Source organism: Ranitomeya variabilis, chromosome 1, assembly GCF_051348905.1.
Source record: "Ranitomeya variabilis isolate aRanVar5 chromosome 1, aRanVar5.hap1, whole genome shotgun sequence".
NCBI lineage: Eukaryota > Metazoa > Chordata > Amphibia > Anura > Dendrobatidae > Ranitomeya > Ranitomeya variabilis.
In genome coordinates, this window is record NC_135232.1 from 293,327,248 (window position 1) to 293,432,116 (window position 104,869).

General features: G+C 43.7%; 1 protein-coding gene across 2 annotated transcripts; it reads left to right on the plus strand.

Moving 5' to 3' along the window:
- The first annotated feature begins 4,270 nt into the window (after window positions 1-4,270).
- TPST2 (tyrosylprotein sulfotransferase 2) lies at window positions 4,271-92,214 on the plus strand. Of its 2 annotated transcripts, XM_077295324.1 has the most exons (7): window positions 4,271-4,446; window positions 74,068-74,165; window positions 83,849-84,767; window positions 86,762-86,960; window positions 87,805-87,855; window positions 88,900-88,946; window positions 91,578-92,214. In XM_077295324.1, exons 3-6 carry the CDS (start codon window positions 83,920-83,922, stop codon window positions 88,927-88,929), a joined length of 1,128 nt encoding a protein of 375 aa, XP_077151439.1. In that variant the 5' UTR covers window positions 4,271-4,446; window positions 74,068-74,165; window positions 83,849-83,919; the 3' UTR covers window positions 88,930-88,946; window positions 91,578-92,214. The 2 variants fall into 2 exon arrangements, with proteins under 2 accessions (XP_077151439.1, XP_077151448.1); XM_077295333.1 differs by lacking the exon at window positions 87,805-87,855 and having other exon boundaries at window positions 4,314-4,446.
- Window positions 92,215-104,869: the final 12,655 nt, after the last annotated feature.

The following is a 104,869-nucleotide window of genomic DNA, read 5'->3' on the forward strand; positions in this document are numbered from 1 at the left end:
GAGCAGCTAAGGGGAGCACAGCTCCTCAGATAAGAACAGAGTGCATCGCCAGGCCATGGGAGCCGCCCTAATAGAAATATAAAGAATGCTGCATACGGAGCCATCTACTAAATATGTGGCAAAATGTCCCTGCAGCCCCTAGAGGCATATATAGACTTTGCAGCCTAGTAGAAGCAGGTCTAGACCAAAATATACGCTGCAGAAATGACGTCACCTGCAGCCCAACCAATATGGAAAGCCATATAGTGGAAGCCAAAATTAGGGTCGACATATATAAAGGGTCCCAAATGGGAACCTATAAAACAAACCCTATGCTCCTATATAAGCATACATACGAAGTGCTGGCACCTCAATAGCCACACAACCCCCGGGGGCACACCACCACACATATCATACAGAATCAAAGCAACCTAAAAGGGAAAAGGTATTAGTATAAAAAATAATAATATGACACTATAAATAGTTTTTATTAAATATTGCATAAAACATAACTTATGCATATTCCCCAAATAGCAGCGAACCCCCAAATGCGGCGTCCTAGACAGGCGGAAGTCAGATCGTCCCATCCCCTAAGATCAAAACATGACATGTGCAAACTCCCCAAATAGCGGCTAACCCCCAGATACAGCGTCTTGGATAGGCAGAAGTCGAATCGCCCCATCCCCTAAAACTGAAGTTCCTGTAGAACATGAGCCAGATGGCCATTGAATAGACAACCCTAAGTGGAATTCTGTAAAGCAAATCATGAAAACATACATAAAACAGCAAAGACCTGAATCCCTATAACGCCCCATGAGCCATTGAGGGGTAACAGGATGAACTTGATGAACAGAACCCCTGCATCATGGGGGACGCACCACCAATACGCAGGTGGTTGGGTTGGAAAGAATTCATCGGACAAATAGGGGCGGCCCTATTGTACCTCAGCTCCTCAGGGCTGAGGCTCGGTGGATTTTTCATTTGGGATCAGTGACTCCGGGGGGGCTTAATGAGGAGTTATTGTTTACCGTTTTTTTGGGGTAATTAATCTTCTTTGCCCTCCCCCTCCCAGCCCCCCCTCCATCTCCTATTTGTATCCTTTTTGGTTATGCTTTTCTTTATTTTTTATTTTAGATTTTTGGATGCATTCTAGACTATGGCCTCGAATTTCTTCTGGCTTGTAGCTCATACTTCTATGGGAGAGATGCTCTGAATCCGGGATGGAGTAATTTTCAAGTTCGTACATCATCGTGAAGGACTTTATCTTCTATTTGTAAATCCTGGGCTCATGTTATGAAGAATGAGTGGCCATGTTGAGAACTTCCATAGGGTCAAATACATTTATTTCTGTTGTCACTGTTGATTTGAAATTCTATGGATTTGCTGGTTCTTTCCATGTTTGACATCTGGCGTTATTCTTTTGTTTATAGTTTGGTTGTTTTTTTGCAGGGGTTCTGTTCATCAAGTTCATCCTGTTACCCCTCAATGGCTCATGGGGCGTTATAGGGATTCAGGTCTTTGCTGTTTTATGTATGTTTTCATGATTTGCTTTACAGAATTCCACTTAGGGTTGTCTATTCAATGGCCATCTGGCTCATGTTCTACAGGAACTTCAGTTTTAGGGGATGGGGCGATTCGACTTCTGCCTATCCAAGACGCCGTATCTGGGGGTTAGCCGCTATTTGGGGAGTTTGCACATGTCATGTTTTGATCTTAGGGGATGGGACGATCTGACTTCCGCCTGTCTAGGACGCCGCATTTGGGGGTTCGCTGCTATTTGGGGAATATGCATAAGTTATGTTTTATGCAATATTTAATAAAAACTATTTATAGTGTCATATTATTATTTTTTATACTAATACCTTTTCCCTTTTAGGTTGCTTTGATTCTGTATGATATGTGTGGTGGTGTGCCCCCGGGGGTTGTGTGGCTATTGAGGTGCCAGCACTTCGTATGTATGCTTATATAGGAGCATAGGGTTTGTTTTATAGGTTCCCATTTGGGACCCTTTATATATGTCGACCCTAATTTTGGCTTCCACTATATGGCTTTCCATATTGGTTGGGCTGCAGGTGACGTCATTTCTGCAGCGTATATTTTGGTCTAGACCTGCTTCTACTAGGCTGCAAAGTCTATATATGCCTCTAGGGGCTGCAGGGACATTTTGCCACATATTTAGTAGATGGCTCCGTATGCAGCATTCTTTATATTTCTATTAGGGCGGCTCCCATGGCCTGGCGATGCACTCTGTTCTTATCTGAGGAGCTGTGCTCCCCTTAGCTGCTCATTTGCGCTTGCGCACATCTCGCACACAGACCGGCCACGTCTCCGGCGTCTGGAGAAGCTTTGGTCTTGCTGGTGCGACTGCGCACGCGCACCCTCTGCCTAGTGCGGGGGGAGGGGGTGTGTCCATTCCTCCTTGCTGAGCGACGTATCCTCCCCTCCGAAACATTACACTTCCGGTAGCGCCGGCGTCCCCCTCCACCTGCGTTTCATTAGGTGAGCCTTATACTTACTATTTATAGAGGGGGCTCTTTGACATACAGCATCTTCCCCTGACGAAGCCCTCTCGAGAAGGGCGATACGCGTTGGGCGTTTTTTCTTTTGGCACACACTTTGTCTGCGCCTGGAGCCGGCGTGCCTGCCCTTTCCACCTTGGGTATGTTCAGCCTATTTGTCTTATTAGAGGCATGGGATTCGTTGGGATTCTATAAGTTACCATATGTGCCACTGAATTTGGGTGGCCCTGCCCTGTAGGTGGACTTCCACATTTTAGTGGGTTTCCCAGTTTGGTGGATAGTTTTGGGCTCTTATAAAGGTTGTGCACTTGTCCGGTCGTTTGCTATCAGTTCCATGAGCCAGAGGGTTTCTTCTGCTGTGTTTATATACCGGTTTTTTGCAGACTTGTACTTTGTATTGTTTGAATACGTTATTCATCTATGTGCCAATCGTACTTTGTATTGTTTTTAAATATGTTTTATGTGTTTTGAAGTTGTTGTGTGTCAGTAAAAATCCTTTGATATTTATATATATTCTTGTGGTGTGCATCCATTGGAGCAGCTTCTTTTCTTTGCTGTATACCACACACAGACGTATCCAGGACATGGGCTACAAGTGTCACATTCCTTGTGTCAAGCCACTCATGACCAATAGACAACACCAGAATCGTCTTACCTGGGCCAAGAAAAAAAGAACTGGACTGTTGCTCAGTGGTCCAAGGTGCTGTTTACAAATGAAAGTAAATTTTGCACTTAATTTGGAAATCAAGGTCCCAGAGTCTGGAGAAAGAGTGGAGAGGCCACAATCCAAGCTGCTTGAGGTCTAGTGAGAAGTTTCCACAATCATTGATGGCTTGGGGAGCCATGTCATCTGCTGGTGTAGGTCCACTGTTTTATCAAGACCAAAGTCAGCGCAGGCGTCTATCAGGAAATTTTAGAGTCCTTCATGCTTCCCTCTGCCAACAAGCTTTTTGGAGATGGAAATGTCATTCTCCAGCAGTTCTTGGCACCTGTCCACACTGCCAGAAGTACCAATACCTGGTATAAAAACAACAGTATCACTGTGCTTGATTGACCAGCAAGCTCGCCTGACCTTAACCCCAGAGAATCTATGGGGTATTGTCAAGAGGAAGATGAGACACCAGACCCAACAATACAGACGAGCTGAGCGCTGCTATCAAAGAATCTAGGCTTCCATAACACCTCAGCAGTGCCACAGGCTGATCGCCTCCATGCCACGCCGCACTGATGCAGTAATTGATGCAAAAGGATTCCCGACCAAGTATTGAGTGTATTTACTGAACATACATTTCAGTAGGCCAACATTCTGGATTTTAAAATAATTTTTCAAGCTGGTGTTATAACGTTTTATAATTTTCTGTGATAATATAATAGTATATGTAGTATATTATGACATAGAATATTGTATGGTATATGTAGTATAATATTATGGTATGTGAAATATAGTATGATATAGTTTGGTATGGTACGTGTAGTATAACATTATGGTATATGTAGTATATTATGATATATATAGTTTTGTATGGTACGTGTAGTGTGCTCCTGTACATGGCTCCTGCCCCCGGCCCGGCTGTCACTACCGGCTGTCTTCCCCACAGGTCTTGCTGTCTCTGTGCACGGGGCCTCCATTGCCCATGAAGGGCTGTTGTCCCTCCGTTACCGCCTGCACAGTGTGACCATCACTCCATACGCGGACCATACACCCCACAGGCAGGACACGACCGTACAGCGGGCCACAGCCAGCACTGACTACCCCGAACCTGCGGCCGGGGACAGGCCTGTGGGCGGAGACTAGTGCGCGTCCTGGCGTGGGCGGGGCCTGTGTGAGTCTCAGTGGCGGGGGAGGGAGTCGGTGCGTGGGTGCGCGCCTCGGGTTGGTGAGGGCACTGCTGGTGCGAAGAGAGAGGTTCCCGGTTGCTGGCAGCTCCATGCGGGGGGCAGCGGAGAGGTGAGTGCGGCTGTGCCGGTGCACTGTGGTATCCTATGTGCCTCCTGCGGCTGTGCTGATAGACATGTGCCTGTGTGGTGGTCGTGTGTGGGCGCAGTGCACCCCACCATTACCGCCAGGTGTGGACTCCTGAAGCCCCAATAATCAGTGTTATGTCTGAAGGCTTCAGCCGTTTGTGAGCTGTCTGGGCGAGCTGGGTACAAGCTGCGTCTCCCCGTCACCCAGACTCCTGATTGCCAGCCTGGGACATGGCTCTGTCACTGGGCACATCAGCCGCTCAGGGTGCCAAGAAAGCTGAGTGACAACTTGTGGAGCTGTTCTTTTAAAGGGATTGTCCATTGCTTATTGGCCATGCTGCTGGCAATGTCAGAACTTCAGAGGTGATCTGTGTTGCCCAGGTGTAAACATTGCAGTGGTGGCACAACCCTTGCCAGTCGGCTGCCGGCCAGTGGCCTTCTTCACACGTTTGGTAGCCGGCATGGCGTGTGGCTGGGGTGTGCGGTATATATCGCAGCTTTTATCATCCTGATTCCGCCCATTATTTTCACAGATTACTTGCTGAAAGCTGAGGATTACTTCTATTGGATTACATTTGGGTTAATCCATGTGTGATATCTGCGGATAATCCGTCACCAAAATCCACGTCTTAAGTGTGGATTATCTGAGAAACCCTCCCAGCATTGATAAATGTGCGATTGGGGTGTTCACCTAATGCCCAGGGCCTATGGGGGGATTTCTTAAATTAATTTTCTGTTCATAAAGTCACAATTTTTTTCTATCTTGCGTTTTATGTTCCATTTCTTAGAAGTGGATGCTGTTTATTGGAAAGGTCGGGTCCAACAGCAGCTCCAGAATATTTCCTAATATTTCCATAACTTATTTTTTTCCTATGGCAGCTCATGATGGGCCACAGTTATTAAGGGGCTTGCATGAGCTTTGTGCTTCTGATTAAGAGTTTGTTCATACAAGGCTGTAACTAGTCGGTGTGCTGTCCGGCAGTTGGCAACGCAGGTAGCATACTGCACACCGACAATGCAGGTCAGTGACCGTTCACATGAACCTTTTTACACCCACCGATGATCCACATGTAAGAAGCCACGACTCTGATCTGTATTCTGGGTCACACTCAGCATTCTAAGATAAACTGATCACGTGCTGGTTACCAACTGTTTGGCATCAGTTTTTACAGATCCGTTGTAATTATTTACACAGCAAACTTTATTTATTTTTTAATTAAATTGTCAATATAAAACCGAATTGCATCTAAATAGATGGACACCTGCATGAAAAATTATTTATTTTTCTGTCTGAAAAACAGTCTCCTCTGTATGTGCTGGTCTGAACTTGGCCTTAGGCTACGTTCACATTTGCGGCCAGCGCCGCAGCGTCGGGCGCCGCAGCGGCGCCGCATGCGTCATGCGCCCCTATATTTAACATGGGGGCGCATGGACATGCGGCGCACTTGCGTTTTGCGCCGCATGCGTCGCTGCGGCGCCCGCGTCGGGGCGCAGAGGACGCAGCAAGTTGCATTTTTGCTGCGTCCAAATTCAATGAAAAAAACGACGCATGCGGCGCAAAACGCAGCGTTGTGCATGCGTTTTGCTGCGTTTTTGTTTGCGTTGTGCGCTGCGGCGCCGACGCTGCGGCGCACAACGCAAATGTGAACGTAGCCTTAGACTGGTGTAAGAAAGTCCATCCTTAGTAAACTCAGCCCTATGTGTGATACAAGCCCCCGGGAATTTCTTTAGAGTATTGTAAAGGAAGTGGCCTCTTCCTTATTTCTCACTTTCTAAGTTTGTAAAAATACAAGTGAAACACATTCGCCTTCTCGTATGATAAATGGACGCAGCCAGAGTGGTCATTATTTATGGGTAGCGCCTCTGAAGACTCCCCTGGGATATGTCCTTATGAGCCGTCTTATTCCAACCAGACACCTTCTGGCCTCCTTCCTTTTTCCCTTTTTTTTTTTTCAATTTGTGCCATTTTTTACAGGCATTTTTCTAAGTTTTAAGAGGAAAAATGTCAGAAGAATACAATACCTGGAGCATGCTGTCTTTGATTTAAAGAAAAAAAAAAGGACCTGTTATCCCCAGAATCAAACATCTATGTAGACTTTCTCATGTTTCACTGCAAGTTTTGAAGGGTCTGTCCAAGAGTTTAATACGGGCACTCCCAGCGTTGGCAGGTCTCATGATGACCAATGGCAATCTTTGTATGTAGGCAGAATACCACGTTTCTGTACACGGAGTAGTGGATGTTCTTCCATGGAAGTGAATAGGAGCAGATCTTCAGTAGCCAAGAGCGGCCACTAAACAGTATACAGATCTGTGCCCTTCTGCTCTGTACTCATTACTTCTTGCCTCCATGGGGATATAAACCGCTCACTGGAGAAGTGCCCGGTGGCAGGCCACTCCTAAAAATAGGCCATAGCATTAACCCCATCACCATCTTGGAATTTTCAATTTTTGTGTTTTCGTTGTTCGCTCCCCTTCTCAGTCATAACTTTTTTTTTTTGTCAATGTAGCCGCATGAGGACTTGATTTTTGCTGTTGTACTTTTGCACGACACCATTGGTTTTACCATATAGTGTACTGGAAAATGGTAAAAAAAATTCCAAGTTCTGTGAAATTGCAAAAAAGTGATATTCCACAATTTTTTTTTTTCCTTCCTCCCAGTAAATGGATAGTCCAGGAAAAACTCTGGTGGCCTCACACGGGGCTTCCCGACGTACCGTGGTGTGTTCGCAAGCGATCTCTGTTGCCTAGCAGCGGTGGATCGCTTGCGTCCCACGGGGGCAGGAGGAAGTTCCCCTACGTGATGTGGCCGCATGCGCCGATGACGGACTTTGCGTAATTAATTAACAGCGCACCGGATTGGTCCTTCCACAGTACATATACTAGCCCCAAATGACTCAAGACCACGCCTCCTGACGAAGAGATGGCGAAACGCGCGTAGAGGAGTCAGGTCGCGTCTCCATATACTTTTTACAATATGTAGGTAATATCCCATTCTATTATATGCTTAACTCTCTGTTTGCACAGCACAGTAGGCACCTTATTCCCTAAACGCTGCATATCATTAATTATCTCCATCTCACATGAGTATGTACCTTGCTACCCTGGAGATTTGAAGCCCACATTGGATTTCCTTTATTTGTATTTGCATTGGCGTTTTGCCATTTATTTATTTATTTTTTCAGTATGGTCTTATGCACATTATGAATTGCGTTTTCATACGTTTTTTTCTATTATGCACTTGCACTTTGTTATTGTGCTGCTACTAGAGATTAAACTAGATTCTATGGCTATATTCCTATCCTATTACCCCACACATTACCCTGCTTTTGTTTTTGGTTGTGTTACTTTGTTTAATATTGTTGTTACTTTTTAATGAACTTTAATAAAAATCTTTTATGGTTGAATATACTCTTATTCCCTCATTGACTTAATATCTTTGACAGGGAATTTTTGTATACATAATGTTTTTTGAGTTATACCTTATACTCCTGTGATATCCGTTTTCTGGGAACCTTGTATTTAACTGGGAAATGTTAATGCATGACTGTGATGGATGCTATTCGGTGGCACATTTACACAGAATCCCGGCACAGTCATCTAACCCAGCCTATATGAAATGGCTGGAAAGTGAAAAACTTTGGCCTGCACCAGCACACCCTAACTCTGTGTTGGCTCATATGATCCCCTTTGAAATGAACTCCTAGGCCCAAAAAATCTCACCAGAGTCATTTGGAGGACTTTCTCTAAAATATTGAAACTGTCATTTACAAGCTCCCCCTTACATCCTTCCTATTTCACCCATTTCCCTGAAAGCTTAACTCCCTTATTTGGGCCCACACTGGTTTAATTCTGCAGATATACTGTGTTTTATAGATTATAAGACGCGCTTTTTTCCAAATTCCACCAGCTTGAAAATTTTGGAAAGTGCTGCGATTCCGGGCTTTCACAAAATGTTGGCGAGGCCCTGTACTGCAGGACACCCCCTCCTACTAGTCTGTAGCCGTTAACAAAACATTATGAGCCTTGGGCCCCGGTAGCCCAGATTGCCCTCATTATAATCCCCCATGTCCCTGAATATCTAAGAACCTTGTGTATTGGGTCATTCACTTTCCCTTCCTCTCCATTTCCCAATACCTATAGTTATCTTTTCTCCTCCTGTCTACTGTAAGTCTTCTATATCCTCCCCCTTTAAAGATTTAGCTATATAAGAAATATTATAATTTATTGCATATCTATTACGTATACAGTTTAACTTGTTTTCATTCTAATCTGTTAGTATACTGTATACGTCGTACTATTTTATTTTTCTTTCAAATCTACATTTTGTAAAACATGAAAATCTTTCAATTAAAATTACAATAAAAAACAAATGTAAATCCCAAAAGTAGGCTTATGTTCAAAGGCTGCAAAAGATGATGTTATCGGGAACATGTCATTAGATGCAGTGTGCCCCAACCATGGGCATGATTCCTAGACTGGCTGCACGACTGCAGCTATGTATGTCTTTCTCTCAAATGCCGCAGGCCTTTTTATAAAAACATTGTTTGAAGGACTATAGGGAGAGACTAGTCCCCTGGATGGCTTCTCTCCGTCCCATTCCAGGTGATTGACAGGTCTCTTAGGGGGTTTGGGGGAGCTGGCCAGGGGTGGCGACTATGCCAGACTACTCTCTTCTAAGGCAATGGTCCCCAACCAGCTCTTAAAGCTATGTTTTCTCTGGAACACGTCGGCGTTTGAGAGACACATGCCTGGCTACAGTCAAGCAGCCAGGCTTCCGATCATACTGCTCGTGAGTCGCACAGCATTAATAACAGGTTCCCTTTATAATTTGTTAGCGGTAAGTCAGGAGATCCACATGCAGATTAGATAAGTTGATTGTATCACGAAATAGCCATCTTTACGCAATATTCTCGTATGGTGAATATTACGTGTGGAATCTGAAATAGCAATTTGCAAAAGTACAAAACGAAGCAATCATGAAATCTCCATAGACTCGCGTGCAATAATATAGGTAGTGCTAGAGGTATCAGTGACTTCCAGCATATGTTTTACGATCCTTTTACCCTTCGCCAAGACAGCACCCCACATGAGAGAGAGGGATCCGCCCATAGGAACAGGAAACCTACAGAATAAAAGGAGGCGGTCCCCTCTCCTCCTCAGTTTAGGTTTCCTGTTTCTATGGGAACCCGAAGTACCTGCAGTTCAAGAGGATTCCTGGGCCATGCACCCGCCTGCGTCGGTCTCTGTGGGAACGGCAGGGGCTGCGGTACCAGAGGCAGCGGCGGGGGAGCCACTGTTTGCAGCCTCCCCCCTCGTCTGATCATCGCCATGGTCCGGGTTCGGTGCCGCTGGTCCGCCCGGCTCCATGAGGACGCGCGCGCTCAGCGGCCGGCTTCTTATCCAGCAGCCGCCGCATGGTAAGGAGGAGCGGCGCGTCTAACCCGGAAGTCGCTGGAGCACTTCCGGGTTGGGTCCGGGGAGGCAGGAGATTCGGCGCCAGATTTAAAAGTGCAGCACTAGCGTCGGCCGGTGTGTGTAAGTATGGCTTCACCGGCCGATGTAGCGCACTTGTCTGCAACAGAGCAGTCTCCCAGTAAGGAGACAAGCGTTAGGAGCAGCACCAAAAGTGGAGATCGATCCCAGGAAAAGCGATCTGCCACCAAACAGAAAGGTCTTTCAGCTAAGAATCCGCCTCCAGAACCGGTACCTGTCAGCTTCACTGGGTGAGTTTTAAAAGAGTCTCTTCCCATATGCTGATATATGTTCCTCCTATATCCCCTTCCTCTAGACTAAGAAAAGGACACATAAAACCAAACACAGAGAATGTGCCTTATGTTTGCAACCCCTCCCGGACTCATATACTAAGAGATTGTGTGCAGACTGCATCAAATTGACCTTACGACAAGAAAACGTAATGACTCCATCTGACGTTAGAGCCATAATTCGCGAAGAGATGCAGGGTCTGGCGCATACAAGTAGCACCAGTACCCGTCAGCCTAGCAGGTCCCGATCTCCAGTAAGCTCGGAGTCAGAGGTAGTACAAAAATCCTCTGATGAAGAGGAGTCCCAGCCAAGTTCATCGGAATATGAAGGAGGGCTTTGTCTACCAAATAGTAGTGTAGACAGTTTAATTAAAGCCGTCAGGAGCACGATGGGGTGCCCAGATGAGAAGGGAAAGAAGTCAGCGCAGGACATCATGTTTGCGGGGTTAGGACAAAGAAAACGAAGGTCCTTCCCCGCCATACCCACAATTAAAGAGCTGGTTAAAAAAGAGTGGGAGAAACAACATACAAGAGGATTCTTACCATCCTCTGCTAAAAGACGCTACCCCTTCAGTGATGAAGAACTTAATTCCTGGCAAAAGATACCAAAAGTTGATGCTGCAGTGGCTTCAACTTCTAAACAGTCGGTCTTGCCTGTGGAGGACTCAGGGCAACTCCACCACAGTGGCCTATGTAAACCGTCAGGGCGGTACACGGTCAGGAAGTCTGATGACCATCGCAGGGGAGATCTTCCAGTTCGCAGAGACTCATCTTGCTTCCCTAACAGCCCTACACATCAGAGGAATAGAGAATACCAAAGCGGACTACCTCAGTCGAAACAGGCTGCGCCAGGGAGAATGGTCCTTAAACAGAACCGTGTTCAGACTAATAACAAGAGCATGGGGAGTGCCTCAGATAGATCTATTTGCCACAAGAGGCAACAGACAGGTAGAAAGATTCGCTTCCCTGAACTCCATGGATCATCCAGACATGCTGGACTCCCTATATCATCCTTGGAACTTCAAACTGGCTTACGCCTTTCCTCCAATGTCTCTAATTCCGCTAGTGATCAGGAAGATCAGGAGGGAGCGTGCAAGGGTGATCCTCATTGCACCCTTCTGGCCAAAGAGGCCGTGGTTCTCCTGCCTCCAAAGCATGTGTCTATGCGATCCATGGATTCTTCCATTGGACAGGGAACTACTGTTCCAGGGGCCGTTTTTCCACCCGCAAGTGAAAGGGCTTCACTTGACGGCATGGAACTTGAGCGGCAGTTACTAAGCTCAAGGGATTTTTCAGAACAGCTAGTAAAAACCCTGCTACTAAGTAGGAAAAGATCTACCACCCTGATATATAACAACCGCCACAGTCAAGACATGGAATGCCAGAAAGAGTTGACCCACACAGGAGATAGATATAAAATAGCCTTTATTACAGTGAGTGGCAAAACAAAAAAGGTTATATATACATAAAATTTGCAATAAAATATACAATAAAAACAAGTACGCGATTTAATTTCAGGACAATCGAAAAAAATATATATTTTAACAAAAAATATAATATATGGTGACCTCCAATCTTGGTTGGTACAGATAGAAACCTACTTAAAAAGTAAGTAAAAAAAATATATAAACGGTGACCACCTAAGATTTCAACTCAATAAAAACGCATTAAAGTGCATAAGTGCAAAAATTATGAATGCTATATGGTGGTAGTGTGTGAGACTACAAATTATAAAAGCACACCATTCAATGCGTGCAGAGCCACTCATGAAAGCAGCATGTAGCTGCAAAGTGAACACACCAAAAAAAGTGCTGAGTGCAAAGGAAATATTGAGGTATTCTATCTGTAAATTACCTGTGAGGAGGGACACCAGGTCCTGACACCGCGCACCCCTGGCAGTAGCTGCAACTTGTACGGCTAGATCCTTAATGGTCTGGCTAGATCCTTAATGGTCTGGCTAGATCAGTTGGAGTATCAGCTTAAGGGTCCCTTTCCACTTGCGAGGAAAACGGACGAGTGCGATAAAAAATCGGATTGCACTCGGACCAATGTTATTTAATAGGTGTCTTTTCATTTGCGATTTTTTTTTCTAAGCCGAAATCGGACTGAGAAAAATCTGGATCAGCTGAGAAAAAAATCGCAGCATGCTGCGTATTGCTGCGATTCTCAGACGAGACTCGCCAATGCAAGTCAATGGGTGCGAGAAAAAAATCGCACAGCACTCGCACCATGCGAGTTCTGTCCGATTTTTACGCACCAGTGTCCTTTGAAAAGCCGGTAATTCAGCGTGGTGTACAGTAAAATCACACTGACAGGTTAGAATAGAGTAGATATATACACATAGAATGTGTATATATATATACATATATATATGTCAGTGAGACACCTATATATGTATATTTATATTTAATGCAGCGCTAGATAGCATAAAAGCCAGTAATTCAATTGCCGGCTTTTGCTCTCTCCTTCACAAACCCGACAGGATATGAGACATGGTTTACATACAGTAAACCATCTCATATCCCCTTTTTTTTGCATATTCCACACTACTAATGTTAGTAGTGTGTATGTGCAAAATTTGGCCGCTGTAGCTGCTAAAATAAAGGGTTAAATGGCGGAAACAATAGGCGTGGGCTCCCGCGCAATTTTCTCCGCCAGAGTGGTAAAGCCAGTGACTGAGGGCAGATATTAATAGCCTAGAGAGGGTCCATGGTTATTGGCCCCCCTGGCTACAAACATCTGCCCCCAGCCACCCCAGAAAAGGCACATCTGGAAGATGCGCCTATTCTGGCACTTGGCCACTCTCTTCCCACTCCCGTGTAGCAGTGGGATATGGGGTAATGAAGGGTTAATGTCACTTGCTACTGTAAGGTGACATTAAGCCAGATTAATAATGGAGAGGCGTCAATTATGACACCTATCCATTATTAATCCAATAGTACGAAATGGTTAAGAAAACACACACATTATTACAAAGTATTTTAATGAAATAAAGACACAGGTTGTTGTAATATTTTATTATTCTCTTAATCCAGCTGATGACCCTCGTTCTATAACAAAGTAAAAATAAAAAATAAACAATATCCCATATCTTCCGTCGTTCCGTCAGTCCCACGAAGTAAATCCATCTGAAGGGGTTAAATCATTTTACACCCAGGAGCTGTGCTAATGCAATTGTGCTCCTGTGTGTAAAAACCCCGGCGAATGAATGAAATGCAGGGTGACCTGTAGTTACCTTGAGTTGCGGTGAGGCGCCCTCTGCTGGATGTCCTCATGAACTGCAGCCTGGGAACTTTTTCCCACGCTCGACGTCATATGAGGACGTCATATGAGGACATCCAGCAGAGGGCGCATCACCGCGAATGAAGGTAACTACAGGTCATTGACCTACATTACCTTCATTCCCCGGGGTTTACAGGCAGGAGCACAGCTGCATTATAGCAGAGCTCCTGCCTGTAAAATATTTTAACCCCTTCAGATGGATTTACATCGTGGGACGTTACAGATCTACGGAAGGTATGTATATTGTTGGTTTATTATTTTTAAGTTGTTACAGAACGATGGTCTTCAGGTGGATTGAGAGAGCAATAAAATATTACAACAACCTGTGTGTTTATTTCATTAAAATACTTTGCAATATTATGTGTGTGTGTGTTTTTTTTTAACCATTTCATACAACTGGATTAATAATGGATAGGTGTCATAATTGACGCCTCTCCATTATTAATCTGGCTTAATGTCACCTTACAATAGCAAGGCGACATTAACCCTTCATTACCCCATATCCCACCGCTACACGGGAGTGGGAAGAGAGTGGCAAAGTGCCAGAATAGGCGCATCTTCCAGATGTGCCTTTTCTGGGGTGCTGGGGGCAGATGTTTGTAGCCGGGGGGGGGGGGGGGGGCAATAACCATGGACCCTCTCCTGGCTATTAATATCTGCCCTCAGTCACTGGCTTTACCACTCTGGCGGAGAAAGTTGCGCGGGAGCCCACGCCAATTTTTTCCGCCATTTAACCCTTTATTTTAGCAGCTACAGCGCCCAAATTTTGCACATACACACTACTAACATTAGTAGTGTGGAATATGCAAAAAAATAAGGGATATGAGATGGTTTACTGTATGTAAACCATGTCTCATATCCTGTCGGGTTTGGGAAGGAGAGAGCAAAAGCCGGCAATTGAATTAGCGGCTTTTATGCTATCTAGCGCTGCATTAAATATAAATATGCATATATAGGTGTCTCACTGACATATATATATGTATATATACCTATTCTATGTGTATATATATCTACTCTTTTCTAACCTGTCAGTGTGATTTTACTGTACACAGCACTGATTTGCCGGCTTTTCAAAGGAACAGTGCGTACAAATCGGACAGTAATAAGGATGTCATACGGATGATGCGATTACAAAGAACGGATGATGTGATTAAAAATCGCATTGCACTCGCATGACACTCGCATAACAATCGCATACGTTACATCTGTATTTTCAGTCCAGATTACGGACCGTTTTTTCTCTCGCAAGTGGAAAGGGACCCTAAAGAAGGCGCTTCCAGAGATATAATTCTGAATGCTCTACCAGTAATTCAAGCGGCCGCTGCCTTCCTGTCGGACGCTTCAGTAGATTCAGTTAAAATGGTAGCCAGAGCAGCGGGACTCTCCAACGCGGCTCGTAGAGCCTTATGGTTGAAGTGCTGGTCAGGAGACATTCAATCAAGATCGAAACTCTGCGCTATCCCATGCAAAGGGGAATATCTCTTCGGCCCAACTTTGGATGAGTTGCTGGAAAAAAGCAGGGGATGACAAGAAAAAATTCCCAAATTTATCATCCGCATCCTACCGTTGTCCTTTTAACAGAAGGAGATTTGGTCGGAGAAGGAAGCGCGTATCCTCACCCTCTAGAGACAATTCTAGATGGGAGGATAGACGCAGAAGAGGGACGGGCTATATGTTCCGCCGTTCCTCAAAAGAACTTAAGAAACCGGACCAATGACTAGCAATCCCTGTGGGAGGGAGATTGTCAGCTTTCTCTTCAGCATGGTCAGAAATCACGAATAGTCATTGGGTACGAGGCATAGTATCGGACGGACTGAGACTTGAGTTTAGTCACCTGCCTCGGCATAAGTTTAAATTAACTCCCTTGCGTTCTTCCCCCCCCCCCCCCCCCCTTGAACAGACAGCTTTGGAAGCGGAGGTCATAAGCTTATGCCTTTAAAAAGTTCTGATTGAAGTTCCAGAATCAGAGAGAGGAAGAGGGTTCTACTCTCCTATTTCTGATTCAAAAACCAGACAAATCGTTTAGAACTATTATAAACCTTAAGTCCCTTTAATGAGTTTCTGGTTAGTAAAACATTTAAAATGGAATCGATCAGTTCAACAATAAAGATGCTGTTCAAACACTGTTTCATGGTAGTTGTAGATTTAAAAGATGCATACTATCATGTACCTATCCATGAAGACTTCCAAAGATTCCTAAGGGTAGCGGTTCTTATGGGAGGAATAGTTCGCCATTTTAAGTTCAGAGCTCTTCCCTTCGGTCTATCAGCAGCGCCTAGGGTATTTACAAAAATAGTTGGAGGTCATGGCGCACTTACGAGAATCTAATATTCTCGTTATTCCTTATCTAGATGATTTCCTTATAGTGGGGAATTCAGCAGACAATTGCCTTTCACAAGTAAAAACAGCCACGTCCAGACTAGAACACGTAGGCTGGATTATAAATTATGAGAAATCCCGATTACAGCCCCTAAAAATTCAGAGATTCCTAGGGCTACTATTAGATTCGGAGGCCCAACAATGTCGTCTTCCACCGGATAAGTTATTGTATGTTCAACAACAGGCGTCAAAGGCGATTGATAAACCCTCCATGACCCTTAGACAAGCTATGTCTCTGTTAGGGTCTCTGACTTCGTGTATTCCTGCTGTCCGTTGGGCTCAATTTCACACCAAACCTTTACTATCTGAGGTAATGGTTAATGATAGGGCCCTACAAGGGTCCTTGCAGGGTCAGGTGATATTAAGTCCAGTAACCCTTACATCTCTTAGATGGTGGCTAAATGAGGACAATTTATCTGCAGGAGTTCCCTGGGTGACACATGTGACTTGTGTAATAACCACAGACGCTAGCCCCGCGGGGTGGGGGGCACACATGGGTGACATTGTAGTTCAGGGTCTATGGGACTCCCAGACACCAGTTTCTTCCAATCAGAGAGAGTTAATGGCAATCGAACTTTCAGTTAAGAAGCTCCTCGTATATCTACAGGGTCACCATGTCAAGATCCTCTCGGACAACCAGGTGGCGGTGGCCTATGTAAATCACCAAGGTGGAACACATTCCGAATCTCTGATGAAAGTGGCGGATCGCCTACTCCAGACAGCAGAAAGGCATTTTCTATCTTTAACTGCGCTGCAAATCAGAGGGAAGGAAAATGTAAAGGCAGACTTTCTAAGTGTAAATACCTTAAGACAAGAGACATTTTCAATCACATTGTCCGCAAGTGGGGTCATCCAGAGGTGGACCTCTTTGCCACCAAGGACAACAGAAAAACAAGAAAATTCTGTTCCCTAAATCCCAGGGAGAATCCTCTGGCAGTGGACGCCTTCCTGATAAGATGGGATTTTCGATTAGCTTATGCATTCCCCCCATTGGGCCTGTTGCCCCTAGTGGTCAGAAAGATCAGGGAGGATCAGGCAAGAGTAATACTGATTGCCCCATTCTGGCCCAGAAGGGCCTGGTTCGCTTGGCTCAGGACCATGTTGGTAGACGACCCCTGGGCGCTTCCAGACATTCCAGACTTACTCTACCAGGGTCCGATCAGCCATCCACAAGTAAAGGGGCTCCATTTAACGGCATGGAGTTTGAGAGGTCATTGCTAAGAGATAGAGGTTTCTCCCCAAATTTAATAGATACCCTTCTGAAGAGTAGAAAACAAATAACAAAGATCTACTCTAGAACCTGGAAAAAGTTCCTGGTACGGAACTTCAGTCGGTCAGTGCGGGAAGCAGACGGCTAGGGACCTGACGGACACCGGAATGTGAGTATGTACGTTTTTTTTTTACATTTACGATGGTAACCAGGGTAAACATTGGGTTACTAAGCGCGGCCCTGCGCTTAGTAACCCGATGTTTACCCTGGTTACAAGCGAACGCATCGCTGTATCGGTGTCACACACACCGATCCAGCAATGACAGAGGGAGATCCAGCGACGAAATAAAGTTCCAAACGATCTGCTACGACGTACGATTCTCAGCGGGGTCCCTGATCGCTGCTGCGTGTCAGACACAGCGATATCGTATGGATATCGCTGGAACGTCACGGATCGTACCGTCGTAGCGACAAAAGTGCCACTGTGAGACGGTACCCTTAGAGTATCAAGATACACACTAGCAAAGTGGATTAGGGAGGCTATCTCTCTGGCTTATACTGCAGGTGGGGGTCCAGCTCCGCAGAATCTGAGGGCGCATTCCACCCGGGCCATGGCATCATCCTGGGCGGAAAAATCTGGAGTGTCAATCGACCAGATATGTAAGGCAGCCACGTGGTCGTCCCCTTCCACCTTTTTTGAGGACTTTGGGTTCTCTTCTGATCTCACCTTCGGGTTAAGGGTGCTACAAGCTATAGTGCCCTCCCTAAGGTAGCTTACATCTCTGTAAATCTCTCGTAGTGCTGTCATGGGACATATATATACACTGTGTGTGTGTGAGTGTGTGTGTATATATATATATATATATATATATATATATATATATATATATATATATATATATATATATATATATATATATATATATATATATATATATATATATATATATATATATATATATATATATATATATATACACATATATACACACACACACACACACATATATATATATATATATATATATATATATATATATATATACACACACACACACACACACACACACACACACACACACACACACACACACACACACATATATATATACACACACACACACACACACACACACACACACACACACACACACACACACACACACATATATATATATATATATATATATATATATATATATATATATATATATACACACACACACACACACACACACACACACACACACACACACACACACACACACACACACACACACACACACACATATACACACACATATACACACACACACACACACACATATATACACACACACAGTGTGTGTGTGTGTGTGTATATATATATATATATATATATATATATTAATATATTAATACACACATACATTTTAGGAAGTGCAACCCCCACGTGAATAGGGAGGGAACTAAGGGTGCTGTCATGGGCCTCCGAAAAATGCCGCTACCGGTAAGTAGCTTAATGCTTTATTCAGACTCCCATGACAGCACTACGAGAGAGAGAGGGGATCCGCCCTTCAGGAACAGGAAACCTACAGATACAAAAAGGGCGGCACCTCTCCCATGGATCAGTTGTATTTCAGAGCCTGAGAGAACTACCGTGGTTAGTGGCACACAAATATACATTATATACAGTTTATATACAAAAATATCCTATTGCATTGAAACTAGATACCACACGTGAGATCTATATATCTCAATATACATTATATATATATATATATATATATATATATATATATATATATGTGTATATTGAGATATATAGATCTCACGTGTGGTATCTAGTTTCAATGCAATAGGATATTTTTGTATATAAACTGTATATAATGTATATTTGTGTGCCACTAACCGCGGTAGTCCTCTCAGGCTCTGAAATACAACTGATCCATGGGAGAGGTGCCACCCTTTTTGTATCTGTAGGTTTCCTGTTCCTGAAGGGCGGATCCCCTCTCTCTCGTAGTGCTGTCATGGGCCTCCGAAAAAATGCCGCTACCGGTAAGTAGCTTAATGCTTTCCAAGTCGCAGCATATCATATTGTATTGTGGAAATGCTGAGTCTTTTATGTGGGATTTCCCCATAGACTTGCATTACATGCGGTAAATCCACAGGCAAAAAAAAAAAAGCGTATGCATCATAAGTGCGTTTATGCAGGTGTTTTTAGCCTTATTTAACCTAATAAATCATTTAAAAAAACAATGTGCCCCTTCCACCCCTATTTTTGATAATCAACCAAGGTAAAGCAGACAGCTGTGGGCTTATAATATCAGGCTGGGAAGGTCGTTGGTTATTGTGCCCTTCCCAGCCTAAAAATACAAGCCTGCAGCCACCACAGAATCGGCGTGACACATTAGATGCTCCAATTCTGGCTCTTTGCCTGCCTCTTCCTGATTGCCCTGGAGTGGTGGCAATGCAATGGTAATGCAGTTTGGGTTGATGATTTTGTCCAAAATCACATCTGCCATCAAGCCCTGGGCTCAGTAATGGAGAGGTGTCTGTTAGACATCCCCATTACTAACCCGGTAATCAAAAATAAAAACACACAGAAAAAAAACCACTTAATTTTAATAATGACTCCCCCACACTAGCCCTCGTTCACCAATTTATTGAAGAAAAATCCCATGCCACCGAAGCCAAAATAGTCCAGAAAAGGATACTTGAAAGACATAAAAACATATAAATAAAAACAATAGACAGTCATTCGTTCACCAATTTATTACCCAAAATGTTGCCACGCAGGTCCGATGTAGTACACGTTCCTCAAATCTGCCTCTGGCTTCTGGGCATAGCTGTAAAATAACTGCTATTTGCAGGCGCCGGGTAGTGACTGCAACGCTTATCAGAGTCACTGACCTGCGTGGCAACATTTTGGATAATAAATTGGTGAACGCGTCACTCTCTCTTGTTTTTATTTTTGTCTCTTTATGTTTTCCAGGTATCCTTTTCTGGACTATTTTAGATTCGGTGGATTACGGCAGTGTGGTATAGAATTTTATTTATTTATTTTTTTTTTTTTTCAATAAATTGGTGAATGAGGGATAGTGTCGGGAGTCTTTATTTAACCGAAGTGATTTTTTTTTGTGTCTTTATTTTTTATTACCAGATTAGTAATGGGGGTGTCTGATAGTCACCTCTCCGTTACTGATCCCAGAGCTTGATGCCGGCTGTCTTTTTTTTTTTTTTTTTTTTTGACAAATTACCCGTCATCAAACCCAACTACCATTACTCAGATTGCCACCGCACCAAGGGCAATCAGGAAAAGCCAACACAAAATGCCATATTTGAAGTGTCTTATCTGATGCAACATCATACAGGGAGCAGGGAAAAGGAATTAGTGGTGCCTCACCGGGATCCGGATGAACACAAGTGCCAGGAACAAGTGGCTGAATACCACTCATTAACAATAGCAAAGGAAGGAAAAAAAGATCCAGCACCAGGCGTCTCTTCATTAAAATGTTCAATATTTTATTTCCATGTCAAGAATAAAACATCATGTGGGGACGCAGGGCCTAATCGCCTAGGTGCCTGGTGCTGGAACTTTTTTCCCTCCTTATGTGATGCACCAATTCTGGGGTGGCTACGGTCTGGTATTTTTAGGCTGGGAAAGGTCCAATAACCAGGTACTTATCCGGTCTGATAATACAAGTTACCAGCTGTCTGCTTTACAACTGCTGGTTATCAAAAATAGTGGGCACCCCACTTGGGTTTTTTTTTTTTTTTTTTAAGGTTGCGTCTTCTAATTCGAGCGTACCTTACTGGGGGAGTGGTGGGGCCTGCACAAAGTGAGGTTTCGGCACCGAGATCTCAATCTGCACATTCGCCTCCTACGGCGGCCACTTTCCCGAAGTCCACGACATTGAAAACCATGGAAAGTGAGGCTCTGCATACGTTTTTTTGAAAGTCCAGAGCCCGCTGCAGCCTCGCACCACCGGACACTCCTCCTCACAGCCATGGACCCTCAGCATGGCCCCCCACTCCTGCTGCCGTCGCCACCAGCTTCCTGCAGCAGTGACTCTGCTCCACCCAAGACACCACCCCTGGTAAGCTATTGTAAAAGTGGATTATAAGACGTACCACCATTTTATTAAAAAATGTTTTCCTATTTTCCTCCGCCAAAATTTGGGGTACGTCTTAAGATCCCCAAAACACACTCATGCCTAAGAAGACGGACACTTTCAGAGTAAAGCACAGAGTCATGGCAGTCTATGGTTTTGTTGGCGTATCTTCTGAATCCTGTTTTTATGCTTGATTCAAATGAGTATGTTTTGTTAGATTGCTGATCGAGTTTTAGTCAATGTCCAAGTGCGTTGAGTATTTTTTTTTTCAGAAGGAAAAAAAATCACTGCGTGCTCTATTCTCATCTGTTTTAATGACTGGAAGAGTGCACGTGATGGCAGTCAGCTTTTCTACTGTTCCGCAATGCAGACGGGCCCACGATCATTTTAACATTTGTCTGAACTCGACCTTAGGCGGCGTTCACACTACAGCTTTAACCTGAAGTGGAAACCACAACACCCTGATGAATCCTTTGATCGAGAAAACACTGGTGCTCAACAGACTCCATTGACTTAAAAGGTCTGTTATCTTTTGTGGAGACATGGTGGGGGTTGGGGGGTCAGCGGGCGTCCCGGTCCGCTAACTGAAACCGCAAAATTCCCCAAGATGGTGCACATTACAAAGTCTCACCCTTCCATTGACTTGCCGGGATAAGAGCAGCTGTTACTTCAGGTCTTAGAGATTCGCTACATCACCTGTGGCACGCAGACAGTGAGGAGGTAATGACAAGCGTAGAAAGATCTATACATGGCCAGTTGATCCGAGGATCACAACTTGGCTTCATCTTCCAGGGTCGGGTTTTCCACCAGTGGCACGCACACAGAGAGGAGGTAACGACAAGCATAGGAAGAAGACAGTCCGTTGAGGTACAAGGCCAGTTAACTCGAGAGTCACAACATGGCTTCTCCAAACGTATCCATGGTTCAGCGTTGGTCAATGGAGCAGATCTGTATTCTTCCAAACGGGGCCGAAAACCCCTAGGTAGTTTCCTGTAGAATGATAGATCCGTGTCCCTCGTGGTGGAGCCATAATGTAAAATGGCTGCTGTCCTGTCTCTGGTCCTTTTGGATGTATGGATGTCTTGGCAGAATCTCTGGCTGTCTCTGTCTCTGAGTCTATACAGAGGCATGTAACCTATTTTTAGATTTAACAGGTGTCCTTCAGTCCAGCATCACAGATAAAGGGATGAATGGTGATGAGATCCAGTAGCATTGCTTGATTATTTAAACTATTTGCATAGATTTTGCTCCTCTGTTTAGAATGCAAACAAATTGACAGGCAAGGACAATGCATCTATTTAACATATCAGCAAACATCATTGTTCAGTGGCCATACATTACTGTTTTGCAAAGATAATAACCTGTAGGAGATAATATTAGAGGCACCGTAAATATTCGTCTTACAAGAAGAGTCAATAGTTCAGACAACAGTTTATAATTCTGGGCCTACACAATTTGTCTGGCTAATTAAGATACAGTGCTGTACATCTTTTTTCATGGGTCCTGTTGTTTTAGCCTTGAGCAATAGCATTATGTGTGGGCCAGATCTTGTGAGACTGCTGATGGAGCTCTGACAGCTGTGTCTAAGGTCATGTTCACATATCTAGTTGCTATTTTCATTTTGGGAAGACAAAAAACACAATATACTGTGTTTTTCGGACTATAAGACACACCCCAAATTTTCAGAAGGAAAATAGGGGGAAAAAGTGTCAAATGGGGGTCCGTCTTGCAGTCTGAATACAGATTACCAGGGAAGCGATCGGCTCAGGTGGAGTGGTCACAGAGGTTGTTCGGTGGTCCAGGCTGGTGTGGTGGCCTCCGGGAAATCCCATCCAGGGCAGGGCGGCTGTGCTCCGGTGCAGTGCCAGCGGCTCTCTGTGCTCCGTGGTGGGCCCCGCCGGCATTTCGTCAGAGCCCGGAGGCCCCCGCACCTCCGTTGCTGCCATGTTGAGGTGGCCTCCAGGAACATGGCCCTGGCCTCCGGGAATATGACTGTCGGGCCGGGGGCACCGCATGCTCAGATTCAAATCTCGGGCTCATCTGTTATGTCATCTATTAACAAATTAGTTTTTTCTCTTCGCCACGACAGCACCCACTTGAGAGAGGGGATCCGCCCCTAGGAAAAGGAAACCCTATGGAGAGATAAAAGGGGCGGTCCCCCTCGCTCCCTCAGTTGGTTTCCTGTTCCTAAGGGAACTCGTGGAGAAGAGGATACCTGGCCTGGACGCCGCTTGCGCGGTTTACCTTAGAGGACGACAGGGGCTCTAGTGCTGGAAGCAGCATCGGGGGTCCTGGTTCAGCTCCCCCCTCTGCTGGCAGGCACCGTGAGGCCAGGATCGGGGAGTCGCCTGGCTCACAGAGGAGGACACTTCAGCTGGCCTGCGGAGGGCTAAATGCACTCAGGTAAGCGCGACGCCGCTCTCGGCGGGCGTACGTGCGAGTGTGGGGCCCGGTGTGTGTTCCCCCGGAAGTGAAACAAAAGCTTCCGTGGTGAGTGTAGAGATGGCGGCGGCAAGCAGGCAGTGCGCAGGTGCACGTAAGATGGCCGCGACCCGGAAGTGACGAAGACTTCTGGGTACAACAGGAAGAAGATGGCGGCCTCCAGTGTAAAAGGACGCCGGCGCTGATACCCCAGCGTCCAAACATGGCATCACCTCAGGACTCAGCGGTGCCTTCGTTAGAAGACACAGCCAATGCACCTCGCAGCCGTACAAGCAGCGGATGATCCAAACAGAGCAGATCCTCCACAAGAAGCACTAAGGAGAAAATATCTGACCGATCCACCTCTCAGCCTGTGCCTCCATCTCCTCCTGTCCAGACGGTACCTTGACCGATAGCTTCACTGGGGTGAGTGTGTATCCCACCCTATTAAGCTGATTGTTGCTCCCTCTTTTTTTTTTTTCTATGCACCCTAGGCAAAAAGAACCGAAAAATCAAAACACAAACAATGTGCTTTATGTACCCAGCCCCTCCCGGATAGTCATACAAAGAGAATGTGTTACACTTGTATTGAAACCACCTTACGTGAAGAATCCTCAGTATAATCCTCAGGCAAAGCTGAAAAGCATTACTACACCCGCACACTATGTCCCAGAAGTATCATAGTAACATAGTTAGTAAGGCCGAAAAAAGACATTTGTCCATCCAGTTCAGCCTATATTCCTATATTCCATCATAATAAATCCCCAGATCTACATCCTTCTACAGAACCTAATAATTGTATGATACAATATTGTTCTGCTCCAGGAAGACATCCAGGCCTCTCTTGAACCCCTCGACTGAGTTCGCCATCACCACCTCCTCAGGCAAGCAATTCCAGATTCTCACTGCCCTAACAGTAAAGAATCCTCTTCTATGTTGGTGGAAAAACCTTCTCTCCTCCAGACGCAAAGAATGCCCCCTTGTGCCCGTCACCTTCCTTGGTATAAACAGATCCTCAGCGAGATATTTGTATTGTCCCCTTATATACTTATACATGGTTATTAGATCGCCCCTCAGTCGTCTTTTTTCTAGACTAAATAATCCTAATTTCGCTAATCTATCTGGGTATTGTAGTTCTCCCATCCCCTTTATTAACTTTGTTGCCCTCCTTTGTACTCTCTCTAGTTCCATTATATCCTTCCTGAGCACCGGTGCCCAAAACTGGACACAGTACTCCATGTGCGGTCTAACTAGGGATTTGTACAGAGGCAGTATAATGCTCTCATCATGTGTATCCAGACCTCTTTTAATGCACCCCATGATCCTGTTTGCCTTGGCAGCTGCTGCGTGGCACTGGCTGCTCCAGGTAAGTTTATCATTAACTAGGATCCCCAAGTCCTTCTCCCTGTCAGATTTACCCAGTGGTTTCCCGTTCAGTGTGTAATGGTGATATTGATTCCTTCTTCCCATGTGTATAACCTTACATTTATCATTGTTAAACCTCATCTGCCACCTTTCAGCCCAAGTTTCCAACTTATCCAGATCCATCTGTAGCAGAATACTATCTTCTCTTGTATTAACTGCTTTACATAGTTTTGTATCATCTGCAAATATCAATATTTTACTGTGTAAACCTTCTACCAGATCATTAATGAATATGTTGAAGAGAACAGGTCCCAATACCGACCCCTGCGGTACCCCACTGGTCACAGTGACCCAGTTAGAGACTATACCATTTATAACCACCCTCTGCTTTCTATCACTAAGCCAGTTACTAACCCATTTACACACATTTTCCCCCAGACCAAGCATTCTCATTTTGTGTACCAACCTCTTGTGCGGCACGGTATCAAACGCTTTGGAAAAATCGAGATATACCACGTCCAATGACTCACCGTGGTCTAGCCTATAGCTTACCTCTTCATAAAAACTGATTAGATTGGTTTGACATGAGCGATTTCTCATAAACCCATGCTGATATGGAGTTAAACAGTTATTCTCATTGAGATAATCCAGAATAACATCCTTCAGAAACCCTTCAAATATTTTACCAACAGTAGAGGTTAGACTTACTGGCCTATAATTTCCAGGTTCACTTTTAGAGCCCTTTTTGAATATTGGCACCACATTTGCTATGCGCCAGTCCTGCGGAACAGACCCCGTCGCTATAGAGTCCCTAAAAATAAGAAATAATGGTTTATCTATTACATTACTTAGTTCTCTTAGTACTCGTGGGTGTATGCCATCCGGACCCGGAGATTTATCTATTTTAATCTTATTTAGCCGGTTTCGCACCTCTTCTTGGGTTAGATTGGTGACCCTTAATATAGGGTTTTCATTGTTTCTTGGGATTTCACCTAGCATTTCATTTTCCACCGTGAATACCGTGGAGAAGAAGGTGTTTAATATGTTAGCCTTTTCCTCGTCATCTACAACCATTCTTTCCTCACTATTTTTTAAGGGGCCTACATTTTCAGTTTTTATTCTTTTACTATTGATATAGTTGAAGAACAGTTTGGGATTAGTTTTACTCTCCTTAGCAATGTGCTTCTCTGTTTGCTTTTTGGCAGCTTTAATTAGTTTTTTAGATAAAGTATTTTTCTCCCTATAGTTTTTTAGAGCTTCAATGGTGCCATCCTGCTTTAGTAGTGCAAATGCTTTCTTTTTACTGTTAATTGCCTGTCTTACTTCTTTGTTTAGCCACATTGGGTTTTTCCTATTTCTAGTCCTTTTATTCCCACAAGGTATAAACCGCTTACAGTGCCTATTTAGGATGTTCTTAAACATTTTCCATTTATTATCTGTATTCTTATTTCTGAGGATATTGTCCCAGTCTACCAGATTAAGGGCATCTCTAAGCTGGTCAAACTTTGCCTTCCTAAAGTTCAGTGTTTTTGTGACTCCCTGACAAGTCCCCCTAGTGAAAGACAGGTGAAACTGTACAATATTGTGGTCGCTATTCCCTAGATGCCCGACCACCTGCAGATTTGTTATTCTGTCAGGTCTATTAGATAGTATTAGGTCTAAAAGTGCTGCTCCTCTGGTTGGATTCTGCACCAATTGTGAAAGATAATTTTTCTTGGTTATTAGCAGAAACCTGTTGCCTTTATGGGTTTCACAGGTTTCTGTTTCCCAGTTAATATCCGGGTAGTTAAAGTCCCCCATAACCAGGACCTCATTATGGGTTGCAGCTTCATCTATCTGCTTTAGAAGTAGACTTTCCATGATTTCTGTTATATTTGGGGGTTTGTAACAGACCCCAATGAGAATTTTGTTACCATTTTTCCCTCCATGAATTTCGACCCATATGGACTCGACATCCTCATTCCCTTCGCTAATATCCTCCCTTAAAGTGGACTTTAGACAAGACTTTACATAGAGACAAACCCCTCCTCCTCTCCGATTTTTACGATCCTTTCTAAACAGACTGTAACCCTGTAAGTTAACTGCCCAGTCATAGCTTTCATCTAACCATGTCTCGGTTATTCCCACTATGTCAAAGTTACCTGTAGATATTTCTGCTTCTAGTTCTTCCATCTTGTTTGTCAGGCTTCTGGCATTTGCAAGCATGCAGTTTAGAGGATTTTGTTTTGTTCCAATCTCCTCGCTGTGGATTGTTTTAGAAATGTTCTTACCTCCCTTCTGAGTATGTTTTCCTGGGTCTTCTTTGTTCGAGTCTAATGCTTTTCTTCCCGTCCCCTCTTCTTCTAGTTTAACGCCCTCCTGATGAGTGTAGCGAGTCTTCTGGCGAATGTGTGTTTCCCAGGTTTGTTGAGGTGAAGTCCGTCTCTGGCGAGGAGTCCATCGTACAAGTAATTCACACCGTGGTCCAGGAATCCGAATCCTTGTTGTCTGCACCATCGTCTTAGCCAGTTGTTCGCATCAAGGATCCTGTTCCATCTCCTGGTGCCATGCCCATCTACTGAAGGATAGAAGAAAAAACTACCTGTGCATCCAGTTCCTTTACTTTCTTCCCCAACTCTTCAAAGTCCTTGCAGATTGTCGGTAGGTCCTTCCTTGCGGTGTCATTGGTGCCAACATGTATCAGAAGAAATGGGTGGACGTCCTTGGAGCTGAAGAGCTTTGGTATCCTATCAGTCACATCCTTGATCATCGCACCTGGAAGGCAGCATACTTCTCTTGCGGTTATGTCCGGTCTGCAGATGGCTGCTTCTGTGCCTCTCAGTAGTGAGTCTCCCACCACCACCACTCTTCGTTGCTTCTTGGCTGTACTTTTTGCTGTCACTTGTTGCTGCGTACCCTTTTCTTTTTTGCTTGCTGGTAGTGCTTCATCCTTAGGTGTGCCATCTTCAACCTCTAAAAAGATTTGATATCGGTTCTTCAGTTGTGTGGTTGGTGATTTCTCCATGGTCTTCTTGCTTCTTTTGGTCACATGCTTCCACTCATCTGCTTTTGGAGGTTCTTTGACACTTTTTTCACCTTCTGTGACCAGTAGAGATGCTTCTGTTCTGTCTAGGAAGTCTTCATTCTCTTTGAGTTTCAAAGTTGCTATTCTTTCTTCCAGACCCCGCACCTTTTCTTCTAAAAGGGCCACTAGTCTACACTTCTGACAGGTGAAATTGGATTCTTCTTCTGGTCGATCTGCGAACATGTAGCACATGCTGCAGCTCACCATGTAGGTTGTCACATCTGCCATGTTGCTTCCAGATCCTGCTGACTTGCTGTGTGCTTTCCTTCTTGTGTAATCTACTCAGCCAAGCTTTCTTGCAATAATGTCCTACAGGCAAAAATTGGTGATGCTTTCCAAGCAGCTGGTCCCGGCTGTACCCAACGATCTTCTTGCTGAGGGAGACTCTTCGCTTTTCCCAGAAGGCACCTGGAATATGCAAATTATCCTCCTCAAGCCTCAAGTATTTAGCTGTGTTCTGGGACATAGTGCGCCGGCGCATGAGCAGTAATACTTTCTGGCTTTGCCCGCAGTTGGGCAAAGCACACTGCACGACGTGCACGAGCGAAGATTGCATTGCGCACGCACAAACTATGGAGGACAAGTACTCTAATTCTCAAACATATTGCGGACAACAGGGACGGATGGGGTGGAGAAATGAAGACGAAACGCTGCCCATCGGACCGGAAAAAAGTCATTTAATAACAAACTCCCGCCTCCAGTCGGCCGTTTCCACCATGTGGTCAGATGTCCAGGATCTCCTAAAGATTGGGTCAATAGTAGTGTTGAGCGATACCTTCCGATACTCAAAGGTATCGGTATCGGATGGTATCGGCCGATATCCAAAAAATATCAGATATCGCCGATACCGATACCCGATACCAATGCAAGTCAATGGGACACAAGTATCGGAAGGTATTCTGGATGGTTCCCAGGGTCTGAAGGAGAGGGAACATGGAGCCCAGAAATCGGACCAGGTCCTCAAACTTCAGAGAACTTGTGTGCAGTATGGAAAGTACTACTCCAGGTCTAGTCTGTAGTCAGTGGCAGGCATGTAAAAATCCTGTTGGACAACAGGTGCGTTTCATATGCCATCAAGGGGGTCCAAGACCTTCTGCCCTACAACATGTGGCAGGGAAGATCTTCCGATGGGTAGAAAGGATGATGCTATCCATCTCAGCAGTTCACATAGAAGGATCCAGGAACTAAGTGGCAGACTTCTTGAGCAGGCAGAAGTTATCTACTACAGAGTGGGAGCTGAACAAAGAAGTGTTCAGCATGATGTGTCAACGCTAGGGCACTGATCTATTCGCATCCAGAGAAAACGCAAAGGTCAGGGAATTTTTTTCTCTAACCCCCAAGACAATCTGGCAGGCATCGACGTACTATCCCAATTCTGGGGAGGGAAACTGTCCTATTCATTTCCCCCTCTTCTTCTGATTCCTAGAGTACTGAGGAAAGTACAGGAAGAGAGGGCAAAGATCATCTTGGTGCTACCCTTCTGGCCGAGAAGGAGTTGGTTCTCTCTGCTGAGGAAGATGTCAGTTGACAATCCCATCCTGCTTCCAAGGAGAAAAGTCCTCTACCAGGGCCCAGTGTTCCATCACAATCCAAACAGTCTACAGCTTTCGGCAAGGGTCCTGAACTTAAGGGGGTTGTCTTACCAAAGTGATCTTTACCCTTCAAGCAAGCAGGAAACCCGTAACCTCTGCTATATATAACAAGATCTGGAAGAGTTTCTGCATGGACTGCGGGGAGTCGTCGGATACAACTCTCCCAGACATTCCCAGGATCCTTGATTTCTTGCAGACAGGCTTTAACAAAGGCCTTAGAGCAAGTGCCCTAAGAGTACAAATTTCAGCCCTATCAACCCACTTCTGGATAGCTAGGTTCTCCAGAGCAGTACAAAGTCTGGGACCTTTGGTGAAGAAATCTGTCCCACTTTGGGATCTACACTGTGTGCAGAATTATTAGGCAAGTTGTATTTGAGGATTATTTTCATTATTGATCAACAACTATGTTCTCAATCAATCCAAAAGACTCATAAATATCAAAGCTTAATATTTTTGGAAGTTGGAGTGGGTTTTTTTTTTGATTTGGCTATCTTGGAAGGATATCTGTTTGTGCATGTAACTATTACTGTGCAGAATTTAGGCAACTTAATAAAAACCAAATATATTCCCATCTCACTTGTTTATTTTCACCAGGTAAACCAATATGACTGCACAAAATTTAGAAATAAACATTTCTGACATGCAAAAATAAAACCCCCAAAAATTAGTGACCAATATAGCCACCTTTCTTTATAATGACACTCAACAGCCTTCCATCCATAGATTCTGTCAGTTGCTTGATCTGTTTACGAACAACTTTGCGTGCAGCAGCCACCACAGCCTCCCAGACACTGTTCCGAGAGGTGTACTGTTTTCCCTCCCTGTAGATCTCACATTTTGTGAGGGAACACAGGTTCTCTATGGGGTTCAGATCAGGAGAACAAGGGGGCCATGTCATTATTTTTTCTTCTTTGAGACCTTTACTGGTCAGCCACGCTGTGAAGTAGTTGGAGGCACGTGATGGAGCATTGTCCTGCATGAAAATCATGTTTTTTTAGAACGATACCAACTTCTTCCTGTACCACTGCTTGAAGAAGTTGTCTTCCGGAAACTGCAGTAGGTCTGGGAGTTAGGCTTCACTCCATCCTCAACGCGAAAAGGTCCCACAAGTTCATCTTTGATGATACCAGCCCATTCCAGTACCCCACCTCCAACCTTGCTGGCATCTGAGTCTGAGTGGAGCTCTCTGCCCTTTACTAATCCAGCCTCTGGCCCATCTATCTGGCCCATCAAGAGTCACTCTCATTTCATCAGTCCATAAAACCTTTGAAAAGTCAGTCTTAAGATATTTCTTGGCCCAGTCTTGATATTTTATCTTATGTTTCTTGTTCAAAGGTGGTCATTTTTCAGCCTTCCTTACCTTGGCCATGTCCCTGAGTATCGCACACCTTTTGCTTTTTGTTACTCCAGTAACATTGCAGCTCTGAAATATGGCAAAACTGGTGGCAAATGGCATTTTAGCAGCTTCACGCTTGATTCTCCTCAATTATTGGGCAGTTATTTTGCTCATTTGTTGCCCAACACGCTTCTTGCGAGGATGTTAGCTATTTGCCATGAAACACTTGATTTGTTCGGTGATTACGCTTCAAAAGTTTGGCAATTTCAAGACTGCTGCATCCCTCTGCAAGACATCTCACAATTTTGGACTTTTCAGAGCCCGTCAAATCTCCTGACCCATTTTGCCAAAGGAAAGGAAGTTGCCTAATAATTAAGCACACATTATATAGGGTTTTGATGTCATTAGACAACACCTCTCCTCATTACAGAGATGTACATCACCTGATTTCTTTAATTGGTAGTTGTCTCTCAAGCCTGAATAGCTTGGAGTAGGACAACATGTATAAAAAGTATCATGTGATCAAAATACAACTTGCCTAATAATTCTGCACACAGTGTAAAGCTGGTGCTCAATGCACTTTGTGAGCATCCATGCGAACCAGTTAGCAGTATGGACATTAGCAGACTTTTTTGTGTAAAACAGCTTTCCTAGTAGCGACTATAATCAGCCAAGAGGGAAGGAGAATTACAAGCCCTGTCTATCAAGGACCCTTATCTACGGATATTTGTGGTCTGATTCCTCTTGAGACTCTACCCAGCTTTTCTTCCTAAAGTGGTGTCTACCCCGAATATGAACCAGGATGTCGTACTATCCTCCTTCTGCCAGAAGCCTCAAGGAACAGTCCTTTCACTCTCTAGATGTTAGGCAGATGGTTCTCCACTACCTGGAAACACCCAGGGACTGGAGACAGGACACAAACTTATTTATGCAATATAGGGGATGAAATAGGGGTAAAGAGGCGACAAAATCCACAATAGTAGGTGGATCAGATCCATGATTGGTCTGGCTTACGAGGCTGAGGAAAAACCTCCTCCTGAGACTCTTAAGAGCCCATTCAACAAGAGCCTTAGCCACCTCATGGGCAGAAAGGCGGGGGCATCAGTGGATCAGATCTGTAGGGCCGCAGCATGGTCCAGTCTACTCAGACACTACAAGCTAGACGTAGTCTCAGGGCAAGTGGCCTTCGGTAGTAAAGTTCTTCGCAGTGGTCCCACCCTAGATCACCATACTTTTGGTATTCTCCATAGGTGCTGTCAGGATTGGTGATCTGGAAAATGGTAATTAGACCTAGCGGTAATTGTGTTTCCAGGAATCCATCCTGACAGCATGGCTAATTCCCTCCCTTCTGAGAAATTCTATACTTGTGGCGTAACGTTGTATAAAGAATAATTAATAAATTCTGTTGCATCCATCCTGGTGTGGTACTTGGAAAAGACACTGAGGGGTGGAAATGGGAGGGTCCTTTTAACCTCTCGTTTCCTGTCCTAGTAAGGTTAAGAAGGATGTCCTCCCTAGGTGCTGTCAGGATGGATTCCTGGAAACACAATTAGCGGTAGGTCTGATTACCGGAAAAACGGAAGCTAAAGAGTGCATCCATGTTTGCTCCATTTTTTTTTTTTTTCTTTAAATTTTAAAATACTGGAATCGTTAAAAGACGATGTCTGCACATGGGAACAGGGCATAACCTTTTTTTTTTTGTACCTCTTTTTTTTCGTTAATTATTTCCTACAGTCTGAAACCATTACTCAGCCGCCTGAAGGGGTTTTGTCTCTTAATATCAACCTATTCTTACCTGGTTCTTAGGGGCCTTGCCCCCCCCGCTGATGCCACCTTTATGATGTGTGATTGACAAGTTTCCAGTTCTTTCCCACCCGTGAAAATGAATAGCCTTTTAATTTCAATCAATATTTTCTTTGTTCTCTCTGACCTTAAAATGAAAGGCTTTGCAAATTGAATGGAGATGGCTGATTGATAACCTCTGTCTTCACAGGATTAATATAACATCTGCTCTTTTGACATGTGCATGTTCTTCAAACGCACCATTGATGTCTAAAATCAGGTTTTAATTTAGACTTTTGCAGCGTTTCTTCTGATGTGCAGTTATATTATATCTTCTTGGTTTTTTATTCTCTCTGAGAGGAAGCAGTAGTTGGTGTTTTACTAGAGATTTTATTTAAAGCAGCATTTCATGAAAATGTATTGTTTATCGGAAACCTGTCAGGTCCCCCCCTGTGTCCTCCAACCCAGCAGCATTCGCCTATGTATGAGCAAATTCCCTGCCTAACTAGCCCTGTATAACGTTATGAAGTGAAACTAAGGTATATAAAAAAAATACCTTTATAATGTCCCCATTTCCTATGCAAATGAGGGTTTTGACTAGTCGATGGGGTATTAGTTTCCCCAGACTAGTCATCCCTCTTGCTATGTTATCACGCCCACGGAAGTTTTGAAGATGGCTTCTGGTCATGCGCAGTGCTCACCTCTGAACCCGGGAAGCATACACCTGGTTTCAGAGATGCAGTGACCCTGCCAAAATGATCGGCACACATGAGTTAGATTTGCATGAGTGGCGATGACGCAGCTCGTGTAAATTATGTAATCATGCCCACAAGGGCATGATAACACGGAAAGAGAGCTGTCTAGTCTGGGTAAGCTAACTCCCCATTAACTAGTTAAAACCCTCATTAGCGTACCAGACTGGGACAATATGAATGCTTTTTTATACGTTATACAGGGCTGGTTAGGCAATGAATTTGCTCATACACAGATTAATGCTGCTGGGTTGGAGTGCATGGAGGACCTGACAGGTTCCGTTTAAGTCCACTTTTAGGTATTCTACATCCAATAGTTGGCACTAAAGCTTATGTCTTCTTACTTTCTGAAGAGGCTATTTGTATATTTAAATTCCCAAAGGAGCCATGCATGGCTTATAATCATAGAATGTTAGAGTAGGAAGGGACCGCCTGGGTCATTTTGTCCACCTCCCTGCTCAATGCAGGATTCATTGAACCATCTCGGACAGATGTCTGTCCAGCCTCTATTTGAAGATTTCCATTGAAGGAGAACTCGCCACCTCTTGTGGCAGCCTGTTCCACTCATTTATCACACTCACTATCAATTTTTTTTTCCTAATATCTAATCTGTATCTTCTCCCTTTCAGTTTCATTCTATTGCTTCTCGTATTTCGATGTGCAAATGAGAATAATGATCCGTCTACACTGTGACATCCCTTCAGATATTTGTAGACCGCTATTAAGTATCGTCTTCGCATTCTTTTTTGCAAGTTAAACATTCTCACAACCTTTAGGCTGTGTGCACATGTTCAGGATAAAAACGCGATAAAACCGCGAAAAAAGCATTTTATTAATAGAGTGCAATCCGCAATTTTTGTGCACATGTTGCGTTTTTTTCTCGCCAAAAAAAATGCATTGCGGTAAAAATGCAGCATGTTCATTAATTTTGCAGATTTTTTGCGGTTTTCCTGCTATTTAATGCATTGGGAAGCTCCCGAAAAATCTGCACAAAAACCGCAAAAAAAATCCATCGGATTTCCTGCTGAAAAAGTCCGGTTTTGTTCGGAAATTTATGCAAAGAATCCTGACGTATGCACATATAGCCGTTCCTCTTAGGACATACTTTGCAGTCAGCTCACATCGTGGTAGCTCTTCTCTGAACTTGCTCCGGGTTTTCAATGTCTCTGTTTAAAATGTGGTGCCCAGAACCGGACACCGTGTTCCAGATGAGGCCTGACCAAGGAGGAGTAAAGGTGGATAATTACTTCACATGATCTACACTCTATGCTTCTCTTAATACATCCTAGAACTGTTTGTCATTTTTTTCTGATGCATCACATTGTTGACTTGTGCAGCCTGTGATCTATTAGTATACCCAAGTCTTTTTCACACATGCTGTTGCTAGGTTCTATTCCTCCCATTCTGTAGATGTAATTTTTGTCTTTCTTGCCCAGATGTAGAATCTGGGCAATAAGTCATCTTTTGCTGACTTGGCACTGTCCACAAAGAGAACCTTTACCCCTTAGAACCATTTCAGAGGCCTCTCACCCAGCCAAACCAGATCTCCTGTTTTGCACTGATGAGCAAGCACGCCAAAACATGTGTCTGCAAATGGAGTTTCTGGCTTGGCTTCTAATACCAAGTCTTGTGGCAGTAGTGTTTAAAGGGTCAACCTTAACTTTAAGATTGCTCCAACCCGTAGGTGGCACTAGAGTTCCTTGCTTGCTTGTTAAAGATCATTTTGTATCGAAAAATGGCAACAGAAGGCATAATAAACGTGATGCAAACCTGTGAGATGCTGTCCTTATTCTTTATGTTGTGTTTGGATGTTTGCCATGAAGGACTCCTTAGACATGACCTGCGCCTCCATTGTGGGTTAAGTTAACTGTGTTTCCATGAGGTGCTGTGAACTTCCATTCATTTGATTAAGCGTTAGAGTGCCTGTCCACAGACAAGATAATCAATGTGATATTGAATTTGCTTACTGGGTACTTAAAGGGGAGTTTCTATCTCCAAGATCCTCTCCCAATATATAGTAGGTGTAGTAGTAATAATAATATTAGAAAATACTTCCAATTAGAAATGTAGTATAGTTTTTCTGATTCACTATGTTTCTTCATGTGCAGGACATTGCGGGACCTTAGGTATCCATGGTTACTACAACTTGCATCAAGCTGTCACTTCATCAGTGGGCATAACCATGGATACCTAAGGTCCTGCAATTTCTGCACGTGAGGTAAGAGCCTGAACAAATTAAAAACTTTTCTACATTTCGAAAAATAAAGAGAGTTGAGACCAGAGAAAAGGGGTACGTCAATTTGTGTGATAACCTTATAGTTTTGTAAATATTGGTAATATATTATCCCCACATCCAAATTACCAGACCATATAAGGCTGAACAGGATAGGCGGCGAAAACCAAGGGGGAAAAGCAAAGAGCAAATACGACCAATAAATTCCCAGTGTGAGAAATGGTGAAACAAAAATAAGGTTTATTAATCTTTATATAAATCAGGTGATAATCAAGGATCTCAAAACAAGATGGATATTTAAAATCAAGGGACGCACCCAGAATGTATGGACAAGTATCTGAAGGAGAGGTTGGGAATCCTAATAAATTATGCATGTGATATTATAATGTTAGGTAATATATAGCACATGCATCACTACCTGTAGAATTAGTATCAATTATTGACCAGTATAATAGAGCGCAAAAAGGAAAGTGCAAATGCATGAAAAAGCGATTGATTGTAACAAATATCATACCATTAGCAGTAATGCATGGTAGTGAATAAGGGATCCATGCTGTTATAAAGTGCCAGTGCAGTAAGAAAGGGTGATGGACCCTGAGCTGAGGTGTATATACACGGGTTTCAGTGTAAGTATCTGAAATAGGTGATTCATACGGAACCTCTGGTGGATGATTCCCTATAATGAGGCAGATGGAGGCACTGTGGGATCCATAGGACCTGTGATTCTGCGGTCTCCATCTTTTTAGGATTGCATAAAAGTGCCGTTGGCCACAGTTTTGTGAACTTCTGAAAAGGACACTGCTGAACAGAGGCCAGACGGAGTCCAGGGTAACTCTGCTGCCTCATTATAGTGAATGGATCTATTGGGGGTTTCATCTGTCACATCACTAAGAGACTTAGAAACCCCAATGTAAGTGCTCAGCATAGAGCGTCGGATAAATTTTATCATAAATGTTATGTAAAATGTTCTCAATTAAAGCTTCAACTCAGTCCACAAAAAAACAAGCCCTCACTCAGGTCCGTCATCTGTTAATGGAGATATAGACGCTTCCACGTTACTGGTAGCACAAAGGCTCTGGAAAAACAAAATGGCTCCTTGCCCCACAAAAGAAGTTCAGCAAATTCTCCACTCCCAAATCAAAATGCCCCCCTCCTTTCTGAGCCCCAGTGTGCCTAAACCACATTTAGCGCTCACGTTTGGCATTTCTGTAGTGATGAGTACCTGCCTAATCTACAGGTGCGTGTCTCCAGAAGCATGAGCTGGGCATAAAGTACTGGTCACTACAACAGTAGTTTGCAATTTTCACTCAGCAACATCCAGTGCTGTTTGTTTCTGAAAAACGCCCATGGAGTCAAAATCGTCACTACATCTGTAGGTAAATTCCCAAAAGGTTATAACTTCCATAATGGGGTCACTTGAGGGGGGATTCTGCTTTTCTAGCACTTAGGGGCTCTTTATATGGAATCCGCAAACTATTCTAGGAAAATCTGCATTCCAAGAGGATAATAGCGTTCCGTCCCGCCCGGGTCTCACCATATGGCTAAGGCTGGTTTCACACTTGCGTTTTTATCTGCATGCGTTTTTTAAAAAAAACGTATGTGTGAAAAAACGCATGTAAACGCGGTAAAACGCATGCGTTTTTTAGACGCATGCGTTTTTATAGAAAAACACAAGAAAACACAAGAAAAAACAAGAAAACCCTACCCCTAACCCTAAACGTGACTGAAATACGTGACACTGAAATACGTGACACTGAAATACGTGGCACTTAAATACGTGGCACTGAACTACGTGATACGTGGCACTTAAATACGTGGCACTGAAATACATGAAACGTGGCACTTAAATACGTGGCACTTAAATACGTGGCACTTAAATACGTGATACGTGGCACTTAAATACGTGCAACTGAAATACATGGCACTTAAATACGTGGCACTATGACTGTCAGAAAATGTTCATTAAACGGTTAGGGGTGAGGTTAGGGGTAGAGTTAGGGTTAGGGTTTGGATCCCTTTATCGCCTTGATGGTGGTGGGTGGCTTTTCAGTGTGTTTTCTGTTTTTTTTCTATAAAAACGCATGCGTTTTTAACGCAAACAAACGCATGTGCTTAAAAACGCATGTGTTTACATAGACAGCAATGCATTTTTTTTCAGCGAAAAAACGCATGCGTTTTTTCGCGGCAAAAAAAACGCCGCAAGAAAATACTGCAGGTTGCATTTCTGAAAATGAATGCATGCAGAAAAAAAACGCATGCGTTTGAAAACGCGACCAAACGCGTACAAAAAAATGTTAAGTATAGGGAAAAAAAACGCATGCGTTTTTTTGTGCAGAAAACGCTGCAGGCAAAAACGCAAGTTTGAAACCACCCTAAGCAGTACTGCACAGCCACATATGGAGTATTGCCTCGTTTAGTAGAAATTGTGGGACAAATTTTAATGCCATTTTTACTCATTTCCCGATGTGAAAATGTAAAACTTGGGGCTAACACACAATCTTGGTGATAAAAATGTAAATTATTTTATCTTCACTGCTCAATGGTTTAAAAGTCTGTGACACACCTGTGGTGTCAATATAATCACTGCACCCCTAGATGAATTCATTGAGAGGTTTAGTTTGTAAAATGTTGTCACTTATGGGGGGGGGTTCTGCTGTGTTGGCTCTGCCAATGTAACATGGCACCCTCAAACAAGTGCAGCAAAATCTGCATTGTAAGATTACGCTACTTCCCTTCTGAGCTTTGCACTGTGTCTCAAAAGTAGTTTTTGATGATATATGGCCTATCGGTGAACTCAGGAGAAATTACGCAACAAATTTGGGGGTCTATTTTCTCCTGTTAACCTTGTGAAAATACAAACTTTGGAGCTAAAAAAGATTTTTACTGGAAAAATGTGATTATTAATTTCTTTTTTTCACTGCTTAATTATAACAGCCAGGACTTGCTATGTCTAGTTTTCTTGGCCGTTCATGCCTCCTGGCCATTGGGAGTCAGCTGCCATCTATCAGTGGTCAGTCCTGGTGTACCACTTGCTTCCATCTCTCTCATCCCTCATCAGATTGCGATATCACCAGCCACTGTGCATCTGAGGTCGGACTTGGTGAGTCACCTAGTCATGCCAATCCAGCCTCTCTTTGGATCTCGGCACAGTGGTTCCACCACCCAGTCCATTACACATATCTTGAAAGACACTGTGAAGAATGGCACCAGAGAGATCACACAGAATCGCGCCTCTCCAACCTGCCTGATGTCGCTATTAGATCAGAGAGATCACGCAGTACAGTCTTTGCACTTGCATCAATGTGATGTTCCGCACCCAGGTCAGCTTGGCACAGATTTACACAGACATCCCCATCCGGGCCCAAGGAGGCATGGGGACTGAGAGGATGTTGCCCACACAGTCGCTGACGTGGCACCACACTCTCTCACAAACAGATATGGACTGATGCTAAAATTGAGCCCTGGCGTTTGAAATCACACAGGCCCATTTTGTCCCTGTCCCCATGAGCCAGATGGGATATATTACTAATATTACCCTGGATGGAGGAAAGGAGGATTTTCTACAAGACTAAAATTTCTAATGATACCGGTGGCCTGCTGGGGTAAGTGACAGCAGCTTTTTTCTCCTTCACAACTGTTAACAGTATGGGTGTCTTGAGATCACAGATTCTGCTAACAATGTAGCAGACGAAGCAGCCCATGACCAGACAGGTCCTTCTGGCATTTGCCTGAATTGCCAGATGGCCAGTCCGGCCCTGCTCACAAACCTGACAGTCTGAGTGGCCCCTTTCACTAATACACTGAAACAGCGCCAGGACAGCCCCGTAGGACTGCCACCAGTTCCTCGTTGGATATAAGCCTGGTCTGTTAACGGGGTTATGTTGTCCAGAAACAAGCCCCAATAGCTTGGAAAGTTAAGCAGAGAACACGGACATGTGGGTTGCGGTAAGAGCAGCCGAAGGTTAAATTATATATTTAATCGCCTTAAGGGCACACTAGAAAAAACACTATATGTACAATGGTTATACATATATACAATGGTCAGATATGTAAATACAAATAGTGGTAGTACAAAGTATGCAGAAGATATGAGTCAGTTACCAGTTTAATGAAAGTACTGTCTTGTGGGAGGCTGGGGGTCAATACCCTTTTGCCCCATCAGCTGGACCTAAATCCCCTGTCCTTGCATCTAGCAGCTAAAAACTCCAAAACCTAAGATTGGTTATAACTCCTTAATTGGACAATCCTAGGGAGGCGGTGTTGGTGCCATGCTTTGAGACCAAACACTGCTTTGCTACCTGGCTTCTACTATCTATTCTACGTACCTTCCCACCCTGCAGTGTTAGAAAGGATTGAGACCCTGGAAGGCGTTTGGCCCATTCAAGAGATCTCAAAAATGTAACTGGTGTGTGGTTAGGACATACAATGTCTTTATTCTCCTTATGAAATCCTAGCTGTCTGAACAAAGCAGTTACACAGCATTGGCTCCACAGAAGGTCTTTCTGTAGAAGCTTGGATTCTAGCTAGTGTGGCTGGACCACATACTAAGCCAAGTGTTCTGTTACAGCTACACATGCTTTCAGGAGGATTGTAAGCTGTCAATAAATCCCTCCCCATCCTTAACACACTATCATTGCTGAGCATTATATAGAGGTTTTAGAACATCATATTTCCGCAAGACAATTGCAAACCACACACTGCATCCACAATACAAGAAGAAGAGTTTGGGTGGGAACTGGCCCCCTACAGTTCTGACCTTTCAGCAATAGAAAATATTTGACATATTATGAAACGAAAAGTTTGGAAAGGAAGACATCAGGACTGATGAGCAGGTGGAATCCTACCTCAGACAAAATCGGACCTTATTCCTCTCACAAAACTCCAGCAACTGATCTCACTTCCCAGACATTTATAGACTGTTTTAAAAAGAGGGGGGAGGGGATGCTACACAATGGCAGACATGGCTCTGTCCTGACTTTTGTAAAATGTGTTGCTGCTATCAATTTCTAAATGAATATTTCTAATGAAATGGAAAAATGTCTAACCTTCCCCTTTTGATCTTTTTTCTGTTGGGAATAAAATGCGCTGTAAGAGCTTTCCAAATCATTGCATTCTTGTTTTCTTTACATTTTACACAGTGTCCCACTTTTTTACCCTTAGTTAAATACATTGATCAATCTCTGCTTATGGGCTTTGTTTAGCTGGCCCTTTGATCATAATTCTGAAAAGCACTTGTCTTGAACAGTATACAAACTTTTCAGCTAAGTTCTGATTGGTTGCTAATAGCTACCAGACTTTTCTAAACTTGGGTGAGTGATGCTCTCAAGATTAGAAACACTTGAGTGTCTCCAGTTAGGTGGAGACACAAAGGCAGGCTTTAAAAGGTTCGCATTTGTTGAAAGCAATGGGTTTAAAACTCTCCCAGTTCATTGCAGAATGATCAGACACAATTGAGAACGGAGTCTGGTATTTCTTGTTCCAGATGTTCCCAGCTTCTGAAAACCTCTGTTTCCAATACCCATGCCCTATCCATGTAGATATTAATCAGTACAACCAATGTACATATATTACATATATGGTTGGACAACATGAAGGTGTATTCACAGTGCATTTGTGGTGTGGTTAAAGCTCCACCCTAAACTGCTTGCATTTACAGATGGAATACATAAAATACATGTTTCATCTGTAAACAGGTGCTTGACCAAGTATAGCATTGTTCAGGCACAGCAGTACAGAACCGTCTGTCTCGGTCAGTGCCAGGGCATTGTTACTGCTGCCATTTACTATGTACCCATCAGTAACTGACGAGTTGGTATCTTACTCCTTCCTGTGACACTTTAAATGCCAGCAAATTTTCATGGGTAGGATGGCTAAGATACACCAGATGTGTGGTGGATTAACAAAACCTCCATACGTATAGCACGAAAAGTGTTCCCTGATTTTCTCGAACAGGCATCTTCTGGTTTTACCGATGTAAAAAAAAAAAAAAATTTCTAAAATTCTGAAAAAGCAACATTAACGCAGTATGGCCATCGCCTACACAACCATTGGATGTTTCGCAACATGAGAAGGACTCCTTTGTATGATACCGGTGAACGCCACACTCATTCTGTGGTTTCAATAGTCATAGAATCGTTTGGGAAGTGACAAGCACCACCGGATTATGTTGGAATTACTCCGTCACTTTCATCTGTTACTGCCATACTTTGTTCTACTTCGTGTTTTGATGTTGGTAGTAAAACCATCGTGGTTTTGGCTCAACTTTCAGCACAGTGGCTGATATTAGAAAATTTGTCGATAGCACAGTATTGTATTGGCTAGGATTTAAACCACTATTAGCCCTCAAGATGCAATATCAAGATAGTGATGAATGTGATGTTTACTTATTGGTTTAGGTGACCACTATTGTCTGTTGCGTGATAACCCTCTTCTTACAGTTCCCAAATTAATTCCAGCTGAAAACCACATTTACCACTAGATGATTCAGATATCAGCCACTGTTTTGTAGATCAGATCATGTGAAACTATGCCTTTCCGTTCTAATACTGGTACAACTTGGCTAGCCTGCAGATCTGTATACATTTACAGTGTACTGATTGTGTGAGGTATATAATATTGCATTATACCTACTGCTGGCCTGAACGTCACCTCTTGTCTGCTGCTGGGGGGAACCTATCACATTGATTATAATTTGGGGTCTAGTTGGACCCAATGTAACCTTTTTTCTGCCTTTTAGATTGTAAAGTGCTTTTTTGATGCTGAATTCAGTGTTAAGCATTGTGTCAATACAATGTGTTTTCTTGAGTTCAAAAATTCTAGAACATGTTACTTTCAGGGCTGTGGAGTCGGTAAGCCAAACCTCCAACTCCACCAAAATGGGCTCCGACTCCACAACCCTGGTTACTTTCTACCTTTAAAAAGGTTTTCCAGGTAAGAAGAGTAAAAAAAATCTTACTTTCCCTATAATATTTAGTCATTTATTTATTTTACTCCTTTGTATAGCGCCATCATGTTCCACAGCGCTTTCCAGACATCAGCATCGCTGTCATCGGGCCTCAAAATCCTATTTCCCTATCAATATATCTTTGGAGTGTGGGAGGAAACCAGAGAACCTGAAGTAAACCCACTCGAATACGGGGGACATAAAACTCCTTGCAAATGTTGTCCTTGGTAGGATTTGAACCCAGGACCCCAGCGCTTCAAGGCTGCATTACTAATCATTGAGCCACCGTGCTGGTCATACTATGTCTCCAAACCCCTCTGTTAGCTTTTTTTTGTCTTGGCTCCCTTTCAACCTATGCAGCCATCGTTACGATTATTTTTTTTGTTTTAATTCTGAGCTCTCCCTCTGTGCCTTTAGATTACATTTCCCAAGAATCAGAGTTGGATCTCTTTCACCCTCTATCTTTCACTCCCACCTTCAGTGCACGTCAACCCCACCTGTCTACACACAGTTTCTTCCTTTTAACACTCCTAGTATATGCTATTCCAAGACTCTCTTGACTCTAACACAGCTCAGTGTATAGTAAGGAATCACTGAGTTATAGCTTCCATGCAATGTAATCTTAGGCTATGTGCACACGTTGCGGATTTGGCTGTGGATCCGCAGCAGATTGGCCGCTGCAGATTCGCAGCAGTTTTCCATGCAGTGTACAGTACCATATAAACCTATGGAAAACCAAATCCGCAGTGCACATGGTGCGGAAAATTCTGCGCAGAAACGCAGCAGTTTATTTTCCACAGCATGTCAATTCTTTGATTTGGATTCCGCAGCGTTTTACACCTGCTCCTCAAAAGGAATCCGCAGGTGTAAAACCGCAGGCGAAATCTGCACAAAAAATGCTGAAAATCCGCACACGAATCCGCAACGTGGGTACATAGCCTACTTTGAAATTCCCACCACCTCTTTCCAAAATCACTAGGTGACATTACTAATGATCTCTTTGGGCCCTTCAATACTTCTCTGGCTTTTGCTCTCCTTCCTTGTACTTATCCTTAGTCATTCAAGGATTACAGGCCATGACACCATGACATTCATGTTCAGGGCACTCTGCTTTGAGAACTGCTTTCCTGAGTCCTTCCTCCTGCACGCAGGGTATTGCTTGATTGACCAGCCATGTTCTACTCAAGCACAGAGAGGAAATCTCTGTCCTCCCTGCTTGAATATTTTGAATGAACGGTTATAGAAAGTAGGAGCTTGGGGTTGCATTACACATGTGCAAGATCTTGCAGAGATTAGAATTTTAAGAGCAAATAAATTAATGCTTACGTTTTTTGGTCTGTAGCATTTTTTGGAATGTTTTTTTCAGTGCAGTGGCTTTTTTTTAACCCATTAAAGGGAATCTGTCACCATGTTTATGCTACTCAACTGAGAGAAGAATGATGACCCTGATTCCTGGGATACTACTTGCTGCAGTGTTGATAAAATCAGTTTTCTCTGTGCAGATCTAGCAGTTCTGTGAATGCTGAGCTCTGTATAACCCTGCTCCCAGCACTGATTTGCCGTGTGCTATGTACACTGTGCATGAGCAGAAAGCTGCCAATCCGTGGTGGGATGGGGTTACTCAAAGCGTATGAATATGGGGACCTACAGTGCCTTGCGAAAGTATTCGGCTCCCTGGAACTTTTCAACCTTTTCTCACGTATCATGCTTCAAACATAAAGATACCAAATGTAAATTTTTGGTGAAGAATCAACAACAAGTGGAACACAATCGTGCTCTCTGTGCTTCAAACAGAACCCCGAGACTACCACAGAGCAGGTGGATTTATATAGAGACTTGATTACACACACAGGTGGATTATATTTATCATCATTAGGCATTTAGGACAACATTGGATCATTCAGAGATCCACAATGTACTGGAGTGAGTTTGCTGCACTGAAAGTAAAGGGGCCGAACAATATTGCATGCCCCACTTTTCAGTTTCTGAATTTCCAAATTTTTTTTAAAAATAACCAATACATTTCGTTCAACTTCACAATTGTGTTCCACTTGTTGTTGTTTCTTCACCAAAAATTTACATTTGGTATCTTTATGTTTGAAGCATGATATGTGGGAAAAGGTTGAAAAGTTCCAGGGGGCCGAATACTTTCGCAAGGCACTGTACCTGGCAGGAGGTTCACTAGTCTTCTAGTGATCTGCTGATAAATCAGTTTAATTTTTCAAAACTGCAACAAGCTTCCCAGTAATTCACATATCGCTGGAATCGGAGTCTGTCTTTACATTATGTTGCTCTCAGATTAGATGGCAATAACCCGGGGTGGCATTTTTCTTCATAGAAAAATTATATTATTCAGTCGCCATGACAGCACTAAACGAGAGAGGGGATCCGCCCTTCAGGGACGGGAAACCTAAAGAGATAAAAGGGCGGCACCTCTCTCCCGCATCAGTTGGTTTCCTGTCCCTGACCCTTCAGACATACCTTTTGAAGAGGTGAAGACAGAAGATTTGGACCCAGATCCGACACACCGATACAGGAGGCGGGAGCTCCCCTTCCTCGGTGCTGATCGAGGTTCTGGAGGTGCCACACAACAGAGGGCTGGGGGGGTAGGCAGCAGCAGAGCAGAAGCAGCCTTCAGGGGAGTGCTGTCTTTCGGTGTCCCATCGTCGCAGGTACGGTGAGTATGGTATGGGAGGCCTTATCTTCTGGGACTGTGCGCACCAGCGTTCCCTTCTGACCAGTAGCTGTGTAGCTGTGACAGGCGGTGGGATCGGCAGTTTGGGAGCAGGGGGCGGAAGTGGTGCGCGTAAAGGTATATGTGCAGGGAAGTCACGCAGGTAAATGTGGCGGTGCCCTGTGGAATGCCGGCGGAGTCTGGGAGTGGCGTGGTCGGCGTGCTGGAAGCAGCAGGGCGCATCGGAGGTGACGCGCGAGAAGGGGTGGAGCCTGGCACATCAGTGGCGACGTCGGATGACGCGCAGCAGAGTCGTACCGGTAAAGATGGCGGCGCCCTGGACGCTAAGCGGCTTTTTTCTTTTCTATCGCAGGGGGGCCGGATAGTTGAAATAAGGGAGCGGCGGTTTGGCTCGGGGGGGCAAAGTAGGTGTCGGCGGTGGTATGGTCTCGTGGGGGAGGGGCCTCCCATATACCGAGTACCTGGCAGTTCACAAGGATTGGCCTGCTGACCCCATCCGGGGGAGGTACCTAAAAGGGGCCGGCTACTTAAACATTCAGTTTGGGCTACCACATGCTTCGTATCCATTTTACAATGGAGCCTCAGGAGCAGGAACCGTTGCAGTCTGAGCAACAGTGTCAAACCCTCGAGAAGCCCCAAGCAGCAAGCACCCAGCGACATTCTAGTGACAGTGGTCGTCCTGGAGGTGATAGAGCTGAACAAACTTCTAAAGCCCGGAAAATCCTCAAGCCGTAAAGATGTTACAACGGTTGAGAGGGTCCCCCTGCAATCTACGGTACCACTCAGTCATTATAGGGGTAAGTGATCGACGAGAAAGTTCACTTAGTGATGTGTGTCTCCCCTTATTTTCCCTCTCTCCATATCTATCAGGGAAAAAAAGCGGTCCTCTAAATCTAGACACAAGGAATGTGCGGATCGTGGTATTCCTCTCCCGGATGATTACCGTATTTTTCCGACCATAAGACGCACTTTTTTTCCTCCAAATTTGGGAGGAAAGTGTGGGTGCGTCTTATGGTACAGATGTAGCATGTGGGGAGGGGGACAGCAGTGAGTGGGATCGCACTGTTATCCCACTTCAGGATGTCCCCGCTGCCCGGAATCAGCGCTGGGAAAACCATGTGGTCCCGATGATTAAGTGCAGTGAATATTCATTAGCGGCTCCCCGCCCACCGATCAGCTGAGCGGTGAGCCGGGAGCAGCAAATGAATACTGCACTTAAGCAGGGACACACATGGCTTCCTCAGCGCTGATTGCTGCAGCAGCAGCTAGGGAGATTTGTGTGTCCTGGGGAGGAGGCAGCAGCAGGGGCCAGAGCAGAGAGGAGATTGCTGCATACCTGCCTGCCATGCCTGGATGCTGAGTGCTGTGCACAAACAGGACCTGTGTGATGTCAGGAGTGGGCGGGCTGGAGCATCACATGGCAGCTCAGAGCCCTCCCTCTTCTTGACATCATCACAGGTCCTTCAGGCTCTCCACTAGAATCTGCAGGCTTCCTCAAAACCTGTGCTGTGGAGAGGCAACAAGAGGGAGGGCTCTGTGTGCAGTCATGGGATGCTTTTACCTCACCACAGGCTGGTAGGCTGCCACAATTAAGAGGTTAGTCTTTGCAAAACACAATAAAGCACTCTGCCACTCCTGTGGTGAGCTATAACTCCCAGCATGTCATAGGATCTGCAGGACATGCTGGGAGTTATAGTTCTCCCATGGGATTTTAAAGCAGCACTCCAGTGCTATTTTGCAGTGCTGGAGTGGTGCTTTCAATATCAGCCCTGTGCCCCCATTCTTATACTCACCCTCCGGCATCTTCATATAGTACTGTACAGACACCACACTGGTCCCGCAGCTTCCAACATAATAACATACTATTATATGTGTTGTGAACTCCGTTTTCAGGCTCCCTCTTGTGGTCACAGATGGTATTGTGTGACTGGTTTTATGGCTCCCCCTGGTGGTTTGGTTTATTATTCTGCGGGTCTGGCTGGATCAGCTGCCTCGTTATTCTCCAGGGAGGCTCCTATTTAGCTCTGCTTCACTTCCACTTGTTGCCGGCCGTCAATGTATTCAGTGCTATTCTGATTACTCCTGATTATCTCGTTTTCTGCCTCTTCAGGATAAGCTAAGTTCTGTTTGAATATTTTTTGCTCATCTGCCTGCAATATGATTTCTGTGTATGATGAGTCTAGTCCAGCTTGCTAATATGTGATTTCGTTTTGCTGGTAAGCTCTGGGGTACGGAGTTGCTTCCCCCGCACCGTTAGTTGGTGCGGGGCCTCGAGCAATCTCTGCGTGGATATTTTGAATAGGGTTTTTTATTGACCGCACAGTTCCCTTCCTATTTTCTGCTATCTAGTATTAGCGGGCCTCATTTGCTAAATCTGATTTCATCTCTGCGTTTGTGCTTTCCCCTTAACTCACCGTTAATATTTGTGGGGGGCTATTCTATATCTTTGGGGTCATTCCACTGAGGCAAGAGAGGACTTTCTTTCCCTCCAGGAATAGTCAGTTTCTCAGGCCGTGAACAGACGTCTAGGATTTTTAGGTAACGTTCCACGGCTGCCTATAGTTGTGTGCGGATAGGATCAGGTTGCAGTCAATCTAGTTACCACTTCCCCAGAGCTAGTAGTCTGTTCAGTTACTTAGCTAGTCCGACCTGCGATCCTTGCCACTAGGATCATAACATATATGTAATAACACCACATATAATAGTATGTTATTTATGTTATTAAATATTTTACCACATTTTTTTGCCTCAAATATTTTTTTTCCCTATTTTCCACCTCTAAAACCTGGGTGCGCCTTATAGTCCGGTGCGTCTTATAGTCCGAAAAATACGGTACATAAAGAAATTATGTGGACCATGTATTCAACGGTTAATAGCAGAGGAGACGCCAGACTTCGCTACCAGCCTAAGGCAGATGGTCAGGCAAGAGATCAGGGGTTCAACAAGATCCCTATCTCATAATAGAGGATCTAGAGAAATAGATCCTAGATCCCCAAGTTCATTTGAGGACAGTGACTCGGGAGCCGATGTCAGAGGCTTCTCACACATCATCATCTTCCTCAGAGACTGAGTACGGTTACTCATGTTTTTCCTTTGACCGGATAGACGGCCTCGTCAAGGCTGTAAACAACACGATAGGAATTGAACAGACTCCGTCAGAAAAATCTATGCAGGATGTGATGTTCAAAGGATTAGACCGTAAATCCCGCAGATGTTTTCCGGTAGTAGAATAAAGTAAGCTCACTCATTACTAGAGAATGGAAAAAAACGGAAAGGAAAGGTTCTCTTCCTCCATCATTTAAGAGAAAGTATCTGTTCAAGGAGACATGGGATAAGGCCCCAAAACTTGATGCAGCCGTGGCTAAGGCTTCCAAGAAATCCTCACTGCCGTTTGAGGATCTGGGAACGTTAAAGGACCCACTAGACAGGAGAGCGGATGTGTTTCTTAAGGGAGCTTGGGAAACTTCAGCAGGGGCTCTCAGACCGTCAATCGCAGCCACCTGTACAGCACGCTCAATGATGGTGTGGCTAGACAGACTGGAGGATCAGCTTTAAAATAAGACCCCGAGAAATGAAATCTTATCCTCCCTCCCTATGATTCAGGGGGCTGCTGCTTATCTGGCTGATGCATCAGCAGATTCGGTTAAATTGGCAGCCAGGTCGGCGGCACGTTCTAATTCGGCCCGTAGAGCCATCTGGCTGAAATGTTGGCAGGGGGACATGCAAGCCAGATCAAAGTTATGCAACATTCCGTGTGAAGGGGTGCACTTATTCGGTCCAGTTCTGGATGAGTTATTAGAAAAAGCGGGAGATATTAAAAAAAAAAACGATTCCCCTACCTGGGTAGACCCACTTATAGATGCGGCACTAACAGAAGATGGTTTGACCGAACAAGGTTGAATAAAGAAAAACCCAGATATGACACCAATAGGAAGAAAGGTAGAGGCTACATGTTCAACTCCTTTCGGGACAACAGAAAGCCACAATGACTGGCAGACCGGGTAGGGGGCAGGCTTTTAGCCTTCTATCCGGCTTGGCGTAATATTTCCAATAGCCCATGGGTCCTGAACATTATTAAAGCTGGACTAAAGTTTGATTTTCAAAACACTCCTAATGACAAATTTCTAGTAACACCTGTGCGTTCTTCTCCTGCAGAACAACTGGCATTAGAGTCTGAGGTCCAGGAACTCCAACAAAAGGGCTTATTGGTGGAGGTTCCTGAAGCGCAAAGGGGTAAAGGATTCTATTCTCCCCTCTTTTTGATTAAAAAGCCAGATAATTTTTCACACCATTATCAACCTTAAGGGCCTGAATACATTTTTTTGGATCCAATCTTTTAAAATGGAGTCGGTCAAGACAGCAATAAAGCGTTTCATGGTCGTCTTAATCTTAAAGACGCCTGTTATCATGTCCCTATACACGCAGACCACCAGTGTTATTTAAGGGTAGCAGTCTTACTAGGCGGGATGGTTAAACACTTCCAATACAGGGCACTCCCCTTTGGTGTTGCAGCTGCTCCTCGTGTGTTCACAAAGATAATGGTGGAGGTCATGGCACATCTTCATGAACAGGATATTCTGGTAGTTCCATATCTGGATGACCTATTAATAAGAGGAAACTCAAAATCACACTGCTCGGCCCAACTAGACAGAGTAATTGCAGCCTTACAGAGGTTGGGTTGGATAATTAATTTTAAAAAATCACGGTTACAGCCTCTAGAGGTTCAAGAATTCCTGGGTCTCATATTGGACTCGAGGTTGCAGGAATGCCATCTACCAGATGCAAAGGTAGAAAAAATTCAACTACAAATACTCAACGTTGTTGGTAATCCATTGGTAACATTAAGAGGGGCGATGTCACTGCTAGGCTCACTCACGTCGTGTATCCCGGTGGTACTTTGGGCCCAGTACCACACCAGAGTCCTACAGTGGGATGTATTGTACAATAATCATCTGTTAGAGGGCCACCTGGATAGTACCTTTTCCTTGTCTGTTGCCTCTATTCAGTCCTTACGTTGCTGGTTACACACTCCAAACCTGCGTGCGGGTGTTCCCTGGATAAACCATATATCTCGTGTGGTGACTACAGATGCTAGCCCCAGGGGATGGGGAGCACATATGGGTGATATGTGGGTCCAGGGGGTTTGGTCATCTTCCGAACAAAGTTTGTCCTCTAACCTTAAAGAGATATTGGCAGTAGAATGAGCTCTGAGCCATTTCCTTATGTCCTTACAGGGCCATCACGTCAGGCTATTCTCAGACAATCAGGTAACTGTAGCTTACATTAACCATCAGGGGGAACCCGATCCAGTTCTTTAATGGAAGTGGCGGGTCGTATCTTACAGATAGCCGAAAATCATCTACTGTCACTCACGTCTCTTCATATAAAAGGAAAGCACAACATCATGGCCGATTGCCTAAGTCGCAGGAAACTTGGCCAAGGAGATTGGGTTCTCAATCAGACCGTGTTCAACCAGATCACACTTCTCTGGGGGAGCCCAGATATAGACCTCTTCGCCAGCAAAGAGAACAAAAAGTGTCACCGGTTTTGCTCCCTAAACCCCAGAGACAATCCGTATGCGTTAGATGCCCTCCTAATTCCATGGCATTTCAATATGGCCTATGCCTTTCCCCCATTGAACTTAATCCCGATTGTTCTGAGGAAGATTTGGGAGGACAGAGCTCGAGTAATCCTGATAGCGCCGTTCTGGCCCAGGAGGCCGTGGTTTCCTTGGCTGAGGAAAATGTCCATTTCTGAGCCGTGGATTCTCCCAGAACTCCCAGACCTCCTCTCACAGTGTCCAATTCTCCATCCCCGAGTGTCCAATTTACATCTGACGGCGTGGGATTTGAAGGGTCATTACTAAGAAAAAGAGGTTTTTCACAAGGCCTTATTAATACTCTAATAAAAAGCAGGAAGGTTTCCACGACAAATATTTGTTAGAATCTGGAAAAAATTCATGACTGTTTCAGGATCAGATATGGGTCAAAAAGTCAATATTACTAAGATTCTGGAGTTCCTGCAGAGGGGTCTAGAGATGGGTCTAGCTACAAGCACCCTTAGAGTCCATGTATCGGCTTTAGGAGCATTGTATAATTGTAATTTAGCTAACAATTATTGGATTGCTAGATTTATCAAAGCGGCGGCTAGATCAAGACCAATTATTAAGAAAATACTGGCCCCATGGGACTTAAACTCGGTACTTACAGCTTTGACTGAAGCCCCCTTTGAGCCTATAGCATCTGCTCCTATAAAAGTCCTGTCCTTAAAAACAGCTCTTTTGGTCGCTCACATCTGCGAGGAGAGTTAGTGACTTACAGGCTCCCTCCAGACAACCTCCATATATTCAGTTTAAAGAAGATAGGTTAGTATTAAGAACTGACCCCTTCTATCTTCCGAAGGTAGCGTCAAAGTTCCACAGACTTCAGGAAATAAATCTCCCCACTTTTTGTCCTAATCCTAAAAATCAAAAAGAACTCAAACTTCATTCGTTAGACGTCAAAAGATGTCTACTGACGTATATATCTTTAACGGACCCCTGGAAGAAAGATAGGATATGAATAAAGAACTTTCAGGGAGTTAGGAAAGGGTTTAGGGTGTCCAAGAACACTTTAGGTAGATGGATTAGGGCTTCTTTGTCTTATTCAGCAGGTGGCCTAGAAGTCCCGGAAGGCATAAGAGCTCATTCCACTCGGGCTATGTCGACTTCCTGGGCAGAGAAGTCGGAGGTGTCCATTGACGATATATGTAAGGCGGCCACATGGTCATCTCCATCAACTTTCTTTAAGCATTATAGATTAGATCTGGGTGGCTCCTCCGATCTCACGTTTGGTAGAAGGGTGCTGGAAGCAGTAATCCCTCCCTAAGACTCTTTTCTCTGTAATTCTCTCGTTTAGTGCTGTCATGGCGACTGAATAAATACTCAAGCTACTTACCAGGTAGCTGTGTTTTTCAGGAGTCCATGACAGCACTCCTATATTCCCTCCCTTTATGCTGACATGGCTTATCACCACTTATTTATATAAATTCTATAAGTTTAGTCACAGGGTGAATTGTGTAAATTATTTATGTGCTACTAACCAAGGAGGTCCTCTCATGCTCTGTAATCCAACTGATGCGGGAGAGAGGTGCCGCCCTTTTATCTCTGTAGGTTTCCTGTCCCTGAAGGGCGGACCCCCTCTCTCGTTTAGTGCTGTCATGGACTCCTGAAAAACACCGCTACCTGGTAAGTAGCTTGAGTATTTTTTCTCTTTGCGCTTTCATTTTCTTCCTGATGGCTGTGGACTTGGTAAGGCTGACTCCTGACTCCTCAATTTCTTTGACTCTGACTCTGAGACTCGGACTCCACAGCACTGGGCACTAGTGAGCATGTACATAAAGTGCAGCACAGATTCATCTCCACAGCACTGGTCACTACTGAGCATGTACATAAAGTGCAGCACAGATTTATCTCAGCTAAAAGCGGAGATCCTTAGATCAGGAACAGAACAGACATTTATGGGACTTTTCATAACTTTTCCAAATTATTCTGCAAATTGTCTCTTCAGAGAGGAAGAGGACTAGAACTCTAGTGCCACCTATTGGAAGTAGCAATCCTAACAGTCAATGTCGAACCTTTATTGAGCCTTTCACATGACTTAGGATAAAAGCCAAATCAGAATCTCAATTTGCAGACACTGTGTTTCGGGATACTGCCCCCTCGTCAGTGCAAAGTGGAGATCTGGTTTGACTGAGAGGCATCTGCCGGGATCCTAGAAGTGTCGTTTCTCCTTCTGGAGAGTGACATGTTAAGCATGTCGAGGTGAGGCGACGTAAAGCCGCAATGCTCCTCTAGGAAATATGCAAATTGTCTCTTCAGACATGCAGGGATTGCTTGTTTCTTAGGCAATCCCTGCATGAGTTGCATATTTTTCAAGCATGCCGAAGACACTGGGTTAGCATCCGAATATGCTCAGATAACACCTTATCAAAACACGTTTGCTAATCACTAATAGTAACCCATAAAATAACCGAGCCTGATCTCTGCTCTTAATGCTGTTGGTGATTAAGAAAAAAAAAAGTTAACCCAGACCATGATGTGTTTGAGATAAAACTTCCCTGACTACAAATACAGCAGAAGCCAAAACACTGTACTGCATAGATGCGCCATTGTTGGTGGACTTAGTTTTCATTCTTTCTTCTTTGATCTTTCTTGTGGGGTTTTACGCCAGATAAAATCTATTTCTAAGCAGCGGGGCCATGTCTTGTGCAGCTGTGCAGGGACAGATGAATGTGCAGGAAGTTGTGGGTTAGAAGTCTCATCAACTAATCTTCACAAGTAACACTGAATAGACTTTTTTAATTATCTACTTAGGATTCACTCATTAAAAATACCATGTAAGCAAATAAGATGCACATAGTACATAGTCCACACGTTTAATTCACGGATCCATGCTGTACTGGAAGCCTTTTTGAGTGTGCTTCCAAATATGCAAAGATCACCTTTCTGGATATATTGTATTTTTCGGACTATAGGACGCACCGGACTATAAGGCGCACCCAGGTTTTAGAGGTGGAAAATAGGGGAAAAAAAATATTTGAAGCAAAAAAATGTGGTAATATATTTAATAACATAAATAACATACTATTATATGTGGTGTTATTATATATAATAGTATGTTATTATGTTGGAAGCTGCGGGACCAGTGTGGTGTCTGTGAAGTACTATATGAAGATGCTGGAGGGTGAGTATAAGAATGGGGGCACAGGGCTTATATTGAAAGCACCACTCCAGCACTGCAAAATAACACTGGAGTGCTGCTTTAAAATCCCATGGGAGAACTATAACTCCCAGCATGTCCTGCAGATCCTATGACATGCTGGGAGTTATAGTTCACCAAAGGAGTGGCAGAGTGCTTTATTGTGTTTTGGAAAGACTAACCTCTTAGTTGTGGCAGCCAGCTGTGGTGAGGTGAAAAGCATCCCATGACTGCGCACACAGAGCCCTCTCTCTTGTTGCCTTTCCACAGCACAGGTAATGGAAGCCAGCAGATTCTAGTGGAGAGCCTGAAGGACCTGTGATGATGTCAAGAAGAGGGAGGGCTCTGAGCTGCCATGTGATGCTCCAGCCCGCCCACTCCTGACATCACACAGGTCCTCCTGCACAGCACTCGTCCAGCCCAGGCAGGTATGCAGCGATCTCCTGGCCCCTGCTGCTGCTGCCTCCTCCTCCCCCAGACACACAAATCTCCCCAGCAGTTGCAGGGATCAGCTGGGGAAGCCATGTGTGTCCCTGCTTAAGTGCAGTATTCATTTGCTGCTCCGGCTCACCGCTCAGCTGATCAGTGGGCGGGGAGCCGCTAATGAATATTCACTGCACATCATCGGGACCACATGGCTTCCCCAGCTCTGATTCCAGGCAGCGGGGACATCCTGAAGTGGGATAACAGTGCGATCCCACTCACTGCTGCCCCCTCCCCACATGCTACATCCGTACTATAAGACGCACCCACACTTTCCTCCCAAATTTGGAGGAAAAAAAGTGCGTCTTATGGTCGGAAAAATACGGTAATAGTTTTTACAGACTACATGTGTCTTGTCCACAAGCTAAAAACCGCAATCCTAAAAATGTATATTTTTCTCCAATAATTCATGAACATGATCACACTAGTTCTGAAGGACTCGACCCCTTCACTACCTGACGATTTTGTTTTTCAGCTTTCGTTTTTTCCTCCTCCTTCTTGCAAGAGCCATGACTTTTTTAATTTTTCTGGCCAAATAGCCATATGAGAACTTGTTTTTTGCGTGATGAGTTGTACTTTTGAACAATGCTATCCATTTTACCATATAGTGTACTGGAAAAGGGGGAACAAAATTTCACCCGGGGTGAAATTGCAAAAAAAATGCAATTCCACAATTGTTTTTTTACTTAGCATGTTCACTATACAGTAAAACTGACCTGACAATATGATTCTCAAGGTCAGTAGTAAAAGTACACAGATACCAAACATGTCTAATTTGTTTTGTTTTTATGTAGCTGATAAAAATTTGTCAAAAAAACAAAATCCTGTCACCATTTTTCGGGACTCGTAACATTTTCATTTTTCTTGATATGTTGCTGGGTGAGGGCTTATCTTTTGCGGCTTCAGCTGACTTTTTTCATTGATACCATTTAGGGGTGGATGCGATGTTTTAATCGCCTCTAGTTGCATTTTATTACAATGTTGCTGTGCCCCCCCAAGAACAATTCTGGCATTCTGATTTTTTTTTTTTTGCTACGCTACTTTGTGTTCAGATTAATTTATATTTCGATAGATCTGACATTTCTGAATTCAGCGATATCAAATGTGTTTTATTAAAAAATTTTTATGCTGTCTTTAATCAGCACGTCTATGTTTAGCAGAAATCACAACACCCTATGAATGCTGGCCACGAGCCAGGGTCCACAGGAGTATCGTAATGACAGGCACAGGGGTCTTCTGCAGAGCCCCAGCTGTCATGATAGCCCATCGGGTTGGGCAGGATTTGTGACGCGCTTCCAGTCGGCGCAAGTTAAATCACTGACAGTGGGATTTAACTGGTTAACAGCCTCAGACAATAGGAAATTAACTTTTTTCCTGCTGGCAGGTTTGGGCTTTCAGTCAGAGGTGCAGCCAGCGCAGCTTCTGTCATCGCTCAGTCCATATTGAGCAGCAGCTCTAACCATGTCCCGACCCTGACTGAAGCCTTTTCTGTACTTATGCATTGCAGGGCCGGCTTTCAGTCAGTGCCAGTAGTGTGGTTACAACCACCACTTGCTGTGTACTGAGAGGTGACTGAAGCTGCCTGACTGAAAGTTCAAGCCTGCCAAGAGGAATAAAGTTTCTCCTCCCAGCAGCAGGGCTTTCAGTGCGGCGGCCACACGGTGTAAGAACGCTATTAACCTGCAAATTATCCCATATCTGCATGTTAATAGTGTTTTTTTTCTTACAATATTCTTTAACGTCAGAACATGCTTTTATGCAGACTTTCAATGGGTTTTCCCCCTATGCAATGCATAGTAAATGGAGTGTGTTGAAATTCACAGCTGAACCTGTAATGAAATCTGCAACTAACATATGTACACTGCTCAAAAAAATAAAGGGAACAGTTAAACAACACTTTTTGACAACAGTTAAGCAACACTGTTTGACAATCAATTTCACATGCTGTTGTGCAAATGGAATAGACAACAGATGGAAATTATTGGCAATTATCAAGACACACTCAATAAAGGAGTGATTCTGCAGATGGGGACCACAGACCACATCTCAGTACCAATGCTTTCTGGCTGATGTTTTGGTCACTTTTGAATGTTGGTTGTGCTTTCACACTTGTGGTAGCATGAGACTGACTCTACAACCCTCACAAGTGGCTCAGGTAGTGCAGCTCATCCAGGATGGCACATCAATGTGAGCTGTGGCAAGAAGGTTTGCTGTGTATGTCAGCGTAGTGTCCAGAGGCTGGAGGCGCTACCAGGAGACAGGCCAGTACACCAGGAGACGTGGAGGGGGCCGTAGGAGGGCAACAACCCAGAAGCAGGACCGCTATCTCAGCCTTTGTGCAAGGAGGAACAGGAGGAGCACTGCCAGAGCCCTGCAAAATGACCTCCAGCAGGCCACAAATGTGCCTGCACAAATGGTTAGAAACCGACTCCATGAGGATGTCTGAGTGCCCGACATCCACAGATGGGGGTTGTGCTCACAGCCCAACACCGTGCAAGACGATTGGCATTTGCCACAGAACACCAGGATTGGCAAATTCGCCAGTGGCACCCTGTGCTCTTCACAGATGAAAGCAAATTCACACTGAGCTCATGTGACAGATATGACAGAGTCTGGAGACTCCGTGGAGAGCGATCTGCCGTCTGCAACATCCTTCAGCATGACCGGTTTGGCAATGGGTCAGTAATGGTGTGGGGTGGCATTTCTTTGGAGAGCTACACAGCCCTCCATGTGCTCGCCAGAGATAGCCTGACTGCCATTAGTTACCGAAATGAGATCCTCAGACCCCTTGTGAGACCATATGCTGGTGCGGTTGGCCCTGGGTTCCTTCTAATGCAGGACAATTCCAGACCTCATGTGGCTGGAGTGTGTCAGCAGTTCCTGCAAGATGAAGGCATTAAAGCTATGGACTGGCCCTCCCGTTCCCCAGACCTGAATCCGATTGAACACATCTGGGACATCATGTCTCACACCATCCACCAACGTCGCGTTGCACCACAGACTGTGCAGGAGTTGGCGGATGCTTTAGTCCAGGTCTGGGAGGATATCCCTCAGGAGACCATCCGCCGCCTCACCAGGAGCCTGCCCAGGAGTTGTAGGGAGGACATGGAGGCACATGGAGGCAACGCACACAACTGAACATCATTTCCTTGTCTTGAGGCATTTCCACAGAAGTTGGATGAGCCTGTAATTTGATTTTCCACTTTGATTTTGAGTATCATTCCAAATCTAGACCTCCGTGGGATATTAATTTTTATTTACATTGATCATTTTTATGTTTTATTGTTCTCAACACATTCCACTATGTAATGAATAAAGATTTGCAACTGAAATATTTAATTCAGTGATATCTACGATGTGAGATTTTAGTGTTTCCTTTATTTTTTTGAGCAGTGTATATTCATTGATGATTTGTAACCAAATCCAAAGAAAGTTTCCACAACATGCGAACATAGCGAAATAGTGAGGTGTGCAGGTACAGATAAGTGAAAGAAAAAACCCATGTACTAATCATGTGGGCCCCAATAATTGTAATTTTCTTTCAGGTGGATTTGGGGAAATAAACATTTTTGCATTTAACTTTACGCATTGTTGTAAAGTTAAGCAAAAAAAGTTAAAACTTTTTTTTGTTTGTTTGTTTTTGTAATAACCCAGTTCATACAATAAAAGGCATCAATGCGTTTTGGATGTCGAGGCACGCTTAGTCATGAGGTGCCTGGACCCCCGAAACGCGTTGATGCCAATGATATCATGAAAGTCTTGTTTTTATCCTCTAGTGCATTCATGTGGATAATGACGCGTTAAAGGGAACCTGTCACAAATCCCCCCCCCCCCCCCCCCTCAGGCGTTTGTAACTAAAAGAGCCACCCTGTGCAGCACTAATGCTGCATTCTGACAAGGTGGCTCTTTTAGTTTTCTAGTTCAGGTCACTGGCACTGCTGAAAGAATCCCTTTTGAAATTTGTCCCTCATACTGTGAAATCCCCAGGGGGGCAGGTCTTACCCCCCAAATCCAGACGCCTCACAGTCATCAATCATGGCCTCTGTGCACTGAGCGCCGCCTCCTCTTCCTTCATTAGCGTCCCCGGTGCCTGCGCTGTAAGTTCGAAGGGCAGTGCAACTGTGCATGCCCGAAGAAAAAAAAAAAAATAACTGCGCAGGCGCCGGGGATGCTACTGAAGGAAGAGGAGGCAGTGCGCAGAGGCCATGATTGACGGCTGTGAGGCGTCTGGATTAGGGGGAAAAGACCTGCCCCCTGGCGATTTCACGGTATGAGGGACAAATTTCAAAAGCGATTCTTTCAGCAGTGCCAAGGACCCGAACTAAAAGAGCCACCTTGTCAGAGTGCAGCATTACTGCTGCACAAGGTGGCTCTTTTAGTTACAAACGCCTGTGGGGGGGGGGGTGACAGGTTCCCTTTAAGAGCCCATGAGCTGAATTTTCTTCTATTGACCTTATCTCTGCACAACAAATGACTATCCTAGTAACTGATAGCGAGCATGTGGGTGTTGCGGTTTAGAATTGTCAAATTGTTGCTACCTTTCTGAAAATTATACATACAGTTTCTACATAAACAAAAAACCTATATAAATAAATGTGCAAGGCTCAACACAAAAGTAAAAATATTTATTTTATTACACAATAATAAAAAGCATTAAGGTAGACCTAAAAAGTTAGACATTTAAAATACTGTGGATAGGGAACAATGACACCACACTCCCAGAAGAGGTGAAAAATCAGTAAATACCGTAAGTATATTGTGTATAATGTGAGCTCTGATGACTGATACTGTAGTAAGAATATAAGCCCAAAGTAGTCAATACGGCCTAGGCGTAAAGGGGTGATGTCACAGTTATGATGATGCACAATGGCATCACGCAAACGTAACCTTTCAGGAAAATGTGCCCGACGCGCATTTCAAGCTTCATCAGGACAGGACCAACTGTCTTTGTATGTCTACTTATTGTTTTTAATTATTGTGTAATAAAATAAATATATTTTCCAGGACGTCCCTCCTGACAGCACCCTGGAGGACGTCCTCCTCCCCTTGCTGGGACAGGAAACACGAGAGTTCAAAAGGTCCTGTGCCACCCCCAATCCTCAGTGTTTTTCCTGTCCCTGCAAGAGACGCACGAGAGAAGCTGCGCAGCTTACAGGAGCTCAGGGGGATCGTGCCGCTTGCCAATACCCTTCCCCCTGTCAAGAGGCTCAGAACAGAAACCCTCCAGAGGGGGGTCCCTCTGCTCCAAAGACCAGGAGTGGCGAAGCTCCTGGTGGGAGGCTCTCGGCTGCGGATGCGGTTCCATGGGTTCGTGGCATCCAGAGCGGTGTGGCGCCCGGCACGGTGTCTTCAGGCAGAAGTTCCCAGGGACCGCGTCACTTCCGGTTTTGCGACATCAGTTACCGTCACTTCCGGTAACGCTGTATGTGTGGGGGAAGTGTGTGCGCTCCAGCGTGGATCACATAGCGGCTGAGGCGCTTCTGTCCGGCGCTGTGAGCTGCGGGGACCTGCTACCTTGGGAATCATGGAAGGAAGTATGCCAGCCGAGGAGGGGGTAAGTGCGCATAGCGGAGACTTCCCTATCTGCACGCACGAGCAGGTTTACCCCATTACTTCTCCCTATCTTATGTCATTTAAGGATAAGGGAACCCCCGCTGCCCCCCCTGGTCCAGCTAAGAAATCTGGCAAGGCTTCTGGAAAATCCAGTAGATGCCGTATATGCAGCGTGAAGCTTCCGGACACTCATGGAAAAACCTTGTGTGCAGATTGCACATCTAAGGTTATGAGAGATGAACAGCCCGCACTGTTGTCTGAAATGAGGTCCCTAATAAGAGAAGAAGTTCAGGCTTCTCTGTCTAGCATGGTGGAAAAGTCCAGCCCCATTCCCAGCCGCAAAAGAGCCAGACAGGAGCGAGACTTAAAAGAGCTGGAGTTTACCTCTGAGGACAAGTCTGACTCTGAAGACTTCGTCTCAGAAGAAGAGGGAGAGCTTCCTTCAGGGAGCCAGGACCACCAAAGGAAATACCTCTTCCAGGCGGAGGAGACGAATGATCTCTAAGCCACAATCCAGGCAGGACCTGATGTTTGGGGGACTCATGTCACGTCGGCAGACAGTCTTCCCAGTTAGTGAGCATATTAAAGCCATGGTACTCGAGGAGTGGAAGGATGCAGAACGTCGGCTGGTATTTTCTAAAGACTTCAAGGCTCGTCTACCGTTTGAGCCGGAAGATGTAAAACTATGGGAAGAGATACCCAAAGTATGTTCCGGTGGCAAAGGTTGCCAAAAAGACAGCTATACCATTTGAGGACTCATCAAACTTGCGCGATCCCATGGATCGGAAAGCCGACATACAGCTAAAGAGGGCCTGGGAATCGTCCGCGGCTCTAATTAAGACCAACATTGCAGCTACCTCGGTAGCCCGGTCTATGTACCTATGGATGGGTCAATTGGAAGAGCATCTGTCTAATAAGACCCCGAGATCCGAAATTCTAAATTCTCTCCCTATAATGAGATCTGCCACGGCCTTTCTGTCCGATATGACGGCTGAATCAGTCAGATTTTCGGCTAGAAATGGTTCATTATCCAATGTGGCTAGAAGGGCGGTCTGGCTAAGATCCTGGTCAGGGGATAATGCTTCTAAGACCAAATTATGTTCAATTCCCTTTTCAGGAGCAAGGGTATTCGGTCCTTCCCTAGATACTATCCTATAGTCGGCCTCTGACAAGAAGGGGTTTTCGGAGGACAAGCCTAAGAGGTCTCAGTTCTTTTGGAGAGGTTTTCCCTTCAGGAAACAGTCCGATTTCAGAGGGGGTAGATCCAATAGAGGATTTAATAGGGGTTCCCGTAGCCAGGGTAATAAGAACAGAAGTTTCTTCTTCAGCCCCTCCTCTAAATCTAAGACACAATGATGCCACCCTTATAGGGGGAAGGCTTCGCCATTTTGCGGACAATTGGGCCCGAATCACTCAAAATCAGTGGGTCCTTCTGACTGTGTCAGAAGGCTACAGTATCGAGCTTTACTCCCCTCCACCAGACAGATACATCGTACCTACGGTGGTTACGCGAGATTCTCCCATGATGATAGACTTAATGGATATGCTTTCCTCAGAAGTCATAGTTCCAGTACCACCACTAGAAGTAGGCCAGGGACACTACTCTTCCCTATTTTCCATAACGAAACCATCCGGCGACTCTCGCACAATAATAAATCTGAAGCCTCTGAATGCCTGGGTCAGGTACAAGAGGTTCCGTATGGAGTCCATACGTTCAGCAATCCTCCTCATAGATCAGGATGCTCTGATGTGCACTCTCGACCTGAAGAGTGCCTATTATCAGGTCCCTGTCCACCCCCTATCTCAGAGGCTTCTGAGGTTTGCGGTAGTTCTGCCGTCCGGGACCTGTCACTACCAGTTCCACTGCCTTCTGTTCGGACTTGCCTCAGCACCTCGTCTATTTACAAAGCTGGTGTCAGAGATTGTTGCTTTCCTAAGAAACCAGGGGATCATAATAGTCCCATATCTCGACGACTTTCTCCTGGTAGCAAGAACGCCAGAGATTCTGTCAGACCACAGGAACCGAACTACATCTGTGATGGAACAGTTAGGATGGGTCATAAACTGGCAGAAATCCGACCTAACTCCGGAACACAGGAAGATCTTCCTGGGAGTGTGTCTGGACTCAACAAACAGGATATCTCTACTACCCGAGTCCAAGCTGGAGGCAATACAAATTCAAATCAGGCTCCTATTAGAACGCAGAGCATCAATAAGTATGGCCATGAGTGCTAGGCCTAATGACAGCTTGCATACCGTGTGTAAGATGGGCACAGTTCCATTCAAGACCACTACAAAGATTAATCCTTTCCAAGTGGGACCATCGTCTGTCTTCTCTGGACAGTATTTTAAGACTATCGTATCCAGTACGAAGGTCTCCTCTGGTGGACAGAGCCAGAGAAGCTAAGAAGCGGAGTGCTATGGTCTACCGATCCCTACATAGTAGTTACTACAGACGCCAGTACCTGGGGCTGGGGAGCTCATTTAAAAGGCAGGATCCTACAAGGAAGATGGCCAGCAGATGTCATTCACAGCTCATCCAACTTCAAAGAGCTGTATGCTGTTTGGGAAGCTTTGAGAGGGAACCGACACACTCTGGAGAATTGCCATGTCAGGATACTGTCCGACAATGTGACAACGGTTTCTTTTCTGAAACATCAGGGAGGCTCAAGACACCATCCGCTGCAGGAGCTGGCGGGGGGAATTTTTCGCTGGGCAGAAAGATCGGTCCTATCCATCTCGGCAATTCACCTAGAGGGCTCCCAGAACGTCATAGCAGACTACTTGAGCAGGAGAAAGGTGTTTGCAACAGAGTGGGAACTCAACCAGGATATCTTCCGGGATTAATGTCTTCGCTGGGGAACTCCCAGTATAGACCTATTTGCAAACAGGAGAAATTCGAAGGTCTCAAGATTCTTCTCGCTGAACCCTCGGGATCTTCCGGAAGGGATAGATGGTCTGAGCCAGGAATGGACGGAACCTCTCTCATATGCATTCCCTCCTCTGGCCCTAATTCCGGCTGTTCTCAGGAAGATCAAGGAGGATCGAGCTCGAGTTATACTGGTTGTTCCATACTGGCCAAGAAGGAGTTGGTTCTCTCTTCTAGTAGACCTGGCAATCGAGAGCCCAGTAGAGCTTCCTCTCAGGGCAGATGTAATCCACCAGGGTCCTGTGTATCACACGAACCCAGAGAAGCTCCATCTCTCAGCATGGATCCTGAAGGGAACATCCTGAAGGCAAGAGGTCTGTTGAACCAAGTGATAGCCACTATCAAGTCCAGTAGGAAGCCAGTCACATCGGCAATTTATCTGAAGATCTGGAGGCGTTTCTGTCTGGAGGGTGGCAGGTCTGAGGTTGCGACAGGCACTCCCGACTTACCCAGAATTCTAGATTTCTTGCAGGCCGGGTTTGACAAAGGTCTTAAACCAAGCACCTTGAAAGTGCAGATCTCGGCACTTAGCTCCTTTTTTGACTATCCCCTAGCAGCTCACCCGTGGATAGTTAGACTTATCAGAGCCACCCAGAGGTTGCGCCCCACCATTAGACAATTATCGCCTTCTTGGGACCTTAATTTGGTCCTCAGATTCCTCTGTAAAGATAATTACGCCTCGGCTGATAACATGCCCATTTCAGTTCTCACACGTAAAACAGCATTCTTAGTAGCAATTACCACGGCTAAGAGGGTGGGGAAAATTCAGGCCCTGTGCACGAGGGACCCGTACCTCCAGATTAGAGATGATCGTTTAATCCTTAAACTGGATCCCTCATTTATTCCAAAAGTGGGAACGCTTAAAAATAGAAATCGGGAAACCGTGTTACCATCCTTTTGCAGTAACCCTACTAATACTAAAGAAAAAGCTCTGCATTCTCTTGATGTCAGACAGGCGGTCTTAGACTACCTGTCAGCCACCAACTCGTGGCGCATTGACCCAAATTTGTTCATTTTGTTTGGTGGAAAGAATAAAGGTAAGAAGGCCTCTAAGGCCTCTATCGCTCGCTGGATCACTTCTGTGATCTCTGAGGCTTACCAGTCAGAGGGGATCCCACCTCCAAAGGGTCTCCATGCACATTCTACTCGAGGGATAGCTACTTCTTGGGCCAAGAGGGCATGCGCCTCTCTAGAGCAGATTTGTAAGGCCGCAACATGGGCTAGTGCAAATACCTTTTGTAAACATTATAAACTTGATGTTTTGTCTGGTCAACATACTGCATTTGGGAGAAAGGTTCTCCAAGCGGTAATCCCATCCCTGAGGAAGTGCTTTGGTACTCTCCAGGGTGCTGTCAGGAGGGACGTCCTGGAAAATAGGTATTAAGCTTACCGTTAATGATGTTTCCAGGAGTCCATCCTGACAGCACTGGTAGTTCCCTCTCTGGTAATATTTATATGCATGATGTAATATAACCCTGGCATATATGTAAGGCTACGTTCACATTTGCGTTGTGCGCCGCAGCGTCGGCGACACAACGCAAACAAAAACGCAACAAAACGCACGCTAAAACGCTGCGTTTTGCGACGCATGCGTCCTTTTTTGCCGAAAGTTGGACGCAAAAAAAATGCAACTTGCTGCGTTCTCTGCGCCCAACGCTTGCGGCCATGCGTCGCAAAACGCAGCACAACGCATGTCCATGCGCCCCCATGTTAAATATAGGGGCGCATGACGCATGCGGCGATGCTGCGGCGCCCGACGCTAATGTGAACGTAGACTTATACGTTCCTAGCATATGATGTAATATGTTCCTGGTATACGATGTAATATGTTCTATTTACCATTAAAGAATCTTTTTCTGCATTTCCTTGAGGCGGTTCTTGTTACAACACTAAGGATTGGGGGTGGGACAGGACCTTTTGAACTCTCGTGTGTTTCCTGTCCCAGCAAGGGGAGGAGGACGTCCTCCAGGGTGCTGTCAGGATGGACTCCTGGAAACATCATTAACGGTAAGCTTAATACCTATTTTTGTGTTGAGCCTCACACATTTCTTTTATATAGCTTTTCTTGAATTTATTGTGCTTATTGGCCCTTTACTTACATATAGCTAATAATACTAACATAGGTGTTTCATATCTACATAAACGGTGGCAATAAAAATTATTCACATCCACATTTCATATTGTTTATTAGCAAAATTGTCAAACTTTCTGCTGTTCGCAACAAACCAATCAGAAGAGAACAAAGTACCGTAATTAGTTCAACATAACCAATGTAAAAAGAATTTTCTCCAAATGATTCAAAAATGACTCCTGCAGTCTCAGAATTATTTAACTCGGTCCATATGTGTAGGCATATGTGTGTGTGTGTGTGTGTGTGTGTATATATATATATATATATATATATATATATATATATATATATAATGTACAGTATGTGTATACATGGATGGGCTACAAGACAATAGACAATCATCTGGTGACAAAAGCAACAACTGTTGGCGAAATTATTAGAAAATGGAGGAAATGCAAGATGACTGTCAGTCTTCTTTGGTCTGGGGCTCCATGCAGGATCTCGCCTTGTGGGGTTAGGGTGATCCTCAGGAATCAGCCCAGAACTACACGGGAGGACCTGTTCAGTGACCTGAAGAGAGCTGGGACCACAGTCTCTAACATTACCATTGGTAGCACAATACGCCATCATATATTACAATCATGTATGGCACGTAAGGTCCCCTGCTCACACCAACACATGTCCAGGCCCGTTTGAAGTTAGCCAGTGACGATCTGGATGATCCAGAGGAGGCATGGGGAAGGTCATGTGGTCAGATGAGACCAAAATAAAACTTTGGTAACAACTCCTCTTGGCATGTTTGGAGGTAGAAGGATGAGTACAACACAAAGAATACTGTCCCAACCATGAAGCATGATGGGGAAACCTCATACTTTGGGGGTGCTTTTCTGCAAAGGGGACAGAACCACTGCACCGTATTAAAGGGAGAATGGGTGAAGTCATGTTCCGTAAGATTTTGGCCAGCAACTTCCTTCCCTCAGTAAGAGCATTGAAGATGGTCTTTGGCTGGGTATTACAGCATGGCAATGACCTGAAACACATAGCCAGGGAAATAAGAGTGGTTCTGTAAGAAGCATTTCAAGGTCCTGGAGTGGCCTAGCTAGTCTCCAGACTGGAACCCAATAGAAATTCTTTGGAGGGAGCTGAAACTCAATGTTTCTCAGTGACAGCCTTGAAACCTGGAAGATCTGGAGAACATCTGTACATCTGTATGGATAATTTTTTTTTTGTTAGGTTAAAGATTGATCTGCAATCTCTATTTTTTTACAACAAAATTTACAAAACCGTGTTTTTTAAGGACCTCATCACATTTCAAGTGATTTTGGGGGCCCTATATGACAGAAAATATCCAAAAGTGTCTATTGTCTATACAAGTCCCCTCTAAAATGTAAAGTGCTGCGGAATATGTTGGTGCTATAGCAATTAAAATTATTGTTAAAAGTGACACCATTCTAAAAACTTCAGTGCTTCACAGTAACTTAAACAATATGGATGAAAAAAAAATGAACATTTTACTTTTTTCACAAAAATGTTACTCTCGCTCCAATTTTTAATTTTCACAAGAGTAACAGGAGAAAATGGAGCCCAAAATCTAGATGTGTTGTGAGCACCTTGATCCACTAGGGTTTCACAAAAGTTTATAAAGTAGATCCATGAAAATGAAAAAAACACATTTTTACCATCAAAATGTACTTTTAGCCCTAAATGGACCCCAAAATTTGTTGGGCAATTGTACACAGATACCCCATATGTGGGCGAAAAGCTACAGTTTGGGCGCATGACAAGACTCTGAAAGGAAAGAGTGATATTTTGGAACGCAGACTTTGATGGAATGGTCTGCGGTTGTCATGTTGCGTTTGGAGAGCACCTTATGCACCTAGACAGTGGAAACCCCCCACAAGTGAACCAATTTTGGAAGTTACACCTGCATAAAATCCTTGAGGGTGTAATGTGAGCATTTTGAACTTACAGGTACTACACAGAATTTGATTAAAAAAAAAAAAAAAAAACATTTTCAATATGTCGACCTAATGTTAATGGAAATGTTGTTTTAGCCCCAAATTTGTAATTTTCACAATAGATAATAGGAGAAAACAGACCCTATAATTTGTTACACATTTTCTCCTGAATGCGATGATACCCCTTATGTGGTCAAAAACTTCTGTTTGGGCACATGGCAGGGTTAGGAATGGAAAGAGCGCTATTTGTCTGTAATAGATTGTACATGCCATGTCGCATTTGGAGAGCTCTTGATATGTGAAAACAGCAGAACCCCACCCCCTCCCCACAGGTGACACCAATTTTTGGTAACTAGACCCCTCAAGGAATTCATCTAGGAGTATTTTTTAACACTAAAACACTGTTTTTTCACCAAATTTCTAATTTAGTGCTAATAGAAGAAATTGGACCCCACAATTTGTTATGCAATTTCTCTGTATGTGGCCATACCCTATTTGTACACTACTGTCTGAGCACACGGCAGAGATCGGATGGAAACAAGAGCCACTTTAAGAACTCAGATTTCGTTTAAAGGGAATCTGTCACCCCAAAAATCGTATATGAGTTAAGGGCATCAGGGGCTTATCTACAGCATTCTGTAATGGTGTAGATAAGCCCCCGGTGTAACCTGAAAGATGAGAAAAACAAGTTATATTATACTCACCCAGGGTCCGGCGTATCCTAGCTTCATACGATGACGTCTTCTTCTTGTCTTTCTGCCGGGCCTCTCTGACCTTTCCCGATGCCTGCTCACTGTAGTACTTTGCTCTGCCCTCAACAGGGCAGATAAGGTACGCCGGAGCCGCGGCAGAAAGACAGGAAGAGGATGTCATCGTATGAAGCTAGGAGGCATCGGACCGCAGCGGGACCGCCCCTGAGTGAGCATAATATAACCTGATTTTCTTTCCTTTCAGGTTACATCAGGGGCTTATCTACAGCATTGCAGAATGCTGTAGATAAGCCCCTGATGCCGGTGGCCTTAGCTCATATATGATTTTTGGGGTGACAGATTCCCTTTAAAAAGATTGTGGGCTCCATTAGCTGAGCCTCTGTGTAATAATTATAGGGGATAACTCAGGAGACTCTTTGCGTGGAACAAGACAATTACAGGACACAGTTTTATAAGTGGTAAAGTCTATATTATCACACGGTGATTCAAACAGGTGCAGAGAGAAACTCAAGTCCACAATACTTGGTGCAAATATCAAATGCAGCTCAGCAGTCTATAGGAAACTGAGGAGAATGCAATCACGCAGAAAGTCTATGAAGCACAATTATTCTTGAGGATACTTGACACGAATAAGTCCTTGCTTAGTCCACAACACAGATATGCTTATAAGGCAGTTCAAATAATATCTTAGCTCAACCAGGGAGGTCTGGGTAATAGTCTCAGGTTCTTGCAGAGCAGAAACAGCTTACATGTCCAGCAAATGCAGATGGAAGCAAACAGGAGCAGCAGATGAAGGAGGATTACTGGAACTGGTGTATTCAGCAGGAACTCAGAGCAGAGTAGCAGGATAACCCCACAGGTTCACTGGAGCAGGTATATAGCCAGGGAGTCACCAGAGGTCAGGAGCTGGATGCAAGGCAGAATACTCTAGCACAGACTGAAGGCTGGGGTGGAGTTTTATAGCAGGAAGACACAGTGCACATGACACCAAAGACGCCATCTTGGAAAAGGGCAGTAATGCACAAAAGGTAATAAAAATATTCAGAGTCCTGACATTACTCCTTCCTTAGAAGCGGCCTCAGGATGATCCTGGACCTGGTTTCTCAGGGAATCTCTGATTAAAACGAGAAATCTTCTGTTGGGCATTGATGTTTTCCACAGGTTCCCAAGAGTCTTCCTCAGGGGAATATCCCTGCCATCTTATCAGATATTGGAGCCGATTCCTGTGAATCCTGGAATCAATAATTTCCTCCACCACAAATTGTTCTTGCCCATCAATCACCACAGGCTGTGGAGGTGGCACAACACGTCACTGGAAGGTATTAGGAGATACAGGCGTTAGTAAAGATACATGAAAAACTGGGTGTACCTTCATAGTCCTAGGCAGCTTCAGCCGGCAGGCCACAGAGCTCACAATACCGTTGATCTTGAAAGGGCCAATGAATTTCTGTCCAAGTTTTTGTGAAGGAACGTTTAACTTCAGATTCTTAGTTGCTAACCACACAGAATCTCCTACCTTGAACATGGGTGCAGGTTTACGGAATCTATCAGCCGATCTCTTATAACGTTCTTGAGCTGTGGTCAGGGATTCCTTCAGAACCTCCAGATTTTGCCTCATCGCAGTTAGCCTTTCCTCCACTGCCGGAACCGGAGAATTAATTGGAGACCTAGGTAAGATACACGGATGATAACCCAAATTGGCAAAGAAAGGTGTAAATTTAGTGGAGGCTCTGAGAATTGTTACATGAAAATTCAGCTAATGGCAGCAACTCCAACCAATCATCCTGGAGATGGCTGACATAGCATCTTAGATATTGTTCCAGCGTCTGGTTGGTACGCTCAGTCTGACCATTAGTCTTGGGATGGTAAGCGGAAGAGAGACAGACATTAATGTTGAGTGCAGAGCAAAACCCCTTCCAGAATCTTGAAGTGAACTCCACGGTCAGAGATGTTCTCATCCGGAACCCCATGCAACCGAAAGACATTCTGTATAACCAAGTTCACTGTATGTTTAGCTGAGGGGAGGCCGCTGCATGGAGCAAAATGAGCAGCTTTAGTCAGGCGATCAACTACCACCATGATTGTATTCATGCCCCCCGATGTAGGCAGCTCCAAAATAAAGTCCATTAATATAGACCCCCAAGGGTGGGACGGAACAGGTAATGGTTGTAGAAGACCCGTAGGTGCCACATGAGGAGTCTTGTAACGAGCACATACCTCGCAAGAGAGAACATAGTCCTTGGTATCCTTCAGGCAAGTTGGCCACCAGAAGAATCGGCTCAGGAACTCTTGTGTCTTCTGTACCCCCCTGTGACCAGCCAACTTGGAGTCATGTACCAACTTGAGGATCTGCAGACGGACGACCTCAGGGACGTAGATACTTCGATCTCTAAACCACATGCCACCCTTAAAGACAAGATTAATATCCACAGGTGGGTTGGCCAGAAATACATCACCGTCATAGGCCTCCCTGCACTCCTTCCACAAGTCCTGATCGTTGATAACTCCGATGAAATTGGCATCAGATAGAATGGTCTTGGACGAGGCTCCAGGTACGGAATCCGCAGCATGGATTCGGGATAAAGCATTAACCTTCCCATTACGAGAACCTGGATGGTATGAGATAACAAAGTTAAATTGATTTAAAAATAAGTTCCAACGAGCCTGACGAGGAGAGAGACATCTAGCGGATCTAAGGAACTCTAAATTGCGATGGTCAGTTAGCACTATGATCTGTTGTGCAGCTCCTTGCAGATGATGCCTCCATTCTTTGAAAGCCGCAATATTAGCCAGCAATTCCTTGTCTCCCACGTCGTAATTCTTCTCTGCTGAGGTTAGTCTACGGGAAAAGAAAGCACAAGGATGTAGCAGACCCTTCTCTCCAGTTCTTTGGGAGAGAATAGCCCCCAAAGCATTATCAGAAGCGTCCACCTCCACAATGAAAGAAAGTGTTGGATCTGGGTGTATCAACAGCGGTGCTGATGTGAAACAGATCTTAAGCCGATCAAAAGCTTCTTGAGCCTGTGATGACCACTTAAAGGGCTTTTCCTTCTTTGTCAAGGAAGTAATGGGACGGAAAATATCAGAAAAATTTCGAATGAAGCGTCTGTAGAAATTTGCAAAACCAATAAAACGTTGGACCTCCTTAACATTCTTGGGTACCGGCCAGTCAAGGATAGCCTGTATCTTACCAGATTCCATGTTCAGCCCCTGGGGAGAGATGATATAACCTAAGAACTGTATCTCAGAACGATGGAACTCGCATTTCTCCGGCTTAATATACAGATGGTTCTCTTTCAGACATCTTAAAACAGTTTTGACATGTTCTTCATGTTCCTGTAGCGAGTCAGAAAAGATTAGTATATCGTCCAAATAGATCACACACCAAGTTGCATAAAAATGTTGTGACTCCTTGCAATTTCATGCCAGTTTGAAGCAGGTTTGACAAAATAGGTAGTGCAAGAAAGGTAGTAAGGCCCGACCCCCTCCACCACAAAGTCAAACGCTGCTAATTTTCTGGTGTTTTGTACTCCACAAATGTTACTGGAGTCCCTGATGGAGCCGCATTTCTGATGAGGCGAAACATAGGCACACACTACTGTGAATTCGTTAAGTGGAGTGCACCTCAATGAATATGGCGTATGGTACTGCAGTGAAAAAGGGCCTGATTTTTCAGAATATGGTATCTTGTATGTGGAGCTTCCCACTCTTATTAAATAAGTGCAAACTGGTGAAATGTTTTCTTAAAGCCTCGTGCACAGACTGCTAGAATCTCGTAGATTTTCTGGGTTCTCAGGCTCAGATGTGTTCTTGATAGACCTTAATATAAATTGGTGGGATTGGTTGGTGTTGCTGGCGCCTCAATGCGAGTGTGAGAGCACAGTCTCAGTAAGGAATTGTGAAATATTTACCATATATATTGCGATCTGTATTAAAAAGAAGAAAAAAATCTGAAATCTTGCAATTGGGCTGACGACTAAACCTAATTTTAGTCTCATCTCTCCTGTTCTTTCTGTAAACATACAGTAGATGGACATTAATAGCAATAGACTGGCTCTGACCCGACTTATTTGTATGGACTATTCAGGACTAAAGTAATTTTGAAGTTAGAGGGAGGAGGCGAGTTGTGACATCATTGTGAATGGTGGATCCTGTGTTATCCGTTGATATAGAGTTTTTACCTTAACTGTATGTGATGACTTCTAAAAAGGTGTCTGCATGCTTCATGCTTACCAACTTACCGTACATTCCATTCCTCCTTCAGTGATAATATATGTGTACATTATATGTGTTTGTACCTTTTGTGAGCCCGAAGTATTGGTAGAATAGATCCAAGTACTGCAGTTGCTGTTCTGACTCCTGTTCGCAGCACTCTCATATCTTTAGTACATTCACTTGACAATAGTGGCCTGTTACGTGAAATAACAATCCTCTGCCATACATCGTTAGAAACATCCACGTCCTCCAGTGTAACAATGCAATGAAGAAGGAGGAACTATACATGGTGTGAGCCCTGAGCAGCTGGAAGCATTATCTGTACAGACTATTGTGCACTGCCGGCGCTGTGCCGCATTATGGCCAGCGCTCCATGTGATGTGCAGGTGGGAATTTTGGCCCAGGGGATGATTCTCGTGTTGTAACTGCAATCCACAAACTATTCAACAAAGGGCTTATATAATGCTCTTCTGTAGCTCACTGCAAACAATTGATGAAAAAAGGCAAGGAATTCTTTGTGGAGTGGAAAAATATTTTATTCCTGTAGTTTTTCTGTGTCGTTAATGAGTAAAGTTCAGATGTGAGAAGAACTTCTGTTCCTCTGCTGACATGACGTCCCTCAGGGAGTTGTGTGTGCATGGTTTTCAGGCTTGTGGAGGCCTGTCAGTTCTCCTTACAGTAGTTTGAGATCCATCGCTATCTATTAGTGATAAATCAGACAGACTCCCCTGTATAGAAGTAAGGTGCCGCTGGACGGGTGCCCATTCATTGCACGTGCTTAGGACAGACTTTTCTTTTTGCCGTAGTGTTGAACTTTCGGGAACTTGGCAGTTTGGTTACATGATACATTTTTCATCTCTGTACCTGCAGTTATTTGGGAATGACCATGACTTGTGCTGTGTACTCATTCATGGTGTTGGATAACTTGTCTAACTTGTACTTGACACCCTAGCGTGACGTTTCCACTCCTTTCCTTGTATAGTCCATGTGATATAGAGCAGTCTATTTTGGTGTCGTGAGATTATATTGGAAAGGAGTAATAAAAATTTTTGCTTTTATTGTATTGTACTAATTTGCATATTACATGTACAATCTGATAGCATTCCAATTAATAGGACGCAGCCATAGTAGGTCTCAAAATTAATTTACAGTGTGTTGTTATACAGCTCTGGCAAAAATTAAGAGACCACTGCAAAATGTTCAGTTTGTCTGATTTTTTCTCTTTATAGGTATATTTTTGAGTAAAATGTAAATTGTCCTTTTATTCTATAAACTTCTGACTTGTCTCCGAATTTCCAAGCAATACATTTTGTTTGTTTTTTCCAAAAAGGAGAAAAGGGCAAAATTAAAAAAAAAACTGCTTTCAGACCTCAAATAATGCAAAGAAAACAAGTTCATAATCATTTAGAAACAACTATACTAATGTTTTAACTCAGGAAGAGTTCAGAAATCAATATTTTGTGGAATAACCATGATTTTTAGTCACAGCTTTCATGCATCTTGGCATGCTTTCCACCAGTCTTTCAACCCGCTTCTGGCGCAAAAATATAAGCAGTTCTTCTTTGTTTGATGGCTTGTGACTATCCATCATCCTCTTGATTACATTCCAGAGGTTTTCAATGGGGTTCAGATCTGGAGATTGGGCTGCAAATGACAGGGTTTTGATGTGGTGGTCTTTTTTTGCCAGAGCTGTATATGTGTATATAGATAGACAATATATATCTATATAAATGTATATCTGTCTGTTTTAACTGTTAGTTTGTCATATGAGAAAAACAAAATGATGGAAGTTTCCCAAGCTTCTCCTACCAACCAAACGGCTTATCCAAAAGAGGATGATCCCATGAGATGATTTACCCCCAAGGTTTATCCATATACAGGGATGTGTATATGTATAATGAAGTGCGTTTGTATGTACCGGTATTTACAGTCTTCATAAATGGATTACCTTCCAATAGGATGAAGCATTTGGGGGCTCGTTATGTTTCTTTGATCTCTAATAGCATTCTAAATGGATGTTCTCTCTTTCTCTTTCAGAATGGACCATTATAAAGAGAAGAAGCTGACTTCATAGGATGATTACACCATGGATAAGGGGCGTTATCCTCTGTAATATGGTCTGATATTACAGCAGGGTTGGTATAAATATTTGATACTGTAAATGGATAATCCATTGCTGTACCATTAATAATTAACTCACGTTCAGATTTTATAAAAAGATCTTTACTGCCAACAAGTTCATTCGATGCTTGTGTTTTAGTGTTTTAGTAATAGTTGTCTTTGCATACTACTTTTCTCATACACCCTTTATACTTCTCTGGTATATGACAGGTAGATCATGACTGTATTTTGGTGGTGCCCTCTAACTATCTTACTGATAAGAACATTAATAAATTTTGACTTTCATTGCCGGTGATTTTCTGTGATCTCCAGTCTGACCCCCAGTCTAGTACATGCTCTGTTGTGCAGAGAATAGAGCAAGACCTGTAAGTTATGTGATGAGTAAATCATCAAATCCCTCCTGGCAGTGATCACACCTCTCCTCACCCAGCTCCTCTCCAATTGCCTGTATGCCTGTCACCCTCCCTTCCCCCCCCCCCCCCCCGAGTGGCTTTATATATTTGATTAGTTAGCGTTATAAAGCTCCCCTCACTTTTACTGACTGTAAAATCACCAGTGTTTCACTATTAGGTGAAGCTTCACAAGTCCTCCCCTGTCTCCCACTTGAAAGTGATAACAGGGAGAAATATTTCACAAGCAGGAGGCAGGGGAAGACAGAATGAAGGAGCCATAGGTCAATAAGGTCAATAATCCACCGAGATAGGACTCGGAGCAGAGCAAGTGCAGTATAATGAGACACTTCCCCTGTCTGAAAGGTCAGTAATCATGGAAAATGTAAGATATCCATTTTGGTGAGACAGAACAAATCATCACATTATTCTTCAGTGATAGACTATTCTGCAAAATGTAAGCAAAAATAAAGTCTTGCTGCTTTAACCGTTTGCTGACAGAACACACCTAGTACGGCGTGTGTTGAATCTGAGCCCGCACCATAGTTGGCAGATGCCAACTGTTGTATTTAAGTGGCGTAATTTCTCTGTGCTGATGTTTCTCCTTCACATTGTCATGGCAGCTATTGGCCTGCTGAAGGCCACCATGGCTGCTGTCCTAGTCCTCCTGTGTAGTTTTCAAAAAATACAACAACAAAAAATCTATAAAAATTTGAATCGCGTCTCCCTTCCCAGTTTAAATAAATATATAAAAATTATTTGGCATTTCGACATTTGTAAAAGTTTGCTCTATGAAGATATAAAAGTACCGTAACTATTATGGTAAATGGTTTAAAGACATTAAACAATCAAAACTCCAGAGTTCTGTGTTCTGTTTTGTTTCTTGTCACACCTCCCTAAAAGAATACAAAAAAGCAAAACATTTTATGTCCCAAAAGGGTATAGATAAAAACGTCAGCTTGCCACGCAAAAAGTATGTCGTCACCAGCTTTTATTCCCTTTTATAACAAAGTTGTGACTTTTTAATTGGTAAAAAAAAAACACTACACATTTATCAGTGATTGTACTGACCTGAAGAATCATGTTACCAGGTAATTTTTACTACGCGATGAATGCTGTGACAACAAAATAGAATGACATAAGTGCAGTTTTTTTATTTTCACCATTTCCCTGCGCTTTGTCTTTTTTTTTTTCCATTTTCAGTACATTGTATGGTGAACTGATTGGTGTCATTCAGAAATACATGTTGTCCCACAAAAAAAAAATGTCCTCATAAGTTATACCAATGAAAAACTAAAAAAAAAGTTAAGGCTCTTGGAATAAGGGGAGGTAAAAACAGGGCAAAAACTAAAATTTGCTGCTGCAGAGAGGGGAGTAAAATATCCAACTGCAAGGCACACTTATCCTTTGTGAAACAACTGCAAAAACATTCTTCACGTGCCACCTCTGCTGTCTATTCTGTAGCCATGGCTTGCTCTTGCCACTTCAGCTGTAAACATACCACAAAAATACTAAACCAATAAAACACACATTGCAACTAGGCAACCAAAAACTGTCCCAAGTGTTCAGTACATGGACATAAGAAGGTTTTATTAGTCTCTGCCTACAATCTGCTAGAACTAAGTACTCCTGTACTATCAATTTTATGGTAACCATCATGTACTTCTGATTAGTACATATGGATGCCATATAGGGAGGGAAGCGCTTTCTCCATATATTTATACTTGGTTTCATTGAATGGACTCCCTCCCCCCCCCCCCTTCCATTATAGGGAATCTGTCAGTAGGATCAGCCTTCCTAAGCCATCTATATGGGCAGGTGGGTCATAGGAAATTGAATACAATGATACTTTGGTATCTGCAATCTGATGTCTTATTCCAGAGGAATCCACGTTTTTCTTAATATATAAATTAACTAAGATCTGTGGACATAGATCTCCCAGAGAATCTGCCTACTGGCAGCTTGCTTTAAATGAAAGGGGGTGTTTCCAGGGTGAGATATATAATGACTGGTAGTCTGCTCTCCTGATCTACGTATCTGGAGACAGATTCTTGGGGAGATTTTTGTCCAGCCCAGTGATCATCATAACTCATTTACATATTAAGCAAAACATAGATTTCTCTGGAATAAGTCATCGGATCACAGATACCTAGGTATCACATAATTCCGTTTCCAATGACCTACATGCCATTGAGGACGGCTTGAGAAGGTTGATCCTACTGACAAATTCCCTTTTAATATTTGAAACCCTTTCTTTACCTGAGCCCATAATGAAATTAATGGAATAACTGCTTGTACACGGAGGTTTGCAGAATGTAGTCTGCTTCTGGGATTTAAGTGAAGCTGGAAATCCCTGCAACTCACTTTTTTATAGGGGTGTCTGACATCTATAATTCCCTTTTAGAAGTATCAGTCAAGCCCTAACCACTTTTGTAATTTGCTTTATTATGAAAATCCCTACTATTCTACCTCTCCTGCTAATCTCTGTATCTGCTTTTTTTCCTTTGAGGGGAGTCTCAAATTTTTCATCACCAGAAAATGGCCCTGCAGTCACTTCCCCGAAACATTATCACCCTCGTTTCCCTCTCTCCTGTAACAGGATGTCATCCGTCCTCGTTGTTCCATGATGACCTGTTTCAGGGGGTGAAGGAGAAGTGAGTGCAGCTTCAGTGGCCGCCGTCCACATCTTCGGTCATCGCCACTGTCCCTGCTTGTGACACTACCGCCGCTTCTCCCTGAGATGTCATCATGGCCTGGTAATAGAAGCAGGGTGAGTGCCCTTTGATGACGATTCATTTGTGTGTAGTCACTCATGCTGCTTTCATCACTGCCACGTGATGACCTTGAAAGAGGCGTCGGTGTCAGAAGCAGGGGCTGTGGCTGTAGTGACCGAAGATGGAGGGGGCGGACACAGAAGTGTGGCAGCAGCCACTGAAGCTGCGGGTGTCGGGCACAGAAGTGTGGTAGTGGCCACTGAAGTTGCAGTCACTTTTCCATCAGTCCTCTGAAACAGGGCATTATCACGGGACAACAGTGACAGCTGTGGTAAGTGACTAACAGTATAAGAGGAATGGCAGGGAATTTTATAATCAGACTAATTACAATAGTGGTTAGGGCTTAAAGATGAATATTTATAGAGGGCATAATAGATATTGGACAATCCCTTGAAAATTTCAAGTACGGTAATTTTTCTCTGTTGCCCATGACGGCACCACGGAGAGAGGGGATCCGCCCACCAAGGACAGGAAACCTACAGATAAAAAGGGTGGTACCACTCTCCCGCATCAGTTGGTTTCCTGTCCTTGATGGGAGACCTACAGACTTACCAGAAGGAAGATCGTCGTGGGATTCTGGGGCCAATCAGTCCGACTCAGGCAGCTGGGGTCCCTCTGCCTCGGCTGGTGTGGTGACCCGGAGCGCCACCGCTGGGGCTAGTGGGCCTCTAGGGTGTGCGGGGGAGGTGACATGGAGATCGCGGTCACCTCCCTAGGTAAGATGCAGCAGCGGCAACATCCAGGGGGGTCCCTCTGTGGTTGCGGGAGGAGCGGCGCGGCTCTCCCTTTGGAAGAGTCAGCCTGCACACTGCATAGCCGACCGGCATGCAGGGAACCGCGCTTTAGGGCAGGCTGCAGGCTGCAAAGAGACCGGGAGCTCCGGTGGGCAGCGGGTCATGTGCGGCACCATCTTGGGCAAACTGCGCGAGCTGGATAACACGGGCTGCTTCAGTAATCCGTTGGTAAAGGAACTGCAGGAGCAGCACGGTGGCCTAGTGGAAATCGCTGGGGTTTTTGCAGCATGGCAGTCCAGGGTTCAAAGCCCAACATTAGAAATTACAAATGGACTTTTGCTAGTTTTTCCTGGGGAAAAAAAAAAAGCGCAGCACAGGCCGCAGCGCAAACGGCAGCACTAGCCACAAAAGAAAAAAAAAAAAAGATGCCGCAGCAGCGATAAACATATACAGGGGGTCCCTCTGTGGTTACGGGGAGAGTGGCGCTCTCCCTCCTGCAGCGTAAGCCTGCAATCTGCAAAAGCCGGGGCCCCAGGTGTGCAGCAAAAAAAAATAAAAAAAAATACGCATGCTGCCTCTCCCAGAATCTTCTCCAGAGAAACACCACAGCTGAGCCTGGGGCTGAAACCCTCCTGGGGGGGGGGGGAGTCCCTCAGCCACAGAGACCAGTGAAGAGACTCCTGGGTGGAGCGCTTCCGCCTTCAGTAGAGGCACTCTGCGCCAACGTCGACTGGCAAGCCACCGCTACTTCGGTTGCCAGGCCTGGACCTCATGGGGGAGAGAAAATCATTGACAGCAATACAGCATTCCTGATGGGACGCCGCTTCCCCTAATGATGGGCTCTCGGCGTTACCAGCTCCCCCTGTTTTTTAGTAGGTATGGAGCCAGCACAGGTAAGTGCATGGTGGAATGTTCCGTTGATAGCTCATACCTTTGTGCAAAGCTGTGCTAGAGCTTCATATGCGAGGTATGTTTTCACATATACACAGCCAGACCTTGGACCTCTAGGCTATGATAAGGCCATATGTCCAGGCTACATCTCATGATTTGGCTTAAGTTCGTTGCATGTCTTGTCCGCGCAGAGCCTTATGATTGGACTTCAAAGTGACCTTTGGAAGCATGGTTTTCATATTTTTTTTTTGGGGGGGGGGTCTGATAAACAGGTGTCTCACTTTTCTTTGCAACTTAACTACTCTATGCCTTGGGAGGACATATAGTGTTAATGGAGCACTTTGTCTCCATGAAGACTGCCCTTCAGCTGAGGCTCATTAGTTAGCTCCTTCGGGTGGGGTCAGTCTGACAAATGAGATATACTATTCAAAGTAGAGGCTTATCCGTATCTCTGAGAGATTGTTCTTTTGCTTTTAACTATGGGCCAGTTTGACATCTTCAAGCATGACTGTAGCTCTATGCTTTATATAGTGTGTGGCTGGACATCATATGGCATCATGATACTTTTATGCATTATATTGACTGCAACACGTTGCATCATGATTCCTCTATGCATCGTATTGAGTGCCTCTGTGTGCCACATTGCATCTTAGAGCCTCTATGCATCTTACCGAGTGCCCCTGTGTGTCACGGTGCCTCTATGCATTATATTGCGTGTCTGTGTATCATATTGCTTCTATGCATTATATCGCGTGTCTGTATTATGTCACATCATAGTGCTTCTATGCATATTACATGCCTCTACTTAGCATATTGCATCTTGGTGCCTCTATGCATTATATGGCATGTCTCTGTGTATCATGTTGCATCATAGTGCTTTTATGCATTATATTGCATGCCTCTATGTATCATGTTGCATCATGGTACCTCTAGGCATCGTATTGAATGCCTCTGCGCGTTGTATTGCATCATGGTGCCTCCATGCATAGTACTGAGTGCCTCTGGGTGTCATATTGTATCATAGTGCATCTATGCATCATACTGAGTGCCTCTGTGCTTCATATTGCATTATTGTGCCTCTATGCATCATATTGAGAGCCTCTGTGTATCATGTTGTATCATAGTGCCTTTATGCATCATATTGAGTGCCTCTGTGCTTCATATTGCATCAGTGCCTCTATGCATCATGTTGCATTATAGTGCCTTTATGCATCATATTGAGTACCTCTGCTTCATGTTGCATCATTGTGCTTTTATGCATCATATTGAGTGCCTCTGTGCATCATGTTGCATCTTAGTGCCTCTATACATCATATCGAGTGCCTCTGTGTATCATATTGCATCATAGTGCCTCTGTGCATCATGTTGTATTATAGTGTTTCATATTGCCTCTGTGCATCATAGTTCACAGTGCCTCTGCATCATGTTGCATCATATTGCATCATGTCGCATCATAGTGCTTCATATTACCTTTATGCATTGTATTGCATCATATTGCATCGTGGTGCTTCATTGTGCTTTTTTGCTTCAGATTGCATCAATAGCGCCTCCATGCATCAAAATGTGTGCTTACGGTCATCTTATTGCATCATATTGCTTCAGTGCCCCTGTGCTCAGGGGGTATCATTAGTATCATAGTGCCTCTGTGCTTTCTAGTACTTCGGTTGGCTCTGGGTTAGACCTTCTGATTTAGGTTATGCAGCCACGCACAAGGCATATCGTTGGTCTACCATTTCACATTTTTGTCTTGGGCCCCAACCCTGGCTTAGAGTCCTAGTGGTTTTGTACCCAGTTCTAACTTCTGTTGATTGATTCTTTACAACAGGGCTTAGCTGAGCAAGCAGCTTTGCTTGAATTGGCTGAGTAAATTAGCAGTTCTTCCATATGGAACAGTTTTTCTCAACCTATAAAGGGACATACTGCTGTCCTGGGAGCAGAAAATACTAAGGTGGAAGGAAAAAATCCTTCCCAATTCCACATGTGACAATCAGGCTAGTTTCCTTGATTAACATCCAATAGACAGCTTCTCGTCCCATAAGTCTATTGTATTATGGTTACCAGGGACGGCACGTCTGCCTTTGGCACCTTGTGGCGAATCAGCACCTCTCTGGTGAGAAGAGTCCTGCTTTTCTCTAGCCATAGAGTATGGCTACTCCCTCCATGGCTGTCTGGGTGGATAAATAACACTGACAAGCTTGCCCCTTAGGATATGTATATGCGTGTAATATCAGTAAAATAGGAGTGATGATCCATGTTTCCCTTTCAGCGTTTCTAATGAGAAGGCCAACTCTGGTAATGTTAGGAAATATTACCTGCCGGATTGTGTATTGCTTAGTTACAATAATATCCAACCCTTGTTTGGGGTTTAGACACCTAAGGATTCGGAATAGACGTGATCTCCTGGATGAGTAATGTGTGTACATCCTAATGCTCTGCCATTATCCATGTACTGTTATTGGTTTGATCTTCCCGCAGTCCAGGACCGGAGGCTAGTGCACACACGCGGGGTGAGAGCGCGCCCTTATGACGCAAGCAGACGCCGCGGTGCATGACTGGGTAATCCAGTCTGAACAGGCACATGTTGCTTCTCCAAGTCCCCTCCTCGTGGAAATATAGAGCAGGTGGGCGGGGGCCAGTACTCAGAGCCCTAATATGTGGCAATGGTCAAAAGGCTGGTCACCCAGACTTATCTGGTGCAACTCCTCAGAATATTAGCCATAATATTGATCGTTAATGTTTCCAGGAGTAGAGAAGACCATATAGGAACCACCAAACTGCTGGGGGGGGGGGGAACCTGGAGGAACTTCCTTTCAGGCTCCAAGTTAGAAGAGAGAGTTTCCAATAACAGCTGTCTTAGAGTTTCTGCAAGGAATTGGAACAGGGGCTAGCCACAAATACTTTAAAAGTTCAGGTCTTGGCTTTAAGGGCCCTGTACAATTACGACCCGGCTGGGTATCGGGGATATCCAGGTTCATCAAAGCGTTGGCCAGGTCTAGACCCATCCCCTCTCGGTTTTCTCCTCCTTGGAATTTAAACTTGGATATTATATCCCTATCCAAACCTCCTTTTGAACCCCGGTCAGAGGCTTCTCTGGGAATCTGTCCCTTAAAACATCACTTTATGAATCGGTGGGTTTCCAGGTTCATCAGGGCAGCAGGTAGTTCGAGGCCAGTTCCAGTAAAGTTCCCTTCAACGGGATTTATTTTCGGTCCTTAAAACCCTGTCTAAACCGCTTTCGAATCCTTAGAGGATATCCCATTAAAACTCCTATCCCTCAAAACATCCCTGCTCGTCGCCCTCTCATCTGCTCGTAGAATAAGCAACATACAGGCACTATCTGCTAACCCTCCTTATACACGGTTTTTAGAGGATAGTGTTACTCTCAAAATAGATCCAGCATACCTCCCGAAGGTGGCATCCCGGTTCCACAGAACTCAAGAGATATCTCTCCCCTCCTTTTGTCTTAACCCTAAAAGTAGGGAGGAGGAATCATTGCATACACTAGATGTCAGGAGATGCTTCATGCAGTACTTAGAAGCCACCAGAGAGAGTAGGGAGGATGCCTCTCTTTTTTTTGTGTGCTTTCAGGATCCCTGGAAGGGGAAAAAAGCCTCCAAAGCTACTCTGGCGAGATGGATCACAGATGCTATCAGCCTGTCATACTCATCAAGTGGAATGTCTGTTCCAGGGGAGGTCAAGGCTCACTCAACGGGAGCAGTGGCAGCTTCTTGGGCGGAGAAGGCTGGAGCTTCGATTGACCAGATATGTAGAGCTGCTACTTGGTCATCACCTTCCACATTCTATAGGCACTATAGATTGGACCTTATCTCCTCTTCGGACCTTACTTTCGGTAAAGGGTCCCTCCCTGAATGTACAAATCTATGAAATCTCTCCGTGGTGCCGTCATGGGCGACAGAGAAAAATATAGTTCTTACCGATAACGGTATTTCTCTGAGCCCATGACGGCACCCGTACATTCCCTCCCTTCACTCATGGGTGTGCACGTTAATATAGTGCCATAGTTTATTTTATGATAGGTCACGCGGTATCTCAATTAAGTTAAGTAATATTGAAACTAATAAGCTGTTCCATAGTCTCCCATTGTTCTCTAGTAAACAACTGATGCGGGAGAGTGGTACCGCCCTTTTTATCTGTAGGTTTCCTGTCCTTGGTGGGTGGATCCCCTCTCTCCGTGGTGCCGTCATGGGCTCAGAGAAATACCGTTATCGGTAAGAACTATATTTTTAGAGCTTGCTGCAGATGAGCCAGAATGTGAAATGCTTGGCTGTAAGATCTGTGAAGAAGTGCGACTGCATGGTACAATACAGGACTGACCAGTCCTATTTACTGTGCTTACTTATATTGCGCCATCATATTCCACAGCGCTTTACAGACCTCCTGCTCTGTGTCATCACTAAGATTCCCAATCTAAATTCCCTGACGGTATGTCAGAGGGGACTAGAGTACCCAGAGGAAACCCATGCAAATATGAGCAGAATATACAAACTCATTTCAGGTGTTGTCCTTGGTGGGATTTGAACTCAGGACCCCAGCGCTGAAAACGAACACTGCTAACCACTGAGCCATGATGCTGACTTGATTACACTCACATATTTAGTGGCTTCACTAAAAAGATTATATTAAGAACTGTACACTTTGTGTATAGAAAGTCATCTATTTGATCTTTTCATGTATACACAGTCCTAGTACATGAGGGTCAGGAATATCTGATACATAAAAATTTCAGGTGCCACAAAGACGTATTATTTAGGCAATTGTATATTGGAGCAAAGCACTGCCTCCTTGTGGCACTGTATGGTACTGCATTCAATGGTAAATAACCTATCCTGAGCAAGATCTGAATTTAGAACTGATTTACTATGTTCTGCTTTATGTTTCTCCCCTCCAGGGCCCCTATGGAAGCATTACCATATTAGTTTACCCGCTACAGTGATTGATTCCGCATGGTGATCAGTAAGAATGCGCTTCACGGTGAGGAAGGTGCTTCTGGTGTTTGGCTTCATTGCCTTGGTCGCCTTGGCAGTGCATCTTGGACAACAAATGCTGGAATGCCAGCAAATTCTAGATGAAGGATATGGTAGAAAAAATCGGGGCGTCATGAAGCCAGAAAGTGAAGAACTTGTAATGATGGACGCCAACAACATAGAGTACAGATACAGTAAAGACATGCCACTTATATTTATTGGAGGAGTGCCGAGGAGCGGTACTACATTAATGAGAGCCATGCTAGACGCTCATCCGGACGTCCGCTGTGGAGAAGAGACACGAATTATTCCTCGGATTTTAGCAATGCGCCAAGCTTGGTCAAAATCTGGCAGTGAAAAGCTGCGTCTTGATGAGGCCGGTGTAACAGACGGGGTCATGGATGCCGCCGTGCAGGCCTTCATACTAGAAATCATTGCCAAGCATGGAGAACCTGCTAAACTGTTGTGCAATAAGGATCCCTTTACTCTGAAATCATCAGTTTATCTCTCCAAACTGTTCCCGAATTCCAAGTTTCTTCTAATGATTCGGGATGGACGTGCGTCTGTACATTCCATGATCACCAGGAAGATAACGATCGCCGGCTTCGATCTCAACAGCTACAGAGACTGCCTGACCAAATGGAACAAGGCCATAGAGATCATGTATGCGCAGTGCTTGGAGATCGGAGAGCACAAGTGCCTGCCGGTGTATTACGAGCAGCTCGTTCTGCATCCGAAGCAAACCATGCACGCCATTATAGAGTTTCTGGGTATCCCATGGAATGATGCAGTGCTTCATCATGAGGAACTGATTGGAAAACCAGGAGGAGTATCCCTCTCTAAGTGAGTGCTGCCATTGTAAATGTGACGCATCTGCTAGTGTCCAGTTTGAACTTTATTTATTTTTTTATTTATTTTCTACTTTTAACAGCAAAGCTGAAAAGCGTTGAGCTCTTAGCTCATGGGCAAATGTGGTTAATGCTGACACCTAGTGGTCATTGTGGTGACTGCACCTTTGGATATTGTAGGCTTTTCTGATGATGCCCACCGTTTAATAATTCTTTCATCTAGTGAAACATTCCCCAAAAAAATTGAAGCTGATTTACCTAGGTTATCTCTCGCAAATGTTGCAAATGAATTTAATAGTCATAACAAAAAAAAAAATAGAATTGATATATGTAAATTTAGCTTAAGCGCTATATTTTTCTGTCAACACCTATGCAAGACCGCTGCATGCTGTCATGTATATTTATATCTGCAGGAAGAGGTCTCCTTGCCTCTGATAGCTAAATGGCACAACATTTCTGTGTCATTTGGGCTAATAAGACCACTGTTCTGTCCGTTTTATGTACTTCTCATATATTGAGCAGCATAATATGACTGATCCCTTTTAATACATGAACAGGGTTGATGTTCTCATAGCAAAATGTTTCTGTGAAAGATGGAACCACAGAGATCACTCAGATCCCACCGCTGCCCCCAGATGTGAAGAACCCGCACCTCGCCACCTTGTCTCCCCGCCTGACATCACGATTGCGTCAGAGGGATCACGTGGTACGATCACCGCAGTTGCACCAACGTGATGTTCACCCTGGGGACACGTAAGGTCAGCTTGGCACAGTTTACACAGACACCCCCTGTCCACACAGTGAGTGAGAAAAAGGTGGCCCACGCAGCCACTGACGTGGCACCACTCTCGCTCACAACCCTGAGTGGCTCAGAGGCCCCTTTCACTGGCACCAGTGAAACAGAGCGCTGCCAACCCAGTGGGACTGCTTGGATATAAGCCCGGTCCATTATCGGGATTATATCGGGCCAGAAACCAGCCTCGATAGCATGTGAAGTTAAAGCCAAGAACACAGACGTGTGGATCGAGGTAAAAGAGCAGCCCAAGGTTAAATTATATATTTAATCACCTTAAGGGCACATTAGACAATACACTATATGCACGATTGTTACACATATACAATGGCCAGATATGCAAATACAGGTGAAGTACAAAAGATATAAGCAGATGAGTCCTGTCAGTTACCAGTATGATGTTCGACCATGTGTGCTGGGGGCATGGGGCTGCCATCTGGTTCCCATTCCTTCGCAGCACTCGATGTGGCCTTCCTTTAGAAGTGAACAGCAAGCATGACAAACAAAGAGCACATGGCCTTACACAAGCCAGTGCAGAGCACCTTTTATCCCCATTGCAAGCATTACCACTGCTCAATTATTTTCCATGTGACTGCCTGAGCAATGCACTCTGCTTTCTATAGCTGTCCCTTAGGAAATGAATGGTTGGGATGTCACACATGCACACTGCCGCTCCGTTCTGATAACTTCTACTTTCCAGAATACCCATTTTTAAGGCTTTATTTACTTGGCCATATGACAGCTCATTTACAGGTTTTGGGTATATGTATGTCTATTCGGGTACAATTAGAGGAACGTGAAGAATGTGCTTTTGGATGAATCTTTCTGGAGATGGTTTACTTAGTAAGTGAGGCTTTTACACTGGCGATCTTTTATCGTTGTGAATAAACTGAGGCTGGAAATGTTGCCCATAGAATTCTTCAGCCACATTTACTGAATTTCCCAGGCCAGACGTTGGTGGTCATTAAACTCCCAAGTGTCCAGTTGTCAGTTACAGACTCAAGTGGGACCGATGACCTGTATTGAGTTCTATATAAATACCTAGAATGTGGTTTGTTCTGGTCATTATTCCTGCTCAATCGGAAATGAGTCATCATCTCATTATCCTTTCAAGGATTTGCTGGGTGTTTAATTTTCTCAGTTGTTTTTTCAGAATGTCTCTTTGCCTGAACGTTTACTTGTATTTTTTTTTTCAGGACTGAAAAATCAACAGATCAAGTAATGAAACCTGTGAATCTTGAGGCCTTGACAAAGTGGGTTGGAAAGCTTCCAGCAGATATAGTAGAGGACATGCCACGTGTGGCTCCAATGCTTGCTCGTCTAGGGTATGATCCTTTTGCAAACCCGCCGAAGTATGGTAGTCCAGATGCCCTAGTGGTCAACAACACCCACAGAGTGAGTATATCTGTGATAGTAAGACAAGTACACTCCTGTAAAATGCACTGTGTCAGTCATCAAAGTAACTTTGCTGATTGAAGAATTGAGGGTAAAACGAAACGGATGGGCCTTGTATATTTGTGTACAAGCAATCACATGATTTTGCAGGAAAGCAAATATTTCACCCGCTCAACTGTGTGATTTTAATAGCAGCATGGTTTTCAGGAGACAGTTATTTTGCAGGACTCGCCCAAGTAACTGATGACAAGTTTTTAACGAAGCAGTAGGTAAAAATTATGGAATCACTCAATTCTTAGGGAAAAAATTATGGAATCATCAAAAACAAACAAAAAAAAACACTCCAACACATCACTAGTATTTTGTTGCACCACCTCTGGCTTCTATAACAGCTTGCAGTCTCTGAGGCATGGACTTAATGAGTGTTAAACAGTACTAACAGTTTTGGGAATGAAAACTTACAATGTGATGCCATAATTTTTTCCTCAGAATTGAGGGATTCCATAATTTTCCCCCTATGCTTGGTTAAAAAAATAACCATTACTGACTACCACATTTTTTGTTCTTGATTTCTTTTAGTGTTTCTTAAAGCCAGAAAGTTGCCATTTGAAATGACTTTAGTTTTGTACCATGTCTGTGATCTGCTTTTTTTTCTACAAAATTAAACAACTGAATGAACATCCTCCAAGGTCGGTGATGCCATAATTTTTGCCAGGGGTTGTACATTTCTCACCTTCCGCAGCGAGTTTTCATGGCTTGTACAACATAAAATCTTTATTCTCATTAATTTTGTACATTCGCAAGTGTTATTAACAATTACCCAATGCTTGATATTATTTTTCAGGTCTTAAAAGGTGACTTTAAAACGCCGAGCAGCCTGAAAGGGTTTATCCAGGTTAGACTCCTCTATATACTCTAAGTGATGGCGATTAATATTCTTCAGCGAGGTCTATGGATTTAAGAGTAATAGTATCCCAGTTAGGCTCCCGTTATGTCCATCCATTTTTATCTAATATTTTGTGGAGTATTTTTATATATATTTTCATATAATACTCACATAGCAACAAAGAGTGAAAATACAAATACCCTTGGAGTAAGGGTAACGGCGGCCGTATGTTTAGTTTTTAACTGGATGGGAAGCACAGGCCTGGGTTGTACTTATTCATCTAGTGAGATCAGTGGTCACATCTCCTTCCAAACAGTATTAATAAATACTGTCTAAGTCTTTAAAAGGCATCAGATTTTTCACAGCGGCTCAAGCCTGATCTCTAGCAACACCTATTGGATGTAGGAATTCTCAAAGTCAACGTTGACCCTTTTATCAAGTCTTTCCATAGGACTTGGGATAAGAAGCCAAACCAGAAACTCCATCTGTAGACACCGGTTTCAGGGCGTTTGCCCCTCCTCAGTGCAAAGCAGGAGATCTAATTTGGCTGTAATAGAGGCCTTTGCATTTTTTTTTCAGTTTTGATAATTTCCAAATATTTAACAGGAGGATACAGTATTTGATGAACACAACCAGTCAGCACATTAATGGTTCTTTACATGGAATTGAATAGGTTCACATTGGTCTCCTCCAGCATTATAGGGATGTACTACTAGACATGTGCTTCAGTGATCAGCGGATTACTCCCATCGTTACTTATTCTGCTGCATGGATAATGCAGTGTTTTATTGAAAGTGATGATAAAAAGCGAAGATTCTTCTGGATCGAAGAACTAGTGATATTCTATTGTTGTCATGACATTAAATTTGCTTGTCTGTGAGAGGGTTAATAGATATTATGGGATTGATATTTATGCAGCCAAGTATACATGTTTTAGGGACACACATCTTCCAACAGTATTTCACTTCTGCTCTTGATAACACATGATAAAATAGTGATGCACAACCTCTATAGTTTCTGACTAATTTCTTTTTCTTTCCTTTTTTTTTCCAGATTCATCAGAGTAACTCCTCGCACTGGTGATTACAGCATCAGTGCCGGTACATGCTTATGTATTATACTTGCTGGTATATCCGGCTTATACCGGACCAAATATGACCTTTTCAGGTTATAATGACTGATAGTTGGGGGTTAAGTTATAGCATCTACTGGCTGGTATTACAGTTCCTCTGATATCATGGCTTCCAACGGGTCCTTTGATTGTATTATCCCATTGGCTTACAATGGGTATATGTTTACACAGGATAAAATAGCAGTATACTGTTCTGTTGAAAAGCGATGGAGCCTTACTGAAGTGTGCACAATGCATATCCACTTTGGCTAATCCCTTAAAGGGGACCTTACACCATTTTTGCCTTTCTAACTTGTACATTTCTGCACATTTTAGCAGTAATGTAACTAAAAATGTTTTTTTTTCTCCTCCACTCCATTGTGGTGATACAGGACATTGCAATTATTGGTGCCTAATATGTTAATTTTTTATCATTCAACTGGGTGTTTTATTTTATTCAGCTCTGTGGGCATGTACTTTCTTCCCTCTATGATGCTGTCCAGTCATAAGGCATCGCAATAGGTAGACCTAAATGTAACGCCCATTGAGCTCAAGAACTGTGCCAGCTTGATAGTTACCCATCCTCGGCCCTCAGCTGCTCCCGGGCGGCCCTCACTCTGATGTTGCTGTCTGTCTCCTTTCCTGGCACTTTACTAACAGGAAGATTCAGGAGGGAGGTGTAGTCACGTGACAGTCTTGCACGAGCCTTCATTTGTCTCACGTGACCATATGTTAACCAGTTTTCATTTGGTTAATTTTTGCGTGACTACTTGTTATTTCTGTGTAGGAGCTTATTCAATAAGTGATTTCACTTATTTAATAGTCGTATGAGCAGCAATGCAGCTTGACTATTGCGAACAGTCTGTGAGAAAATTCCACTATTGCCTAACAAACAGGCAATCCCTGCATGTGTTACGGCTGTCGGACAACCGCAAGACATGCAGCCACGGTGACTCGAACATAGTATTCGAGGACGCCGAAGATCCTCTATAAACACACGAGGTTACTTTGATAACACCTGATTCGAGCACGCTCGCTCATCACTACTTATTACCCATAACTGTAAGGCTACAGTCACACTTTCAATATTTGGTCCGTTTTTTTACCTCAGTATGTGTAAGCCAAAACCGGGAGTGGGTGATAAATACAGAAGTGGTGACGTGTTTCTATTATACTTTTCCTCTGATTGTTCTTTTCCTGGTTTTGGCTTACAAATACTGAGGTAAAATACTGACCAAATACTCAATGTGTGCACGTGACCTAACTGGGAGTCCCAGTAATTAGCTGCAGTGCCATCTGATGCACATTGAAACCTATGGACTAGCCATGTAAGTTATGGATGTGTTTAGTCTTCTAGAGAGGGGGTCGTCTGCATTCTCCATTCCTCCAAAATGCCCTAGTGTAGGGTCCTTGAAAATGGAATATAATCTATGCATTTATGTTCTTTAAGTCTCGTGCATATGGCCTTATTTTTGGTCAGAGTGTGATCTGACAAAACATCGAATGACACTCGGACCAATGTTATTCTATGGGGCCGTGCATACGTCAGATTTTTTCCTGAGACCAATTCAGTCTGAGGTAACATTTGTCAAGTTTGTTCCAATATTTGGATCGCACTCTGTCCTGTAAGTCAGAATGCATGGGAGACATCGGACTGCACCCGGATGTCATTTGAGTGCAGTTTGATTTCTGCGGCCTTACAGAATGGAGAAGATTATGAATTTTTCTTTTCTATCTTCTCCTTATCTGAAAGAATCAGATTAGTGTGATTTGCATAATCGACCCAATTCTCTCAGATGAGAGAATACAGGATTGCCTGCACCTGCCCTTAATGAGCATGATTTCACACATTGACTTTGTTTTAAAAAAAATGCATTTTTGTCCCCAATGCATTTTTCTTAGGTTTTTCACCAGGAAAAAGTGCATGTGTATAAAAAAATTAAAAAAAAATTGTTGTTGTTTTTTTACTGACCAGAAAAAGATTCTGCAAAACTAAGAGTATGTTCACAATGTCTTTTTCTGTAATTCTTTTCAGTGGGTCCGTTCAAAAAAAAAAAAAAAAACTTTGTGAAGAAGCGCTGACAAAACAATCAAAGAATGGCCTTATTTATTTGTATAGGACAACGACTTGCTGTTCATTTGATAGGGTTTTGGAGCATCTCTTAAATGCTACAAGCTTTCAAAGATGCCAAATGCTTAAAAGAAGTGACCTGTCCAGTTTTACGTCATTTTCCACTAGGAAGATGCTCAATATTTTACTAATGCAAGTAAATGGGAAAGCTAGAAAGACACCTAGGTTTATTTTTGAGCGTTTTGCATCATTGTTGATGCCAAAAATACAAGTATTTTCTTCATTGTTTTATTTATTTATAAAAAAAAAAACCCTCCAGAACATGACCGTAAAGATGCCCCAAAAACTACGCAAAAAACACAGCTAAAATGCGCTCATTGAATGACCCAAAAACACAAATAAAGACGTTTTTTGACATCTGAAAAAATATACGAACATGTGAAACATGCGCTTAGAGGGAACTAATACAGTAACGTAAATGTACCGTATTTGGATGTACAGCTGCTAGTGTTTGCATGCTTCATTTACTATATTACTTTTTATTTTCAGACGTTGAACTTCATCTCATCGTCAAAACAAATCGAAGGAAATAAAAAATCCTGATATTGAAGGAATCCTGATATCCAAGCATATTGCTTGCCAAATATTGCCAAACTGTGACTGTCTAGAGCGAATGTATTTGCACTTGTTTGTATGCTACAACCCTTCAGACTTGGTAGAAATAGACTCATTAGTTCATCTGACTGTACTGTGATCCACGGATCTTTTACCTGTTACTGAATTTGGAGCCAGTATTTTATAGCGAGCCACCAGCGGTTCTTATCTTTGCCACATCGAGCGCCAGACGCCCAACTGGCTAAAGACCGGAATATTATCAGTATCCTGGAGTGATGAAGTGCGGTGTCCTCTGCATAGTAGATGCTTCTAGTCCATCGCTCACTGGTGAAATGAAGGAGTGGCTGCATTAAATGGTTTTATTCTTTCTTCACAAACGACTGGTACATTCTAAGTCCATCATTCTGTTCCAAGCAGCTGAAAATAAAAGCGGACAAAAGTTGCAGCGGGGATGATTTTAAAAGTGTTATTGTATTCTTCAAATCTATTTAAGATTTTAATATATGATCCATTGCATTCCAAGTTTTGATCCAGCGTTCATGATATTAAACTGTTTTAATGAAGTGCCAAATTATTGCTCAGTGTTATGTTAGTGTGTACTTTTTTTTTTTTTCTTTTTCTTTTTTTATTGTGAACAAAGGGTAACAAAAAGCAGGAGTATTACTTGGCTATCCTGGGTAAGATGTAGTGGCAGCATTAACCATGTGCTCTAGATACAGCACTCCATTTTCTTTTTCTGGTGCTCCAGTATAGCCTCTTTGAACATAAAGTCAATGAAAAGCTGTAACTCATACACCTAAAAATGTTAACAGGCGATGGAAGAAGACAGCTTAAAATTTGGTATTTAAAGTGTTATTTTTATATTTTAAATTGTATTTATATAGCACCAACATGTTCCGCAACGCTTTACAATTTAGCGGTGACGTGTACAGACAATGACATTACAAAGTAGTGAGGGTCCTGCTCACAAGCTTACAATCTATAAGGGAATATGGTGACACAATAGGTAAAAAGTTCTTATCATATACGGTCCAGCCATCATTGTGCTAGGGGTTGTGATTTAAAGCTGCATGAGCCGATCATCATCTAGTAGTGCCCAAGTACAATTGCCAAGTGCTATCGGGTGCATTGATCATGTGGAGACAGATGGATAGGGGGACCAGATTCTGCGAAAAATTTAGAAAGGGATAATAGAAAAGAGTTAATTAGTGAAGTGAGGCGATAGGCCTGTTTTTAGACCTTATTCTTATAGTCCTAGTTAGAAGGAGGTTAAGGAGCACTTCAACAATACATTATCAATAGAATCTACTATGGTAGGTGCCATAGATAAGAAGTGAGAAGAAACACAGTAGTAAAATTTAAAATAAATACTTTATTAAATAACAAAGATAAAAAAATATATAGTTAAAAAGACAGGGCAGAGTAAAGCCGCTAAACAAATGGGGAGCAGCAGCAGCAAGTAATAAAGTGCCCAGTAAAGTAGAATGTAATTTAAAGCGCCCCTATAAAAAATACACAGAAATACGCAAATGCAAGAGTAAGTAAAAGCTTCCTATAAATCCATGGATAGAACAAGAGCCTAAAGAGTTAAAGGCAATAGAACGCACCACAATTTGGAGCCATATCTTATAAAAGAATGGTTGTGACTCACATACAGTCTTTAAATCCAGGAGATGGCAGAAAGGACGACGGGGAAGGGTGAGGAGGAGAATGGAAATGGTTCAGCTGACAAATATTGCCATGTAGTGCTGAATACGCAAATGCAGGTGCTAGTAAAAGCTGCCTATAAATCCATGGATAGAACAGGAGACTAAAGAGTTAGACAATGAAATGCTCTCAATTTGGAGCTATATCTGCTATAGGGGCTAGTTGCTAAATGTCACATACACCAGTGAATCACAGTAAATAGGCAGGTATATTAAGTACAGAAATTAATAGGGAGGTTCAAAATCCTCAATACAATACCTGCTGAGAGACTGGTGCTGAGAAAATGTGCCGTGAGAGCATCTGCAGCTAGGGGTCCCCTCACCTGACGAGTGCGGTTTCACAAAGGTTGCTTCTTCCAGGGGCGTGGAACTCTATAGGATATAGCTGCAAATTGTGGTGCGTTCTATTGCCTTTAACTCTTTAGTCTCCTGTTCTATCCATGGATTTATAGGCAGCTTTTACTTGCACTTGCATTTGTGTATTTAGCACTATATGGCAACATTTGTCAGCTGAACTATTTTCCCCCTCCCCCACCCCCTTTTTTTTTTTCTTTCCACCATCTCCTTGGATTTAAAGACTATATGTGAGCTTAATTTTTATTTTTTTATTTTTCTTTATAGGGGTGCTTTAAATTACATTCTACTTTACTTGCTGCTGCTACTGCTCCCCATTTGTTTAGAGGCTTTACTCTGCCCTGTCTTTTTAACTATGTTTTTTTTATCTTTGTTGCTTAATAAAGTATTTCTTTTAATTTTACTACTGTTTCTTCTCACTTCTTATCTACATGGCCCCTACCATAGTAGATTATGTTGATACTGTTTTAAAACATGTGTTTTAAAGCACACTTAATAATGTGGGGGATAGGTGTTGTTAAGATTGTTTGGGGTAGGGCATTCCAGAAAACAGATGTAGCATGAGAGAATTCTTGGAGATTGAAGTGGGAGGCTCAGAATATGGAGGATCTCAGTCTTAGATCAGTGGCAGAATGGAGAGCACAGGTGGGGTGTGACAATAGGGAGGAAATGTATGGTAGAGCAGAACTATGGAGAGTTTAGTTGGTGAGAGAGAGGTTTATTATTGTAATCTGTAGTGGATAGGCAACCAGTGCAATGACTGGCAGAAGGTGGAGGCATCTCTGTTGCAGCTGATCAGAAATACAACCCTGGTGTCCTACATTCAGGACGGATTAGAAAGGAGAAGGTTTGGTAAGAGGGAGACCAATCAGTAGAGAGTTGCAATAGTCCTGACGAGAATGAATAAACAGAGTTTTTGCAGTTTTAAAGGTGATTTTTGAGATGTTTTTAAGATGTAGATAACGTTGGCGAGTGATTGGAAATAGGTAATAAAGTAAAGTTTTGTGTCAAATATGACTGCAAGAGTGCTGCTTAGGTGTCATGGTTGACCTACCCAATAAAATGGCAATATCTGGTATAGGTAGATTAGTAAAGAGAAGAAACATGAGAAATTCTGTTTTGGAGAGCTACAGTCTGAGATAGAGGGAGGACATGGTGTTAGAGACAGCAGACAGACAATCCCTGGTATTCTGTATTAAGGTAGGGTGATGTGAGGAAAAGATGTATGTAATTGGGTGTCATAAGCCTATAGATGATACTGGAAACCAAATCTGCTCATGGTTTGTCCAATATGGAAATTGTATAGAGAGAAGAGGAGGGGGCTTTGGACTGTACTTCTAGGAACCCAGACGGTAAGCGAATTATGGTGTGGTCAGATAGGTAGTGTGTGTGTGTGTGTGTGTATAGTGGGAAAAAGTATTTAGTCACCCACCAATTGTGCAAGTTCTCCCACTTAAAAAGATGAGAGGCCTGTAATTAACATCATGGGTAGACCACAACTATGAGAGTCAAAATGAGAAAACAAATCCAGAAAATCACCTTGTCTGATTTGCAAGGTTTTTTTTGCAAATTATGTTGGAAAATGGATATTTGGTCACCTAGTTACAGACCTGTAACTTCTTTAAGAGGCTCTTCTGTCCTCCACTCATTACCTGTCGTAATGGCACCTGTTTGAACTTATCAGTATAAAAGACACCTGTCCACAACCTCCAAACAGTCACACTCCAATCTCCACTATGGTGAACACCAAAGAGCTGTCAAAGGACACGAGAAACAAAATTGTAGCCCTGCACCAGGCTGGAAAGACTGAATATGCAATAGACAAGCAGCTTGGTGTGATGAAATAAACTGTGGGAGCAATAATAAGAAAATGGAAGGCATACAAGACCACTAATAATCTCCCTCGATCTGGGGCTCCACGCAAGATCTCACCCTGTTGGGTTAAAATGATCACAAGAATGGTGAGCAAAAATCCCAGAACCACACAGGGGGGAACCTAGTGAATGACCTGCGTATAGCTGGGACCACCGTGACAAAGGCTACCATCAGTAACACACTACACCCGCCAGGGACTCAGATCCTGCAGTGCCAGACTTGTCACCCTGTTTAAGCCAGTACATGTCATGGCTCATATGAAGCTTGCTAGAGAGCATCTGGATTATCCAGAAGAGTATTGGGAGAATGTCATATGGTCTAATGAAACCAAAGTAGAACTGTTTGGTAGAAACAAAACTCGTCGTGTTTGGAGGAGACAGAATGCTGCGTTGCATCCAAAGAGCACTCTACCTACTGTGAAGCATGGAGGTGGCAACATCATGCTTTTTGGCTGTTTCTCTGCAAAGGGACCAGGACGACTGATCCGTGTACATGAAAGAGTGAATGGGGCCATGTATCGTGAGATTTTGAGTGCAAACCACCTTCCATCAGCAAAGGCATTGAAGATGAAACGTGGATGGGTCTTTCAGCATGATAATGATCCCAAGCACACTGCCAGGGCAACGAGGGAGTGGCTTCGTAAAAAGCATATGACGGTCCTGGAGTGGCCTAGCTAGTCTCTCGATCTCAACCCCATAGAAAACCTTTGGAGGGAGTTGAAAGTCTGTGTTGCCCAGCGACTGGCCCAAAACATCACTGCGCTACAGGAGATCTGCATGGAGGAATGGGCCAACATACTACTAACAGTGTGTGCCAACCTTGTGAAGACTTACAGAAAACGTTTGACCTCTGTCATTGCCAACAAAGGATATATAACAAAATATTGAGATTAACTTTTGTTATTGACCAAACGCTTATTTTCCACCATAATTTGCAAAAAAAATCTTGCCAAATCAGACAAAGTGATTTTCTAGATTTGATTTCTCAATTTTGACTCTCGTAGTTGTGGTCTACCTATGATGTCAATTACAGGCCTCTCATCTTTTTAAGTGGGAGAACTTGCACAATTGGTGGCTGCCTAAATACTTTTTTCTCTGCTGTGTATATATCCATATGTGTGTGTATATATATATATATATATATATATATATATACAGTATATATATATATATATGCAGTATATATATATATATATATGCAGTATATATATATATATATATATCCCACTGACAAAGACATGAACAGTCTATAAATATTCGGTTAGGTTAATTTTAACATTGAGAGATAGAATATCAAAAATAAAATCCAGAAAAACATGTACAAATTATATAAATGTATTTGCATTTTGCAGTGAGGAATAAGTATTTGATCCCTCTGGCAAACAAGACTTAATACTTGGTGGCAAAACCCTAGTTGGCAAGCACAGCAGTCAGGCGTTTTTGGAGTTGATGATAAGGATTGCGCACATGTCAGGAGGAATTTTGGTCCACTCCTCTTTGCAGATCATCTCTAAATCATTGAGATTTTGAGGCTGTCGCTTGGCAACTCGGAGCTTAAACTCCCTCCATAAGTTTTCTATGGGATTAAGATCTGGAGACTGGCTAGGCCACTCCATGACCTTAATGTGCTTCTTTTTGAGCCACTCCTTTGATGCCTTGGCTGTATGTTTTGGGTCATTGTCTTACTGGAAGTCCCAGCCACGACCCATTTTTAATGTCCTGCGGAGGGAAGGAGGTTGTCACTCAGGATTTTACGGTACATGGCTCCATTCATTCTCCCATTGATGAGGTGAAGTAGTCCTGTGCCCTTAGCAGAGAAACACTCCGAAAACATAATGTTTCCACTTCCATGCTTCACAGTGGGGACGGTGTTCTTTGGGTCACAGGAAGCATTTCTCCTTCTCCAAACATGGTGAGTTGAGTTAATGCCAAAGAGCTCAATTTTTGTCACGCCTGACCACAGAACCTTCTCCCAATCACTCACAGAATCATCCAGGTGTTCACTGGCAAACTTCAGATGGGTCTCCACATGTGACTTCTTGAGCAGGGGGACCTTGTGGGCACTACAGGATTTTTAAACCTTTACGGCGTAGTGTTACCAATGGTTTCTTGGTGACTGGTCCCAGCTGCCTTGAGATCATTAACAAGTTCCCTGTGTAGTTTTAGGCTGATCTCTCACCTTCCTCATGATCAAGGATACCCCACGAGGTGAGATTTTGTATGGTTCCCCAGATCGATGTCGAATGACCGTAATCTTGTATTTCTTCCATTTTCTTACTATTGCACCAGCAGTTGTATCCTTCTCACCCAGCATCTTACTTATGGTTTTGTAGCCCATTCCAGCTTTGTTCAGGTCTATGATCTTGTCCCTGACATCCTTCTAAAGCTCTTTGGTCTTACCAATGTTGTAGAGGTTAGAGTCTTGACTGCTTTATTGAGTCTGTGGACAGGAGTCTTTTATAAAGGTGACTATGTAAGACAGCGGTCTTTAATGCAGGTAACGAGTTGATTAGGTCTGTAGGAGCCAGAACTCTTAATGGTTGGTAAGGGATCAAATACTTATTTCTCACAGCAAAATGCAAATAAATTTTATATAATTTATACAATATGATTTTCTGGATTTTATGTTGGATATTCTATCTTTCAATGATAAAATTAACCTACCTTTAAATTATAGACTGTTTATGTCTTTATCAGTGGGCAAACTTACAAAATCAGCAAGGGATCATATAATTATTTCCTTCACTGTACATATATAATTTTGAAAGGGTTAAAATAGCATGTTTGAATGAGGAGGGAAAAGTACCAAAAGAAAGAAAGGTTAAATGTTTTAGGTGAATAATGATAGCCATGGCCAAAAGAGGTTAGAGAAAAATGAGTAACATGCAGAGAGTGAATTCTCAGTGGTGATGTTAAAGTTCGCCATTATGAGAGTGGGAATGTTACAGGATAGGAAGTGACAAAGCCGGGTAGCAAAGTGATCCTGGAACTTGGTGGTTTTGCCTGGCGTGCGATACACAACAGCCATTCACAGGAAGAGTCTTACCGTATGGACCTCAAAAGAAGGATAACATAAATGAGGGTAATGGGCTGATAACCTGGAAGGCACATCATGATGTAAGGAACAGACTAACACCTCCACCTTGTCTGAAAATGTAGCCCACCATGCGAGAGAGCAGCAGGTGGCAGTGTTTGGCTACTGAATCCAGGTTTCAGTGAAAGTTAAACGTTAAGGGAATTAGAATGGAAGAAGTCGTGGATGTAGTGGAATTTGTCATTCACTGACCTGGAGTTCCAGGACACAATTCTAAGAGATGGGAGAAAGATAGCACTTGTCAACGTGTCAGTGTTTAAGTGGGTAATCCAAGAAACCATTTTGGTAACGGCACGGGTGTTATTCCTGGACACGTGCTGGTTCAAGGCGGGGATGCCACAAAGGGAGAAATAGTGGCGGCTGGGAACCGAGTACCAAGGGACCAAATTTGTACATCTACACTGTGTTCCAAATTATTATGCAAATAATATTTCCTCATATTTTCTCTAAATTACCTATCTGAATTGCAGTCATTGTTATTTTCTACTATTCTAGTATAATTGCAATGTTTTGGAACAAACTGCCTATGAAAACAGTAGCTTTAAAAAAAAAAATAAACACTCAAAATGCATGTTCCAAATTATTATGCACAGCAGAGTTTAACCTTTTTTATTTTATTTTGAACAAAAAAATGGTCAATTGTGAAGTTAAGCATTATCAGCTTATTACAAAATGAAATCAAACAGTTTTCAAGTGAAAACTTTATTCTAGGTGATTTTACATTTGCACATAGGACCCCTTGTTCTAAAGAAGCTTCTGAACTCTCGTCCATTGAATTTGATGGTTTCTGCTTCAATTGTTTTGCATGTGGACAGTATACCCTCCCAGAGCTGTTGCTTAGATGTGAACTGCCTCCCGCCATCATAGACACTCCTTTTGATAATGCTCCAGAGGTTCTCAATGGGGTTGAGGTCAGAGGAAGATGGTGGCCACACCATAAGTTTGTCCTCTTTTATGCCCATAGCAGCCAGAGATGCAGATGTGTTTTTTGCAGCATGAGATGGTGCATTATTATGCATGAAAATGATCTTGCTGCGGAAAGCACGGTTCTTCCTCTTGAACCATGGCAGGAAGTGTTTTTAGAAACTCCACATAGATTATGGAGTTCATCTTTACCCCTTCAGGGATCATAAAGGGGCCGACAATCTCTCTCCCCATGATTCTAGCCCAAAACATTACTCCACCTCCTCCTTGTTGGCGCCTTAGCCGTGTTTTCATGGGGTGTCCATCAACCAGCCATCCTCCACTCCATCCATCTGGACCATCGAGCGTTGCATGGCACTCATCGGTGAACAAAGTCAGTCTTCATGTATCGTTTGGCCCACTGAAGCCGTTTCTGCTTGTGTGCAGTGGATAGAGGTAGTCAACAGGATGGCTTACGCACCTCTGAAGGACCCTGCATCTTGTTGTGCTGGGGACGTTGGAGGCACCAGCAGCTTCAAAAACTTGTCTGCTGCTATGACCAGGCATTTTTGCAGCTGCTCTTTTAACCTTATGCAATTGCCTGTTGGAAAGGCTCCTCAATTTTTCCTTATCAGCACGCACACGTGTGTGCTGGGAATCAGCTACATACTTCTTGATTGTGCGATGATCACGATGAAGTGTCTTGACAATGTTGATTGTAGTCATGCCTTGACCTAAATACTCCATAATTTGTTGCTTCTCCGCAGCTGACACATCCTTTTTCTTTCCCATTTTGGCCAAAAATGTAGGCTGCTTAATAATGTGGAACAGCCTTCTTAAGTAGTCTTGCCTTTATTTGGACACACCTGCCAAACTAATTTGCACAGGTATCTGCAATTGCTTTCAGTGATATAAAGAGCCCTGACACACATCACCATCAATGAGTTTAAATGACAAACAAAAAAATTCTAACCTTATCACTCCTAAACTCTTTGTGCATAATAATTTGGAACACAGTGTGTAACAGTTTTTTATTTCAAACCAGTAGAATTTCACACAAACCAAGTTCTAGTCTATATGTGACAATAGTCAATTTTTGAACAACCAAATTTCTGCACCTGTACCAGTCCAATTTTGGATTTTATTTCAAACCCCCAAAAATTCACACAAACCAAGTTATATAGTATACAGTAGTGTTCAAAATAATAGCTGTCCAATATAACTAACCAGATTAATCACCGATTTTGGCATAAATTATATTACCTCATGTCAAACATTTTACCAGTTGGTGCAGTAGATTCTAAGAAAACCAACATCAACCAACTCAGCATTCTTGATCTGCATGTTTTTGAGTCTGTGTATTAGAGTAATTAATTGAAGAGGGGTTCAAAATAATAGCAATGTGGAATCAACTAGTGAGGTCAATCATTCTGTGAAGAAACAGGTGTGAATCAGGTGGCCCTTATTTAAGGGTGAAGCCAGGACATGTTGTATGTGCACTTCTTCTTGAAAGCTTGAGAAATATGGATCGTTCGAGACATTGTTCAGAAAAACAGCGTACTTTGATTAAAAAGTTGATTGGAGAGGGTAAAACTTATAAAGAAGTGCAGACAATGATAGGCTGTTCAGCTAAAATTGTCTCCAATGCTTTAAAATGGAAAAATAGAGAGACGCGGATGAAAATGGAAGACTACCATTCGAATAGATGGAAGAATGGCAAAGGCTCAGCCAATGATCAGCTCCAGGATGATCAAAGACAATCTCAAGTTACCTGTGAGTTCTGTGACAGTTAGAAGACGCATGTGTGAACCTAATCTCTTAGCAAGAAGTCTCTGCAAAGTCCCACTGTTAGAAAAAAAAAAAAAAGACGTACTGAAGCTGCTAAAATTTGCAAAGAACACATCAACTGGCCTAAGGAGAAATGGAGAAACATTTTGTGGATTGATGAAAGTAAAATTGTTCTTTTTGGGGCCAAGGGCCACAGACAGTTCATCAGACGACCCTCAAACTCTGCATTCAAGCCACAGTACACTCTGGAGACAGTGAAGCATGGTGGTGCAAGCATCGTGATATGGGCATGTTTCTCTTACTGTTGTGCCGGAGTATTTACCGCATATCCGGGATCATGGACCAGTTTGCATATATTAACCCCTTCACCCCCAAGGGTGGTTTGCACGTTAATGACCGGGCCAATTTTTACAATTCTGACCACTGTCCCTTTATGAGGTTATAACTCTGGAACGCTTCAACGGATCTTGGCGATTCTGACATTGTTTTCTCGTGACATATTGTACTTCATGATAGTGGTAAAATTTCTTCGATATAATTTGCGTTTATTTGTGAAAAAAACGAATATTTGGCGAAAATTTTGAAAATTTCACAATTTTCCAACTTTGAATTTTTATGCCCTTAAATCACAGACATATGTCACGCAAAATACTTAATAAGTAACATTTCCCACATGTCTACTTTACATCAGCACAATTTTGGAACCAAAATTTTTTTTTGTGACGGAGTTATAAGGGTTAAAAATTGACCAGCAATTTCTCATTTTTACAACACCATTTTTTTTAAGGGACCACATCTCATTTGAAGTCATTTTGAGGGGTCTATATGATAGAAAATACCCAAGTGTGACACCATTCTAAAAACTGCACCCCTCAAGGTACTCAAAACCACTTTCAAGAAGTTTATTAACCCTTCAGGTGTTTCACAGGAATTTTTGGAATGTTTAAATAAAAATAAACATTTAACTTTTTTTCACAAAAAAATTATTTCAGCTCCCATTTGTTTTATTTTACCAAGGGTAACAGGAGAAAATAGACCCCAAAATTTCTTGTACAATTTGTCCTGAGTACGCTGATACCCCATATGTGGGGGTAAACCACTGTTTGGGCGCATGGCAGAGCTCGGAAGGAAAGGAGCGCCATTTGACTTTTCAATGCACAATTGACTGGAATTGAGATGGGACGCCATGTTGCATTTGGAGAGCCCCTGATGTGCCTAAACATTGAAACCCCCCACAAGTGACACCATTTTGGAAAGTAGACCCCCTAAGGATCTTATCTAGATGTGTGGTGAGCACTTTGACCCACCAAGTGCTTCACAGAAGTTTATAATGCAGAGCCGTAAAAATAAAAAATCATATTTTTTCACAAAAATGATCTTTTCGCCCCCAATTTTTTATTTTCCCAAGGGTAAAAGAAGAAATTGGACCCCAAAAATTGTTGTGCAATTTGTCCTGAGTACGCTGATACCCCATATGTGGGTGTAAACCATTGTTTGGGCGCAGGACAGAGCTCGGAAGGGAAGGAGCGCCATTTGACTTTTCAATGCAAAATTGACTGGAATTGAGGTGGGACGCCATGTTGCATTTGGAGAGCCCCTGATGTGCCTAAACATTGAAACCCCCCACAAGTGACACCATTTTGGAAAGTAGACCCCTTAAGGAACTTATCTAGATGTGTGTTGAGTAGTGTTGAGCATTCCGATACTGCAAGTATCGGGTATCGGCCGATACTGCAAGTATCGGGTATCGGCCGATACTTGCTGTATCGGAATTCCGATACCGAGATCCGATACTTTTGTGGTATCGGGTATCGGGTATCGAAACAACATTAATGTAATAATGTGTAAAAGAGAGAATTAAAATAAAAAATATTGCTATACTCACCTCTCCGACGCAGCCCGGACCTCAGCGAGGGAACCGGCAGCGTTGTTTGTTTAAAATTCGCGCGTTTACTTGGTTACGTGAAGTCCCGGCTTGTGATTGGTCGCGGCGGCCATGTTGCCGGGACGCGGACCAATCACAGCAAGCCGTGACGTAATTTCAGGTCCTTGCAGGATTTTAAAATTACGTTCCGGCGTTGTGATTGGGCGCGTCGTGGTCACATGGGCGACGTAACCAATCACAAGCCGGGACGTCACGGGAGGCTGGACACGCGCACATTTTAAAATGCGCGCGTGTCCAGCCTCCCGTGACGTCCCGGCTTGTGATTGGTCGCGGCGGCCATGTTGCCGGGACGCGGACCAATCACAACGCCGGAACGTAATTTTAAAATCCTGCAGGACCTGAAATTACGTCACAGCTTGCTGTGATTGGTCCGCGTCCCGGCAACATGGCCGCCGCGACCAATCACAAGCCGTGACGTCACGGGAGGCTGGACACGCGCACATTTTAAAATGCGCGCGTCCAGCCTCCCGGCTTGTGATTGGTTGACCGCGATGCAACCAATCACAAGCCGGGACGTCACGGGAGGCTGGACAAGCGCGCATTTTAAAATACGCGCGTGTCCAGCCTCCCGTGACGTCACGGCTTGTGATTGGTTGCGTCGCCCATGTGACTGCGGCGCAACCAATCACAACGCCGGGACGTAATTTTAAAATCCTGCAGGACCTGAAATTACGTCACGGCTTGCTGTGATTGGTCCGCGTCCCGGCAACATGGCCGCCGCGACCAATCACAAGCCGGGACTTCACGTAACCAAGCAAACGCGCGAATTTTAAACAAAGAACGCTGCCGCTTCCCTCGGTAAGGTGCAGGCTGCGTCGGAGAGGTGAGTATAGCAATATTTTTTATTTTAATTCTTTCTTTTACACATTAATATGGTTCCCAGGGCCTGAAGGAGAGTTTCCTCTCCTTCAGACCCTGGGAACCATCAGGAATACCGTCCGATACTTGAGTCCCATTGACTTGTATTGGTATCGGGTATCGGTATCGGATTGGATCCGATACTTTGCCGGTATCGGCCGATACTTTCCGATACCGATACTTTCAAGTATCGGACGGTATCGCTCAACACTAGTGTTGAGCACTTTGACCCAACAAGTGCTTCACAGAAGTTTATAATGCAGAGCCGTAAAAATAAAAAATCATATTTTTTCACAAAAATGATCTTTTCGCCCCCATTTTTTAATTTCCCCAAGGGTAAGAGAAGAAATTAGACCACAAAAGTTGTTGTGCAATGTGTCCTGAGTACGACGATACCCCATATGTGGGGGTAAACCACTGTTTGGGCGCATAGCAGAGCTCGGAAGGGAAGGAGCGCTATTTTACTTTTCAATGCAAAATTGACTGGAATTAAGATGGGATGCCATGTTGCGTTTGGAGAGCCCCTGATGTGCCTAAACATTAAAAACCCCCACAAGTGACACCATTTTGGAAAGTAGACCCCCTAAGGAACTTATCTAGATGTGTTTTGAGAGCTTTGAACCCCCAAATGTTTCACTACAGTTTATAACGCAGAGCCGTGAAAATAAAAATTCTTTTTTTTTCACAAAAATGATTTTTTAGCC

Excerpts from the sequence above, each read along its gene's own strand:
- TPST2 (XM_077295324.1), top strand. The coding sequence starts at position 83,920 with ATGCGCTTCACGGTGAGGAAGGTGCTTCTGGTGTTTGGCTTCATTGCC. Across the intron at positions 86,961-87,804 it reads TGGTCAACAACACCCACAGA|GTCTTAAAAGGTGACTTTAA; the intron begins GTGAGTATATCT and ends ATTATTTTTCAG. Across the intron at positions 87,856-88,899 it reads GCCTGAAAGGGTTTATCCAG|ATTCATCAGAGTAACTCCTC; the intron begins GTTAGACTCCTC and ends TTTTTTTTCCAG.